The sequence below is a fragment of the Colias philodice genome, chromosome 23 (genome assembly GCF_061535455.1).
Source record: "Colias philodice isolate Cphi_HAF_F1 chromosome 23, ilColPhil1 Martin Lab GWU primary, whole genome shotgun sequence".
Lineage (NCBI taxonomy): Eukaryota > Metazoa > Arthropoda > Insecta > Lepidoptera > Pieridae > Colias > Colias philodice.
In genome coordinates this window covers 1,371,518-1,515,696 of record NC_143108.1, presented here as the reverse complement: position 1 = coordinate 1,515,696, position 144,179 = coordinate 1,371,518, and the positions used below count along the sequence as shown (strand labels likewise).

The window sequence follows — 144,179 nt, the reverse complement described above, 5'->3', positions numbered from 1 at the left end:
GTCCAGTTAATGTTTATGAAGTCTTAGAACGGACCTTAGACTAACAGTCCACTATAACTGATATACTTTATAGAAATATTGAAAATAACATCAATAAATACTTAAAAAATTTAAATTATAATTATGTTAGCGTCTTAATTTTATTGATAAGGTAACTAATTGAATCATTTACGACTATAAACATCTATTTTTTTAAATATGTAATACATTAATTTTACCGAAAAACAGTATTTATTCCGTTATTGAAGACACAATTATTAACAATTTAAATAAAAAAGTGCACATAACAACAGAACACATTTCGTACGAAAAATAATTTCATTTTTTTATTATTTACTAGCTTTCCGCCCGCGGCTTCGCCCGTTTTGCCTACCAAATAAATTGTATAACGAAACCTTCCTCTTGAATCACTCTATCTATTAAAAAAACAGCATCAAAATCCGTTCCGTAGTTTAAAGAAGAAGCATTCACAGGAACAGAGAAAGCAACTTTGTTTTATACTATGTAGTGGTGCTTTAGCTCCACGAAGTTAGTCCAAACATAACTTCAGTGTACAGGTACCCTAAAAATCGGCGAATATACGTTCCGTTTCGCCGATTCCACCGTAAAACCCTCTCGGTTCCGTTACGGGGTAAAAATGACCCTCCGAAAATAAATCTCGTTAAATTATTACAGGGTTCGGCTAACCCGAAAATGTCCAATTATTGGTCCGTCTTTCAACACGCTCTGCTCGTATTAGGAAAGGGTCAAATTGACCTATATAATATGGTATTTTTCAATCACTGGCGGGTTGTATTATGTTTTGATACGTGTTTGCAATACAGGCAATATATTATATTCATTTTAATCATCTGATCAGAGAGTAGTTATTTTATATTTTTAATTGGTTTCCTATGTGAATCCGATTTTGACAATACTAAGTCAGATGATGATTTCATTACATAGTTATATGTAATTGCGCCTAAAAAAAAATCTACAAAATAATATGTCACTTACTGAAAAATGTTCCACGCTGTTTTTTATTAAATTTAAATTATTTCCTATTAAGTATGTTTTGAGAAAACATATACAGGGTGTCCCACTATTGGTATACTAAGCGCGAAGGGAATCGTAGTTTTGCATACACTGATCAAAATTACGTCAAAAATTTTTTGCTAAATTTTTCCTGAAAAATCATGTTTTCTTCTCTAGCTTAGCGCAGCCGGCATATACCTACCGTTTCTCTAATGTGAGAATTTTGTCTATGAAAACATAATCTTAAACGATAACTCACGTGCGGGTGGCAAAGTTGATCGGGTTGCTTCTTATAGGTGTACAACATCGAGTTTTAAAAATTCATCTATTTGAAAAAAAATGCGTCTGGAATTTTATAAGTATTTTTTACATGCTCAGCGTATGCAAAACTATAATCTCCTTTGAGTTTAGTTTAACAACAGTGGGACACCCTGTATAACGCTATCTTAATACTATTTTATAGGCGAAAGTTTGTAAGGATGTATGGATGTATGGATGTTTTTTACTCTTTCACGTAAAAACTACTGAACCGATTACAATGAAATTAGCACACATATAGAGGGTAACTTGGATTAACACATAGGATAGGTTTTATCCCGGAAATCCCACGGGAACGGGAACTATGCGGGTTTTCCTTTGAAAACGCGGGCGAAGCCGCGGGCGAAAATCTAGTATAAAAATATAATCTGAAGAATGTGTTACTTAAGGAATTTATTTCTATTTAACAACGCTTTAATGTATAACATCAAAGTTATTTCTACTGTAATTTACCTCCAATCGCAAATACAAACAAACAATCTTTTAAAAGCTTTCATATTAACTATCTCTCAATCGCATCAGATTCGGATAAGCACTTTCGAATCGTCAAATTATACTACACTCTGCATAAATACGATTTTCAGTATCTTTCAATCGATTTTATCTTGAATCAACGAAAGTATCGACATTTTAACTTTATATTTGAGTTATGTAAATCTGTCTTATGATTGTTATAAATAATTTTATGATAATTAAATTTAAAATTATCTACCTACTTACTTACCTACAACTCAAACATTTATGTATTCAATTAGACTTCTTTTAGAAGCACTTTTGAATCGTCATTACATATTTTTAACATTTACCACTGATTAACCGACCGCCTATAGCCTATAGCCTTCCTCGATAAATGAGCTATATTATACTGAAAGAATTTTTCAAATCCAACCCGTAGTTCCGAAGATTACTGCGTTCAACCAAACAGACATACTCAACAGCCGTATAATATTAGTATAGATTCAAAGCAAGATTTAAAAGCAATTTTCTGTAATGAATTTAGATAAATTCCAAAATGAAAGATAATTAATTAAAACATTTCCAAGAAATAGTGACAAAATTTTCCGTCAGACATTTGGAGATAATTATTAAAAATATTGGACCCGTAGGAGATTTCGTAATACAAAAATAAAGAAAACACGGAAAATGTCACGATTTAAATAAATATTAAATTCAATGATTATCAGCCATTTTGAATTAAATTTGTATATTGTCCGATCAATACGCGAGGAAGCATTTGTCAAGTTAATGACAAAGGCCCTTTTGAATACTCATCAGATCTATTTTGCACAGAGTAGGCAATAAATAGCGATTTTATTTATATCGTCATTTAGATATTTTTTATTTTTAAGTATTTAATCTATATTTTTATTTCATTTAGTTGTCTTGCTTAAATGTGTAGGAGAAACTTAATCCTATAAATTTCATGTTACTAATGGTATCATTATTATTGACTGTAAGTATTAATTCGAACAAAGATTTCTTTAGCCGCGTTCTGCACTTATACGATTATTCGATATGATTTATACGATTAACCCAAACCCATAAGATTTACATCTTTTGGGTTTGTGACACTAACATAATTTTTATGAAAGTTTTCACTTCTTTCGGCAGTCCTATTCAAAAATTATGAACCCATTAAGGTGATGAATTAATTTTTCTAACATTTACGGCCCTTTTTAAACCTTCGTAATTTTTATATTATTAAAGTTGTCGTGATGAAAATTCTTGACAAGAAAGTTCAATAGTAACACAATACGTCTACCGTTTTAGAAACATGATTCCATGATATTTTCTCGATAGAAAAAAAATACAAAGTTCTCATTGTTATTTTTTTATAATCTCTGGCATCTTCAAAATAACAAACGTAAAGTTACGACTTTTTGGATATTAACTATAAAATATACAACTTATACGTCTACCGATTTAGAATTTTGAAATATGCGATGGTTTTGAAATAAACAAGAAATACTTGAAATTAGCGCGCGACCAGCCAATATAGCGAGAGCCGCCCTGTACCTTCCTACCCCGATCGCTGCACGAGTCATTCCCGCTACGGCCGTCACACGGGGAACTTGTGTCGCTCGCGCAATCGTAAAAAAGGGTGACAACACGATAAGACAAAATGAGACAAATGGGGACAATAAAGAAAATAAGAAGAAGAAACATAAAGGTTGGAGGAAAAAGAATGCTTACAATTGGAACAAATTAATGAAGTAAGTTGGTTTTATTTTAAATTTGATGATAATTGTATTATAGACGATGTTTGATATGTACCCCTGTTTTAAGTACATAACGAATGTGTAAGATTTTTTCATTTATAGCATAGATAATCTTTTCAGAAATCCGGAATCCAGAAGGAAAATAAACCCACTGATTGTTCACAATGTGAACCCACTCCTTCGTAAGTACCTTTATTCAGTCAAAAATGTATGTTATCAACGTTCTACTGGTTTTATCGCATGATTCCATTTTTAGCAAAAAGCAACAAAGTGCAAAGAAATAAAAAATCATGGTGAACTTAGTGGAAGTATGGCGGACATAATATGGAACAGGAGCTCATTGGAGTAGTATTATATTTAAAAAAAATACGAAATAATTTCAAGAATTACATTTCTTAGAAGGTGGTAGATAAGTATGTTGTATAAAGAATTTGATGTTGATATTTATTTCATTTATACTTACTACACCTGTGCGGGAAATTGCTTAGTAATAAAACAGATTTATATTCATATTTACATAGTAATGTGAGTTTTCATTTCGAAAAATTTTGTGTAAGTATATTAAATTGAGTTCCTGGGTGATCTGGAAACACAATTGGGCCCGGAAGATGGCGCTGCAGTCACTCCTCCTAATGACATGAACCGATTTGGATGAATATTTGTGTGCACATTTCATTTTTGTGGGATGATTGGTTGATTCGCTTTCACATTAGCTAATATTATGTATTTTTGTTGTTAGAAAGTAAACTTAATTTAATGTTTATAATACATTATTATTGGTATAAATAAGCCAGTGTTCGTCTCACATTGCTGTACCTGCCTACCTACCCTACCAGGGCCTAACTTTGTTCTGGCTATTTTATTTTGATTATTTGTAATGAATAATTACAATTATAATAGAGTGCAAAAAATAAATACATGCGTCAATATATTTTGTGTTTTTTTTTTAAACAATTTTTTTATTTAAAAAAATATCATTCCGACCGCGGCTTTGCCCGCGTGGAATTAGGTTATATCGTGAATCCTGTTTTATCCCACAGAAGTGTTCAGTTCGGATAAAAAGTATCCTATGTGTAAATCCAGGCAATTAGCTATATTTTATCAAAATTTGTAATGTAGTCTTGACGTGATTAAGTAACAACTAACAAAAAAATATACAAATTAACATCCAAAGTTTCGCATCAGTTTTACTGTATTAGTGATATCTTCCACTCTTGACTTTGACTGAGAAGAATTAGGGTTTATAACTTCTTTCAGAAATAGTACCTTTCATTTCTGGGCATGATGTAATATCTACGTCAGCATCAAATTCTATCTAAATCAATTCAGTAGTCCGCGTTATTGAGTACCATTTCATTTTTTCAGAGTAACAATATTTTTTGTTATTTTAAAGATTATTTATAACCTGTATTATTTTGTAATAAAGTAAACATAACGAAATAATAATAATTATTAATAATGTCTAAGTAGTTGTTGGAAAGAAGATTATTTGTTTATAAGCAAGAAAATAAAACCAATAAATCAACAATTGAATAAATGTATAACAATATTATAACTGTATGACGACTCCATACATGTTTGTCCCGAGTCGGCCAGCGGCAGCGCGGCGAGTTTGCAAGAATGACTTCGCGCACACCCGCGTTCGCGATAGCGAGCTATTAGACTCCGCCCGCCAAGCAGTGGATTTTTTTTTGTGTATCGTCTTAAACTAAATTCTGCTCTACAAACTTGTTTGAAAAATCTGTAATTTAGCAAATGCAAAAAGCTCTTATTTATTTTCGTATATTTGTCTATTAGATTTAATGTAGGTGCATGTTCTGTATAAAATGCTGCATAAAATACAAACATCACACAATTTTCAATTTTATAAATTTCCATAAACGCCAACGCTATAAATATACAACTCTCTACCATCAAATTACTCTAGACTCATTCAAAAATTCCCGGCATCTTATTTATAGGCAATTTGCAAAATTGCCAGAAACAAATATCTGCGTAGAGGTGTTGAAGCTGTTTTTGTTATTCATTACAAAATTGAATTTGTATTACATTGTAATATGATTATAGTGATTTATGAAGTAAGTCTTAGGTATGTATTATTACAGATATGGATTAATATAATCTGTTTTGCGTTGGGAAACTGTTTTTGTGGAAATATTTTTGTTTATAATGTAGTGCAGAGTGCAGCACTCTCGGGAGTTTTATTAATAAGGCACTGTATCTATTAATTGACGACGCGGTTGGCGCAGTGGTAAAGTAACTGCCTACTGTGCCGACGGTCCCGGGTTCGATCCCCGGTCAGGGCAAATATTTGTGTGATGAGCTTGATTTATTAAATATTATATTTATCGTCGCCTAGTACCCACAACACAAGCCTTAATTGAGCTTACTGTGGGACTAGGTCGATTTGTGTAATAATGTCCTATAATATTTATTTAATTTATTAATCACTACTAACAATCTAAAGCTGTGTCTAAAGTCTAATTGATAATGTTAATAATATATTATATAGTGGCATTGATATTTAAATATTTAAATGATCATGATGAAGTTTTCAATTTAAAAACGTTGTATATTGTAATCATATTTCGTTACTGTAATAAATTATCATCAATAATCACTTGATATTCATTACAGTTCACCAACAACGAAATATTATTACAATATGTAACTCCTCTAATGATAATTAACCTGTTTTTAAAACAACCTGTTTAAATACTACAATTTATTTAAACTAAATAATTTAAATATCCTACCATTTATTTATCAACGAAAGCGAAGCGAAGCGAACGCATTTAGTTCGTAATTATTCATTAGTTCACGCGTTTTCCCTCAAACACGACAGAATTTGTGTTTAATAGTTGGTTTGATGTTTCATGAATATATTACGGGCTCAAACTTGGAACCTTTCATTGTAGGTAATTGAAATATTAGTGACTCTTCAATTTTAAGTGATATTTTGTAAGATTATTGATGTATGTGAATGGATTCAGTTTTTACGTTGATTTTATTGTATTGTATATTTGTTTCCTTTGTTATTTTTTATCATTGTAATCGTGATTTGTTATTTTTTATAATAAAGAGTCAAGAACTTAATTTCATATTTTAAAATTTGTATTGTAACTAAGCTGTGGCCACTGTGTTTCTATTGGGCTATCTAACACTGAAAGAGTTTTTTTTTTCAATCAGCCCCGCAGTTCCTGAGATTAATTAGCGCGTTCAACCAATCCAACAAACAGACTTTCCGGCTTTATAATATTAGTATGACTGACTATATAGACTGACTTAGTTTATTATTATAATTTCATTTTGTTAAATGATAATTTTCTAATTTTCAATCCATAACTTTGAGGAAGTTATTGGATACTTTATTGTACCCAAAAATAAAATTCTTCATATAAAATAGAACACAAATTTACATACCACCTGCACTTTGTGAATGGACCATCAATATTCAAGCCATGACTCGCTAATAATACTTTAAAATTCCATCCAATCGCGATGGCGGACACCAATAACGTAAAAAGGTTAGGTTATATAATACTAGCTTTCTAAAACATAATAAATTATATACTAAAACCTTCCTCTTGAATCAGTCTATCTATTAAAAAAACCGCATCAAAATCGGTTGCGTAGCTTTAAAGATTTAAGCATACATAGGGACATAGGGACAGAGAAAGCGACTTTGTTTTATACTATGTAGTGATAGTGATTCTGATTTGGTTTTAAGTAAGGTATTTTAGGTGTTCAAAGATTTAAAATAATAATATAGCTTCACAATTTCTAAGAATGGGAATTAACATAGTTATTTTGTGTAGAGGATATTTTGTACCTGGCTTTACATAAACAATATAAATTTGTAAATAACCTTTCCAAAATGTCCACAATTAGGATACTAAGCAATAAAAAGAAAACATACTACATAGAAATAAACTTTATCTTACCCTCTAATCACACTTTTATAGATACCTAAATACAAGTACTCAACCTACCTTCTGCTCAGAGAATATAGATACTTTACCTTCTAATCACGCTTTTATAGAATATATTCAATAAATTCACCCTTCACCGTTCTTTTTCCGTCAAGCGTATAACACTTGTAATTGTATAAAACCCGAGGCAACGATTGTAATGATCATAACCAAAATCCGACAGCCCTCTGTAATGGTGGCTCTACATTAGTGCCGCGAATTCACACATGAATTCACACATGAATTCGCCGCGAACACACGGCATAAGGGTGTTTTTCCGCCAATAATGTGCCAGGATGTGTTCATGTGTAGCGAGGAATGTGTCTGTAAATAACCAATAGTGTCGCTTCAAACGCTAAACGCTTCAAACTTCAAACTAAATGAAACGATATGATTGGTTCTTTACAAACACATCCCTCGCTACACATCCTCGCACATTTTTTTGTGTAATAGAAGACATTTCATAGCTTCGCAACGCATCTCGCACCATAAATTTTCTTCGCACAGCTTTTGTGGAAGCTCCAACACATTTTCACAGCACAGCTGTCAGCTAGACATCTCATTGTTGTTTGTTCATAACTTACCTCGTACTTATTTATAACTAGCTGTGTCACGCGGTTTCACCCGCATTGCTCCGCTCTTGTTTGTCTAAGCGTAATGATATATATATAGCCAATAGCCTTCCTCGATAAATGGGCTATCTAACACCGAAAGAATTTTTCAAATCGGAAGAGTAGTTGCTGAGATAAGCGCGTTCAAACAAACAAACTTTTCAGCTTTATAATTAAGTATAGATGTTATTGTTGTCTGTTTAAATAAATGATTTCTTTCTTTTATTTAGAACTGTCTACATTCACATTCATAGAGCTTCACGGCGCGAGTGTGGAGCCGCCATAAAACTGAACAAAAATAAAGCCTTGCGTGAAAATATTCGACGTACCGTAAAATGAGATTACATAGCTATTGAAAATAATTTGGCTTAACACTAAGGGTGAGACGAGTTTTCGGTGTTCATGAGAAAGGGAGAGACATTTTAATGTTATAAAATGTAAATCACGTGTTGGTTTTTCTGTCAAGGTAGTTAGGTGGAAATTTCCTTATTCATATCGATACAATATGTTAAATATTTATCTAGATTCTTTTTATAATACAAAGGAAGATGAATGTCACTACAGTAATATTTCGATGGAGAATTATTTATAGAAAGCCATTGTTTTGAGTATAGTTTCCATTGTGTGGTACAAAATTGAAGACAATAAAATTAATTAATCTCTGCTTCTCAACGAATTTTTCACCAATTTCGATGTAACAACACAAGCTTTTGACGACTAGCAACTAGATGAACCTAATGTAAGTTCGTATATTTTTTTACGTAGCTTAGGACGTAAAAAAATATTATGTAAAAAGAACAATGGAATTACTATAAAGAAAATCCTACATTTTACATAGACATGATACTAAAAATTTTCTCGTAACTTTTCCGAACGTTATTTTTCCCTTAAGCTTTGGCACAAGCCTTGCGGTGTGAGTGACGCAAGATTCCTCCATAAATGCATAAATAATGAGATTTTATTACACTGAATATTGTATGGAAATATCTGAACTGAATATTGTATGAAAATGACTGAAAAATACATGTAACTTACGGTACTTGTCTATTTCAATTTGTGGCTTTTATCATCACTACATAGTATAAAACAAAGTAGCTTTTTCTATCCCTATGTATGTTTAAATCTTAAAAACTACGAAAAGGTTTTGATGCGGTTTTTTTAATAGATAGCACCGAAAGAATTTTTCAAATCGGACCAGTAGTTCCCGAGATTAGCGCGTTCAAACAAACAAACAAACTCTTCAGCTTTATAATATTATAGTATGGATAAGGTTTTAGACAAAGCGGGCGAAACCGCGGGCGGAAAGCTAGTTCTGAATTTTGTGTAGACTACGGGAAGTTATTTTGAGAATTCCTAGATTATGGTCTTAGAGGAGCTCACACGCTAGTGTTCAAAGTAATCCCAACAATAGAATGAACCACCCACACATTTACATCTTATTCATCAGTTTATGTTACATGTTTGCAAATACATATTATGTATTCTATTTTTCATCAGAATTGTGAGTGTTAACATTTACAAACATGTCATTTACCCGATTGTCTTATGAAAATATGTAAATCATATATTATAAATGCGAAAGTTTGTGAGGATGGATGGATAGATGTTTGTTACTCTTACACGCAAAAACTACTGAACCGATTACAATAAAATTTGGTATGTAGGTTGCTGAAGAACCAGAATAAGCCATACGCTACTTTTTATCCCAGAAATCGCACAGGAACGGCATCTATATGGGGTTTAATTGAAAACGCAGGCAGAAATCTAGTAAAATAATAATCCGTCATTGAAAATTATTATTTTTTGCACTTCAAAGAATAAGAAAACTTCGCGTTGAAATTGGAAATTTACACTCATCGCCCCTAAATTTTTTTCTACTTAATCTGACCTTATCATTCCGTCACTTGGCATCATCTAATGAAAACAGACATCCACAATATTACAATACAAAACGAAGAATTTCATCCTGTCCCAAAGCGATAAAAATATTTTCTTTTCAATTTCATTTTAATTAGCCCCATTCATTTTTGATGTAACGCTATACTTTCGTATAAAACAAAATATTGTTTGCTGCCAGCGAATTTAAACTTTAACGCTCCAATCATAAGGATCATAGTAGTGTGCTCATCGTGGTTTTACAAAAACAACTTTTTCAAGTACCCTCGTAATGAAGGCCCTTTTCATTAATGAGATCTTCAAAGAAAATATATATTTACCAACGCTTATATATCTGTATTTAGCTGACTTAGCTGAATTGATGACAATTATAAATAACTATTTGAGTTATTAATTACATCTTCTAATTTATTTCACTTTTGTTTATGTGAAAATTCGAGGATAAATTTGTGAGTTGTCTAATAATGATTTATGAATAAATGCTTGGTAATAGATAGTAGGTATTTTCTGTAGTAATAGGTGGTTTAAGTACTCAAACATTTATTTAATCAATCATATTTCTTCTCAGCACTTAGGAATCGTCATTACATATTTTAACAATTACCACCGATTCGGAAAGCATCTATGGAGAAGAACCACCAAGAAACTACATAGTTGCTCTTTTAAAATTATGTCAATATAACAATTTAATTTTACATCTATATATATAATAAAACTAAGTCGATAAAATGTGCGTGCCGATAAAACTTAAAAAGGAGTCCCGACACGATAAAGGGACTTATGTGGTGTGATAGCCCTTTATCCCCCCTCGAACAAGAAAGTTCCCGTTTTAATCTCAAGGGCATGTTTTTAAAGATATAAGGGACTTTCCGACCCTTCAACTTGGAAATTAAGTGCAGTGGCGCCATCTGTTATCGAATATTTGAACTTCGGAGACTATATTACACTCCAATAGACCGACCGTATATTTTGGAGTTAAAGCGACACAATTTTAGTTATCCAAATTAATTCTCAAAGTATTAAAAAATTTAGGTTTTTAAATTTCGCGCCTTTACTACATACGCTACCGCTACAGAAGCTAGAAAGTTCCCGTTTTAATCTAAGGGCGTGTTTCTAAAGATATAAGGAACTTTCCAACCCTACATAGTGGCGCCATCTGTTATCGAATATTTGAACTTCATTCAGGACAACGATTGTTTGGGTTGCATTTCCAAAAGCGTTGCGAGCAAATTTCAATAAAGTCTTAAATTTAATTTGTTGCTATAATAAAGTTATTAAATTTTGTGTATTTGTACGTCATTAGCTAACTTATATTTTGGAGTTAAAGCGACATAATTTTAGTTATCCAAATTAGTTCTCAAAACCTTAAAAAATTTAGGTTTTAAAATTTCGCGCTTTTAGTACAAATGCTATAGAACCTTTTATTATGGCGGACGATAGTGACCAGAATACTCTAGAAGGTGTGAGAGAGAAAATATTTTCAAATTTTCTCGAATATTCTAGAGCCTAGCTCTCTGAATATATAAGAGCCCGGTGTCGCTCACCAGAGTTAGTTTAATTTGAACAGCGAAACGAGCGATTTCAAAACGAAAATAAGAGAAGTTATCTGTGAGCCTTTATTTAGAAGTATCACGTGTGAGTATTTTTAATAGTGTGTTTAATTAACTCTCGATTTTGAAACGAAATAGAAATAAGTTATTTGTGGGTTTTTTTCGTGAAATTTCCCTATAATATTAACAACATGTAACCCATCAAACCCAAAACAGCTATGGGACTCTTTCAAAAGGAGTATGAGTGATGATATATTGTACCAAGTCCGACAAGCTAATCCTGAACTGACTATAGAATTCAATGACGAGATCTTCAATGAAACACTCATTCGCTTAGAAGATAAATGTTTAGCAATAAATAATCAAGCCTAAGTAGAACTTGGAATGCCAGCACCACAAAGAAATGCTTTTAGTGTGCTAAACTACGAAATTATGAAGGAAAAAAGTTACAACATCAATCAACTACTTGAATACAATGCTCACAACTCTCAATGACAATAAAAAAAAAGTTTACGACGTTATAATGAGCCGGATAAATAACGATATTGGTGGAATTATTTACTTGGACGCACCAGGAGGCACCGGTAAAACGTTTCTCATAAATCTAATACTGGCGGAAATACGTGCTAAAAAACTCATCGCACTGGCACTAGCATCATCTGGCATTGCAGCCACACTTATGGAAGGAGGACGATCTGCCCATTCTGCCTTACAACTACCATTGAATATAGCCGAACAACAATTCCCGGTATGTAAAATTTCAGGAAAATCTGGACGTGGTAAATTCTAAAACAAGCTAAAATTTTCATCTGGGATGAATGCACCATGGCCCATAAAAAATTTATAGAAGCCATGGACAGAACATTACAAGAATTGCGAAAAAACTCTGAAATAATGGGAGGAGCTCTACTCATACTCTCAGGAGATTTTCGACAAACACTTCCAGTTATTCCCAAGACAACATGAGAAGACGATATCAATGCATGCTTGAAAAAATCACATCTCTGGCTACAAGTCCAAATACTGCAATTAACAAAAAACATGAGAGTTGAATTATCAAGAGATGAAACAACAGCACAATTTGCTAAAATACTTTTACAAATCGGCGAAGGTACATATCCTACTGACCAAACGACCGGCCTCATTGAACTTAACAGTGATTTCTGTAATATAGCCACTACTGAAGACGAACTAATCGACAAAATTTATCCAAATATTATTCAGAACTATACTAATGCAGAGTGGTTATTTCAAAGAGCAATTTTGGCCACTAAAAATAATATTGATGACGATATCAATTTTAATATTCTGAAGAAAATACCTGATGAAGAGAAAATATATAAATCGATCGACACGACGGTATCTATTGAAGAAAGTGTCAACTTCCTCACTGAATTTCTAAACTCTTTACAAGTACCAGGAATGCCATTACACTGCCTTCGTCTGAAAATTGGAACTCCAATCATACTACTCAGAAATCTCAACTCCCCAAAATTATGTAATGGAACTAGAATGATCGTAAAACAGCTATCGAATAATATCATTGAAGCTGAACTTATTTCTGGAAAGACCAAAGGACAGACAGTATTTATACCTAGAATACCACTGATCTCTTCGGAATTGCCATTTCAATTTAAAAGACTGTAGTTTCCAATAAAATTAACCTTTAGTTTTACAATTAACAAAGCGCAAGGACAAACTTTAAAATATTGTGGCATTAACCTCAAAGAATCCTGCTTCTCTCACGGTCAGCTATATGTAGCTTGCTTCAAGAGTAGGAAATCCGAAAAATTTATGTATATATAGGTTTAGGTTTAAAGACTTTATTACTCATAAGAACAATTTGTTCACTTAAAATGAGTTACATGCTATCTTAAATTAAATTAACTTAGTTCTCTAGTTTTAGTTAGGTATCATGCAATAATTATACAAAATAAGCATAAATTCTACTGTACTATTCTAAATTACAGTAAATGTGATTTTTAAGTAATTTTTTAAATACATTTAGACTTTTACAATTTTTTAACTTGTTTGGCAATTTATTAAACATTTGTGCTCCTTCAAAGAGTATGGTTTTTTTCCCGTAGTTAGTTCGAGTCGAGATAGGTTGAAAATTATTTTGGCTTCTCAGGTTATACTTTGTTGATTTTTTATGTAGCTGTAAGTTTGATTTTGTTGCGTTTGTTGTTATTTTTTTTATAAGGATGCATGTGGAATATGCGTAGATTTGTGAGAGTTTAAGTAATTTTGTTGATGAATAGAGTGTTTTTGTGGGAGTTAGGTACGGGTAATTAAAAAGCGTTTTTATAATTTTGTTCTGAGATCTTTGTAGTGTATCTAAATTTGTTTTGGAAGCTGATCCCCATATCTCAATTAAGTAGTCTAGATGTGTCTTAACTAAGGAGTTATAAATCATTAAACGTTCTTTTTTCGGAATACAATGTGTTACTCTATGGAGTGATTTTAGTAATGATGTAAGTTTATTTTTGATATGATTTATATGTACTGTCCATGTGAGTTTATCGTCTAGCCAGAGTCCAAGGTATTTTTCACAGTTCGAATGCTGTATGATTTCGTTATCTATGGTAATAATTGGGGTAGAATTTGGAAGAGGTTTATTTTTTTGCTGCAAATATCATGAATGAAGTTTTTTTAATATTGATTGTGAGTAAATTGAATTTAAGCCATGTAGAAAGTAAGTCTAAATCTTTTTGAGCTAATGATATAATGTTATGTAAGGATTTATCAAAGTAAAAGAGACACGTGTCGTCTGCATATAATGACAAGTATCCTGTAAGTCCAATTTTATCGATGTCGTTTATGTAAATCAAAAAGAGCAAAGGACTTAAAATTGACCCTTGAGGACAGCCATATGATAAGTTTTGAACTGAGCTAGTGTACTTATCAATTTTGACAACTTGTCTTCTATTTTCTAAGAATGATGTAAACATTTTGTGGGCGTTACCGGTCACACCTAGGCTTTTTAACTTTCGAAGAAGCTTTTCGTGGCTGACGGTGTCAAAAGCTTTTTTTAGGTCGATGAAAATACCTAATCCGAAATTCTTTTGGTCTATTTGAGTTTTAATTTTCGTTATTAAATCTACGGTAGCTGTAAGAGTACTTGATTTTGTACGGAAACCATATTGTTGATCAATTAATATTCTGTTGTCGATTAAGTATTCATTGAGACGATTGTGCAATATTCTTTCAAATATTTTTGAAATAACGGGCAGAACTGACACCGGCCTATAGTTACTTGGATCAGTTCTACTCCCAGATTTGAAAATTGGACTGACCCTAGCCACTTTTAGAGAGTCCGGAAACACCCCAAAAGTTAAACATTTATTGATGCAATGCGTTAAGCGATCAGCAATACAGCTTTTTAAGCATTTGATGGCTTTAGTGCTTATGCCGTCTAGACCAGTACTAGTATTACAATTTAAGTTATCGATTATTTTTATTACTTCAAGTGTTGTGCAAGGTTTTAGTTCGTTTAGTTTGTTCTCGTATGAAAGTTGTGTATAATAAAGTGTAGTGTCAGTGTTCGTGTGGTACATGCTAGGTATTTTGTTTGCTAATTCTGTGCCTATTGCGGAAAAATAAGAATTAAATAACTCACATATAGAATCGCCATCCGTAATTAAATTGGAACCCGATAACAGCTTTGGAGGAGCACTTGTTTCTTTTATTTTATTTAAAGCTAAATTATTTATTAATTCCCACATTTTCTTCGGTTGGTTTGAGGTCTTTTGGAATAAATTGATATAGTAGGTCTCTTTTTTCATCTTTATAAGTTCTTTAGTATTTTCACGCTGCTTGATAAATTTTTCTTGTAGGTTATAGTCATTTGGTTGAGATTTTGTTTGTTGCCATAAGTGATTTCGTAAATTTATTGATTCTATTATTTCACGGTTGATCCAATCTTTTTGTGGTAAATTCATAAATTTTGTTTTGTCTTTTTTGTTACTATTTATTTGTTCTATTATAAAATTCTCGAGGTAGCAATAGTCATTGTCTTCATTACAATAGGTAGCTGATGACGCACTCTTGAATAAGTTTTCATAGTCTAGGGCCTTATATTGTATCTTCTTGGGTTTGGGTGGCGTTAGGGATCCTATTTCCAGGTAGATTTGTTTATGATCTGATAAGCTTGATTCTATTAAGGATATGTTAATATTCATATTAAATATATACTCCGGACAATAAAATGAAAAATGTTGTTTATAAACAAGTATTGTAAATAATGAGAAAACGTTTTCAATAAAATTTTTTTTTACTTTTTACGTCATAGTTTATTTTTTTATTTCGACTCTACCACGTCATCTCATATCAACTCCCGGGCGAAGCCGGGTTTTTTAGCTAGTAATATAATATAACTAACGAAGTATCAGAGGTTATGTAGAGCGAATGTAAATATGGATAAATAATACTTTTTCCCTTGGCTTTTCTTACCAAAATGAAACTTAAATCACATAATTGACGGGCGCACAATAAAAAATTTGTCTAGCATAAACTAAAATGAGCAAAACATTAATCGCAACATAAAACTATACAGTGAAGAATCATAACTTTTCTTTCTTCAGAAAAATGTTGATAAAATTTTAAAATAGTCACAGCTTTGGCTCTATCCAATAAAAATAGCGGCCATTATTTTTTCAGTTGTCACATAATTTTCGATAACACCACTGTAGTATTTGGCAACTTTATGATCCAATGAGTCACAATTTATTCCAGTATGAATTGATATAATATTTCATCCGTCACTCCGTATGTCTGCAATCGTTTATGTTTGATTTATTGCGACGTAAGTAAATCGGTTAATTAATTATTATGTGTGTAATTTAGTGTTTTGAGGGCTACAAATGTATAAACATTGTCAGTTTGTAGTGTGAAATAAACATAGAATTGTCTTCGTAGCGTCAGCTTGTTTGTGTGAGTGCGCTTGTGTGTGTTTGTGTTTTGATTGTGTTAATGTGATAATTAAAATAATTTTTTTCACTGAGATGTTTCAGGACTATCATCAGCTTGAAAGCGTGTTTGCGTGTAAGTATAACTATGTGTGTGTAAATTAAACTAATGGCTTATATTCGTTATTAAGATCTATAATCATAATATTTTTCGTCTTACAAGAAAAAAATGAAAATAAAATAAACAATTTTTTATTTGTCACACAATAAGAATATTTGTATGTAAGAAGAACTAATGTATGTTTATACGGATCTAATCTTTCCTTTGACTTCACCTACGCTGAGAAAAATTGACACTGACAATAGACATGTTAGTGAACTTAGCAGATCATTTTAGCAGATGAAAAAAAAATGTGAGTTCTTATCGCGTGCAGTTGAGTTCTACAGTTCCTGATACTTTTTAGAAATAGTTCTGGCGTTTTTACCTTAAAAAACGACATTTGAAAAAATGATCTGCCAACTTCCCGTAGCAGATCATTTTTAGCAGATCAAAAAAAAAATGTGAGTTCTTATCGCGCGCAGTTGAGTTCTACAGTTCCTGATACTTTTTAGAAATAGTTCTGGCGTTTTTACCTTAACAAACGACATTTGAAAAAACCCGACCTGGACCCGGCTTAACGTGATGCTAAGACGTAATGCTACGACGTGATGCTACGACGTGATGCTACGATGTGATGCTACGACGTGATTCTACGACGTGATACTACGCTGTGATGCTACGGCGTGATGCTACGGCGTAATGCTACGGCATGTGTTACGGCGTGATGCTACGGCGTGATGCTACAGTGTGATGCTACGGCATGATGCTACGGCGTGATGCTACGTCATGATGCTACGGCGTGATGCTACGGCGTGATGCTACGGCGTAATGCTACGGCACGATGCTACGGCATGATGCTACGGCATGATGCTACGGCATGAAGCTACGGCATGATGCTACGGCATGATACTACGGCGTGATGCTACGGCATGATGCTACGGCATGATGCTACGGCATGGTGCTACGGCGTGATGAAATAATACTACATAAATAAATTTTCTAGTGTTTCATTTTACGCGAGTATTTCTAAAAAGTATCAGGAACTGTAGAACTCAACTGCACGCGATAAGAACTCACATTTTTTTTTGATCTGCTAAAAATGATCTGCTAAGTTCACTAAAATACAATAGACGACAGTCCATGATATAAAAATAAAAGAACCTTAGTATTTTCTGATGTTTGATTTTACGCGAGTATTATACATTTAGAAATTAAAGACTTTTTAACGGATTTTAAACGCGATTTATTCATTCTATTATTTTCCCGACGTTTCGAACACTTTACAGCGAGCGTGGTCACGGGGAGACTTCGGGAAAATAATAGAATGAATAAATCGCGTTTAAAATCCGTTAAAAAGTCTTTAATTTCTAAATAAAGGAACCTTGTTTTTATATAACAATGAGTTTTCACGGTAGAATGCCTGCCAACGAAACAATCTTCCATATACTTTCTCGTAGTCTATAACTACATTTACTCCAAAAACATATTTTATTTATTTTAATATAAATACATGTTTTTCACTATGTGTACAAGGTAAAACTATAAGACAAAAAAAATCTGTTATTTCGCTGTGATTTTACTCAAAACCTGCTCTACATAATTTGAAAATTATTTTTCCATGAGAAAGATACATCGTTACCGAGTAATACAGTCTTTATTTTTATTCTGTTTTCAACCAGATAAAACCCGGTCAATCAATTTAACATAAAAGGAAAATTAAACAAAGCATAGGGTCTTACAATTTCCCTTAAAAACTTGTTATCATGCTTATTTAAATCTATAACACTACAAAGCTTCACGTTAGTCGATATAAAATATCGATACACGTATAGTAATCGAACTGTCGAAGCGAGAAATTGGCTGTGCACGAACGTAGTTTTATAAACATCACCTGCTATATTTGATAAAAATAAAAGGGCACGGATGGGCAAGTAAACTATTATGAGAATCATTTTCTTTATAGTTTCGTAAAATAGAAGTGTTATTGCTTACCTTTTTATATAGTTACAGTTAAAACTTCGTCTTCGTGAAATGATTTTCGAGTTTTTCATTAACAATGATTTTGTGCTGAGACTGTCGGCTAGAAAAGTTATTTTCTGTGGTATTATATCATAATACCTATGCTAATACGTTAATATATGAAATAAATTGTAAATGCATAGAAAAGTTGTTATAATATAGACACTTAAACTATAATATGGTCTTACCACAAAAGAATTTAAATTAAACACAGTCTAACTTTAAACCAGGGATCTGTCACTATAATAATTGTCAATGTGAAATACGACAAAACCAGATTAAAGATAACCCGCGCTTAAAGTTAAACCCTGTCTAAAGTTTTTTGTGGTAAGACAATTATTGTTTTTTGGCGGATTTAATGTTTTTCATTTTCATATAGGTAATTAAATTTTTAACGTTTTCTCCAGATACATAACTATAGTTAACCTTATGACGTCTCTCAAACATGCTTATTTCAATTAATTTATCTAAAACTCCCTACGACCTAAAAAGCCTGCGTAATTATTTATTTTCATGCATCATAGAGTATTAATACAAATTACGTTCAATATTGTTAAAGCCCATCGTAATTTCTAATTAAGGAAGGTTCGCACAAAGATGCCACATAAGCAACTGTGCTAGCCCTTATTAAGGTATCAACACGGATGTAGATTACTAGATGGATTATATATATTTCATAGTTGTACATATATAAAAATCTATCTAATGTGTTGTTACATTTTTAACTAACATTGCGTTTTGAGGCAATTACTGTCTAATAGTAAAAGGCATTGCAATTTTGTTTGTGTAAAAAAAAAAAAAGACGTGTGGCACTCGGGGACTGCCGCAGTAAAGCTATTGCATGCTATGCCTTCAAGCCACACCTCCGCGCCCGTCGGAGTGGGGAGCGTGAGGTTTTTCGTTACTAAATTTCTGGATTCGGTCCCCGCGCTCAAGGCCCGCGATAGAAGCTATGCAATAGCTTAACATTTATTTGCCAAAAACATGGTACAGAGAGGTGTGAAGAGATAATTGTTCGACATGTTTTGCTCTGTATAAAGCATGCAAATATATGCGTAAAACAGATAGGTACTAAATCTAATACACTACACATGCATATTATATAATCGAAAAGGAATCTAACAAATTATACCGGATTACAACGTTTTTGTATAATATGCGATAATTATACTTATAAGATAATGTTAAAAATTTAGTAAGACTTTAAAGTGCTTTACTGATAGTTAGTAACAACTAGTAAACGAGTATGTAATATTATATAATTTTATATATTACTAGCGGTCCGCCCCGGCTTCGCCCGTGGTACATATGAAAAATAGATGTTGGCCGATTCTCAGACTTACCCGATATGCACAGAAAATTTCATGAGAATCGGTCCACCCGTTTCGGAGGAGTATGCAGACTAACATTGTGACACGAGAATTTTATATATTTTATCTTTCTTCTTCTTATATATAAGAAGAAGAAAGATATTATATTATTATATTATAATATTGTTATATTATTATATAATATTGTTATATATTATTATATGATATTGTTATATATTATTATATAATATTGCTTGTTTCAATACTTTTACTATTCATAAATGGATTTCAATCGTTCAAATAACGAAGGTTTAACGATTTAGGATGAATATTTTAGTAGGCGGGGTCTAGTCACGCTTTGATATTGATAGCCCGTTCAAATACATTTTAAATGTACGGTTTTGCTGATTAATTGATTGTTCTAAATGGTGTTGACTTAAACACTTATATGACTAAACTTTATATTCTATCAAAGCTTAATCTATTATTTTGCTAAATAATTATACTATAGTAAATTGCTGTTATAGTATTTATTTATACATTTTTAAAGAATAGAAAATTCGATCAAGGGGCGGTATTCGAGCTCGCTTAGTTTCATCGTAAAAATACAAGACCTATCAATTTCTGGAATCAAAAAATCTTAGCTTTTAAACCACGGATTAAAACACTTATAACTATTACGTGAAACATAAATTTCTTCAGTACTCCAAAATTAATAATGCGCATGCAAATCTTTCGTCGTATTTCCTTTGACTAAACAAATTTTACTAAATTATGCATGAAGAAAATGCATTTGCACACACACACATGCAACGGGAATATAACTGTTACCGAACTGTGACGAAGATTTCTATGCGCATTATCACTTTTAGAGTACTGTACTTCTGTGTATACTTGACAAAAATCAATAGTCGCTTCCAGTATCATATATCTGTGCATTGACTAATAAAGATTAGTATACTCAAGACGTCTCTTCATTACACGGCTCCGTTGAATATGACCTTTTAAGGTCAAGATGCGGAATATAGGCTATACCAGGGGAAGCATTGTTTGTGAAAATTGACAATCTTACCCATGAAATTTACATCAGTGATAGTCCTACTACAGTTCGGTGGGGAGGGGGGTGACCATGATGCCTTATTGCATTGGGGAAATGATTTCGCTAGATGACCTATATCTTAATATAACGCCCGTAGCACACCTCCGCTGCAGAACTATAACAGCGGAACCGCAGTAGTTTCGCTCTGTCTTGTCCCGTGTACGAGAAGCGGAACAGTAGCGAAACTGCCTGTTCTAACACATACATCTAACTATTTTTTATCTCTTTCTTCGCGCGGTTTCGCAGATCTCTTCTAACGCCAGCCACATTACCGCGCTCACGCCGCTATTTGTTTGCGGTGCCGCATTGTTTTCGCGCGTGTTTGTCAAAACCGACAAAAATAAAACGCGGAACTACATTGTTTTTGTAAAAGAGTATGTAAATCATCAAAACACTGAGGGGTCATTCTAAAAATACATATGTATATGTATAGAAACGATCTTCATGGGACTCGAGTTCTTTACATAGTAGGTTTTCTCCTAATTTCTTTCTTTTTTTATTAATCTCATGCACCCAAATTCTACGAGTTTTATGTCTTTTCAAAGTTAAAGTCCACAATAATATTTATTCTTCCTCTGACTCCGATAACGACGTCATTTCGCTTCGATCGTTGCTTCTTGACCACATTCTTGACTGACTCACATGAGGTTTCGCCGATGCCGGTTCCACTAATCAAACTACACTTGATCACAGCGGAATTCATCTAGCGGTTCCGCGGTCATGGTATCGCAGCGGAGGTGTGCTACGGGCGTTAAGGCGAAAGTTTGTATGGATGTATGGATGTATGGATGTATGGATGTTTGTTACTCTTTCACGTAAAAACTACTGAACCGATTACAATGAAATTTAGCACACATATAGAGGGTAACTTGGATTAACACATAGGATAGGTTTTATCCCGGAAATCCCACGGGAACGGGAACTATGCGGGTTTTCCTTTAAAAACGCGGGCGAAGCCACGGGCGGAAATCTAGTACTTACTATATAGTGCTGTTTATGCAAGTTGGAAATAATACTGCTTTGATACATTATGGTACGAGGATAAAAAAAACGAAATTATAATATAGTATAATAATTATACGTATAGTTGTAATTGATATGTCAGTAAAATTTATACCTTGCCGTTATTATTTAAGACAAAACTTAAGTCCACTTAGCTTTTTAAAACGTTATAGCCGCCCGCCCTACCTCCGCCCGAGGAAAAAAAATACGTGTGATTTTCGAGGACTGCCGCGGTAAAGCATAGCATCGCATCGCTGTGCCGGTTGGAGTGGGGGGTGTTAGGTTTTTTCGTTACGGAATTTTTACATTCGGTCGCCGCGCTCAAGGCCCGCGATAGAAGCTATGCAATAGCTTAAAAATCCTGTGCCACTTAAGTACAATGTAGGTAATGGTGAAAGTATTGTCAAAATCAATCAATATTCGAAACTTATTTGCTTTCTATATTGTAAAGAATAATATCAGTCATATAATGATCTAAACGTGGCCGTGAGTGATTTAATCTATACTAATATAATAAAGCTGAGGAGTTTGTTTGTTTGAACGCCCTAATCACAGAAATACTGGACCGATTTTAAAAATTCATTCGGTATTAGATAGTCCATTTATCGAGGAAGGCTTTAAATCATCACGCTAAGACCAACAAGAGCGGAGCAATGCGGGTGAAACCGCAGGGAACAGCTAGTCATAAAATAAAATCATCAAAATACCCACAAAACATTCCTATCATTAATTATAAATACTTACGCAACATTTATCAATTTTTTCTGGAAAATTCACAAAGGGTCAGGCCAGGGCCGCAGAATTAGCATAATCTCACCATTACCAGTCTTGGGACCTATGAATATTTATTATATAGGACTTAGATCTGTCCCAAGATCCTAAATGGGACTTGGGTGCTTATTAAAAACAAGATATGGGTATACAATGTAAAGTAAGTCGTAGTTATAAGCCGTTTGTACCTATACGCATGACGTAAACATTTTTTTCTTTGAGGCTAGTCAATAAATAAAAAAAACATTAGTGTCGTTTAGAAATTGCAAATGGCGGCATTGGGAAATGCGCGGGTAAACGCACAAACACACAACAACCAAATTAGAAAAATATGTAAGTACCTAAGTATTTATATCAAATTAATATTACACGTGTCGAACCACTCACGAAGTATTTATTTAAAATCGAGATACTTTTTTCAAGTCGGTTAAAATATATACCATTGTATTGAGATCAAGAGCTACTTAGCAATAAATAAGGGTAACCGTACATAGGATATTGAGGAAGCGGTGGCGGAACCAGGGCTTCCTTTCTTTTCCTTTGTTCTTGTATTGTAAGGCGACCTTTAGCGTTGGATTTTTATTCTACCCGCTTTTAAATAAAAGAGTGTGTGTGCCGAGCAAGTGTCAGAAGTGAAACTTATTTGGCAAGATTCAAAGATACCAAAATCGTCGCCTTACTTGTTGACGTGACGGTATTGCCATGACGCGACCTAGAAATTGAACAGTATTTAAAAATCTCCCAGAATAATGAAAAACTTTGAACTTAATTGAATTGTGTTTTCAGAACAAAACCTTAGTTACAATAAAATACGTATAACTTCTAAAAATGAACAAGTTATAGTAATTTGCATACATTTGGTCCCAAATTACTTCAAAAGTTGCCTCGTTCAATTACAATATATATTAAATTTTATTTGGAAACTTTGTAAAGACTCTACAATGAGAATACATAATACAACGTTATCCATACTAATATTATAAATGCGAATGTAACTCTGTCTGTCTGTCTGTTACTCAATCACGCCTAAACTACTTAACCAATTTTCATGAAATTTGGTATGGAGATATTTTGATGTTTTTTTGTTGTTACCTAAATATATAGATAAATGCGTAGTAAAATTAAGCAAAGCCTGGTCTATCAACTAGTCGCATTCATCCAATCAAAATCAAAACCAAGCAGATAACATAACACTTAGTTGATTGGCGAAACCAATGACCATAGATTTTATCAAATCGATAGACGGGATTGCCATTAGCGAAAATTGAAAATCGTGATTGTTTTTTTTTTCATTTTTCACTCGTTTTTCAAAACGATTTTAATAAAATATTGTTTGTTATGTTTATTGCAGTTGATGAAATTTTAACAAATTGTTATGGACAAAATTCATTTGATAGAATAACAAATATTTGTTATTTTTTCATCTCACAAAAAATTAAACTGTCGATAATTTTTTAAAAGAACTAGCGATTCGTCCCGGCTTTATACGTGTGCAATTATGCAAGGAATACATATAAATCTTCCTCTTGAATCACTCTATATTTAAAAAAGCGGCATCAAAGTTCGTTTCGCAGTTTTTAAGGTTGGTACCGCACTAAGCGATTTTGTTTTATACGATACACCTATGAAACGTCATTGATATCATAATTATTGTAAATAGGTGCAGATAGTTTACAGGCGCTTTGAGAGTGGCACGTCAAAATGAGGCTAAATAGTTATTTTACAATACATTTTTCAATGGTTTCTTTTTCGCTGACGATAGTTGATTGGTTGTTAAGTTGGCGTGGCATCTTTTTTGACGTATAATCGTGTGTGCGTTAGTGTGCCGTTTTTGAAGATCGAATGTTGTGTTGGTAACCAATCTACAATATATAATGTCCATGCATGTCTGTAATTTGACCGCCTTCTTGGTACAGTGGTTGACGCGTGAGCGTAGCACCGAAGGGTCCTGGGTTCGATTCCCGGTGGAGACGAAGAAAAAAAATGTCTTGGTCTGGTAGGACACAGAAGGCTGACCACCTTCCTTAAAGAAAATCGATCAGTAAAACAGATGTATCTGCCCCTTACCCCACCTGGGGGCATGGGACTTCACTTTTATGCATGTCTCTATGATTAATACAGCTTTGAAAGATAGACTTTCACATTAGTACGAATGTTAATGTTATGTCTTGTTTAATTTATTACGAACTCTAAGTAATGGACCAATCATTAGGAGAACAGGACATCTGTAACAATAATGAATTAGGGTGAAACTGCTAACTATAGACTTATATTAATGTTCCTGTACGGAGGGTAAAGACCTTGAGTCTGACATTTTCATACATTGCTTGTTGTATGGAGAAATTGTTGAAATGAATTGTTCTTATAATATACCTAATGTTAAAATAGTCGTAGCAGCTTTATCCATAAAAACAAATCAATTTATAATTAGATACTAATATCAGGTTAAAATTTTAAGACAATTTTTCCTTATAAGCCAACCTCCTGTGCAGTAAAAACAAAAGTAAAATGTTAAAAAGTTCGAGTATCAATAAGTAAATATTATTTCATGTTTATTTTTGAAAAATGATTTACGGTTCTCAAAGATATGTACATTGTCGGTATGAATTTTTCAATAGGCCGGTCCCAACAGAGCAAGTAGCCTCGCAAAGCAGCTTCATGTAGACGTGATTCGGCTGAAAAAAAAACCGGCTTACTTTAAGCTGCTGCGCTTGTCAATTGCTTCGCAAGGCTGCTCGCTCTATGTGCACACTTGTAGTAATTCATCTACCTTCTTGAAGTTTGAAATTTCCAATCAAATAAATCCAGCATAGCGTCCAACAAGTCGCTTGTAATGGATACCTAAACTTCTAAATTGAGTCCATTGTCAGTGCAATTTTGAAACTTTGAGCTCAACTGCTAGAGTGCCCATCAAAGTTTGTAGTTAGGCCGTTAGAGTTGGATATTAAGAGAGACAAGATGGCGGCCAAGGGCGTACCACAGATAATTAATTTAAGGTGGAAGAAGTTAAAAGGGGTATTGACTCGGGTATCTTGTTACTATCGATACTAACAAGTTACTATTTTGAATAGCAAAAACATTGTTAAAAAAATTATACGCGTAAACTTATCTATACTAATAGCTGAAGAGTTTGTTTGTTTGAACACGCTAATCTTAGGAAATACTGGTCCAATTCGAAAAATTCTTTCGGTGTTAGATAGCCCATTTATCGGGGATGGCTATTGGCTATATATCATCACGCTAAGACCAACAGGAGCGGAGCAATACGAGTAAAACCGCGGGGCACAGCTAGTCATTAATACCTATATTCTATTGGTGAAAAACTGCTTGATTTGTTCGGTAGGTTTTGTGTCTATTAATTTACCTGTGGTTATCTTTTATAATAATCTTTATTTGTGTACTTGATCCCTCTATTTACCAAACAAACTTAGCTAAATTGTTTTGGTATAGCCGTAAAACCTTGTCATACAATCAACATCGGATGAATAGGTACATAGAAATTTAATTCATATTGTAGTTTTATCTTAAGATACATTTTTTTAGCAGATACTATCTTTGATACAGTTGATTAATCACTATTTTTAACATGGAAAACTTTAAAGAATATAGAAAATATTTTTTTAAATAAAATGTGACGTAGGTACCACCTATATATACACTGTGTTTTGATAGAAATTTCATTTTTTAGCATTTCTAAGAAAATATTAAGTCAAATGTAACTACTGGTAACAAAATAATATTTCACTGTGCCTTGGAATAAATATTTTCTCATTAAAACAATTTCTTACCTAACAACTTAACAAACTTCAAAGTTATTTCTCGATGTCTCCCAATACCGTATCGAAATGTTTGGCATTTGCTTTGACGTCATGTTTAAGGCTTTGTACAGAAATGAATATAGACAAACATAGATACAAAATGGACGTCCATTTTAGAGGATAGGTACTGATGAATTTCGCATCTGTTTCGTATGCTTTTAGGTTGAGTAGTTTTGGTGTGTCTCGATTCCGCCTAGAATTAATGAAGAATAGTAAGTTCAAACACAATATAATAAAGTATGTTTTTAACATACAAAAACAAATGGTGTTTTTGCGATTTAATTACAAAAAAAATGTGTGCGTGTACTAGTGTACACACGTACGAAGTGAAACTTCTTTATGACCTTATTTTTCAAAAAATAATTTACTATATAATATGCAACTTTACAGAAATACGTCGAATCACGCGTGGTAAGGATAAGAAAAAGTTATGCGTGACGTTTTTCCGTTACGCACTATGTAACGGAAAAACGTCACGCGTAACGAAAAAATGTTTCACCAAATTTTTTTCCAACCCCGATAAAGAAGTTTCACTTCAAAAATCGTTATTTTTGATAATTTCCGTTTTATGTCGCTTTGTTTTTTGTACGCAATAATACAATAATTAATTAATTATGTGTCACTAATCTATTGCATAAGCACTATAAAATCTGAAGAAAATTAAGATAAGTTTTCTAAAAATTAAAAGATCTAAACGCCTTTTTTGTACATTCTCTAATACAAATGACATTTTTGCGTCGGCGAACCTTGCTTCACACCAATATCTCTCTGATAGTGTTATCCATTAAGGGTCAAAAAATCTCCATATAACTGTACATTAAAAGTCAAAAGAATACTAATTAGTTACTACCTTCTTTAAATAACTATCCAAAACAAACACCAAACAGTACCTTCAGTTCCAGAAATTAACTTATTCAAACACTATTGCCTCATTACTAGACATTCTGCATTCAAATTCAGGGTCTATCAAATACCCAAATCACCTTGTGACCACGCGCGCAAACAATGCTATTGTTACGGTCAATCTGTGTTTAACCCCTGTGGACGTCTTATTTGTTACCTTTAGCAGTTTAATGGTAACATTTCAGGTTTTAATTCAAATTCAAATAAATATTTGACATCAATACAAAAATGCAGAAAAGATAGAAAAGAGATTAAGGGTGCATTTCCACCAATGATGTGCGAGAATGTGTGGCGAGGAATGTGTAAATAACCAATCATATCACTTAATTTAGTTTGAAGCAATGACTCTATTATACTAGTAGACGCGGCATACGCCAACATCATTGCACTAAAAAACAGCAATACAGTTGTTCTCTCTTTCACTCTCACGCACGAGACATAATACATGTCTCACTCATGTACTTCGTAATAACAACTGCCGATTAAAATATAAAAAAGAACGTCCAGCCACGACGCTGAATGGAGCGTGACTAAGTGAAACTCGGGCACTTAGCTGAGTTTTTTCTTGCCAAAATAGAGAGCGGGTAACGTATCTAGCATAGGTTTGAAGTTATACTATTGATTATTTACAAACACATTCCTTGCTACTCATCCTCGCACATTACTGGTGCAAAAGTACCCTAACAGGTAAAATACAAATATAAAATAACTAGCTTCCACCCAAGACTTTGTACGTGCATCCCCGTTTTTCCCCGTTCCCGCAAGTATTTCGGGAAATCCTTTCTTAGCGGATGCCTACGTCCTAACATCTACCTGCATGCCAAATTTCAGCCCGATACATCCAGTGGTTTGGGCTGTGCGTTGATAGATCACTATAATATCAGTCACCTTTGAGTTTTATATATATAGATACTGTTGCCACAAAAGTTACAGAGAGGGTTCCTGTAATAGTTTTTTTACCCTCATAAGAGGCCCTTGCCCCAGCAGTGGGAACGTATACGGGCTGATGATGTTGATTAAACTATCTTAATATCTCTAAGTGATGATGTTTATATTAATTTTATAATATCCTCATAATTAAATAGTGATAATTTTATAACATCCTAACAGAAAAACATTTGCCGATTCAGCTAGTTATGAATGGTAATACATAACTAAAATAAAGTATAAAACTCGATTCGAGCGAACGAAAATCTAAAATTATTCATATTTTAAAGTCCCTCAATGGAATTACCGTAGAAAATTTGCAAATCAAAGATTTCCAATACTGATATAGTTAAAACGGATTTCTCGATGTTTCGAATTGCTCTCGTTAATTGGACTATAGTAGAAATGTACAAAAGAGCTTACTTCTTATTCTCCTTTGAATCGAGTATTGAGGAATTATTCTATTATAATTGGTAGTTGATTTATCGGTATGACGATTGTTTCGTATTAATTAAAAGTATAAGTATAAAATCTTTATTGAAAAAGTATAAAATAATACATTTAAAATTTGGGGAAATTATTATAGAGTATAAAAACTAGCGGTCCGCCCCGGCTTCGCCCGTGGTATATATTTACGTTTTCTCTACATCAGAACCATCCTCGTACTTCAAGGAATATAAAAAAAGAATTATCGAAATCGGTCCACCCGTTCACACGTGATGCTGTGACAACGCGAAACGGGTTTCATTTTTATATATACCTATAGATGTAAAAGCTCTGGTAAATTGTAATTTACGTAAGTATATTTTAAGATACCATTGGGGTTTAACTTAAATTGCAAAAAGGTGCCAAATGCGAAGCTCATCACATAAATTTAATGCAGTTTTTACCGATGGAGAGTTTAAGATCTAACTTACAACATAACATATTATTTTCTTTAGAACTTATTATATCTTAATACCGTACTATTAAAAAGGCGAAAGTTTGTATGGATGTATGGATGTTTGTTACTCTTTCACGTAAAAACTACTGAACCGATTACAATGAAATTTAGCACACATATAGAGGGTAACTTGGATTAACACATAGGATAGTTTTTATCCCGGAAATCCCACGGGAACGGGAACTATGCGGGTTTTCCTTTGCAAACGCGGGCGAAGCCGCGGGCGGAAATCTAGTTATGTATAATTGTATAGACGAAGTCGCGTGCAAACTAGTTAATATACCTATCATGTATCATGTACAACAGATGCGTAATGGATATCAAAACCACATTTTCTATCAGCCTAGATTGTAGTTGCTATTAGTATAAGCCACTATGTTTAGCAGAAAATTGATTGCAATGTTGGTATTAGAAAATTATTTAACTAGTTCGAGCCCGCTGCTTCACTTACTACACAGATATGATACTGTCTATAATCTATACGTTAATTCAGACCATATAATAATCTATCTCTGTACGAAATCTAAATATATATAAAACTCAAAGGTGATTGACTGATTGGTGATTGAAGTTAACTATCAACGCACAGCCCAAACCACTGAACGGATCGGGCTGAAATTTGGCATGCAGGTAGATGTTAGGACGTAGGCGTCCTCTAAGAAAGGATTTTGATCATTTCTACCCCCAAGAGGATAAAATAGGGGATGGAAGTGTGTACCATGAAAATGTATTTATTCCCCGCAGGTGAAGCTGTTGTCACTTAAAGAAGTAACAGACATACATACTTACAAAATATCGTATTTATAAATAGGATATAAATAAAAGAAAGTACAGAGCAACAAGCAAAAAAATGTAATCGATTAAGTAAAGTCACGTTTCATGATAAAATTTGTAATTAAAAAGATAACATTGTAAATTAGTTACAAAGAATATTTTAGAGTAAGAATTTAATATTTATTCTTACGAAAATTATTATCTGTATAACGTTAAAATATGTTGAAATTAATAACTTATTTACCTAAAATTAAATTTACATTTTTAGGAATCCATTTATCTATTAACCCATTGACCACCGTAAGCCCCGATCGGGGCGCGACACAATAGATTTTCTATTGTGTCTGTGATTCCGAGGACTGATGGATTAAAAGTATTTTGCCCTTCAAAATACATATGTATTAATAATTAATCACAGTACAACACAGTTTATTTTTTATTGACTTGTATATTTTTAATTTCACAGGTACATCCAGGGAATCGGCTAGAGAAATAAAGAAGATAGAAGAACGTGTGGTGAAAGTAAACGACGACGATGCGATGTAAAAAGAAATTAAAATCATTTTGTAAAGATTATTTATTTATTTATTTTATTTATTTACACTTTATTGTGCTGGCATACAAATTAATCCTTAAAATTAAAACTTAAAAACTAGTCCAGCACAGAAGGCGGCCTTATCACTTAAGAGTGATCTCTTCCAGGCAACCTACACTACTATTATGTTATAGGTATAAATAAAACGAGTTACCCGCTCTGCTACCCGAGACATATTTATTTAATACGTCCTTAAATACGTATAAATCAAATGTTTTTAAATCCTTAAGTCGATAATTAGTGAAAATTGTATTTTACTTTTAATATTTTATTTTAAACTAAACATGTCATGCTTTGGGGTAAAACCTGTTATTTGCTTGTTATGAAATAAAATAAATAAATTAATAAATGTATTTTATTTCTTAGCTCTACACCCTTTACTTAACACACCTGTATGAAAATAAATACAATTTGAGAGGAAATTTTGTTATTTATTACATAGTTTGTTAAAAAATATAGTTACTTGGAATAAACATGTTTATTCTCCTGAGAAAATCCTGTCAGAGAGACATAGAGCTCTTTCCTTCAATGCGAATAAAAAACTAATTAATTCATTTGGGATTAAATTTGGTTTATATTCATGTTTGAGGACTCCAATTACTTAAATTTTCAGTATCTTTTATATATTTATTTATAGAATTAATATGTAAGCCAGGAAAGAAAAGGCAGAAATAAAGATTAACCACCTACATAAATAAGATAAAAATAAGACACCATTTAACGTTCATATTTACTCAGTAAATAATATAAGGACCTTTTAAGGTTACGATTAATATAAGTTCAAAGTATATTTACGCCTATATAACCGTAAGATAATATATTTCACATCCCACTCTGTGAGAAAGTCGAATTTTCTTTTCATCTTTTAATTGCTATATGCTAATACTTGGAACTTTATCGTTTTAATAGCTGTAATATTAAATTTATGGTTGGGCAGGTAAGTAATAAGTACATCGCGAAAATCCATACTAATATTATAAATGCGAAAGTAACTCTGTCTGTCTGTCTGTTACTCAATCACGCCTAAACTACTGAACCAATTGGCATGAAATTTGGTATGGAGATATTTTGATACCCGAGAAAGGACATAGGCTACCTTTTATTGCGAAATATGTACCACGGGCGAAGCCGGGGCGGACCTCTAGTTAACTATATAATATAATATTATATAGTTAACTAGAGTAATATATTATAAAAATCAAATTGTGTTGTTATCTTCATTAATAATAATATTTATTCTTATATCATTTTTATTTCAGCACATTTCTTTTAATTTATTGTACAACAAACGTAACAATAATACTTCAATATCCAAAACAGCTTAACCAATTTTGATTTCTTCAACAGCAGAAAGCAACATTACTCCGTAGCAACAAAGACAGTATTTATTTTCAGTATAAAAATGAGTTATCGAACGAAACCAGGATCAGTATCTAGTTTATAAAAATCCTAACAACGTATCCATTACAATTAATATTATGTACATTGATCTAAATTAGTATTTCGAATTTTACAATTGTGCTAATGAATAATTAAATGAAACTAAACAATCATAATAATACAAATGTTTGCAAAATTTGATTTCACAAATAACATGAGTAGAGCATTTCTGACCTAATTGACTGACAGATTCATAATAATCCATACTAATATTATAAATGCGAAAGTAACTCTGTCTGTCTGTCTGTTACTCAATCACGCCTAAACTACTGAACCAATTTGCATGAAATTTGGTATGGAGATATTTTGATACCCGAGAAAGGACATAGGCTACCTTTTATTGCGTAATATGTACCACGGGCGAAGCCGGGGCGGACCTCTAGTATGTTATATATTTGACCCGACTGTACTCTAGTATTAGTACTAGTACTAATACTCAAGAGGAATGTTTTTAGTATGTATAAATTTTTATTTCTTTGGCTCGCTCCATAGTGCTTATGTTAATATTTAGTAAGTAGTATTTTCTAAATATGATTATGATGATATTCCTTGATTATTCCCCCTTCACGTAGGAAATGGAGGCATTTTCTCATTTTTTAAATTCATATATTATCTACTCATTGTTATTTCATATAATTCGTCAACAGTCGACTGCCTCCTTGGCACAGTGCTATACCAACCGCATAGATCCTGAATTATTTTCCTACTGAGAATGTCTCAGTCTGGCAAGTCACAGATCGCTGATCAACTAGTTGTCCGTAAAAAAATCAAGGAAACAATTCATGTATTATGCATCTGCCCCGTGGCCCACACGGGGACAGTAGTCGTAGAACTAAAATTTATTAGTGCTCACAATATTCACATTATTCATCAAACATGAACCTGGTACTTAAATAATAACGAATCCGAAACTTCAAGGAAAATTTTCATAATAAAATCACAGCAGCTGTTGCCATAGAAAATAATATTAATTCTTTTACAAATAAGCAATCCCAATAGACGTTCTTTATTTTTACAGAACACAAATCGGATTTATATCAAAGAAGGGAAATATTACTGTTATGAATGCGAAACTGATATAAGGTTATTACAGAAAATGTTTATTATTTACGTTTCCCGGAGATATAATGTAAATATACTTTTGGGATGTATTACAAAAATCTGCATTGGTTGTGATGTATTATGAAATGTTTGAAGGGGATATTGAATTTTGTATGTTATGTTTTACTTTTAAAATTACTAGCTTTCCGTCTATGGCTTCACCCGCTTCGTATTAAACCTAATAAATTATTTATATTAAAACCTTCCTCGAGAAACACTCTACCTGTAAAAAAACGCATCAAAATCCGTTGCGTAGCTTTAAATATATTAGCATACATAAAGACGAACAGACATGATGATATTATGATAGACTGTTTTTTTCCGCACCCTGTTTCACTTGTGTACCTTTTGTATGTACATTTCCTGTACATTTTCTTGTAACAAGTATTGTCCTTGATGTAAAGATAGAAAAGCTTAATGTTGCAAACTTAGTTGCAAGAGCCAGGCAAATAATAAATAAAATATAAATCTAATATATATAAATCTCGTGTCACAATGTTTGTCCTCAATGGACTCCTAAACCACTAAACCGATTATAATAAAATTCGCACACCATGTGCAGTTCGATCCAACTTGAGAGATAGGATAGTTTAAACATGTAGGTACCACGGGCGAAGCCGGGGCGGACCGCTAGTAAATTATACATTTTAAATGACATTTCACATAAATTAACGTGCCTATTCTTTATTCGATCCATAGATTACACAAAATATCAAAATTGCATCGGAAAATATAACAAATATTATTGGTAAAACATGAGGCAACATAATATAAGGCAAAAAATCATGCCCAGTCGTACATCTCATCTCATCTTATACCAGTAAAATTTCCAAAGTGGAAAAAAGACAGCGCGCTATGCGACGTCTAGCGCCATCACTTTCCCACACTGGAAATAATACTGCTATAAGACATCATGGTACCTAGCGTTATGTAATTTATTCGGAGCCTGCGATTAAGAGCCTCACAACAATAAGATGGCAGTGGTTTCCTCAATTATCCGGAAACACTCTGGATTTATTAATGCAAATCATCTATGGTTATAGAGTTATTTTGACTAGCTGGAACCCGCCTCGCTTGCTTAGTATCAATGTTTCTGTGGTTATATTATTTACCAGCTGCTCCTCGCGGTTTCACCCCCCGGCTCTCTCCTGTTGGTCTTAGCGTGATGATATATTATAGCCTATAGCCTTCTTCGATAAATGCTATTTAATACTGAAATAATTTTTCAAATCGGACCAGTAGTTCTTGAGATTAGCTCGTTCAAACAAACTCTCACTGCTTTATAATATTAGTATAGATATATATTTTGACGATTCTGATTTACCCTTTACACATTATGAAAAAAACAACTTATCTATCAATCAATCTACTTCCCAAATTAGTAAGAATATTGGTTCATTGCTAGAGCTTTAATAAATCGTATTAACGCACCAACTGGCAAAAGGGCGGTATAATTAGGACAAATTCGATCCAGAATTTATGTTGTAATATACAAACTCAACCCAATTATTTCAATGAAATTATATCTTGGAATATTAAATAACATTATTATATTATAGTAATGATTGACGAATATTTCTGGCGAGGAGACACGACCTTACTTCAGTTCAAAATAATCAGGTGTGATGTTGAAAATTACAACTCTACTTAAAAAATACCTCAATCTCAAATAAGTCAATTTATATAATATTACTAGCGGTTCGCCCCGGCTTCGCCCGTGGTACCTACATGTTTAAACTATCCTATCTCTCAAGTTGGATCGAACTGCACATGGTGTGCGAATTTTATTATAATCGGTTAAGTGGTTTAGGAGTCCATTGAGGACAAACATTGTGACACGAGATTTATATATTATTTATATAATATTATGATATTATATTAACAATTTATCGACTTAACGACATTTTCTGTGTTCAATTTCTTAGTTTTATATAATAAGCTGTCTTTAACAGCAAATTGCTATTAAAAAGTAACAAATATTTTACATTAACATGAAAATTTTTTGATCAAATTCGAAGAATCGTTTGAATACAAGTAATAATATAACTACCGTCGATATTAATTTATATAAAAAACTAGCTGCGCTCCGCGGTTTCACCCGCGTGGCTCCGCTCCTGTTGATCTTAGCGTGCTGATAATGTATAGCCTATAGCCATCCTCGATGAATGGGCTATCTAACACCAAAAGAATTTTTGAGATTAGCGCGTTCAAACTAACAAACCAACTATTCAGCTTTATAGTATTAAGTATAGATAAAATATGTGAAATAACTTGTTGATAGAGTCAATGCCTATTACTGACATGAATCATATTTGCCATTTTATCTGATAAATAAGTTAAACAGAACTTATCCAGAAGTTTTGAAACACTAAGCTTCTCTCAATGCTAAATTTAGCTAAGGTAAGGAATGATCGATAGGCATTTTTGTAATCAATTTATCTAATTTTAATACTATTATAAAGGTGAAAGTTTGTAAGTATGGATGTATGGATGTATGGATGTTTGTTACTCTTTCACGTAAAAACTACTGAACCGATTACAATGAAATTTATAACACATATAAAGGGTAACTTGGATTAACACATAGGATAGTTTTTATCCCGGAAATCCCACGGGAACGGGAACTATGCGGGTTTTCCTTTGCAAACGCGGGCGAAACCGCGGGCGGAAATCTAGTTGTAAATAATGCTTCATATTATCAAACACAATATATGTATATTTATTCAAAACTTCTTGTGGAAGCACTTTTAAATCATCTTAAGATAGATTTTCAAAGCTTTAGGGGCCGGTGATAAATATATACCGGATACTAAAGTATTTATTAAAGAGAGAAGCCGGCAAGAAACTGTGTAGAGGCTCTCTTAAAATCATGTCAATTTGACAAACGAAATTCTGCCTTACGCTTATCACTAAGATTTTTGAAAAATGTTATCCGATTTTGCAGACCTACCTGATATGCTAAATTTCATGAGAATCGGTCTAGCTTATTCAAAGGTGAATAGTAAATAACATTGTAACACAAAAATTGTATATATAGAGAGATATATACACTGAAGACAACTGCTAGACAACATATTGCGTAAAGAGCAAATGTATGTTCAAAGAGATAAAAACGTTATTGTCGTATAACATAAGATGCTGTAATCATAATAATACAACCTTTTTTATAAAAATAATACATTCAACACTGAAATATAATATAAGTCATAGTATAACTTTGTATATCGTGTTTCAATTTCTAAAGATTCTAAATTTAACGAAATGTAGCATAATTAAATTGTTAACCAATTAATTATAAATTCGAAATTTTAAACAAATGAAACGTATACCACTCGCCAAATAAATTTCAACTTTAATATTTAGCGAACTCTAGATAGAGCCGAACTTTGCAATCAAACTTTGCGATTTAAATAATTAAAAAGGTCTTTAAAAAATATTAGCTAAATTAAATGGAAAGGAATGGATTCGTAGCACTGGCCTAAAAGCCCTTAACGTACGTCGTAAAAAAAGAAAATTCGCGCGTTTATTTCCCGCGTTTTCTAACGCCGGCCCCGGTTGAGCTAGTCGCTCGCGAGCCGTCGCGTAGAGCGCACGTATCTAACGTTTATTACAAATTATCATACTATTTCTATCGTGATCAAATTGTGGATTATCTATGGTGACAGTGGATTTCACGGTGGTGTGTGTGTGTTAAAATTGAATTTGTGTGTGTTTGTTTTCTGGCGTTCGAATATTTGTAAGTATTTTTTTTGCTCAAAATTTAATGTGCTGAAAATTTTTAACTACACCTAAAAAAGGTAAATGTAAAAATATTAATTTTATTATTGCAATAAATCATTTTTTTTATTAAAATTGAATATTCATAGGTCAATATTATGTATTTCCATACTATTAAATTTCATATTACACTATTTTTTACAGATTAATTGAAATGAATTGTGTTTAAAACACGAAACATAAATTGTAGAGAAGACTCTACAATTTGCTCTATGTGTTCATAAAAAAATATTCACACGTAAATAATTTTATAGCCTTTTGCATTGTGATTTAAGTTAGTTTCGAATGTTTTTGTGCTGCACGGTAATTATGACTACGACGAACAAAAGAACCACGGCCATTTTGAAGCGGGCAACATTTTAAACGTACAGTTAAATCGAATTGTTAAAAACCAAGAATCTGTTAATGGGTATATGACAATTTGTACTGAGAATGACGTGAATGGTAAGCGAAATATGTATATGAATAAATGTATCATTTATTCTTGTATTTAATTTAAACGTCTTAATTCTAGTCTTGTGAGACAATCGTAGCAAGCGCAGATACATTACTTACTGTTTATGCTGTTTACCTTGGTACAGTGGTTATGGAATGAGCGTAGAACTGTGGGGTCCTGGGTGCAATTGTTAGTGGAGAAGAAAAAAGACACAGAAGGCTGATCACCTACTTGTTTCAAAGAAAATCGATCAGTGAAGCAGATGTATGCATAATTCATCTGCCCCATACCCCACTTGGGGACACGGGACTTCACTAAATGCTAAGTTCAAATTTAAACGAGATAGTTACAAAATTGTATATTTCTATCATTCATAGAGAATTAGATTTTATGTAAGTATGAATATTCTAAAAAGTAGAGCCTATGGTAGAGTAGTAGATATAATATATTCTACGATAATTTTGCACTATTTTTTTATTCTCAACAGTCTGTATACATATTTAAATTAACCGTTTTACAAAAACAATGGTAAGTTTTACGTTAAAGACAATGAAAACGTAATTAAAATGATTAATTAACTTCATTTATCTTGCTCTCATAAAATCTCTACTTTTTTAAATATTCGTAACCAAGGCTTAATGACAGACATTTTTGAATTTAAAAAGACTTTCAAGAGATAATTAATTTCTACATTTGAAGATAATAAATTGCCGACATCACTATTTTAAAATGTCACAGTCAGATGGTGAACGACTTTGAAAAAATATAGTGACTCTACATATTATCAAACCTTTAAAATCCAATCGACGATTTGAATATCACATTATTATAATGATACTAGCTTTCCGCCCGCAGATTCACCCGCGTTTTCAAAGAAAAACTCGAATCCCCTTTCCCGTGGGATTTCTGAGATAAAACCTATCTTATGTGTTAATCCGAGTTACCCTCTATATATGTGTGTCATGGTAATCGGTACAGTAGTATTTGCGTGAATGAGTAACATACATACACACATACATCCATCCTCACAAACTTTCGCATCTATAATAGTAGCAAGGATGGGATACTTAACGCATTATGCATCCTTTTTTCCATCAATTCTATTATCTACATCATTTTTGTGTCTTTTTTACGATTAAATATAAAAATTATTCAGTTATATAGAGAGACAAATTCAGGTCAAAAATAATATTATTGAAGTAGTTTTGTGTAAAAAATACTCTCAACTACCCGAATTTTATGTTTATATCATGCAAAGGTAAATATAGATATAATAATAGTTCCTGTAACTCCAAAGAGAGTGTAGGGTTTCAGCAAAGTTTTTTCAACCACGACCATCTTGGGTAGTTATTTGGGACATAGTTATTAATATGAACTCGAATACTTAAATAAACTTTACTATTTGTACAGTATCATCTGTTAAATAATAAGTAGGTACATATTTTTCAGATATTTATTTTACGTAACCACTTAAGTTTTATACCCACTTACATACTCTGAATAATTAATATTTACACGCACATACACATACACACACTACGAACTAACATAAAATAAAAGTGGCAAGTGTGACACAAGTGATGAGACAAAAACTATTTTCTTATTGATTTTCCTTACAAAAAGATCATGAATAATCTCTTCTTCATCACTTCCTTAAATTCTCTCAAAAACCTTACCAAATCAGCTGTCATTAGAAAGAATATTTAAATTATTTACACATTGAGGTCATTACCAATTTTTCGCCAATTGAAATGGTTCGCACGTGCGCATATCTATAATTTTGACGCGGAAAGTCATATATATCTTTTTGACATTCGACTTGTACGTGACTCTTACATTTATAACTGTTTTATGGTTCATTTGGATATCATGTAATATTTATCAACCGACTTCAAAAAGGATGTTCTTAATTCGACTGTATATTTTGTGTCTGAGGGAATTAGAACTTTCGATTTGGTTAACTGATTTTGGTATTATTTTATTTAATTGAAAGCTGGTTCTGTTAGTTTAGTTCTGAAATTTGGCTTCATCTGTACTGTCGGTACACAGTTATATTAAAAACGTACGGACAAAGTAAAAATTCATTTTTATTTATGTATGTGTAAATTTTAGAAGACAATAAACTAGTGTTAAGAAATTGATTACATTTTAATAGGTTTTAAATAATGCTTCGTGATTAAAATAATATTAGATTTGATTAGTTTTGTTATCCACATACCATTCTACATTTCTGGCCTACTTAAAAGACATAGTCTCTCTCTGTTCAACCTATTTCAGTCCACAGTATAAAGGACATAGGTTTCAATCTTAGGTTAGGTTTTAATCTTAAAATAATCGCAAACTATCTACTCTCCGATATTTAAAATCAATACATAGTATAAAACAAAGTCGCTTTCTCTATCCCTATGTCCGTATGCTTAAATTTTTAAAACTACGCAACGGCTTTTGATGCGGTTTTTTTTAAATACATAGAGTGATTCAAGAGGAAGGTTTTAATATATAATTTATTATGTTTTAGACAAAGCGGGCGAAGCCGCGGGCGGAAAGCTAGTTCATTATGTACTGTTTTAGTTTTAAATATAAACACTAATTGTTAAATGCGTGATTATAATATGACAAACTATAACAATAAAGTTAACTTGGCACAGATATTTTATGACTTGTATAATAATAAATAGTTAAATATTTTGAAACAAAACTTTGGTTTATAATTTGCACGCAAGTGTGAAAGTACACATTAAAATAAAATTGTAGAACTGTTTATTTGTTCTTGAAATTCAGGATAAATATTCAGATTTGTGCTTGTTTTAACGAACTATTAGTAATTTATGAGCATGATGGAATAGAGAGTGTAGATGGTAAGGACACGTGTATGAACGTATACTTACATTTGCCTATTCTTTCTTATATATAAAAATGAATCGCAAAATGTGTTGGTAAGCGCATAACTCGAGAACGGCTGAACCGATTTCGATAATTCTTTTTTTATTATATTCCTTGAAGTACGAGGATGGTTTTTATGTAGAGAAAACGTAAATATGTACCACGGGCGAAGCCGGGGCGGACCGCTAGTCTTATATATAAAAATGAATCGCAAAATGTGTTGGTAAGCGCATAACTCGAGAACGGCTGAACCGATTTCGATAATTCTTTTTTTATTATATTCCTTGAAGTACGAGGATGGTTTTTATGTAGAGAAAACGTAAATATGTACCACGGGCGAAGCCGGGGCGGACCGCTAGTTCTTATATATAAATGAATCGCAAAATGTGTTGGTAAGCGCATAACTCGAGAACGGCTGAACCGATTTCGATAATTCTTTTTTTATTATATTCCTTGAAGTATGAGGATGGTTTTTATGTAGAGAAAACGTAAATATGTACCACGGGCGAAGCCGGGGCGGACAGCTAGTTTCAAATAAAATTGTCCATCCCGTACAATATCCTGGAACTTCTACACTAAGGTCCACATTATCAATTGTAGTTTAAACCGCGATATCTAGATTAAACTGTTATTCGTGGATTAACTCGTCTTCGATATACAGCTTAAACTGGTTTTAATCTACAATTGAAGCCAGGGGCCATTCTTAAATCGTTTGTTAAAACTTAGGTATTCGTCGGTTTAAGATATTAAACAACGATTTCTAGAATGTGTTCTATTACCCGTCTTTTGACATTCTAGGTGACATTTGCAAGTTGTTGTGTATCTAATATAATCACAGAATATAATATTACTTTGACAGGTTTTAACCAAGGATTGAAAACTTCCCCCTTAAAAGATTATGTAAGTTGTAATATTTCAACTTAAAGCTAATCGTCTTTTAACTGAAAAACAACCATCGCGTGACCTTTTTAATGAAACTATTCCTCGTATTATTAATACTTAATAATATTGGCAAAGGTTCAAATCTGAGTGATTTATAAAATAACAAATTTCCAAGTAACATCAAACATTAGGTACATTACAGTTTCTTGTATATGTACCTATTTATGCACTATCTACCTTTTTACTGATTTATTTTTCCTATATCCCAAGGTTGCCTGGAAGAAATCGCTTTTAAGCGATAAGGCCGCCAAATTGTACATTTATTTTAAGTTAAATATCGTTTTTTGTACCTAAATTTTTTTTTTGTGTGCATTGTACAATAAAGTGTTTTCTATTCTATTCTATTCTATTAGGAAGTTAAAATGACTTTACCACTACGCTATCGAGTTATAGGTATCTATAATATAACTAGCGGTCCGCCCCGACTTCGCCCGTGGTACCTACATGTTTAAACTATCCTATCTCTCAAGTTGGATCGAACTGCACATGGTGTGCGAATTTTATCAAAATCGGTTAAGTTGTTTAGGAGTCCATTGAGGACAAACATTGTTACACGAGATTTATAATATATATTAAGATAATAAATAAGTTCTATTACTATAGGCACAAATACATATTATATTATAATTTCAGATGAAGGCTGAACAGGAACATACTAAATAAGTTCAGAGGTTATTTGCGTAAGCCCTTTAACATTATAACTGTATCAAATATGTATTTATATTGACATTAGTTCATCGTCCGGGTTGACCTGGATAACAAATAAATAAAGCCATTGCGAAATAATGTTCTTTTCTTCTAGAGCAATAATTTTCAAAATCGGATTACAACCTTGTCCCTGACTTATAAAGTATTTTTTTTTATAATATGAGTAAGTACAATTTTCGCATTAGTGGTTAGTAATCCAATCTATTGTGCTGTAAAAGTTTAATATATCTGTAAAAACATATTCATTTTTTAGTTTGTGTTTGTGTAAACTTCACAATTTATAGGCAGTGTTGGGCGAGTAGTCTGTAGCAATCACCATAGTGTAGAGGGCATATCTATGATCGGTTGTAATTGCAGATTCATAATCGCCGTAATGGCGGCAAACATTGACGATCATTTGTTGGGCCAACGCTGCCCATTGTGTAGATGACAGGAAATAAAGAAAGAGTCAGAAGACTGACAGAAAGAGAGGTGATTATAAAGATTCTTGTGAGCTCAAGCAGTTAAGACTTTTCAAGTTAGAAGTTTTTAGTTCTAACTTACTGATTGTTAAGGAATAAAAGTTTTTGAACCTTGTTGACGTTTTCAAGTGTGATTCTACAAAGTTTAGAGCTCGCTCCGGGTAATATTTTTACGACATAACCAAAAATTTCTTTATTTTTATCAATTGTTTACTTTCGATAATACAAGCTTTGCTTCGGTACCTATTGATGTTACAAACAGTCTTCAAATCATACTTATTTTATAACATTTACACCATTGTTAGTTCCAGTGAAATTTTTGAAAATTTATAATTGAATATTGAAAGAATCCGTAAAGTTTTGGCTCTTATCTAAAACAGGACTGAACTGATTTATGAATTGTTCTAACAAGGTTGTACCTAATGAATTTATGTGTTATATGTATATAATATATATAATTGCAATAGTTTTAAATAATATAAAAGATCCGATCACAAGGGAATATTCGAAGTCGGGCCCTTCGCCTTGCCGGAGCGACGCGACGCCTTCGTCCTCCATTGTAATGATGCACCACCTACTTTTCAAGAGCGACAGTAAAAGAACTACACTAAACAACTTAATAACAAGTTTAAGAATTTGATGCATTAGATTTGTAACATTAGTAGAATCAAAATAGGTGGTATATCTATTTATTCTTGTATAATAATTATAATATTATGTGGATGCATAAAAATAGGCGTTGACCTAATTATTATGTATCAATTGCTAATGGATGATAATGGATGCAAATCTTGAAACACTCGCTTCATATTTTGATTTAAATATATTAATATTTTTTGTTTTATTATTTAATTTCAATCCTTGGTTAACATTTATTCATCGAATAACGAATTAAACTACCATTTCAAAAATGTATTCTAGTTGTCCGTATTTGACAGTTTACAGGTGAGATTTTAATATGTTCCGTGTTCGTGTAATGTACTTTATTGGACGGATAAATTTTAACCAAGGATTGAAAAATTGGCCCTAATTCTTTATAATATAATTGTCATAAGTGATATACACTAGTAAATACACGGTACTTTGTTTGTTTTCAAAGGATAATTATTGTTTGTGACATTTTTTATTTTTTCTTTTTGTTCGTGGCATATCATATAGTAGCTTATTACTTATACATATCCATTTTCGATAAATGGATTATACAAAACACAAATAATGTTCATTTCAATCGACTCCTTAGTTCTTGATTAATAACTTGTTCAACGAAATAGCAATTCTGATTCCTATTCAGTTTTAAAATATTATCAGTACAAATTAAATCCTCTATTATGTTTTTTTTTTCATATGCAACTATGTCGCATGTTCCAAAAACGAATTAATCGCTGTTTAAATCCATTAAAAAGTCTATATCTTAATACGGTTTTTCTCAAAAAAACAGTAGCACTCAATTTGAGCACAAAAACGTATTGTCAGTGTAATCTCTGTTTCGCTCTGGGAAAAACTAGTAATTAACTATTGTGCCTTTGGTATTCTATCGTTAATGTCAGTAATACTTTACGCGAATTTCGTATCTATTCCATAGAGATAAAGGCGACTTTGCCCGGATTTAGTTTAGTCATACATAGAGTAGTTATCAATTTTCTTAAGTGCATTTATTTTGAGTTGGCTCAAAATAATTGAACTGAATTAACATGATATTTGAAGTATTAGATTGTGTAACAGTTTGTATGTGTTTTTATTGTATTGAAATGTGCAATAATTGAAAGGCTATAAGCTCTCTACTTTATGTTATTTTTAAATTAAATTGTAGGTAATATTGACATGATTTTAAAAGAGCGACTATGGAGTTTCTTGTCGTTTCTTCTCCATAGATACTGCAGCTTTCCGCATCGGTGGTTAATGTTAAAAATATTATGTTACTAGCTTACCGCCCGCGGCTTCGCTCGCTTTGTCTAAAACCTAATAAATTATATACTAAAACCTTCCTCTTGAATCACTCTATCTATAAAAAAAACCGCATCAAAATCCGTTGCGTAGTTTTAAAGATTTAAGCATACAAAGGGACAGGGTCAGAGAAAGCGACATTTTTTTTACTATGTAGTGATGACGATTCAAAAGTTTTTCTAGAAGAAGTCTATTGAACAAATAATTGTATTAGTTTGAGTTTATTGAATTATTTGTAAAAATACGTATTTTAAATATTATTAAATCTATTTTAAAAGCAGTAGGTATTCCATTTCTACAAATAAATAAATACAAGTGTTTTTAATGTTTTTATACAATCAAAAATTCCGCTTATTCGTCAATATAGAAAAATTGTATGCAATCATTTCTATTTTTATTTGAATGCCTACATTTTCCATCAAATACCTAACATTGGTTTCATATTTAGGTACGTATCAGAATTTAAAATGTTGAATAAGTGATTTTTCAAATAAAATTATGGTAATTACGCGCAGTTTAAATTTAGTTATGCGTAATTAATGTAATAAATTATGAATCATAAATATTTCATTTAATTTGAATTATAATTTACTAGCTGTACCCGCAGTTTCACCCGCGTGGCTCCGCTCCTATTGGTCTTAGCATGATCATATTTAGCCTTCCTCGATAAATGGGTTATTTAACACCGAAATAATTTTTCAAATCGGACCAGTAGTTCCTGAGATTAGCGCGTTCAAAGAAACAAACTCTTCAGCTTTATAACATTAGTATAGATTGAGCTGGTTACCTTTTGCCCCGGTTGCCTGGTAGAGATCACTGCTAAGTGATAAGGCCGCCTAATAAACTATACTACGTTTTTGTATAAAAATGAGGCATAATTTCCTTTATTTAAAGTTAAATAAATAAATAAGTACTTATTTTAGTATCTAAAATGATCTACAAATACCCCCAAATTTATTGCAAATCACACATAATACTCAAAAGCAATTCAAACTAAAACTAAGCATTTATAAACTTGAAGCACATAAAACAGTTAATTTAAGACCTCAGTAACATTTAATTCCAAAACCGGCCACTGTAAAATGTAACCGCAAACATTTGCAAATAACGTAATTTGGATTAACTTTGGAAAAACTTATTTAGATTTATATATTAGTGTTTCCTTGTTTGGTTTTACGAGTGTTTGGATATTCCTCTATTAAATCTAAACTAATATAAAGCTAAATTTGTATGTTTGAACGTGCTAATCTCAGGAACCACTGGTCTGATTTGAAAAATTATTGCAGTGTTAGATAGCCCATTTATCGAGGAAGGCACTAAGCTATATATCATCAAGCTAAAGTCAGAAGGAGCGGAGCAATGCGGGTAAAACCGCGGGGCACAGCTAGTTAAATTATATTATTTAGCTCAATATTGACTAGAAAATAGCAATCTAATGTTCAAAATGTTGCGACAAATATTATTAGTAAATAATGTTCTTTAAATTAAACAATACACTAATTTGTATATTTTCAATTTACAAAACTAATTTAAAGAAAGAAAGAAAGAAAGAAAGATCATTTATTTGACTCCACAATAATAACAAACACAATTGACACAGAATACAATACTAAGTACTACTAATAATAAGTAATACTAATTTATAGACAAGAACAACTAAATCTAAGCCAAATCTAAGCAAGACAAATTTATAAACGAGGCATTTTGCGCGAATGTACTAGAGTATAATATTATCTGCATTCACTATTTCAATGATATTAATATGCATTTGGCTTAAAATTGTATATTATATCAAACTATAAATATAAGACGAAACGTCGCCCGACAGAAATAACACGATGACTTCAAACAAATGTTGCTAAATTAAGATTGTCAACTCTCTGAGATTTGTACAGCTTTATTTTCAATGTGAGGATTTTATTGGCTTTTAAATAGGTTATGACAATATTCTTTTTGGATTTCCGACGTCGACAGTTTTTTTTTATTTTTTTTTTATTGGTCAACAAAACTGGTTACAAATGTTTGTGATTTATTCTATTACTTAATTATGTACTATCATGCAGTTGATTCATAACCTTCTGGATGTAGACACAGCATGCAAATTTACAAATTTTAATTGGATACCTTATCTATGTATAACAATAATTATAATAACTATTTATTTGATGAAATTTAATAATTTATTCCTAATTGAGACCAGAGAACCACTAAATATGTCTATTTCTGATCGGATACTATTTGCATAGGTACACATTCGAAACAAAGGTGCATGTTGACCAAGATTAGTTTTACTTGAAGCTGGCAGAAAACATAATCTGTTATGTAAACGAGTAGTGATACGCGGAACTGAAAGACAAATGCGCTCCAAGACATCAGGACAATCTGCTTCCCCATGTAGAACCTTATAAAGAAATAAGATATCTGCTACTTTCCTGCGTGTATGTAAACCACTCAAGTTAAAGTACGATAGACGCTGGTCATAGGAAGTTAAAACCCTACATTTATGGTCTGAGTAACTAAGATAATACAAAAAACGTTTCTGGACTCTTTCAATTCTATCGGAATGGACTTGGTAACTAGGGCTCCAGACAGCTGAACAATACTCTAGTATTCCACGAACGAGGGTGCTATAAATTAAAATGGTAAGTTGAGGTTGTTTCAGGAATCTCATTTGTCTCGTGACGAAGCCGGATAATTGTGAAGCTTTTTTAACAATATGATCGTAATGGTTTCTAAAACTTAAAGAACTATCCATGATCACGCCTAGGTCACGGATAAAGCTCACTTCCGTGAGTGGTAAATTATTGATAAGGTAAGTTACGGGTGTTCGAATTTTCTTTCTAGAAAATGTAATGTGATGGCATTTATTAATATTTAAGCACATCTGATTATTTGTACACCATTTTTGTATATTATTTAAGTCTGATTGAAGTATATTAACATCTGTTTTATCCTTAATCGTTCTATAAACTTTTAAATCATCAGTTCAGATTCAGACTTTTAGACGTTCAGACTTTTTAATCAACAGTTCAAATAATATGTGGATGGTGAAGTTTATTTTTAATTATTAATGAACAAAAAAGTATTAGCTTGGAGCTCTTTCGGTGATAAATTTTATATAATACAGGGTGTACCAAAAAGTAGTGATGAACGGAAGCTGAGAGGTAGAGGACCTAGAGGGCTATCCGAATCACCCCCATGTATGTTATGCGATTTTTCGTATTTTCGGAGTTATGACGTTTTTTTCAATTTTTCACCTATCGCCGAGTACGATGATATTTTCACTCATGCTGACGTCAATGATTGCGGAAGATGCTTGATTTTTTTTGTATGCTAAGCTGAAAGATAGGCCAATTCAGTATGGTAACATTTACTATCGTTAGATCTTTGAATGGAATAAAAAAAAGAATTAAATGGCAAGAAAGGTAAAATTTCTCGGTATGTTCACCACTTCAAGGGCCCGTAAAAAAATAAAATCACATAAAAAAAGTTTTCCGTTTGACTTTTAAAAACTTGCTCTATCTATCAGATAGCTACCCTGAAAATTTCATTTAATTATTCAGAAGGCTTCAATCGAAAAATTTAAATCTAAATGTGGTAAGTGCAAAAATTGAATTAACATGATGATCATTAAAACCAATAAATAGGTGTTTAATTACCAGAAATTTTTAAAATAACCCCGCTGTTGCTCAATGCAAGTGCGACATCACCGTAAAAAGTTGTCTTTTAAATGTCTGAATACCCTTTTATCATTTTTAATGGTTTCTTCTGCTACTATGAATTTCCGGGTTATTTCGTCCAAATTGTGGCAGTCTCTCGTCTTTGTAGTATCCCCACGGAAAAAATTCAATAGGGTTTAGGTCGAGGGACCCTGGAGGCCAGGCTTTAAGGCAGCCGTCACCGGCGCATGCGCAGGCTGCAACGACCAATCCATCTTTCAGGGTATCTTTGCCCTTTAGCCTGGCCTGCACGGTCCCCGGACATAAACCCTATTGAATTTTTTCCGTGGGGATACTACAAAGACGAGAGACTGCCACAATTTGGACGAAATAACCCGGAAATTCATAGTAGCAGAAGAAACCATTAAAAATGATAAAAGGGTATTCAGACATTTAAAAGACAACTTTTTACGGTGATGTCGCACTTGCATTGAGCAACAGCGGGGTTATTTTAAAAATTTCTGGTAATTAAACACCTATTTATTGGTTTTAATGATCATCATGTTAATTCAATTTTTGCACTTACCACATTTAGATTTAAATTTTTCGATTGAAGCCTTCTGAATAATTAAATGAAATTTTCAGGGTAGCTATCTGATAGATAGAGCAAGTTTTTAAAAGTCAAACGGAAAACTTTTTTTATGTGATTTTATTTTTTTACGGGCCCTTGAAGTGGTGAACATACCGGGAAATTTTACCTTTCTTGCCATTTAATTCTTTTTTTTATTCCATTCAAAGATCTAACGATAGTAAATGTTACCATACTGAATTGGCCTATCTTTCAGCTTAGCACACAAAAAAAATCAAGCATCTTCCGCAATCATTGACGTCAGCATGAGTGAAAATATCATCGTACTCGGCGATAGGTGAAAAATTGAAAAAAACGTCATAACTCCGAAAATACGAAAAATCGCATAACATACATGGGGGTGATTCGAATAGCCCTTTAGGTCCTCTACCTCTCAGCTTCCGTTCATCACTACTTTTTGGTACACCCTGTATATTATGTATTATGTATCTTACAGTTGATCGATAGGTATGATTCAAAAATGTGTAGGGTACATCATTAGCTAAAACAAAAATATTTATGATAGCTGCTCACTTTCTATGTCTTCCAAATCGATGTATCTTTATTTAACTCCATTCTAGTTTATTCCCGCGACTTTACTCGTGCTGTGTCCAGTTAAAACGTCATTTGGAAAGACGTTTTGATACACTTTCGAATTTGTAAGGATTACTTCGACAAAAATACGAACAATCAAATCTCTCCTATATACTTGTAGTTTAGTGTAATCCTATCCATTGATATTTCAGTCATGTATTAGTAATAATTATTGAGTTATGTCATTGTTTCTATTAAAAAACGATCAATATGTATTGTTCCAGCTATACGGTGACATCGTTAGTATCCTACTAATATTATAAATGCGAAAGTTGGTGAGGATGGATGTATGTGTATGTATGTATGATACTCTTTCACGCAAATACTACTGAACCCATTACAATGAAAATTAGCACACATACAGAGGGTATCCCGGAAATCCCACGGGAACGGGAACTATACGGGTTTTTATTTGAAAACGCGGGCGAAGCTGCGGGCGGAAAGCTAGTAGGAAATAATTATTGAGTTATATCATTGTTTCTATTAATAAACGATCAATATGCATTGTTCCAGCTATACAGTGACATCGTTAGTATAAAAATATATTTATGAAAGAGATATTCAATGTGTTAATGAGTTTCTATGATTGGAATGTAATTGATAGTTGATGGCTTAAGATTGGCTTTAGAATGGTTTTTAAATATACATTTTTATCGATTCATTGAAGATTACCTTTATGTTATTTTACTATGTACATCAGTAGGTAATTGATTTGATAATTTTAAGGTATGCATGATCGTTGGAGTAGTTGTTATTTAGAGATCATATTTATATTCGAATAAGTACATATCATTTAACTACTACACTTCAGCTCCCAACTCAAAGTATTATTTTCATAGTAAAAGTTTATAAATTTAAAGTGATTGTGTTTGCACAGTGTTTTTAAACTCACAAGGAATCACATCAGTTGTTTTTCAAACAATACTCGAACTGCAAATACGGATTTTCTTACGAAGATAAGTTACATTTATATACCCACTTTTGAAAAGTGCTGTAAAGAAGAACCAGAACTACCCTCGAAATTAATTCTAACACATTTGTCAAACTCAACTGACACTGTCATTTGTCAAATCCATCTGACAACGTCATTTCTTGTCTCTGATTGAGCGGTGGGGTTGCCATCTTGTAAAAATTTACCAAGTTTTTGGGAATATTTGAAAAATGAGCACCTGCAAAAAATGCACTAAACAAATTAAAACTAGTGACCTCAAAACTTGTTCGAAGTGCAAAGCTGCATTCCACTACCAATGCTTAGGAGTAACTGCAGAAAATTTCGCCAAAGAATCGAAGTCCTATAAATCTGCGTGGAAGTGTACTGACTGCAAGATAATTGACAGGCCTGGCGAGGGTCCCCTCACCAGCCCCTCACTCGCCGCTAATCTAACCAGTGCTAGCTCTCCTATTGCATGTAGCTTCGAAGATATAAAACAGTACTTTAATTGCAAACTTGAAGAAACCCTGAAAAAACACCACTGTGATATTCGCCGCGATCTCTCTGCTGAAATCTCTGATACCCGTTTAAAGATTCAGGAGCTTACAGAAAGTGTCAACTTTATGTCTGCTAAGTACGAACAATTGAGGGAAGCTTTGGAAAGTAAAACTAGAACTATTGAGGAATTGCAATCGGAAAATAAGGAGTTGCACCTTGAAGTTGGAGGCCTGCGCACTCAAGTTGGGGATCTATCTTCCCGACTGGAACAATTTGAGCAACAATCACGTGACTGCAACTTAGAAGTCCAGTGTGTCCCTGAACACAGATCAGAAAATCTTAAGACTGTGGTTTATCAACTCGCTGCCACTGTGGGACACAACCTGACTGAAAACCAAATAGTTAACTTTCACCGAGTTGCAAAACTTAACAAGGACTCCGCTAGGCCCAGGTCTATAATAGTAAAGCTCTCTAGCCCCCTGGTTCGCGATTCATTTATAGCTGCTGTCAAGACATTCAATAAAGTCCACACTGACGATAAGTTGAACTCATCTCACTTGGGTATTGCCACCGATGAAAAAAAGCCCATCTACGTGTGTGAACATCTAACCCCTGCTGGCAAACAACTACATGCCGCTGCTAGAAAGGTTGCTAGAGAAAAGAAGTTCGACTTCGTGTGGGTGCGTAACGGCAAAATTTTTATGCGTAAAAACACAACCTCTAAGAGCTTTATCGTTAAGGACTTAAGCTCTTTAAATTCAATTTGATTTATCTTCTTTGCTTTTATTTTCACATATTTCGATGGTTTTATTAATCAACGATAATAATAAAAAGTGTAACCTTAAAATATTGTACCAAAATGTCAGAGGACTCAGGACTAAGACCGATGTTATACTGACCAATGCATTAAAACAGGACACTGACATCATAATATTAACGGAAACGTGGTTGAATGATTCAGTGTACGACCATGAATTATTGGACAATAGGTATTCCATATTTAGACGTGACAGATCATCCACCAGCAGTATTAAACAAGAGGGGGGAGGGGTTCTTGTCGCTATTTTAAGTAAGTATGAACCAGTTCGCTATTTTAAATGGGAAACAACTGATGAAGATCTCTGGGTAATCATTAAATTTAAAGACGGCGGTATTACTCGTACTCTATGCATAAATGCATTATATATACCTCCTCCCGCTAATTACGAACGCTTCGACAGGATTTTAACTAATATTTCACACATTATTCAGCATAAGCTGCCCTCTCACTGTCTTCTTCTGTTAGCTGGTGATTTTAATCTACCAAATTTATCATGGCACTTCGACCACAGTACTCATTCACTTTCACCAAGTTGTAATAATTCATCAATAGAAAATCTTTTTGTAGATACTCTCTCGTTTAATAATCTTCACCAAGTAAACTCTGTTCCTAACATAAACGGAAAGACGTTAGATCTTATTATAACGAATGTCACCAACGTTTTCATTGTTCGACAATGTGATGATCCTCTTGTAGGTACTGACAGATACCACCCTGCTCTAAGTATTACCATGAAATTTAAGCCGCCAAAACGAGTTAAGATTAAAGCATTACCATTTCTTAATTATTCCAAAGCTAATTTTTCACGCATCCTCCAAGAGTTGGATACTGTAGACTGGAATACGCATCTTAAATCTAATTATTCGGTTGATGACTCTGTTGATAATTTCTACTCTGTCCTAAACAACATTATACAAAAACATACTCCATTATCTAATCCAAGGAAAAATAACTACCCTTCATGGTTTAGCCTTCCCTTAATTAAAGCCTTAAAAGAAAAGGCCAAATTTCATAAGAGATTTAAGGCGTATGGAAATCCCAGAGACCACGTCACATTCAAAATGTTGCGCAAGCGATGTGACGATATGCTTTCTCATTGTTTATCTCAATTCAAAGCAAATGCTAAATCCCACATTAAAAATAACCCTAAATATTTTTGGACATATATAAAATCTTTGAGATCCAATAGCAATGAAATTCCGGATGAGATGTATCACAATAGTCAAGTGGCTAGGGGCGGGCAGCAGATTTGTGATTTATTTGCGAAATACTTCCAAACAATTTACAACAATAATGCCAATAACTCTTCAGTACGTGTCAATTCTCCTAGTCTTGTGGGTTCCCTTGGCTCCTGTACCCTTGCTAAATCTGAGATTTTAAAGTCCCTGAAGAATATCGACGCTAGTAAGGGTCCTGGACCCGACGCTATACCACCTATGTTCATAAAAAATTGTGCCTCCCAGTTAGTTACTCCGCTGCATATAATTTTTAACAAGTCACTAGATGTCGGTGTTTTTCCAAGTAAATGGAAAACAGCTTACGTCAAACCGATCCACAAGCATGGCGACCACAGTGATGTGACTAACTATAGACCGATTTCTATTCTCTCCTCCTTTGGCAAAGTTTTCGAATCAATGATCCAAAAAATATTATATTCCCACTTCAAGTCCCAAATTAGCTGTCATCAACACGGGTTTCTACCAGGGAGGTCCACTGCTTCGAACCTTATGGCAAACGTCACTCATATTTACAGAGCTCTTGAAAGCAAATTTGAAACACATGCGATTTATACAGATTTCTCGAAAGCGTTCGACGTTGTCAACCATGAGATCCTCTTAGATAAACTTGGTCGGGCTGGCATTTGCGGTTCTCTCCTCAGGTGGTGTGAGTCCTACCTGCGAAATCGCTCCCAACTTATTGCCATTCGAGGCTATACTTCACAGCCTATTTTAGTTCCCTCTGGCGTACCGCAGGGATCCCACCTCGGACCTCTTTTCTTTATTGTATTTATTGATGACCTTTGCTCTGTAATAAACTCAGAGTACAAACTTTATGCAGACGATTTAAAGATCTATAGAACCATTCGTGATAGCGAGGATGTTATTGCTTTGCAGAACGATATTGATAATGTTACTAAATGGTGCGAATCAAATAAAATGATTCTTAATGCCTCCAAGTGTTACCACATCAAGTTCACTAGAAGCTCAAAATTGAATAGTGTTTCTTATAAAATAAACGACGCTCAAGTAAAAGAGGTCTCGAGTTTACGAGACTTGGGTGTTATAGTTGATAAAAAATTGGATTTCAGAGAGCATATTGATCACATAACCCGTAAAGGGGCAAGACTTGCGGGATTTGTGATCCGACAAACTAAAGCCTTCAAGGATCCAGAAATTCCCGTCATACTCTTCAATTGTTACGTTCGCTGTCTGCTTGAATATTGTAGTCAGGTCTGGTGCCCATCTTACACAGTCCATGTCAATAGAATTGAAAAACTTCAAAAGAAATTCCTATACCATCTTACGTATACCAATAACCTCTGCCGACGCTTAACCACCTATAATTCTAGGCTTGAACACTATAATATGACTTCCCTAGTTATAAGGCGTAAGTCAGCGGACATGGTCTTCTTATACAAGGTTCTTCATGGTTTGGTGGACAGTCCTGATCTGCTTGGTCTCCTAAATTTTAACGCGCCAAGAATTGGTTCACGTATCCACACTCATAAGACCTTTAACTTAAATCTATGTCGCACTAAATACGGCCAAAATTCACCTATCAACCGTATGTGTACCACTTATAACACTGTCTGCCATGATCTCGACTTGTTTAATGCATCGGTCAGTACAATCAAAAAATTTTTCTTTTCTCTACCAAATATGTAACTAATATTATGTTTTAATTGTTATTTTTAATTATTATTATAAGTGTAGGTTTATATAATTGTTGCATGTTGTGTTCGCTCTTAGAAGGCCGTCCAACTAAAAGTCACAAAGATTATGATTGTATTTTCACTATTTCTTAATGTTGGAACGTCCAGTTAGCGGACCAAATAAATTAAAAAAAAAAAAAAAAATATCACTACATAGTATAAAACAAATTCGCTTTCTCTGTCCCTATGTATGCTTAAATCTTTAAAACTACGCAACGGATTTTGATGCGGTTTTTTTATTAGATAGAGTGATTCAAGAGGAAGGTTTTAGTATATTACCTATTTATTATGTTTTAGACAAAGCGGGCGAAGCCGCGGGCGGAAAGCTTATTTATAAAGGTAGCTTACAGCTAATTTAATTTATCAACTGATATTTAACTGTATGTAATGTAAATATAGCAAGAGAATTACACTTTTTGTATTCATAATAGAGAAGTAGTAGGTAATTTCTTATATTAGTTAACACATTGTATCAAGGTTTTAAGACACTAGCCGCTCGTCCTGCGTCAAAAAACATCATAGCCTGTTTTCATCAGGGATAATGTAAGATTATTTTAAATCAGTTTTTTTAAAACGGTCCAGCAGTTTCGGAGTAACAAACAATTCAGAAAAACAAACACTAAATTATTTTCTACTTTATAATATTAGTGTAGATAACACGCTTTTTATTCATAGGCTAGTAAATTATTAAGGACAATTTTATATCATATTTATAATGGACATACAATGCAGTCGATTTACAGTTTTTATTGTTCATTTTAATTCAATGGTTGACATAGTTCTGTTTGCATACAATGTTAGTAACCATTGTTTACAAAGTGTTTTTTATTCCTGATATAAAATGTTAGAAATAACTCTACATATTAAGATTTGTTTACACGTGTCATAAATTTTGTTAAATCAAATTATAATATGTTGTGATATCGCCACAATATAATATGTAGCCTGTGCTTTTCAGATAATACAGTAAAAGGTGAATGTAGGCTACTTTTGGTCATAAAAACATAACTTAAAGTGTGTTAGTAAGTTTTAAGAATTCATCTATTTAAAAAAAAATGCGTCTGGAATTTTATAAGTATTTTTTACGAACTCAGCGTATGCAAAACTATAACCTCCTTTGAGCTTATTATACCAACAGTGGGACACCTTGTATATAACGTTGTAGTTAACGTAACTAATATCATAGAATAAGCCACTTGGAAAACCTAGTCCCTAGTAATACATTAAGAGCATGTTTTTCGCTTTCAATATTAAAGACCTATAACTACATAAGTGGAGCTAAGGTTTATATATAATATAATATATTTTAATACAGATTAACCCACGAAAAGGACATTTCTATAATCTTATTCCGTTAAAAGCTTTTTTGCTCAATACGTATTGATCTACTTTAAACATAATATTTTTCTTTTTTATATAAAAAGGTATATATTTTGTGCGTGGGTTTCTATGATACATAATATATTAAATAAACTAGAGGCAGGACTCTATCACCGTAACAACAAATGGTTACATTTATATATTTATTTTTCTTATTTTGTAAAAGATTATCGTAAATCTATGAGTAAAGTCGAAATATATACTTGATACGAGAAGGTACGTCACCGTACATTTTCGTCAAAAAACATTACAAGATAAATTTCAGATTCAAAAGATTATCTTTGCCTCATTATGTTGTTTTCATCATATTAAGAGTCCTAATACAAAATTGCGCTGGACGAAAGCTAGTATTTTTACGTTTTAACGCGATCATCGTGTAGTCGAGTAGCAAAGGCTGAAAGCGCTCAAAGTGGAAACATTATAGGACCTTATTATCTCGTTATCGTCTACTCCACCAATTCTAATCTAATATCGTGGGCTTCCCGCCTACTACGCGCGGGAAAAACGTACTTTTGTAATTTTGTGTCTGACGGAGCAGCGCAACACGTCCTACTCCCTAAAGCGCGGAGCGCGGTCTGCCGTAACAGCGTTTGCGCTCCCGTATATAATCGAAAATTCTAGAGAACTTTAAAATATTCCATTACTTTCATAAATCATATAATATGTATTTTTTTGATTGCAAATTTTTAAGCATAAATCTATCATTTAATGTGTATTTTTTATTTATTTTTTACTCTGTTGTATGTTTTAGAAATTCGACGCCAAATACACATAAAATTTCATCAAAGTAAGGCTATTTTAACTTAGATTTTCTTTGAATTTTTGAATAAAAGTACTTAAATTGCCTCGAGCATATTTTAGGATGTCTCAGTGTCTTTACTGTTGTATATTTTATATGAAAACTTCTTCTTTTAAATTCCGTGTAAACTACAAAGACACGAACGTCCCGCATGGAAAAAATTGAAACACGCCTCAGGTTATTGGCTATTAAACAAACTGGACAATGAATATCAATAAATTGTCTCGAGCATATTTTAGATATTGAATGAATCTTTAATTTAAGATAATAAAACACATTGTTACTAATTTAGTTTTGTTAAACGAGCGCCTAAAGAATTACAGAAACAAGTCAAAATCACTCTAAAATCGATATGGCCTCTTAAATAACGTGTAAGGTTTTTTAATTAAACGTGACACTATTACATCGTGAAAATTTATATGCATTTTAAAATATTATTATTTCTTTGTATTAAATAACTTTGTCTTATTATTGTCAACTTTGTATTACTAACAATTAGTGATAAAACACCTTTCGAACTACATATTTCAATTTCTATTCATCATATACCCTAACAAAATTTACACTTCCAAAAAAACAAAATTCAACTTGCATTTTAAACCCGTTTAACAAGTCAAAACACTATCAAAGTTCTCTTGTTTAAAATTCTGCATTGACGGAGTTTGTAAACGAATTTACAAGTATGAAAATGTTCGCTAATCCAATAATTGTTATTTTTACGACTGTATGCTAAATGATTAATCGAATTCAGTTCGGACGGTTGACTGATTTTCCTGTAGTCTATATATTTAATATGTATGGGTGTCTATATTATGTACTAGCTTTCCGCCCGCGGCTTCGCCCGCGTTTTGAAAGAAAACCCGTTCCCGTAGGATTTTCGGGATAAAACCTATCCTATGTCCTTTCTCGGGTATCAAAATATCTCTATACCAAATTTCATGAAAATTGGTTCAGTAGTTAAGGCGTGATTGAGTAACAGACAGACAGACAGAGTTACTTTCGCATTTATAATATTAGTATGGATTAAGTATGGATGTATGTAGAGTACTCGTAAGTCGTAGTCTATACGTTATATTATAATATATGTATCTATGTATGTAATACTTGTAGGGCAGATGTAGTGCTTAGAAGTGTGAAACATTTGTTGAGCGGTGTGTAAGTTTTTACATTTAGGTATGTGCAATATTTTGTAAGGTTTTTTTGGCTACATATATTATGTGTCATTTTGTTTGTTTTTATGATGAGTAGAGAGGTCAGAGTATAATAATATGGAGGTTTAAGAGGCAGTGTGTATTGAATGATGTGTATAGAGGACTTAGAGGTATAAATAAGTTTTATTTTGAGAGATAGTCACAAGCTTTTATGCAAATTACATAACGTGCTTCTTATAAACACTACACTTTTCGACATACTAATAAATTATAATAACAATATTATATAATAGTAATCAGTCAATTGTATAATAGTTATCAGTCAGTAGTAATAGTAATCAGTCAATAAATAAAAAAACTATTTTTTCACACGTTTTATTCTATATAATACTATACCAATATAAATTCGTTATAGATGAGTAGATCAATACATAATCTACAAAATATTATATCTCACACTTCAAACGGAATACACAGAACTGCTGGTTTCATTTTATCGCACTGCATTATACTGCAGCAGACAGTATTGACATAGCTCTGAGTTAGCTTGACATTCTGATATTACCTGTACTTCGTTTTATTCGTAGTAAAATTTTGTACTATAATATAGAACACTCTGGATACTTTAGAGGATTATAATTATCTATATATCACTAGTAAACTTTTGTAATATTTTATAGAAGTAGGTGCTCGTCCCGGGCTGGCCCAGTATAAAAATGAAATAAAAATTAAAATATAGCCTCTAACAATGTAGCTTTCTATAATTCAAAACATCATTAAAATTGGTTCGGTACTTTTAGAGCCTATAATAAAAAAAAATGTTGTGTGGTTTTATGAAACCACGGTAAAAGTGAAACTGTTCGAACGGTTCCGAACACTGCTTTGTGTAGCGCATGTCGCGTGACGGTCGGCTGCCGAGTAGGTATACCTACTCGGCAGCCGACCGTCACGCGATACACGCGACATGCGCTACACAGACCAAAAAGTTTGAGACGATGTAATAAAAGTTTCACTTTAAAAAATACCCTTTATAATATTATTGTAGACTAGACTAGATACTTCAATTTAGGTTATTATCACTATAAGGTCAGTTAACAATATGGTAAAAAGACGGATTTGCCTATCGCATACTTTAAAAGTAGATTCATCCCACTGTAGATTTTGAATAAAATTATGCATGACGCTTGGCACTGCTTTGTCCGGTTCAACCTGGAACAAAAAAGCCTTATGTCACTCAGATGTAAATGTAGCAACTTAGGTGTACTTTATGACTTATAGATATTATATTCTTAATATCTTCTTATATATAAAAATGAATCGCAAAATGTGTTGGTAAGCGCATAACTCGAGAACGGCTGAACCGATTTCGATAATTCTTTTTTTATTATATTCCTTGAAGTACGAGGATGGTTCTAAGTAGAGAAAACGTAAACATGTACCACGGGCGAAGCCGGGGCGGACCGCTAGTTATATATAAAAATGAATCCCAAAATGTGTTGGTAAGTGCATAACTCGAGAACGGCTGAACCTATTTCGATAATTCTTTTTTTATTATATTCCTTGAAGTACGAGGATGGTTCTTATGTAGAGAAAACGTAAACATGTACCACGGGCGAAGCCGGGGCGAACCGCTAGTATATAATATAAATCTCGTGTCACAATGTTTGTCCTCAATGGACTCCTAAACCACTTAACCGATTATAATAAAATTCGCACACCATGTGCAGTTCGATCCAACTTGAGAGATAGGATAGGTTTTATCCCGGAAATCCCACGGGAAAGGGAACTATGCGGGGTTTTCTCTGAAAACGCGGGCGAAGCCGCGGGCGGAAAGCTAGTTTCCTTATATAATAAAGTTTGCTCTAAAAGCATCCATGTAGACATTCTATGATATTAGAATAGGTAAGTATACAATAACATACCTTGTATTGCTATTACAAAGATCGATTATATATTATGAAAATGTATCTGACCATTTTACAGCTGTTCTCTGATAAACTGATATCATTTTAATAATATAGTATGTAAATTTGATATCAAAATACAGGGGACTTGGTTTAACACTAATCACTTGACCATAATATAAAAAGTGAAGTCCCATGTCCCCAAGTGGGGTAAGAGGCAGATGCATTATCCATGCATCTGTTTCACTGATCGATTTTCTTTAAGGACAAGTAGGTGATCACTGATCAGCTTTTTGTGTCCTGCCAGACCGAGACATTTTTTTTTCTTCGTCTCCACCGGGAATCGAACCCAGGACCCCTCGGTTCTACGCTCATGCGACAACTACTGTACCAAGGAGGCGGTCATAATTTAGAGCATACATTTAATCTCTTCTACTACACAAATCTCAACAAAATGTTTTTGCGAACGAATAAGTCTAGAAAGCACTAGGTCGAAACCAACGTTCTATATCGGTGACTGCAGTGCGGCAGAAACTTCGCTCGAATCTGTACCTACTCTTTGTGTTGTTAATGTGTTTTTAATATTTCTATAGATATTTTTTTACACACGTTGAAAGGAAGACATTATTCGTACCTCAATTCAACCTCAACAAGGTTGAAAGGATCGAGATACTGCTATTTATGGTTGCTCGGGTTTGAAAAAATATATTTATTGTGACAAATAAACAAATATATTTATAAACCAACCCCATTTTTATAATAGCCCGGGAACTACCACGAAATTACGAGCATATTTAAAAAGTGTGTACTTTGTACGACCTTAGCTTGACTGAGTTAGGTTAGCTTAGTTTGTTACCAAGATGAGATTCTGTAACAATATTTATAATTTGTTTTAATACATTCATTATAGTCATAAAATCTGAGAAAAAGAACTAATATTTGTTGGTAACAGTGCACTTACTGCTTAAACTTGATATCTTATAACTAATCTTATAAATAAGGTACATATTTTCTCCTCTACTATCTGCAGTAAATCCAGTTTCAAATATAATGAAAAATAACATATTTTTCTTACAAAGCTTTACAAACACTATTTCTCACAATATAATTATAATAAACGAATTCATCTGACGCGACAAAGAAATGTTTTTCTGTTATAATATTTCAGAAGTCATCTAATATGAAAAACTATGGGTATAAAAGACGGGGTTAGGAAGTACAATAAATAAAATTATTACTCTTTCAGGGTTTTTATACAAAAGATCCATGAATCAAAACATGGAGACAGAACCTTAAGTATAAAAAAGAGCTTTTTCCGTATAGGTATATAAATGACGAAAGTTTGGCAAAACATCGATAAGAAAAAACCACAAAAATCTCGCAAACGACTATCCAGTATTTTGTTTTAATATGTTTGTGTTCAAAACAATGTCTAATTGTTTCTAAGTATAAATGTCTTGAGATTTGAGAAACATGTAGATATACCTACTAAATTACATTTTAAGAGTGGCAAGTGGTGAGAAATTTATGATGACTGAAATTATATTACTCACAGTAATTTATCTGTAATGTTTTACAGTTATATTATACCAGTTAATTATCTTTAAATACAACTTTATATTTTCAGTTTAAAGTCCACTAATAAATAAGTGCAGTCACTTATTTATTTTCCAGTAATAACGTTTGAATCTATGTAATTTGATAGATAAATTATTGTAGACAATAATTATAGTGAAACTTCTATGAATATCTGTCGATTTACGAGTTTAGAGAGATATGGATAAAAATGTTTAATGCCCTTAAAATACAGCTTTTCGGGTATTTATGTGTTATTTGTTAATATTTAGAACGTCTATCCAATATAGCTGAAACTAATTAATGTGTAAACTATTTCATAACTAAGTAATTAATTTCGTAATAGTTTGATATAAATTCCTAAGCAACCGTACTAATATTATCTGGCTAGATTCTTTCTAGCTGTTCCTAACATTTCATTATACCTAGTCTGGATACTTTTAAAGTTAAAAAATTCCATGATTAAACATTCATAATATAATTAATAGGTTTTATGACTAATTAATATTGATATTAATTTGAGTGAACCTTTAAAATAAACATATAATTAAAATACATTTACATTCATAATATAATTAATAGTTTTTATGACTATTAATATTTATATTAATTTGAGTGAACCTATAAACATATAATTAAAATACATTTATTTAAGTTTCATTTTACATATAATAAAAAGAGATAAAACCCGTTACAAATCTCTTTATTAACACCAATTCAACACGTTTTTGTAAATTACTCCCGAACCAATAGAGGCTTAAAATTTCATTCGACTCGCCAATATTTTTAGGTTCCTGGCCATTCAGCTTAGAATCCACACGAAATTCCCAAAACCAAATTGAATTTGACATAAAAAGAATTTACGCACTGTGCTAGTCGATATCGAAAAAAAATATCTACGAGATATATGTATAGGTACGTAGTTGTAAAACTAAAAAATCAGAAGACGTTTGAAAACTGGAAACTGGGAAGACAATGCAAAAATATCTAGTATGTCATAAGAAATTATTTCTTATACCTGTATATAACATAGAACATATTTTCCATTGATCATTTGAACAACGCACTCTACTATTGTTGATTGTAAAAGTTGCGATATTGCTTGCTTGTATTCTGATATTTATTTTAAATCGTGGTGGTGAATATTTATTTACTTATATTGTATCTAAAACTGATTGAATTTATAAAAAGGAAATTAATGAACTTTTTTATATTACATTTAATTCTATAGTTATACTATAACGAGCTGTCCAGTGTCTCGGCAAACATTGTTCTGCCTTACTCTCTTAGGAGTATGAAAAATAGGTATTGTCAGATTCTCAGACCTACAAAAATTTCATGAGATTTGGTCAAGCGGAGGAGTTTAACTTCAAACACCGCGAAACGAGAATTTTATATATTATGTTAGATGTCATAATATAATGATTAATATTTAATTATTTACGTTAATTTGTTACCACTGAACCTACTTACATTCAAAATAATTTATTCATGAAGTTTTTTTTCATTCATAAACAAATAAAAAAGTTGAATCCTCGATATCCCTCACAGTGGGTAAACACAGTAATCTCATGTAATCCTACCACGGTATCTCCAAAGGGACTGATAAAAAGCCCCCAGCGGAAAAACGATGCGAAATTCTGTCACTATGGGATGTATGAATGGTGAGATTTATTGGATGAAGCCAGATCTGGATTTATGGATGGAATTAAAGATGGATGGAGTTGATTCATTTTAAAGAATTTAAAAGTTATGTACCTTTACTTTACTATACATATATAATTATATAAGTCAAATTAAGGTCTCCAGCTTGAACGAATATTAAAAATAAGCTATGATTTCTTTGTATTTGTTTTGTATTGTATTATTTTTAATATTCATTTTGATAAATACACATGTTTCACCATAGTACCTACTCATATAATATTCTATTAAAACTGATGAAAGTGATGTATACTATATTTTTTATTACTTTATTACTTATTATAATCCTGTATTAACATCAGCAAACCAAAAGTGCAAGTAATAAAGAAAGTTACTCATAAAAATGTTCCCCTCTAAATGCATAGTAATATTATGTTTCCTGGGGCTTATCGCTTTTACGCTTCACTGTCTCGAAAAGATATTTGTGTCTCGTATTTAGTACGTTGTTCGCTCATCATCATAATAACATACGCATGTTATACATATATAACTAACTGGACCCCGCGTCTTCGCGTGGTAGTACATGCGAAAAAGGTAATTTGCTAATCCAGAGTATAATCTCCGACTCCGATGGCTCGGCCATGTGGAAAGAATTTTGCAGCGAAACGAGCGTACCTGGGACAGCCATCTGGACGCCGTCAGGTTGGACATCCCAGGTACCGTTGGAAAGACGAAATCGCCAAAGACCTGCGCACTCTCCAGATTGAAAACTGGCAAGAGATGGCGCAGGATAGAGTCAAATGGAGGCTCTTATTGTCGGAGGCCAAGACTCACTTTGGGTCCCTGCGCCACTCTAGTAAGTAAGTAAGTAAGAGTATAATCTATTTGTGTACCAATTTGATACAGATCCTTATTTCGCGTGAGAGAGTAATAAAAACCCATATTCTTACAAATTTTAGCGCTTATAATATTAGTAGAATATCTAGTTGATGTAGTTTCAGCATAAGAAAAATCGAATGAAAAATATGCTTGAACGGTGAAGGAAAACATGGTGAGGAAACCGACATGTCGAAGAATCAAAACTTCGAAGACATCTGTCAACCCGCAATTGACCAGTGTCGTGGATTACGGCATAATCCCTTAAAGGAGGTCCGTGTCCCAGCAGTGAGAACATAATGGGCTCATGATTATTAAGAAAAATGGTATAAACGTTGTTTTAAAATTTAAATACATAATATATAAGGTACAAATTCGAATCCATCAAAAACAAACTGAAGTGAAACTTACAAACATTGAGATGAATATCTGACGTAACAAGTAATGTATGAGAGAATAAAATAATAGTAGCAATTGGACCGCGACCTTGCTCGTGAGCACACTTGACCTTTTAGTGCGTTCAGTGTGGTCTAGTTACTAGCGCTAGTCACTTAATCTACAACTAACTTACTAGTCAGACTGAAACTTTTAATGATTTGCTCTTATTGTAAAAAAAATCCAAAAATTAAAAAAAAAACACACACCACCATTTGATAAAATTTGTGTTACCTACTTAAAAATTTGTTTCTCAATTGCATTAAAACACTTCGTAACGCTTCAAACTGAACTTATATACCTACTTTGCACTTACTTAAAAAAATGCGTGTGAATCTTTATTCAGCAAGTTTTCAAGAAATGGTGATGAATGAAAATGTTTGTTTACACACTAATATGTAAGCAAACGTACATGCCAACGATCCACAACCAAATTGTTATTTTACGACCATGCCAGTTGAGTTTATCAACTATCGTTTCAGAGTAAACGAGGCACAAACCAACAAACAATTACAAACGTTATATTACACCTGTGATAACATCATAGTTATGCTTTTTGTTTAAGTTAGAATCAATTTATTGTGATGTAAATCCGTTTATTGCATATTAAATATTACATTAAGATAATTTATAACAGAAATAACTGGGTAGGGATTTTGAGAAGATAAAATAGTTAGAAGTATTGTAGAGTTGCGTATAAATTCTAAGTGTACTAGAGTTGTAGAGTATTTTAGAGTCAAATATACATATAATTTGTATCTGATTATCATAAAGGTATTATAGAGTTGCTTTTTTATTCAAAGTGTGCTAGAGTTGTAGAGTATTTTAGAGTCAAATATACATATAATTTGTATCTGATTGTCTTAAAGGTATTATAGAGTTGCTTTTTTATTCAAAGTATGCTAGAGTTATAGAGTATTTTAGAGTCAAATATACATGTTATTGTATCCTTTAAACAATATTTTTTAACTCTTTTTTCATTAATATCAATAAAACCCTTTTGGGGTTTAAAATCAATGTGATGAATTTTCATAATAATAAAATAATACTCTGCATATTGTATAAAAACCGATTTCCATACAATGAAATGTTTGAAAACTCGTAGTTTTTGTGTACTACGCTTTTATCGTGAAAAACCATACCTTTAATTCCACGAATCAAGTTATCTGTAAAAACATGCAGATAGAGCCGTTTCCATTTGAAATGTAAACATAGAAACAAAAACAGATTTCATACAAACATTTACCCATTTCTGTTCACTCTCTATTATGGAATAAAGTCTATAGTTACGGAAAAACCTATACAAAAGCACTTTTTCTACTTCGTTACTAATAAATAAATAAATAAATATTTCAGGACAAAGCTTTCGCTTGTGTAATGGAAACCAGATGGCTCATGGCTGATAAACATAGTACATACATATATAATTTTTAAATAAACACTTATATAGATAATTAATACCCAGACACAGACACAGAACAAACATCTATGTTCATCACACAAATATTTGCCCCGGGTACGAATCGAACCCACGATCTCTGGCTTGGAAGGCAGGGCCACTACCAACCAAGCCAACCGGTCAGTCAATATGCCCAAATACTTCATTGCGATGTATAATATCTATTATAAATTAATATTAACATCGCAATGAAGTATTTGGGCATGATTTTTGTGTCTAGAGATAAAAAGATATTGGCTAATTTTTACCGTAGTGAAACATCTCATTTCGATGTCAATTTTCTTTGATAATGCGGTCGATAACGCGTGTAACAATTAGTATCATTACATGGTAGGTATAAAACAAAGTCGCCTTTTCTTTCCCTCTGTTCCTATGTATGCTTAATTTTTTTTAAATACAGGGTGTCCAGTGGCAGATTTCAATGTTTGAGGGCTTGTAAAAAAAGAAGTATTATTTCTAAACAAAATATTTTTATTAAAGTCAAAAGAAGACGAGTGCGGATTTTATCTCCTGAAAATTACATTTTCCAAATGCCGCCCTTCTACTCTCACACACTCCTCAATCTATTCCGCATGTTGAGAAAAACTTGTTTGCAAAGGGAACTGGGAATTCTGTTTATTTCAGCCCGGATATTTTCCTTCAGTTGTCTTATGGTTGTTGGATTTGATTGGTAAACCACAGTTTTTTTCACATAATGACCTGAAAAACGATTTAGGAATTCCCAATATCGACGAACGTATGCGAAGTGATAAACGAGGATTTTTAATTACAGAATTCATAACAAGTTTAATGTTTTCTATCGTGGATACTGATTGTGCTGGTCCCGGCCTATAATATATAGGGTTATTAATGACTGAACCTGTAGCCCTAAACCTTGCTAGCCACGACTGTATCAAATTTATCGAAGGTCCATCTCTTAAACGATGAATTTGATAATGGTTATTAAACCGACGGCGTGTTTTCGCCAGCGAAATCACCCGAAAAGTATGCCTCAATAGCATAAGCGCGATGCTTTCCGCTCCACTGCTCCATGGCGACTAAAAAATCCGCAGAACTCACGCGCTGAATGACACCCCCCGCGTCCCCCTCGCACGTCGCGTTTTAAAACTAGAAGCGTTCAAACATTGAAATCTGCTGCTGGACACCCTGTACCTACGCTACAGATTTGATGCAGTTTTTTTAATAGATAGAGCCATTGAAGAGGAAGGTTTCTGTGTACAATTTATTAGGTTTAAGATACAGCTGACTGTATCTAAAAGCTAATAAAATGCTGACATACATAATACGTATTTAAATAAAATTAAAAAAATATACAACAACAATTTTTATGATTCCCTTTCATCACAAATATTCCAGATTAATGGTTATAGAATAATAAAAAAATGGCCGACAATGTTCAAACATTTACGACCGGGCTAAAACAAACGTAATGAAACCAAGGGCCTGGCGATAGTCATAAAATTATCCACAAGAGTAATATAAAATGCTTATTTCGAATAAGTTTCATAACATTGTATTTTACGTTATTTTCGATCAATGTAGATATATTTTACTAGCTGACCCGGCGAATTCAGTGGAGCATAAGCTAACCGACCTTAAAAAAGGAGGTATTGAAATCGCTTGTATTTTTTTTTTTTTTTTGGATTTGCATCTTCAGAACTGTTGAGTGGGAGAACCGAATTGGATGATTTTTTTTTCATTTGCATGATAGTCTCTTGCTTTTGCTTTCATTTAAATTTGCCAGTCTCAACTGTTGTTAAGGCTGGATGCGGTACAATTGCTAAGCATCCCTAATCAGAGAGATCAAGCCACTTGATCTTAAACTCATAAGAAAACGCAGTTCAACAGATAATGGGTAAACAACTAAACAGTGCGCACTGGAGTGATATCAACCACAAGGGATCTGTAAAAACGTCTGCATACAATAATATTGCTTCATAATCTTGTATATTAAAAGCTAAAACAAACGAAACATATCAAAACGCTATTATTTTTGACATTGCGTTTTGTGCCGTAATAAAAACGTTTAGTAGGCTATCAAATGCAGTCTGAGTTGTTAACACTTACTGTGGTAAACTGTACTCAAACTCAAATTCAATTCATTCTCCTAATCCTTTCCTTTTTAAGTTTTGTGCTTTTTATATGTAAGTGCGCATTAGAAATAAATGTATTTTCTATCTTTTAATATTTATTTTGTTCTCTATGTCTTCCATTAAAGTGTTATATTACAATCTAAATACTTTTTGCTCGACTGTGTGAAGACTGTATTATACGTTTTTCGATTTAATAAGTAGCGTAAAAAGTTTGAAAGCATAGCTTGAAAGTAACTTGATTTAGTTAGATTTGTCTATATTATTATTCCAACGATACGTTTGTTTTAATTATTGAAATAAATAAATAAAAATTATGCCTTTACAAATCACAGTTTATAAAATGAACCTGTCTTATACTGTTTTGAAATTTCGCAATTTTTCCAAACCTATTCAGTAGGTTTGAAGATCTTGAGAATTTAAAAAGGCGATTACAATATGAAATTCACATTTTAAATTTATAGCAATCGAGTATTTTTCCACAACTTTTTGTACATTTTCCACAGACCCTTTCAACAAAGAACCAGATAAATCGTATCACCAAGAAAAATCCTCTTTATATTAATATAATAGAATTAAGTGTGCTGACCGTAGGACCCACCTGTGATACATTTTGCCGAACCCTTTAAAGCCTTAAGGTTTAAAAGGGTTGGAAAGTCCACATCTGTTATGGCTAATGTAAATAAATGACAAAGTAACTTTTTGTTGTAAGTGTTTTTGAGGTGATTTTGGGCGTATTTAGTTCCTAGTTAAGGACACTTCATTTAAAACTAATAATTGTGGTAGACTGAATTGAACCCTAATAATTGGGAACAAGCTGAATTTTCATTGTTATCATTGCTAGTGACGATTACTATTGGTACATTATCTTTATGCATCTTCTTCTTTTACTTCCCCTTGAATCAGTCTAACTATCAAAAATTGCATCAAAATCCTTGCGTAGTTTTAGTTAAAAAAAACATTTTAAAAAATATCACGTTATTTGCTTTTGACGAATTATTGTTAATAACGGTAACACTTATTAAAAGTTAAAACGCTAGAAAAAGATTAGGGTTATCTTTACCTACATTTGAGATTTTTAAGCGTTTTTAAATGCTTATTTTTAAAGCACAGTGAAGTTAAAATCAATATAACATTGGTGCGACCTCATAAATCAGAATTTACACTTGCCATAAATTACTCAGTTCAAATTTTGTTCGTATAAATCTATTCAGCATTTATGGATTAATCTGGTAAAAATATTACTTTTTTTGTACGATTTATTAACTAGAAATTCAATTTTTTGTTAATTTTTGTGATATGCAAATAAGCAGTCCAAGAGACGACGCACGAATAAAAACAAACCGCATCAAAATAAGTTGTGTCGTTTTAAAGATTTAAGCATACATTGGGACATAGGGATAGAGAAAGCGACTTTGTTTTATACTATGTAGTGACTTACTAACATCAAAACTATTTAAAATTATATAGATAATAATTATTTACAATTTCTCTTTGTTTCAAGTTATTAAGGTATTTAATTAATATTTTAATTACTTGTTTAAATAAAATTCATGTGATGTAATGTGGTCTGATCTCAATATAGGATTTCATTTTGTTTCCAGGCTTTAAATAATTGTAAAAATACAATTTTTTTAATATGTATATTTCCGAAGAGCACAAGGAATTATTTATAACAGATTTATTAATTTCATTAAAATTTAATTTCATTAAATGAATCCATACTAATATTATAAATGCGAAAGTAACTCTGTCTGTCTGTTACTCAATCACGCCTAAACTACTGAACCAATTTGCATGAAATTTGGTATGGAGATATTTTGATACCCGAGAAAGGACATAGGCTACTTTTTATAGCGAAATATGTACCACGGACGAAGCCGGGGCGGACCGCTAGTTACCTATATATTAAGAAGAGAAGGAAATTCTTACTACCTACCTACTAATTACCTACTAATTACCTATAGGTAGGTACAATATTTTTCTAACGGTACATTTACATCAAGCAAATACTCCTTCTAAATCCACTATGTCAAATTATTTTAGTGTAAGCATTTGACGTTCATTAGATACATTATTTCTTTTTACATCAAACGAACATAGAGGTAGAGCAAGAGCACAGATTCTTATACTGAACACTGAATACGAGTTTTGGTTTACACTAAAAGATCCATAAGAATGCTCTATCTCTAGCTCTATGTTCGTTTGATGTTAATGCACCGTAATAAATAATGAATGGTCGAACGTCAAATGTAGTTAATACGCATTCTACACGTATATCATAAATATACCTTCCGCTCGGATTGTGTTAGTGTTCAGACGTGTATTTTGCTGCGCCGCTTCTTTATAACCGGTTTACCTTGACTACTTAAACTACGGACTTTTTCAAAAATGTCAAAAGTACAAAGATCCCCACCCGGTAACAAAGTGCACCATGTCTCGTCTGAAAATGATATTACTAGACTTGATCCCGAAAATACCTTAATTGGAAGAAGGCAAAAGAGGCTTCGTACCGATGTTCACTCCTCCGAGGAGAAATCTTTGAAAGAAGAACTACTTGCTATGCTTACTACTTGGAAAAAGGATCAAGATATGACATTCCAAGCTATGAGAACTGAAATTGCTGAGTTGAAACAACAGTTAACTGGAATACAACACCAAAATACAGAATTAGAAAAATCTATCAATTTTTTGTCACAACAGTATGAAGATATCAAAGAAAAACTCTCCTGTATGGATAAAGAAAGGCGTGAACAAGTGCTACAGATTTCTACTTTGGATAATAGAATTGATGATATGCAAAAAAAGGCGAAGTTCACAGTTTTGGAGTTTCGTAACTTACCTCAAGCACAACAAATAAAGTCTGAGACACAACAAGATTTATTTGATATTGTTCAAAGAATGAGTAATGCATTAAATATCGAATTACAAAAATATGACATAAGGGATATCTTTCGAATAAAAGGAAAATCTGGTAATTCAACAATTATAGCAGACTTTACATCCGTGTTAACTAGAAATAACATTCTAAGTGCAGTGAAACAGTATAACAAAGATAACTCACAAAGATTAAACTCCTCGTCTATTGGACTACCCGGTCCAAGCTCACCAATACTTGTATCTGAGAGTTTAACAGACAAAGACAGAAGGCTATTTGCTGTGGCGCGTAACAAAATTAAAGAATTAGGTTTCAAATTCTGTTGGACAAATAAGGGAAGAATTTTTGTGCGTAAATCTGAAGGTTACCCTCGCTATGAAATTAAAACGGACTCTGATTTGTTAAAGTTAAAATCAACCTGACTATATTATTATTTGTGCCAATTTACATTTGTATTGTTTAGTTTTCCAATAATGTATTTTAAAGTCTTAGATATATTTTTAATGTACTTTTCTCAGTGTATCCAAAGCCTTATCACTTACTCATTACATTATAAAATTATTTTACATCTACCCACACTAACTCGCATAGCTACTTATTACATTCTGTACCCTATTGCAAAGACAGAGAATACAACTACCATGTTTAACTACACAATTCGTAAAATTATAAACTTCTTCATTACTCAAAACAAGCGTTTATCTTTACAGTTTGAGTGCATTATAATATTATTTGTAGCCTTCAATAGTTTTGTGGTGACATTACATATATATTACACTAAAGTGTTATTAAATCATTTATTTGTATTGCAGTTTGTTAAACATCCAAAACAGATTTCGATCTCTTCACTAATGCTGTGGTATAATATTATATTTGGCAAAAAATCAAAAAAGTTAATTATGGATTATTTTTTGATACTAAATATAACAATTATAGATTATTCAATTGCTTTGTGTTTAATGGAAATTAAAATTCAGTCATCTTCATCAAGTGTGTTCAACGGTTACGGGGCCTTGAGATTTAATTTTATAAATCATGATATTTCTGGTAAGTCAAGTTATTACCTCGTTAATTATTTTTTATTCAAAGTTCAGTGGCATAAAGATAAATGTCGTTTCACTAGACTTTTGATACCAGAAAATGACATAAACTATACTTATAACTTGAAACAGTTTATGTTAAAAATCTATCGATATAAGTTATTGGACCTGTTTGTGAGTATTTATTCATCTTACTCGAATAACATAATTTTATATCCAAATTATTTATTTATTACACAAATTGCATTTTACCAAATTTCCGTCTTAAACTCATGCCTAAGGATTAATTATTACTATTTTCTAGTGACAAATTTTTATTCCGGCCTAATGTTCATCTGCATTCTTAATGTTCGTCACTTATGTAACGTATATAGTGTTATTTTTTAAGGAACGTAAAATTAAAACCATTTATAATACACCGCTAACTAAAACTTATATTGTATATCGATTTAAATTATTTATTTTTATTAAAATTATTGCGTCTTGTCTTGAGGTTTTTGTTATAGATACATTGTGTATATTTTTATTTCAAATTCGCGGCGATTAATGACTACATAAATAATTTGGACGACACCTCCTTTTACGAAGCTATATCTTGCTCCCCTGAGGATTGCTCCCACTTACTGTCTTCTGATAATAATCATCTTAACCTTACAATATTATCACAAAATATACGTAGCATCAAGGCGAATTTTTCGGGACTTGTAACTTTACTAGACAGAGTAAAAGTATCGTGTGATCTTATTATTTTATCTGAATGTTGGCTATCTTGTAATCCTATTATTCCAAATCTGGATGGCTACTACTCCCATTCAACTTCTTGTAACTTTAATCAAAACGACGGGGTTATAGTTTATTATAAAAACACAATAAAAGATGTAAAAATCGTTGAATTTCATATTGACGAAGCTAACTGTTTGCTTATATATATTGGCTGTGACTTAGTTATATTAGCGTTATACAGACCCTATGCTTTTCAAGATCCTTCAAATTTTCTAGTCTCGTTGGATAAAGTTTTAGCTGACCTAAAATCTTATCGGAATATTGTGTTGATTGGTGATATTAACATTGATATTAGGCCTAATAATACATCCAATCACACATCATCTTACCTCGAAATTCTTGGGCACCACGGTCTCATTCCGGGCCATTCTTTTCCTACTCACGGACTAACGTGCCTTGACCATGCCAACATTAAGACTCGTTCTCCGGCAAAGATTTTTGTTTTGGAATCAACTGTTACAGACCACTTCGCTATTGTATTGTGTTTATCACAAAAAAAGCGGAAAGAAGCAAATGACTCACTTTTCACTAAAATAAATGAAGATAAAATAACTTCTGCTCTAAACTCAATTGACTTTCTCCCTGTTCTTTCGACCCCAGATGCTAATCAGGCGGCAGACGTATTTATAGAAATTATCACCTCCGTTATATTATCCTGCTCTATTGCCCTTTCATTACCCCGTAGACGTAGGCCTATCAAACCGTGGGTAACTCCAGGATTATTGAGATGCATGCGTCATAGAGATAATCTTTTCAAAAAACATAAAAAATCGCCAAATGATGATTTATTGAAGCTGACCTATAAGAGATATCGCAACTTTTGTAACGCGTTATTACGTAAAGCTAAGATAGATTATGAGAAACTTGAATTTGCTAAGGCAGGCAAAAACTGTAAACAATTGTGGAAGGTCATTAAATCTGTTATTGATTCTAATAAACCGCAATCTACAGCTCACTATCTAATATCTAAAAATGAGTATACCTCTATCTGCGCCATTAATAATTATTTTGCCAACGTTGGAAAAAACTTAGCGGAAGCAATCCCGTCTTCTCAGCATAGTTACGTTGCTCCTGCTCACCACTTTGAATCTTTTGTTCTCTTAGCGACGGATGACAATGAAGTCCAGAATATCATTAATTGTATCAAGAGTGACTCCTGCCCTGGATGGGACGGTATCTCGTCTGCTTTTTTAAAAAAACATGTTAAAGTTCTTCTTGCCCCACTTACCCATATTTTCAATCTATGCCTTACTACCGGTACTTTCCCTAACGCTTTCAAAAAAGCCCTAGTGCTTCCAATTTTCAAGTCTGGGGACCGGAACTGTGTCGAGAATTATAGACCTATTTCCATTCTTCCAGCTATGTCCAAAATTTTAGAAAAAATTATAAACAATAGACTCGTAAATTACTTAGAATCTCGCAAACTTCTTTCGACTAATCAATATGGTTTTCGTAAAAATCGGTCTTCCACAGACGCCGTTAACAACTTAGTAAATCACCTTGTTTCACAAATGGACAAAAAAAAAAAATGTATGGTGTTGTTTTTGGATCTTGCTAAAGCTTTCGACACAGTTTCGATCCCAATCTTACTGTCTAAACTGGAGGCCCTTGGAATAAGAGATCTTCAATTATCGCTGTTTGAGTCATACCTCACTAACAGAACTCAATGTGTTAAAATTGGATCTCTTACAAGCTCCGAGCACCTTATTTCTTATGGCGTGCCACAAGGCAGCATCCTCGGCCCGAGCCTATTTTTAATTTATGTGAACGATTTGTGTGATATTAGATTGCAAAATGGTGTAATATTCTCTTATGCAGATGACACGGCTTTGGCTTTCTCGTCTAAATCATGGCTCGAAACTTATAATCTTGCACAGCAAGGTTTCAACTCCGTTTTACATTGGCTAGATAACAACTTGCTGACCTTAAATGTTAAAAAGACAAAATTGGTAACTTTTTCAATACGCAATGACATATCTGATACTAATCACCTCCAAATTTTGGTTCCTTCTATCACGAATCCATCGAATCCAGCTGTTATTGAAAGAGTATCATCTATCAAATATCTCGGCATCATTGTTGACTCCTCGCTAGCTTTTAAGGAGCATATAGAAACTGTTGGGACTAGGATATGAAAACTTATGTATATTTTTAGGCAACTACGTTCATCAGCTGACAATTCAATTATGAAAATGGTATATATAGCGCTGTGCCAGTCTGTTATTTTGTATGGAATTGAATCTTGGGGTGGTACATATAAATCTTATCTAATTCAGCTTGAACGTGCCCAAAGGGCAGCTTTGAAGGTTTGCTTTCATAAGCCTCGATTATATCCAACAGCAGAATTATACAAATTATCTCAAGTACTAACAGTTCGCCAATTGTTTATTCTTAAAACCGCTTTAAAACAACACAGTTCCACTCCTTATAATCCCCTTACTGAGCGTCGCAATTATATAATAGCTCCGACAATTAGATTAAATACATCGTTCAGTCACAGATTCTTTTTATTTCTTGGCCCTTACATTTATAATAAACTCCAAAATATTCTATCTGTACATTCATTAAATTATCACAAACTGAAAATATTACTTGATAGCTGGCTAAAGGGACTTTCATATGCAGAGACTGAGACCTTTTTAGATTCATTTATCTAATTTGTTCACATTAAGATTTCAGATACACACGCACTCAAACTCACTCACACTCACTCACACTTCACACTCACTCAATCTTCACAATCACTCACACTTCATCCGGGTACACTTTTGCATGTTTAATTTTAGTTTTTCTTTGTATTATTTTATTTTATATATATTTTTTTTTCTTTTGATAATGTAACTAAAGTAATTTGATTTTTAAGTTACATACATATTTGTCTAAACTATAATGTTCTGTTCATCCGAGTGGTGGAGACCTGGTGACCTATATTACAGGTTTTACACCTACCATGGGCACCAGCTTTCCACACCTGTTGCCTGTTTAATGTTATTATGTTACTGTACATGTACTGGAAAGAAATAAATGAATTTATTATTATTTATTATTATTATACATGCGCATAGAAAAACTCGCATAGTTCCCGTTCCCGTGGGATTTCCGGGATAAAACTTATCCTATGTGTTAATCCAAGTTACCCTCTATATGTGTGCTAAATTTCATTGTAATCGATTCAGAAGTTTTTACGTGAAAGAGTAACAAACATCCATACATCCATACATCCATACATCCATACATCCATACATCCATACATCCATACATCCATACAAACTTTCGCCTTTATCCGATCAGTGAAACAGATGTATAATGCATCTGCCCCTTACCCCACTAGGGGGCATGGGACTTCACTTTTTATGTGTTAATCCCAGCTACTTTCTATATGTGTGCTAAATTTCGTTGTAATCGATTCAGTAGTATTCGCGTGAAAGAGTAACAAACATACATACACATATACATAAATCCATCCTCACAAACGAAGTAGGATAAACATACCTCGCACGAATTCCTCGCGCACATTCCTCTGGTGTAAAACAACCCTAACTAACCTATCTTTTAGCAATATTAATAGCTTATTAATGTTGAAAGGTTATTGGGATAGGAACGTTTTAGTAAATTAATGACTTACCTATGGTTTATATGAGTTTAGTTTATGTGGGACAATCTGTTCTTGGAATTAACTATATGAGATAATTTTATAATTTTTAGGTGTGTTATCTTGGCTATGCAACGTTTTCATTAAATACAATTGTTTTGTAAAATCTAAGTACTTACCTGTATAAAAATCCGTAGTTTAACGAACCTATGAATAATTTTTTTAGCATAAAATATGCATTCAAAATGCATATTTTTAGGAAGAAAATCATGTTCTCTATGAAAGGTGTGTAGAATATATACATGTAAATAAAAATATTTTTGCATTTTCTAACACATCTTAACAATTCCCAATAAAAAAGGAGCGTATATACTAACACGCGATTTACATACACACACACAACTAAAACCTCTTTACCCTACGCAAAAATACTTTTACCTGAGATATTTCAATTTCCATAGTCATACATACAGCACAAAATGTTTGAAGTTTTTCACTAAGCCGACCTGCCTAGCAATAGTTCGCAACTAGATTATTTTTACCTTTTTCAAGCCATATTTCGCTTTTCATTTGAAAATGTTTGTTTTACGAGTGAACCGGCAAAAGAGCAGTGTTCGCTTTATCATGTCGATTGAAAACTATTGGATAAATGCGAGGTATGAAATTTGCAGATTGTTTCGTTGATGGAATGTTGGTAATTAGTTCGTGTAAAGGTGTTTGTAGTGCAAGAACTATGATTGGATTGAATTATATCAACACATAAAATACACCTGAAAACAGCGCTGAAACACAATTCTAACTTACGTTTATTCCTTACTAGCTGAGCTCATGGGTTTTACCCGCTGTGCTCCGCTCCTGCTGGTCTTAGCGAGATGATATTTATAGCCTTCCTCGATAAATAGGCTACCTAACACCCAAAGAATTTTCCAAATCGGACAAGTAGTTCGCGAGGTTAGCGCTTTCAAACAAGCAAACTCTTCAGTTTTATAATATTAGTATATATTCTATCTATATAATATAGTTAAAATTTCTTACTACTGCGATACAAGTATTAACTAAAACCAAATATTATAATTTCCTTTTTACGTAAATGACGTCTCTACAAGTATACCTATTCTATTATCATTGCTATTCATTTTGATGTAGATATGGTTTGAAGAAAAATATTATTCAGCAACCGAAAATATTATCCTCAATCTTGTACACAATACTTCAATACGTAACTTTCTTAATGAAATAAAATTACTTGTGACTCTTTTTGATGTCGTTTTATTTATTTTCCTTATATTTTGAGTCCGTCTAAATAGATTGGGCTGTATGAATTAGATTAGCTTTTTACATTCATTTGTATATATTTAGATTTTTTTGATCAAAGAAAAATTGTGTAGATTTGTTATCGGTGGGTCATTATAGCTCTTGAATGGTTATTCTAATTTGTGTGAGTTCCAACCAGTAGTCGTAGTAGTAGTTATATACCACTAACATTATACAAGAAATGATTTTTGTTTATATGTTTGTTATTGATAACACCAAAAACGACTTAACCTATTTGTAAATTCAGTAATAGAAAGCTATATCATTCCTATGCTCTATTATTTTTTACTAGCTTTCCGCCCGCAGCTTCGCCCGCTTTGTCTAAAATTTAACAAAATATATCTACAACCTTTCTCGAGAACCACTCTTTTTTCACAAAAACCGCATCAAAATCCGTTGCACAGTTTTAAATATGTAAGCGTTCAGTCAGACAACGGGAAAATACAGTCAGACAGCGGGAAATGACTTTGTTTTATACTATATAGTGATAGTTTGGTTTTATCCCGATTCAACACAAGCAGAGCCAGGGTAAACATCTAGCTATAACTATTACATACTTGCTACAAAGTTTTATACAAATTGCATGTTCAACCAACATTCAGTGCTTGGAGTTACAATGTTGATAAAACTAACAATGGCTTTGGGAGCGGTTACAATATGCCTGACTCATAGTTTCTCTTTGACAATGCAAAGGTTTATATAATTACTAGTTAATACTGCGGTTTCACTTGCGTTGTACGTGAAAATATATTTATTCTATGTTTTCATCTTTTCATTCATTTTATTGTAGAGAAAATGTCCATCTAACCATCTTCTAAACGTTAATTCATAAAATATTTTAAATGTACAAGAAGATTAACATTTTGTATATAATTATAATCTGCTTTATAGTCATCTGAATTTTATTTTATAAAATTAAAACGAAGATAAATGCACCTACATTGTTTAGATTTTAATGAAATATACTTTTTAACCGACTTCAAAAAAAGGAGGAGGTTATCAATTCGGCAGGTATGTATTTTTTTTTTTAGTATGTACACCGATTACTCCGAGGTTTCTGAACCGATTTACGTGATTCTTTTTTTGTTCGATGCGGGATGATGTCGAATTGGTCCCATAAAAATTTTATTCGGATAGGCCCAGTAGTTTTTATTTTATAAGCATTTTTGTCTGTATTTGTAAATGTTGCAAGTGCAAGTTTGAAGTCGGTTGTTTTTAACGCAGTTATCACTTGTCACATATTATCTTTTTGTTTCAAGTATATTAAAATATATTAAATTTAGATATCGTATAGTATAAAGTGGTTCGTGCCTGATAAATGCTTTTCCACTATTTGCCTGATAACATAATCAGACTAAAATGTTAATAGAAATTGACTATCAACGAATAAATTTAAATTTCTACGAATTGCAATCTTATAATATTATATGGTGATATCTAAATTTATATATAAAAAAAAAACTTACCACCGGTTCGGAAAGCAGTTTTTACTGAGAAAACCTTGTCAAAAACTCAAAAATAGTTTATGATATTATGTAGGAAAGATAGGATGATAGTGTTACATGTTAGTACACGTATAATGATATGTACATATTAGTTTACCCGTGTTTGTTTGCGTTGCCTCATTAGCATGAGGCATTAGGCTTTTAGTGTAACAAATAAGGTTAATTTTAGGTTCTTGTAAAGTGGATTACATTATAAAAGTTATCTTGTATGAACATATAAACATATGAACATATTGCCGTGTTCTTTGCTTAATTATTTCAAGCTTTCTACAGTGCATTTACATAAAACGAACATAGAGCTAGAGCAAGAGCATTCTTTCGTGATCTTTTAGTGTCGAAAACTCGTATTTGATTTAGCTTGTATCACAGAATACATAATAGTAGCTAAACGCTACAGAACGGACACTCTCCGCCTCCCGCCAAAATTAAACACTTACCTCACCCCGCACGATCACGCGGATGTCCGGGAGTGTCTTATGGAGTATCCGGGGTGCGCTTGTATTCTGACACAAGAATACTGTGAGCGAGCATTCTTAGAACATTGCATATAATTTATAGATTCTTTTCGAAGGTACTAAGAACAACGAAAGAATGCTCTACACCTCTATACTAAAATTATTTGACATAGTGGTGGTAGAATAATATTCGCTCGTATGTAAATCGACCCTTGCGCTGCGTAAGAGATTTTCATATAGCTTTCATCTGTATTTTTTTTAATTTAGTGTAAATTAGAATGTTAAAATTAATTATTTATATTCATTGATCTTGTTTGTAAACTGTTTTCAACATTCAGCTACTGATGATCATCGAAAATAAATATGTTCCTATTATCTTGTGGGTAATTTCTAAATGAACTAAACTATAATTGTTGAAACCTAACAATTAGCCTTGTTCGAAGTTTAATTGTAGTAATTGAAATAAACCAACCATTAAACTGTGTGTAATTTCAGTGACGCACGGTTGTTAAACGAAAAAAATAGGAATTAAAGACTTCTTGACGGTTTTTAAACGCGTTTATTCATTATAATTTATATTGTTAACCCGATGTTTCGTTGTAAAGTGTCCAAAACATCAGTTATATAGAATAAATCGCGTTGAAAATCCGTTAAAAATGATTTTATATTTTGTAAATGTATAATCCCGTAAAATACAAGATAATACGATAAAAAATTTATTTTGTATAACATATTATCACTTATCAACTATGTTCTATTTCTATGTCCTAAGAGACAATATTCGAAGTATATTTTTTATCCCAAAATATACCAAATAAAAGAAAGTGAAGGACCTAGGATAATCCAACGTTATTTGATTGAGAAATAAACATAAGTTTCTAAAAGAATATTTCGATATTTTTGTGAGTTTTATGCCTTATTCTATAAATATACTAAGGTTTTAAATCCTTGGTTAAAACTACAGTCAGTCATATAAAAAGTTAATCACATCTGTTGAGTATATAAATTTATAATGTAGTTTATGTGTATCTGTGAATGCTATGGTACAAACTGTCTTTGTAAATGTTTGAAGTTTCTCGTTTTAACATTTGGTGCGCTATCTGTTCTTTTCATGGTTGCTCTGTGCTGTACTGCTGTGTAATGTAATGCGTTTAACTTTTATTAAATACATCGGTTGTAAAGAAGAAGTTTTATTGAAAATATTACCAAATCCCAAAAACATCTATACTTATTTTATAAAGCTGAAGAGTTTGTTTCTTTGTTTAAACGCGCTAATCTCAGGAACTACTGATCGCTAAGACCAACAGGAGTGGAGAACTGCGGGTAAAACCGCGGGGCACAGGTATTTAAACAATACTCTACTTATATAAATTTAGTTTAAAAGGTTAAATGTTATATTATAGGTATCTGTTTAATGATCCCTTTATTCTATTGGACTTTGATATTGATGGAATAGAATGCACTTTGCAACCTGAGCGCCGAGACAAACGTCAAAACGCAAAGGAATAGAATCCGCTAGCGATACTAATTGTCATAAGCGTACGATATTTCGCTAAGGATTTGTTCACCCTACCAACGACGAAGACGACCACAAACAAAATTTTAATCCAGTTGCAATTTAACAAAATGTGAAAAACACACTTAAAAATAAAATATTAAAATTTCCTGTCGTTCTGGTGATTGGAATTTTTTTTGCGAATGAGCTTATGTCAATAATTAGCGATAGCAGTTTCTATTCCTCAGCGTTTATTCTATGCTCTACCGTTAGTCTCGGCCTGCTATACTGTTAATTTTATACTATCTTCTTCAATTGGCTAATCTCAACTGAGATTAGTCACCAAGGTCGTGATTGATTAGTAGTATTATTTATTTTAGAAACTACAATGAACAACGAACATCTTTTTTGACTATTTATTTTGTCATCTTATTTACACTGGCTATTGCAGGAGTTTATTTTCGTTAAATTGAAAAAAGTTAAGAAGAAAATAGAAGATTAGTTTTAGGTACAATAAATAATTTTGTTAATTTCCACGTCCCGAATAATGAGATAAAGGACAGAAATATACGTTTAACATTTATTTCACTGATATAATAGTGTTTAAAATTAAATTTTGTACAAATCGAAAACTACAAATAACATTAAAATTATAATATACAAAATTGAAACTAATAATACACAACAATGAAACAGAAAATGAATCCTTCGACTACCTTCCAGGAATCATATAGCATCTACAAGCGACTCGAAATCTAGAATCGCTTAAATTCATAGAAACCTAACAATTAACGAAATCGTATAATTAGAACAATTGAAACAACGATATGGCTGTACATTTGTAAGATAATTGTACATATTTAGACAGTATCCTGCCTATGATGTTTTATAGCAGTATTATTTCCAGTGTGTGAAAATGATGGCACTAGACGACCTATGTACAGGGTGTAATCGTTATGTGTGCGCAGGCGATTATTCCGTAACTATTGCAGATAATATCAAAAAACTTTATACTGATATCGAAAGCCCTTTACCTAATGAGTAAAATTACAATAATAATGGGAGTGTTTGGTGTAAAATTTTTGGATATTTCCTGTTTTATTTTTAAAAAGTTTTTGATTTCATTTTACTCATTAGATAAAGGGCTTTCGATATCAGTATATAGTTTTTTGATATCTGCAATAGTTACGGAATAATCGCCTGTGCACACTTAACGATTACACCCTGTATAGCGCTGTCCTTTTTCCACACTGGAAAAAATACTGCTTTAAAACACCATGGCAGAAATACGGTTGGTATTCGATGAGCGATACGAATTTTGTAAATATGAAAGCTTTGATGTATTTATTTTGTATTGGAGTATTTCCTTTGACACAACTTAATAAATTGTGTGGTTTTATATCGTGAGGAGAAAATGTAGGATAAAGTTTGTTTATTTAAAAGCTACGTGTAGTTGTAAATAAATTAACTACATATATGTAAATCTTTTGCCGTAGTAAGTTATATATTTTTTTTATATGAAATCCCTACTAGATAGAGACAATAACCCTTGTCTACTTGTCTTTTTATCTACAGAAATATAAAATTTTCTAACAAGTTTTCTGTAATTGATTCTTCTTTTAGATAAGATTGTCTATATTTTTATTTTATTAATAATTAATTATTATCATTACCTACCTTTCAAAATTTAAATGATAGATATAATGATTTACGAATATTGTATTTATTCACATTATTTTATTTGCTATATTAGACGAAAATTCTAATAGACTTGACTCTAGAAATTCTCAACGCATTTTCGCGCATCGATAAAATTGGAATTTTTCTTCACTTATATGATATTTTCAAGGGATTTCTGGTTGATAAACGTTCAGAATTTTCCCGTCACGCGCTTAATAACCCGTATTTGGCTGTGTGTGAATATAATTAATGATCGTGACATCTCTTGAGTGGGAATGAGTGATGTTCTTATAAAAATCTTTTTTATAAAACGATAAAAAATGTTTATGTATAATTGAAAGTTAAAGTGATATTCTAAATTTTTTCTTAGTAATTTAGCAATAAGGGGCTAGTTATTTATACATTATCAACATTTTGGACCGAAGCGAAGAGATCAAGATGTTTTTAGGTACATAATTAAAAAAAATCTACTCTTAGAAGTATCTTTTCTCTATACATTTATAAGGAAGGTATCTTGAGACTAAACTCATTTATATATTTTTGATACCAATATTAATACCTATTTTGATACCTAAACCGATTGGTATTAAATTGAAAATGAACAAAATGTTACACATTTTACATATAAAACTGTCTATATTACACATTTTACAGATAAAACAAGAAAATACTTTCGTCATGATATTTCGAAAGGCCAAATATAATTTGTTGACGCAACAAAATCTTTTCCCCAGAGGCTTTAAAAAGTTTGTGATCTTTCTGAACTTTTACTGATACTTATTTGTGCAGAAATCTTTGAATATTATATTTGTTTTTATTATTTTATTCGGAAAGAAATTGAGTGCAAAATATACCTAAAGAAGATAGTTATAATTTTGTATGAACTATTATTCGTTTTAGAAATTAATGACTATTTAAAATTGTAAAATGAATATGATTTTTTAGGATAAATACAATATGGATGGATCTTGGTAGAGACTTATAAACAATGTAAGTCACAATAATTGCTCTTTAAAAAATTAATGACACATTTTGTGAGGAAAATTAATATAAATGACCTCACACATTTTGTATTAAGTATTTTTGCGGTAACTTAAAAAATGTATTTTGTTCTTATTTATGATTATAATGCGGTCTGCGACTCGTTTATCCCAAAGAAATAACTCAAGTCTTCCTTCTGTCATAAACTCGACCTACACTTCAGTAAATAAAATTTTAAAGAGAAAATCCATAAAACAAAGCGAACTAAATAACTCCTAAACATCACGTATTTTCAAACGTCAAGCAATTTAGCATTTACATAAACCGATGCTAAATGGGCATTATAACAATAGGGTCATAAAAACCGATTTAAGTTCGCGCAAATTTGACTCTTGGTTATACACAATAGGAGGTAATTTGGTGTGAACAGATGTTATGGTATTTTCAATGCTAGAATCAAGTGCTTACTTCTTTCGATATGGATGAGTCGATTTAAGTAATCTGCATAACTATGGATATGGGTTTCCATACTTTTGGTTATGTTTACTCATTTAAATTGTACTTTTAAATAAAAAAGTAATAAGATTTAGAAATTAAAGACCATTTAAGAGATTTTGTATTTTGTATTAGATGGAGTCTAGAAATCTAATTTAGTAGGTAGTAAAAAAAATTGGTTGTCTGTAAAGTCGGTTTACTGACGATAGTTGAACGTGACAACGTCCGATTGTGCTTCTTTGTCGCTCGTTCTGCGCTCTCGCTTGCACTTCAAGCCTTACATGGAACGCCTCAGAGCGAGGTAACGCCGCATGAGTCATATTTTTTTGTGCGTGCAACCGGCTCTATCGAATTATAAGACGTTGTCACGTCAATAAATGTTTGAGTTCATAATCATGCACGTCAATTCAGAGCGTATTTTCTGGAATAATTTAAAGATATAGTGTCACATAAGATATACCTTTTTTAAATATTAATCCATATTAAAAAAAAAATAGATTTAAAAAATTTTGAACGTGTATTGAAAAATAGTTGAAAAATTGTGAACGTATATAATAATACTAGCTGTTCCTCGCGGTTTCACCTGCATTGCTTCACTTCTGTTGGTCTTAGCTTGATGAAATATAACCTACTAGTGGTCCATCCCGGCTTCGCCCGTGGTACATATTTCACAATAAAATTATAAAAGGTAGCCTATGTCCTATCTCGGGTATCAAAATATCTCTATACCAAATTTCATGCAAATTGGTTCAGTAGTTTAGGCGTGATTGAGTAACAGACAGACAGACAGAGTTACTTTCGCATTTATAATATTAGTATGGATAGCCTTCCTCGATAAATGGGCTATCGAACACCGAAAGAATTTTTCAAATCTGAACAGAGTGAGATCCAGAGATTAGCGCGTTCAAACAAACAAACTCTTGAGCTTTATAATATTAAGTATATGTAGATAAGACGACGTTCTGAATCAAATTTATTATTTCTTCTGTTATATAGAGCATAGACTTCGTTATCTTGATACCACACTACATTCGACGCCTAAACGATAAAAAGTTATTTCTGCCAAACCTTGTTATGCCCCTCATGGGACTCACAAACTTGATTCCAACTGACAATCCGATTTCATTTTACGACACACTCGAGTTGGTGAAAGTTTGCAAAAAGTTAAGCTTCTAGTGATGCGATTTTCTCGTAAATAATTAATAGAGGAAGTTTTTATACTTTTGATGGGCATGCTCCATTTGCTGTTAAATGATAGATAATATTATGTCTGTAGACATTTTCATTAGTACATCCATACTAATATTATAAATGCGAAAGTAACTCTGTCTGTCTGTCTGTTACTCAATCACGCCTAAACTACTGAACCAATTTGCATGAAATTTGGTATAGAGATATTTTGATACCCGAGAAAGGACATAGGCTACCTTTTATTGCGAAATATGTACCACGGGCAAAGCCGGGGCGGACCTCTAGTAGTATATAAAGGAAAATCACTTCCCGCGTCTGTCTGTATACGTATGTATGCTTAGATCTACACAACGAAATTTTTCCTTTCATAGTATTTTACTTTCAAATAATTAATTAAAAAATTGATACAATTTCCAATAAGTGACTGAACTGAACAAATATAAAGCATAACGAACGCAGCAAAAAATAATTATCGAAACCGATCCAGCCGTTCACGCGTTTTACCGTGACAAAGGGAAATGGGGCCTCATTTTTAAATATAGAGCTGATATGTACAGTTTTTCAGGAATAAAAAAAAACAGTCACGAGAAGATTTTAACAAATTCAATTCTTCAATATGACGAAGTTACTTCAGAACACTTTCAGTTTTAGCTTTTATTTTAAGTACTTCATTTGTATCGTTTTGTTTACCTAATTTGAAGTGTTTATATCTTTATGGAAATATATACCTAATGACTGTACAATTTTTTAAAAGAAACATTACAGTAGTAATTGATATTTTTTTTGGCAAAGCATGTGATTTTGAAGATACATTATATTTCCCACAAATCAACATATTATGTTTTTAGTACAGTTTTTATTCTGTTACGAGGTTTAATTTTGTTTCTTTTTATACTGGTAGAAATTACTCGAAATAAATCCAAAATTAGTAGTCATAATTTTGCTTAATGTATCTATTGAGTGAATAAAATTAAGTAGGTAAGTACTTACTTGGAACAGTGAAGTGAATTTAAATAGTAGTAATTTAATGGTATTAATATTAATTATTTTTATCCTATTTATTAAAAGCACGTACGTGTAAAAAAATTTATAATTTGTTTATTAGTCTTTCAGGCAAATACTAATCTAGCTGAAACTTAGCATAAAATATATAGCCTGGATCAGGGTGTTAGCAATGGTGACTAATTTTAGCGCAGATGTAAGTTATAGCCTGTATTTGCATTAGTACCTAGCTCAGTTATTAGGACTTTGGACTTCAAGCGAAAAAGTCGGATATCCAAACAGATTAGATTAGCACTTATGTTGTTTATCCGGATAACACGAAATCGATTTAAATCTAGACCCTAAATTTAGACTCTTACATTACTTGTAGTTGCTCCAGTGGTCTTAATTCGACTATGACTGTAAATAAGAGATTATTTGTGTGTATGTGTGTAATGTTTTAATTGATGAAATGTAATTTTTACTCATCATTGAAAAAAAAGATCAAATTTGATGCTCCTCCGCCTGCACAATTTTCATGTGAAGTTATATGTATGTTTGTAATGTTTTACACAAAAACCACTGAACCGGTTTCTAAAATTATTTTACTAGAAGAAAGCTGCATTCCTATAGAAACATCTTTCTTACTTAGAAAGATGTAGCCTTCTGTATTTCGGTACAACTATACAACATATTTTTTTTATATTTCAACAGTTATTTCGGTCAGTCTAGGTAGAGCCGGGGCAAGCGGTTAGTATTGTAATAATCTGTTACCTACAGAACTATTGTACCCGAAGCCCTTTGTACTGTAATGCATTGTCACTTTGAATTCAACGCATTTAGTACAAAATTACATTGCAAGCCCATTGAATGTGAGTTGTGGAAGATCATAGCTATTGGTATAGATCTAGAATCTGTATAAATATGCTGGTTTAACTAAATTGTCAATCAACGATACTGCTTAATGGATTAGTTTTAGATCCTTACCATAATGAAATAATCTGTTTTAAGTAAATAGGCGCTTGACATCGATTTGTTTAGATCATCAAGTTCGATTTGCCGAAACATGCCCGTATTCATTTAATTAATTTGTTGCAGTATATTGAATATAATAAGTTAATAATTTCAGAGACTCGTTTGCTAATAGATACATAGCGTTAATTCAGTTTTAACAGACGTACATTGTACAATTACTGAAATTTACTTTGTACGAATGAAAACTAAAATAAAATAAAAATAAAATAAAAATCGTTTATTTCGAAACAATACATAAATACAAAACAAACTATCGAGATTGTGTGTCTAATGTCTATACCTACACACAATCTCGTGAACACAATAGAAATTAGTTTTCTAGTATACTGCAAAATAATTAAAAAATTTCCCGCTGTCCCAAAATGACCAACTGCATAGACACTTCAGCTATGACAAAGCAGACAGACCGACTGGTCTCTTGACAATAATTTTTAACAAAACGCCAGTCCACAGTTGTCACTCGTGTGCCGGTGACAGGCATGATGGTGAATAATATGTTCACGCTTGCCCCAAGTTTTGGGATAAAGCGATATGAAAATAAATATAAAATTATTATAAAAGAAGCAAATAAAACACAAGTAAAGTTACGTAACACGCAAATAAAACATAATTCCGTGGTTAAATAAGGGTTCCGTTTTTTGCCTTTTGGCTACGGAACGCCAAAAAGATAGAAATGCTATACAAATATCATTTATAGAGCAAGGGTTCGCACTAATGAAATAACCTAAGCAGTTTTTTAGCTACTACTATAAGTTCTTGGAGTTTCTTGCCGGCTCTTCTCCACAGATCCTACTTTCCCAATCGGTGCTAAATGTTAAAAAATGTTATGACGATTCAAAAGTGCTTTTATAAGAAATCTAATTGAATAAATAAACGTTTGAGTTTATAATGTGTAATTAATAATATTTACGTTCAAATAAAATAAAATAAATTACCAGAATAGATGTTTAGAATTTATGCAATTGTTGTTGCGTATTATATTTGAAAGAAAAATGGGGACCTATTTATCTCACTTATACTTTTTCCTTTTTCAGGACAAAAGCTGTCAAGAAAGGACGTCGTTCAACACAAAAATAATTAAGACGCTACAGGTATAATATACTCGCAATATACTGCTTTTTTCCATCCTAAGAAAGTTTATAATCGAATCCTATTTAAAATGTTAACATCACGTAGGTATATTCAAGGAAAATACAATAAATATGAAAAATATATTTTCCTAACATATTGAAGTTACCTATATTGTTATTAATTAAGTAATTAATAATCGTAGCCCGCTCAGTTCACACCTTGCACCACCAAACTACGTTTTGTCTCACAATTGTTGTACTGTCGTCTCCTGTATAATAATTACATTGAAATTTTTGAAGCGACGTTAGTGTTTTATTTGTTTTTCAATTACCTTATGAATAAATTAGACAGCTGTACAAACATGTGATATACTGTTAATTATTGTTATTGAATTTGAAAACTGAGAAAAAGTAGTAAATACTAACCAATTATATCTGCCCTAGAGAATTATGTGTGCAGTTCGATAAACCATAGTTTAATTATTAATAAGTGTCTTTTCAGCGTAGGTATACTTAGAATTCAAGAATGCAAGGACTATGAAAATTAATATAATATATTGGATCAGCGTAACAGTATGGTATTTTGAATAAAATAATAATATTAAAACGGTCAACAGCTGGCAGAGAAATCAGTGAACATATAAACGATAGAATAACATCCTTCTTTCAAAGTCGGTTAATATATATATAAATAACTTGCTCATCTTTGAAGTTTGTTAATATGATGTTTAAAGTATTAAAGAAACAATATTTTTATTTGTTTTACGAATATGAGACACATAAATTAAAAGAGAGGAATATCCAATTATCGAAGGATCGAGATTAGAAACAGGAGATTAAATTCATTGCTAATTGCATTACAGATGATAAATGATACTCGACTTACTTGTTTGATATTTATCGTCAAATCATATTGTTTTGTTTCTTACTCTCTTTATTCTGTAGAAGATACAAAATAATATATAGAGCCAAATACGATGCATGTATAATTTTTTTTAAGCTCTATATTGGACCTGACAAGCAACTGAATCAAGATTTTGTGAATTTGTATTCTAATACTTCGTTTCTGAATTTTGATAAAACCTACAAAATTATCAACTATATGAGATATTGCCCTAGAAAACTTCGCTCCTAAAATTTATATTAGACTGAGTGAAATATATTCGCCTATAATATTGGCGAGAATAGAATATTTTCATGTCAATTACATTCCTGGACCTTCTTTACAAATTCAGTCACGTTTATCATTTGGGAGTACTTGACGGACGTCGCCTAACTCAAGTATTCTAGAAACCTACTTTCATAACAATATAATATTTTTATTTGAATGAAAATATGTTATTGTTAGAAGCTATTCAAGAAGTCCCTATTAGGTAGGGATGATCTTAGATAGTTTTAATTGTATATTAAGGGTGCTTTTCCATCAATAATGTGCGATATTGTGTAGCGAGGAATGTGTGTATCGTTTCAAACGCTACTATTGGCTATTAACAACTTCAAACTAAATGTCCTAAAAAACCTAAAGCTATGGAATAGCTTAAAAATTGTCACAGGTGTAATAGAAATATTCAATATTAAACCTTTATCATCATCATCATCAGCCCATAGACGTTCCCACTGCTGGGAAACGAGCCTCCTATGAGGGTACAGGCCATAATCCACCACGCTGGCCAAGTGCGGGTTGGCGGATGACACATATTATCGTCGAACTTTTGATTCTTCGACATTTCGGTTTCCTCACGATGTTTTCCTTCACCGTTCGAGCAGTGGTGATGTTACCACATGCGCAGATAAATTGAAAAGTCAATTTATTTCCTGCGCGCTCGCCTGGTCTCGAACCCCGGACCCCAATTTGAAGTCCGAGGTCTCACCACTGAACCACCAATGCTACTACTACAATACTACAAGCCTTAATTGAGCTTACTGTGGGACTAGGTCGATTTGTGTAATAATGTCCTATAATATTTATTTATTTATTTATTTAATTTACTATATTGAACCTTAATTAGCAGTAATACAACAGATTATCCTACAACAAAGACAAAAAGATTAACAAGTTCAATACACGCTATAATTCGAAAAGGAACCATTAATCGTATCAGAACTGTATTACGACAAGTGAATGGCATTTCCGAGTGAAATTGGAAGCCAATAATATATTGCAGAGTACTTTCAGAGGTCAGTAGGAATGAAAATAGTTTTCGGATAGTTATTTCAAGTTCCTTGTTGGTTGGGTTTTGTAGACTAGCGATTAATTTGACATTAGTGATAATGTTCTTCACCAATCAGACCTAAAATGTTGAATATCAATTGTAGAAACAATTTGCTATTTTTTATACGTAGGTATTCAAACCTGGATACCTGTCTTTGATGCCAATAACAAAAAAAACTTTTTAAATTTACATAATACCATAAAATTAAATAGGTCTATGTCCGAGCTATCATGGGGAGCTCTATTTTCAACATTGGATCGAATAAGCTGAAACGACGATATGTTCAAACGGGAGATATTAGCCAGACTTTACTAAACATACTTCAATTTTATTCATCCTTTAATACCTTCCACTAAACCCAAACAGACCTTAAACTATACCATAAGCGTTCAAACTTCGTCTAATATCGCTCCATTTAATCCTCATGAAGCTGGAAGTCACAAAATAATTCTCATGTGTCGTTAAGTTAAGCGTATAACGGAATAATTTCCACATAGTTGTAGCAAACTCGAGCGTTTGAGATAATTTAATTTGCCCTGGACTGTGCGCTTACATGTATATAGGTATTTTTAAATATACTTGCATAAAGCTTTCTATGGGAGTAAAACAGTATATAGTGTGGAAAAAAGAGAGCGCTACATAAGTTGTCTAGCGCCATCACACTCACACACTGGAAATAATACTGCTTCAAGACATCATGGTAAATAGCCCCTGTTAGGAGCCTTCATTTAAGGTACACATAAAAAGCAACTTGCAGTATGGACTCTTTAATTAATTATTACCTATCATAAGAAGAAAATGATTATTTGAATGTTATGATCGTTAACTCTACGTACTCACATGCATTTCATATTCATTGATAAATCTTTTGTTAGCACGTTAAAGCTAATCTGAGGAGCCATGGGTCCGATTTGAATAATAATTTCACTGATAGATAGTTCATTAATTATCGAGGAGGGCTATAGGCTAGGTATGTATCATCACGCTAAGACAAAATACAGGAGCGGAGCAATGCAGGTGAAATTGCGAAAAACAGCTAGTCTCAATATAAAACTAATCGTTTGTCTTTGTGTTATACGAAAACACGAAATAAAGGGCAATAAGGGCGAACATCGTCTGCTGGGGTAGCTAGTATTATCATACAACTAGATTAAAGTTCTTTCAAAGGCGTATTTAACAAATAAAACTATGAAAAGACTTAATTGATTGCATGTAATACATTTGGCTTAGAACAACTGCCTTTCAGATTTGCAGGGATTTTAAAATCCTTTGTGACAGTACTTAGCCAAATGAATTGATGTTTTTGTTTTTTTTTAGGATTTGAGTTGATAACGGATATTGTTTTTCTTCGTATTAGTATTTATCTAAATGGATTGAAATTTTATTGCACTGATTTTTGAAGGATTTGAGTTTATAATCTTCTGGGACAGAGCGATATTAAGTGATATTATTAATTGTAAGTACTTATATTATTATAAACATTTTATATATTGTAATATTACGTTTCTATAAATTATATGATATCTAAGTTATTTGTTTGTTTGTTTTATATTTGATTTGTTAATATTCAGTTATTAAGAAGAATATTATAATGAAAATATTAAGACTTAATTACACATTCATTTACAAACTTGTGCAATATTTAATTTGCGCATAACTTTCGTTCTAACAACTACATTAAAGTGCTTAAATAAATTAAAGTCTCTATCGCTAGCTACTCTATGACATATCATCTCAAATCAATCTGATCTCTTTATCTGTTGGACCCGACTCAAAGGGACACGATTTGATATTAAATCTACAAGTTGAGGGTAGTGAAAGAAATTAGAGTCATCATAATTCTTTTCTACTTATGTTAAAGTATCTGAGAATGGTTGTTTGTTTCTTACGGTGTGTTACATCAAACGGACAAAATAATGCTCATTCTTATCCCATACTATGTCAAATTATTTTAGTGTATACAGGCGTAGAGCATAATTTCGTTGTTCTTAGTGCGTTCGAAACGATTCTATCCAAAGTTTTAATAGGAAACAACATTGAATACGAGTTTTCTTTTACACTAAAAGATCACGAAAGAATGCTCTTGCTCTATGTTCGTTTGATGTAAATGCATCACACAAACAGAAGAGGATTTGAAGGAAATTTGATCAGGATTATTATTGAAATTCAAATTACTTATAATAATAATTATCTACATTCTTGCAGTAATTAACTGCAAGAATGTAGATAACAATTATAGATTATGATTATAATAATATTATATGTAGTATAGTTATAATAATATTATAATTATCTGATAATTAAAATTTTACAGTGCAAGCCCTATCTTGTTTTTACAATTAGATTGTTTTCCGATATACATATAAATAATATACAACAAAAATATTATTTTGTTATAATAAGAAATAACATATTAATATGTTGTGCTGTTATGAATAGATTATTTGAAAAATATATTGATAATTAATTATCAATCACCTAAATTATGCGAGATGTCTCAACCTCCAAAAATATTACAAATATCATCATAAGAGGTACGATAGATGTCACAAAAAATAACTTTTGTACAATTTTAATAACATAAAACATAATTTAACGACAATTTAAAAGCTACAAGATCCACATTCAAAGGATTATAAGTTAAAGTATTTAAGTGTAGAATCTAAAAACATACGTTCTTAGTGCATTGAAGACGCTTTCCGGACAAAGCTTTAGACGATATTATCTGAGCTTTTTGTACTTGCTTTTAGCTGGAAATTCCGTGCGGGTTTCCTTCGTTTTGGCCACCTTTTGTGTGAGATAGTATTTCTGTATGTTGTATAAAATATATTTTTATATGGGAACGGAAATTTTTAAAGGTTCGACAGCGAAAAGAAAACAAAATGGTGAAGTATAACATTTTTATAAATAACTAGCTTTCCGCCCGCGGCTTCGCCCGCGTTTTCAAAGAAAAACCTGTTCCCGTAGGATTTCCGGGATAAAACCTATCCTATGTCCTTTCTCGGGTATCAAAATATCTCTATACCAAATTTCATGCAAATTGGTTCAGTAGTTAAGGCGTGATTGAGTAACAGACAGACAGAGTTACTTTCGCATTTATAATATTAGTATGGATCTTATTACTTGTTGAAATAGCGAGTGCGATGAAATCAATGATTTTTAATCTGTTGAATATGTGACGTTTGCCAAATTTACCACGATTGTACAGTGGTTAAAGCATGAACGTAAGGTCCTGTATTTGAATCCCGGTAGAGACCAAGACACAAGTCTATATCTGAAAGAGTAGTGAAGAATGATTACCATCTTTTCCCAAGTAAATCGATAAGTGAAAAAAAATGTGAAATGCCCATACTGTCTGAAAACCTCATACTGTCTGAATCTATACTTAATATCATATAGCTGAAGAGATTATGTGTTTGTTTGATTGCACTTATCTCAGGAATAGTGGTCCGATTTGCAAAATTATTTCGGTGTTAGATAGTACATTTATCGTGGAAGACTATAGGCTATAATTTATCATTACGCTAAGATCAACAGATGCGGAGCAATGCGGGTAAAACCGCGGGGCACAGCTAGTAGATTATATTAATACAGATTTTGCGAATAATAAAATTTTACATTCATTGTTACTTGATTTCTAAGTTCATTGTTAAAATTTAATTAAAGTGAAATTAATACTATATGAAAGGCAACATAAGCTTTAATAACATAGTAACTTAAATCCAATCACTTTACTTACGTTACATAGTTGGTTCGTTAAGTAAGTTTCTTAACTTAGCGGAAACCTCTCATTACTGTTACTAGAATCATTTCTATGGATTTTCCTAATTAATTATTTATCAACGTATCATCGTAGTCTTTGAGCACTTTTAAGTAGCACTCTATATTATGGGAAAAATTTATCTTTCAATATTTATTTAACTACATAACTACATAATTAATTAATACTGTATGTTTTTAGTGATAATCATAGTGATAATCCTATATTACAATAAATTAAAAAATAAACAAAATTTTGAGATAAAGCAAGATATCAGTTCGCAAGAGTCCCCCCCCCCTTACCCTCCCCTCTATGGCCAATTAGCCTTTGAACTTTCAGCATGATGATACGATCAGGAGTGAATTTAAAATACATAAAAGTGCAAGAAATAATTAATCTGTTTCAATATGATAATTTATCATCACAAATGAAAGCTTTGGGTGAAAATAGTTTCGAATAACAAGTAATAAAAAAACATTGTTTAGTATAGGATTACTAGTGAAGTAAAGGCTAATATTTTAACTTCATTTTCTTCATCCCTAAAACAATCCGATCAATACCTAGTCTACAGACAATCCTGTAATAAGGTTAATTATCATTTATTCAGACGATTCTAGCGGTTTTCATATACCAATATCTACGTATTATGAATCCCACGCGATACGTTTGATTCATATTTGCTATCAGACACCATTAGTTGGATTATCGCCAATTAGTTCGAAGATCGGTTTTTGGTCGTGAAATTGCTATCGCTGCGTTTATTTGTCTAAATATACCCTCGTTAGAACAACAATTTATTGTGTACTAGCATTCCGCCTGATTTATAAAAATGTAACTAATCCCTACTAATATTATAAATGCGAAAGTAACCCTGTCTGTCTATCTGTTACGATTTCCCGCTTAAACCTCTCAACCGATTTTGATGAAATTTGGCACAGACAATCTTTAGACCCTGAGAAAGAACATAGGCTATCTTTTATCAAAACACTACGCGGGCGAAGCCGCGGGCGGAAGCTAGTTATACACTAAAGCCTTACTCAAGAATTAGTCTACCTATTAAAAAGACCGCATCAAAAACCGTTGCGTAGTTTTAATGATTTAAGCGAACATAGGGACAAATAACTACAGCGACTTTGTTTTATACCATGTAGTGATGTTTTTGTTAGAGAAAGGACGAATGAAACTGTCCGTTACTGTTTCAAAGTTTAAAAGGTGCACTTGTTAAAAATTTTGATGGAGCATAAATTAATCTTCTGTTTTAGATATTCTAAAGTGATAAATATTATTAATCTATTCATAACATCAGGATAAATTCACGTATTTATTAAATTTTAAGCCACTTTTTTTAATTTCTTAGTAAGTAGTATATAATTTGGCTAAAACCAACCACCAGAAAACACTATAAATCATACACATTAATTTCCATTATATACCCGTAAAGGGCTAGTTTCAATGTTCCAGTTTCTGTCTGTCTGTCACAATAGCTATTATAAATTAACAAAGCTGAAGACAACTTAGTCGTCCCTTGGGACATGGTGAAATTAATATCTGTAGGGGCCGATTTTTCAATGCTTGGATAAAACATATCCGTCCAATAAAGTATTACACGATAATATTAAAATGTCACGTAAACTGTCAAATGCGGGCAATTAGATACGTTTTTAAGGGCCGATTTTTCAATGCTTGGATAAAACTTATCCGTCCAATAAAGTATTACACGATAATATTAAAATGTCACGTAAACTGTCAAATACGGGCAATTAGAATTATACGTTTTTAAAATGGTGGTTTTATACATTATTCGACGAATAAGTTTTATCCAAGGATTGAAAAATCGGCCCTAAATGGTAGTTTTATACATTATTCGACGAATAAGTTTTAGCCAAGGATTGAAAAATAAGCCCTAGAACTACTTACCTACGATGTGTAATGTACTCATCTCTCTCTTATTGCTCTCTCGTATTATATGTATAAAACCAACATAACATAGTCATACAATTTTAATAAAAAAAAAATATAATTATTATTATTTTTTTATCCATACAAATTGATGGAACGTCCGTTTGCGTTAAAAACTTAAAAATTACTGCATCGATTTTCATACTGTTTTGATCAATGGATACATATTATATACATATATTGTAATTTTTATTAAGTGTTATACAATGCGTCATAAAAACTGATTTACGTGAATTAATTTGCTTCAATATTATTGAAGCAAATTAATTATTAAATTATTAAATAATATTAAATATTAAATTATATAAAAATAATTATTAAATATTAAACTATATTATATACTTAATTAATGCAAAGCTTATAAAAAACACAAAAATAATTTATTTATATTACTATTCATGTTACATAAACAAATCCTATTCAGTACAAGCTGTTTAGAAAAAATAACTTTCTAGAACTAATGTCACAAAAGCTTTAAATCCGTTTAAAATGAATCCTAGAAAGATAAACAAACGAACAACAATGGCGATGCTTTTAATTTATATCCTCGTGAGTCACCGGCTGCACTTTATTAGTTTAATTTCAAAGTTACCGTGCTACAGGTAAAGTTTGAGCGGCGGACATTTTGTATCATGTCTGGGTAACTTAATATGTCATAGTTTTAATATTGTGTGTAAGTGAGTGAGTAAGGTAAGTTGTTGGTTATGTAACTTAGGATTGTTATTTATAGAAATAAAGCAATGGATAAATGTTTATTGTTTAATAAGTGCATATTATTACGTACGATAAATCTTTAACCATCTTTTAAAACGGATTTTTTTTATTGACACCCCGGCAATGGAGTAGGCGACCCACTAGATGGTAGGTGATGGTCGCCGCCCATGACAGTTCACAGCATTAGGGAACGTATTGCCGGTTTTGAGGTGGAAGAATGCTTTTGAGGTGGGTGTAGGCTATTTCATTATTCGCATTTGATTACATTTATATTTTGTAATAATTCTAAGCTAGAGCTTTGTCCGTGAAGTAGATAATATAATATTAATTTACAGTAAAAAAATGACACTGCTCTGTTCCCAAATAATATAAGTACGAGCAAATAATCAAGCTCATGATATTTTTATTTCGTTTCCTATAATATAATAGAAACTTAAGACACTTTATGTACGACTTTAATATTCTTATAATACACTTCAATCGCCTAGTTAGGTACTGCGATATTATGTGGAAGCTTCATCTAGCATAAACGCAAGTTGCAAACGAGATTATCAGCGCAAATTGTTACAAAGTGAAATCACTTTTATTTCTCACAACACAGCGCACAAATTGGCTCAAATGCTCCCCTTTTCTTACAAAGCACATTTCACTTTCATATTTCATTTCGCCATTACGAAGCGAAACAAAATATCAGGAAATTCTGTATAACGACGTAAATTGAATTATAACTGCGACTCCTACAGAATGTTAAGTAAGGAAGTTTGCTTGCGAAGATCTCATTTGAAAACGGTTTCAAGTTGTAATACAAAGTTTCAAAAAGCAATCTTCATAATAATTCAATCTAATCTAATTTAGTTTAGTTAAAGAAGTATAGGGTGGTATAGGGTTTGCTTAGTTCTTTGAAGTTTACGCGCGTGTGAGGGTAAGATATTGGTATTACATGGCATCCCTTGTTTGAATTTAATATGTACTATATTATATAGGATATACATAGTACATACTTACAATTTAAATAATTCTCAAATTTTTGGATGTAGTGAATATCCACTTTATAATGATTAGGAAAGGATAATTCATAGAAAATAATTAGAGTTAGAAAGCAAAGAAAAAATAACAAATCCATACTAATATTAAATAAATGCGAAAGTAACTCTGTCTGTCTGTCTGTTACTCAATCACGCCTAAACTACTGAACCAATTTTCATGAAATTTGGTATGGAGATATTTTGATACTCGAGAAAGGACATAGGCTACCTTTTATTGCGAAATATGTACCACGGGCGAAGCCGGGGCGGGCCACTAGTAATAAATAAATGTGACGAAAAAAAGCAATATTGTGATTCATTTCTAAGAAGAATACATAATATATAAAATAAATATAGTAAAACTAATAATGAGTTTAATATGTAATTTCATCATCATTAAATATACATTATAAAAAAATGCTATTCCAAGAACTGAAAACTAATTACATTCGAGCATATAAAATATATTTTACTAGAAAATGAATCTGGTGCTAAAATTTCATTCACTAGCGATCGACTGCGCCTTTAGAAGTCAGACTTCTTAATTAACAGGTATTAATTAACTGCAGCGCCTTAAATAACCAATTTATGTGAGAAATTCAAGAGAAAATACAATATATTTTTGATATTTTTAAATACAATCTCAGTATCTCTTTGATAAGTTAACAAACCTAGGTATGTTCTTAAAACCATTAAATAAATATTAACGTAATATGAACGTGTGTAAATACTGGCTTATATCGTGAACAACTTAACAAATTATAAAAGTACTTGCAATTTTAATAGGCTTCTTTTATATCTTCTTCGAAATAGTTTAAAATAAATTTTACAATTAGCTCAAATAAAGAATTTTCGATTTCCAGTTTATATTTTTTTTAATTACAAAATGTATGTTGTGAATATGTTATTTTTATCGAATTTATAAGTTAAATTTTCATTTATATTCAAAAATTTAATTAAGAGTCAGGCAAAAAAATCGATATTGAAAAAAAAACATAAATGATTTGGAAACTATGTTTGGAAAGTAAATGTTATTTTTGAAGTGAAACTTCTTTATCGGGGTTGGAAAAAAATTTAGTGTAACATTTTTTCGTTACGCATGACATTTTTCCGTTACGCGCCATCTTTTTCTTCTCCCTACCACGCGTGATTTGACGTATTTCTGTAAAGTTGCATATAGTAAATTATTTTTTGAAAAATAAGGTCATAAAGAAGTTTCACTTCTTACGTGTGTACACTAGTACACGCACACATTTTTTTTTCAAATTACATTTGACACAAAGTTCATTGACGTTCCTATTCTTAATTGGATCGCATTATAAATATACACTTATTGATAATATAATAGTTTCTATGAAACAATTACATTTACACACATAGGTGCACATAGCAAGCAATTTCAGCGCTTATACCCATATAAATAAAGTTCAATAGCCTCGTTAAATTATTACGTTTCATTTAACACACTCAGACTGAAAATATGAATGTGCCGCCATTTTACTTTTAAAAGGTCCCGCATTTAATAATGATTTTGTGACATGGTCTTTTATGATGCGCTTGGCCGACTTTGAAAAAGGTTAATACGCTTTTCATACGATGAATGGGTAGATAAGTATATCTGTTTGTATGACTGAATTGTTAGGGTTGGTTTAAAAATAGATGAATTTTCTGAAAAGTTGATTAATGTAGTTAATTAAGTATGTAGAAAGAATATAGGGCGTATCATCGGACAATACCTATACTGTAGGTAATCTGTAAATATAAAGATATTAAAAAAAAATGTGTGCGTGTACTAGTGTACACACGTAAGAAGTAAAACTTCTTTATGACCTTATTTTTTAAAAAATAATTTACTATATGCAACTTTACAGAAATACGTCGAATCACGCGTGGTAGGGATAAGAAAAAGATGGCGCGTAACGGAAAAATGTCACGCGTAACGAAAAAATGTTACACTAAATTTTTTTCCAACCCCGATAAAGAAGTTTCACTTCAATAAGCAAAGTTAAAAAAAACTGCTATATCAGAAACATAAAAATTAAAAACATCCCATATATATTTTTAAATTAATGAACCAACCAACTACGTAAACTTTATTTAAGTTACGTAAAATGTTAATGAAGAAATCAGAAAATTCAGCAGAAACTTAAAGATCTTTTCCTCACTTTCCCCACTATTATAGTTTATTCCAAGCTACCGAAAATTAACGTGTACAAACACAGAAACCTTTTAAATACCAAACGAAACAAGAAAAGTCCTCTATTTCTTTTCAGGAAGCAAGTTGTATTGAGCCATTGAGCTGTGAAGATTTATGGCATGGCCGACCTATATACATGGGCCCTCTCACAATGGGCAACGTTGGCCCAACAAATGATCGTCGATGTTGGCCATTACGGCGATTATGAATAAACAACTACAATGATGGCCGATCATAGACTAGGCCCTCTAGACTATCGGGATTGCCTCTACTGGCCCAACGCTGCCCATTGTGAAGAGGGCCCTTAATGCTATGTACCATTAGTTACAATCATTGAACGTTTATGTACTTATGTCTTTCTGTTTCGGGATATTGTAGTGTTAAACGAACATCTGATTGTCTATTTATGTGGCGATTTGTGATGTCAAAAAGAAAAATATTGCTTTAGCCACTGCAACGGTTATGAAAAATTAGTTCTTTGGCATGTTATTATAATATATGATGTTACATATTATGTATTTTGTAAAATTGTAAAACTGACATGACTTAAAAGAGCAACTATGGAGTTTCTTGCATTGAGATAATATTAGTAATGGAGCAGACATCACGAACAAAATCTGTGCGCCAAGATGGCGGCGCGGGGCGCGCGAATGACGGCTAGACAGTCATAGATTATGCGATGTCACTGACTCACCGCTATAGAGGCGACACTTTGTTTCTTTCTGTCTATTTTATTGGGTGCCACTCCTTACATGCACGTTGACTTGAAATTTTCTTTGTACTAACTTAATATTTATTTTAGATATAAACTGACTTTACTACGCGGGGCTAACAATATCTGGCATATAATATAGGATGAGGAGGTTCAGTCAGGGCTATGGGAAGTTTCATTCCTTACAAATTGAGCCTTTTTTAGAAAAAAAATAAAAGCCGTGTAAAAATTGTGTTTATTTATATTTAGTTCATCATCCTCAGAACATGTTCCCGGCTCAGAAATTGCTTGTATTGTTCCAGTACTATTGTAGCACACCTTCGGCTAAAATAAATATAATAATAATAATGTTAGTGATGGCTAAAATAATATTTTATTTGTTATACAAATCCGTAAAATTTTATTATTATTACTAACATCAATAAAAGGAACAGCAGACTTCTTTAGAATACGCCTTCCCGCTTTTGTGGTATATTTATCCTCATCGCGAAAATGCAATGAACAGACGCAAGTTCTATCGGATGGTAACCAGGTTTCTTCACTGCGGTTGTTTTGGACACATTTTACCTATTTTTCCCTTTCTTCACGGCCCAGACATGGAAACCTTGAATAGAAAAAATATTAATCTCTGAATTAGCGGTCCGCCCCGGCTTCGCCCGTGGTACATATTTCGCAATAAAAAGTAGGCCTATGTTTTTTCTCAGGGTCTAAAGATTGTCTGTGCCAAATTTCATCAAAATCGGTCCAATAGTTTATGAGCCTATTTATTACAATCAAACAAACAAACAAAGTTTTCCTCTTTATAATATTAGTGCAGATAAATAAATAATAATTCAATTATACGTTCAAGTCAGTAGCTTATACAATATCAATTAAAATTGATTAAAATCAATTAACAAAAAAAAATTGGTGATTAAGTAATTGATTTTCATATTTCATGATTTCACCTTTTTTCAATTAACAACCAGTCTATGCTTTTCTAAATATGTAAAATTATTATTTTATACTATAAAAATATACGCCAGCAAATATTACTAACAACACTTATTTCATGCCCAATGTCATATCTTAAATTTTTAATCTATGACAAATGACGCAAAATGTCGCCCGCCAAAAATTTTGTTCTAACTAAGTTTTAAAAATTATTATCTAGTTACTTACTGATTGAAAAGTTATTCCTTTGCACTTTTCCGTATTATTTGTATTATTTGTGCAATATCGTAACACACACGTAGGCATATTTGATGCGTTTCACTTTAAAACAAATAAAAAATGAGCGTGACGTTCGCGCCAATGAGCGAGCAAGCGACTGAGTGCAGTTACGCCACATGACGTATGTTGAGTGGAACATAAGTGGTGTAGGCGGTATCGACTCCATATTAATATTATCTCAATGGTTTCTTGCCGGTTCTTCTCCGTAGATACTGCTTTCCGAATCGGTGGTAAATTTTAAAATATGTAATGACGTTTCAAAAGTGCTTCTATAAGAAGTCTAATTGAATAAATAAATGTTTGAGTTTGAGTTTTGAATGTTTTTGAGTTTATGGATGTTTTCAGTAATTAGTAACATGAAATATGTTTATTTGCTTTCATAGAACGTCACTAGTTTAGCATTAGTTCCATGAAAAATATGTTCTGTTTTAAACGATGTTATTGAAGAAGAAAATTTCGATTACTTCATTCAGTCACTTCAATGTTATTTAGGGCCGATTTTTCAATGCTTGGATAAAACTTATCCGTCCAATAAAGTATTACACGATAATATTAAAATGTCACGTAAACTGTCAAATACGGGCAATTAGAATACGTTTTTAAAATGGTAGTTTTATACATTATTCGACGAATAAGTTTTATCAAAGCATTGAAAAATCGGCCCTTACTGTAATAGATAAAGTAATTTAAAAATTGCCTCAAACATACCATAAGTAACATTTCTTGACTACGTAACTGGCTATTTAAAAAGCTTTATTTATCCCCGAAGACTACAGTTCAAAAACCAATACTTATTTAGCTACATGACAAACAACATCTAAACATACAAATAAATTCGAACCATAAAAGTTACATCAATATAAAATGTCCTCATAGGAGTGCTGTCAAAAGTATTATCGAAGTTTTAAGCTCGCTCCTACAAAGTTGATGACAAATTTTCCAATATGTTTTCATTCATGTAATACTTGTATACAACAGTATCTATAGACAGGTGAAATTCCTTTGTTATATCTTAAATATAAATTGTACACAAGTATTGTATAAGAGGAAAAATATTTCGTTTTCGAATTTTGTTGTTATACTTAATAAGAATAGGATTAAAGAATACAACATTACGATTCTTTTTTTGTAATATATGAAATATTAAGGCCATGAAATAAGTGAAAGAAAATTAAGCATCGTCTATCAATGTGTACAGGCAAACCTGTGAGTGGAAATATAGTTTAGGATTACACAAAGATTTATATCCCATATATTTTTATTTATACTATGCCGTTTGAATTATTTGTATCTTTCTTGTATTGTATTGTATTGATCTCTAATATTTTTTTAAGTAAAAATATTTGTAAAACTCACGATATCGAAACATTAAAACACTTGTCCTTTGCCTGAGGGGTCGCCTGGTAGAGATCACTCTGAAGTGATAAGGCCGCCCCGTTACACATATTAAAGCTGTAACTTTGTGATTTATTATTTACTTTTATATTTTACTAGCGGTCCGCCCCGGCTTCGCCCGTGGTACATATTTACGTTTTCTCTACATTAAAACCATCCTCGTACTTCAAGGAATATAATAAAAAAAGAATTATCGAAATCAGTTCAGCCGTTCTCGAGTTATGCGCTTACCACATAACTTATTTTGCGATTCATTTTTATATATAAGATAAAATAATGTGTGTAATGAAGTGTCAAATAAATAAATAAATAAAATAAAATAAACATCCTTACATAACAGTTTCTATCATCCCCAACTATGTTAGATAGTAGACTAGACCAAATTCAGGAAACGGTCTGTATCGAGCTGTGAGGATTTATTGTCAGTCCGACCTAAATAGGGAAGCGTTTTAGGGTTCCGTACCCGATGTATAAAATGGGACTCTAAGGCTTCGCTGTCTATCTTTATATGCCCGACCGTCCGTCATCGCGCTGCATCTCATAATCTAATAGACCGTGATGGATAGTTTTCAGAGAAAAAAAAATAGGCCGTGATGGTTAGATCATTTTGCAGAGAAAAAAAACAGCGTGTGTGCCGAGCACGCGTGTCAGAAGTGAAACTTCTTTGGCAAGATTTGAAGATACCAATATTGCCTTCAAATTTTACTCTCAACGCGCCTAAAGAAGTTTCACTTCAAAATTTTTTTTTAAATATAAAAAAGCGAGGCTAAGTAACGATTCTCGATTTCTTGATTTTTTCAGCTAATTTGCACGGAACCTTTAGTGTCTCGAATCCGCCTCACACTTGACCGATTTTTATGTATAATCACGGTATATTAAGCTACCTATTTGTTACTATGATAGACTGTTTCAATATTCGATAGATCAATTTAGGGGTGTGGTGATGACCTGATGTAAAAAGACGCATGTAAAATATTAAAGAATATGTAATGCTGCTGATTCGTTCACTTTTTATTATGTACTAGCTTCCGCCCACGACTTTGTACGTGCATCCCCGTTTTTCCCCGTTCCCGCAAGAATTTCGGGAAATCCTTTCTTAGCGGATGCCTACGTCCTAACATCTACCCCTATGGCAAATTTCAGCCCGATACGTCCAGTGATTTGGGCTGTGCGTTGATAGATCACTATATCAGTCACCTTTGAGTTTTATATTATATATATATGTAGATATGTTCAAGGAATAATTTCGGTCACAGTAATGTATTAATCGCATGGATTTAATATACTTAAAAATATTGTCTTGTCTTGAGTAATATCGCTGACCAAAATCTGGGGGCACGGCAGTGCCCCCGCCAAGTCGAGCAAAAAAAAAGCGGCACGGCCGTACCATCCTTTTCTCGAAGCAATTCGGGCCTTTTTCGACCCCCTATAACTCGGTTGTGGATAAAGCAAGAAACCTGAATCTTCAGTAACTAATCCGGCATTGTATAAACACGGAATATTTAAAATTTCAGGCAATTTGAACCAGTAGTTTAAGAATGACAACTTGTTAAAGTTTCTAAATTTTGTCACTCACTGACTCACCGATCATCAAAAGTCCAAGGCACTTCTAGCAGACTTAGAAGCTTCATATTTGGAATACATATAGAGTTTAGTGTCTTAATCATGAGAAAACTTAAATATTTTGTAATTTCGGTCCAGTTTTCCAAATACACCAACTGCATCAATAACTTTGTAATCCCATATAAATATATGGGATTACAAAGTTATTTATGCAGTTGGTGGTTGGTGGTGGTATCAAAAAGAAAGGCTCTACAAAAAGAAGTGAGATCCCATCAAAAACATCCTGTAAAAAACCCAAGTCTCGCAGCTCAGTCTTTCTACCGTCAAAAGTTGTGAGATCCATGTAATACCAAGTCGGTTAATCTATTTAGTGTCTACTTGAAGGACCTTCTGTCTTAAGTTATTACATAAGTTATTATCATGCCAATATTAAAAATATTTAACGTTTTAAACAAATAGATCGACTTGGACATCGCATGAAAACAAAATGAATATTACAATATTATATTAGATTCTTTAGTCTCTCGCGCCTCACGCGATTGATGTGATTGAAACTCTCGTTCCTGTTGGTCGCTGGCCCGTCGTGCTGTGTAGTGTGATACATACTAATAATCAAATCAAGCGATGTCCAAGTCGATCTATTACCGATAGGTCAGAATATAACTTGTCTTTGTGTCAATGCAAATTAATAAAGTGATTATGGAATATTTATTAAAAATTGATATAAAACAAATTAATATTTAATCTAATAATAAAAACTGTTATTGCAAAATTTTCATACAACAATTTTATTTTGTCTTTGACTTTATACATTATTCTCGCAAATATGGTAATAAGTAGGTAGGTAGTGGTAGGTTTTTCAGTCGTCTCGTCGTCGTCTTCGTCGTCGTCGTTTCAGCCTCGGGACGTCCACTGCTGGACAAAGGCCTCAAGGATTAAAAAAAAACTTCTAAAGATGTAAGATATATGATGAAACTTTTTGGCCATTAATTCGACTGCAGGTGTAGACAAGGCGCTACCAGAATCCTAAATAAGCTTAAAATAAATAACAAAACACATACAAGCTCAATTTATATACAGTTCCATTTCGTAAGCTCAATTTCCACTAAAATTAGATACTTTAAAATAACCTAGGTACTAAAATTGTCGCCTAACCGGCAAGCTCAGTTCAGTTTCGGGCCGAATCGATACCGACCTAGTAGCATTGATCCTTTCTGTTGCAAAGCATCTGGGTGGGAAATACTGTATCAAGATGTGTTTTGTTTTATTTATGTAAGATAATGTATTAATCTAGAAAACTAGGTATGTCGTGGTAAGGCTTACACTATTAATAATTCGGCTGAAAGAATTTTTAGTAAGTTGGATTCGTCTCCACGGGACTAGAATAATAATTTTCGAAAAATAAGAAAATGAGAAACACAATCTCATTAAAATGTTGGTTTATTGTTTTAAATTATTATATAACGTTGTATAGAAAAGCAACGACACAATGAAGACATTGGAATTAAGCGTACAACCACAGTTGTACAACTGTTACATGCTTATTGTAACTTTAATTAAAGAAAAATTTATAATTTAAGACTGGTGTAATCTATTTGGAACTAAACTACATTTTATAGCGATTCCAACGATATGTGACACTTATATAATATAGCAAATACTTTATTTTAGACTAGCTTTCCGCCCGCGGCTTCGCCCGCATTTTCAAAGATAAACCCGCATAGTTCCCGTTCCCGTGGGATTTCCGGGATAAAACCTATCCTATGTGTTAATCCAAGTTACCCTCTATATGTGTGCTAAAATTCATTGTAATCGGTTCAGTAGTTTTTGCGTGAAAGAGTAACAAACATCCATACAAACTTTCACATTTATAATATTAATAGGATATCGTCATTATAAAAGTACGCAGACTACCGCGCGTTTTTCCGCGAAAAATTTTTTCACTTAACTATGTGAAAAAAATTTAGTTAGGGTACACAGAAGACATTGAACCAAAATTTAATAGAGTACCTATAAAAAAACTAAAAAAACACGCCCAATAAAATAAACTCATATACAACATATTAAGTTTGAATTAAACGTTAAGTAAAATAAGCAAGATTAATATTTCAATATCTTTATTTAGATTTAATTGTTGTGAAATGGCAGTACTTTCTTAAACCTACAAGAACTTAACAGTTATTGATGGAAAAGTAAATTAAATTATACAAAAATATATTATGAAAAAGATAAAAGAGAATCTAAATAAAAGAAGACTATTTACATGAAGGCAAGAACAAAAGAAATAAACTGTATACAAATCTGACGTTCAAGGACTGACGGCTTCATATTATACAAAAAAACACTCTGTATTGTCATTTTATATTTTGCTTAACAACATCTACTAGTTCACAACATTTTTTTTAACATTTTTACTATATTACGAAAATTGTACAACCAAAGGAGTATAAAAGTACACATCTTATTCATATGTGACCTTGTAGAAGGTGTCCAAACTTCTGTGTCATACTATTTCTATACTGCTTTTAATCCATTATTCCGCAACGCCGTACAAAAATCATGGAGACAAGGGGAAAAAATCTCTACCTGTACTTTCGAATTCTCATCTGCACTCAGGTGGACAGCTTACAAGTGACGGCATAGTGCTGAATCTTATTATTTTATGCTCTTATATCGTTCTAGATAGGTCACCTGGTGGTTAAAATGACCCATAACTTTTTCAAAATTGGCCTGTAGTCTATAAAGAATACAATAATAAAAAAAATATTCCACTGATAAAAAAACATTACACATACCACCATGCACTTCACACACACGCATACATATATTATTTACCTACTCCTTTGCATAATATACCTATAACTATAAACGAAAGAGTAGTCGTAGCACATACTAAATAGTTGCTACGCTAATAAATGTTTATTTACACTGTACAAACAATTAATCTAATTACTAGGTCAGTGTGTAAGAAGCCTAAAGCTGGTTCAAATCAACTGGGCTGTCAGCGTTAGGGCACAATCACATCTATCATAATCTCGTAGCGTGTAGCTACGAATTGTTGTTAAGGATAAGGGTGTGCGCACATTACAACGTAACAAGGATTTTTTAAGCTATTGCAAAGCTTTTATCTCAGACTTTGAGCGCGGCGACCGAATGTAAAAATTCCGTAACGAAAAAACCTAACACCCCACACTCCAACCGGCACAGCGATGCGATGCTATGCAATAATAGCTTTACCGCGGCAGTCCTCGAATGCCACACGTATTTTAAGCTATTGCATAGCTTCTATCGCGGGCCTTGAGCGCGGGGACCGAATCGAGAAATTCCGTAACGAAAAAACCTCACGCTCCCCACTCCGACGGGCTCGGAGGTGTGGCTTAAAGGCATGCTATGCAATAGCTATACCGCGGCAGTCCCCGAGTGCCACACGTCTTTTTTTATTGAATCATTTTTAATGGCTTGGAGTACTTATTTGGAAATTAACACTTAAATTTGAACACGATTTTCGAAATTCATATCGTGATTCGTTGATTCGCCGTCACGATGATTTTAACTTTATTTAGAGGCAAGAAAATAAGTTGTTTCCAAGATATCCAAATGCAAGGTATATAAATGAAACTAGCTCGTAATAGTGTGTTTTTTAAGTTTCTTTTGGGTAAATCTTTAGTTTAAGTAGCGCTTTCTGTACAACTTATTACTGCGAGGTTTATAACTCTTAAATAGATTCCAATTAAAAATTAAAACAGATGTTATTATGAACGAATGTTTTCTGACTGATGTGTCATCACCCTTAATCTCCATTCCAACGCATAAGGTGATTAATATTCAATGTGCTTATATTGAGATAAGCCCGTATATAGAATTTATATTAATATTATAAATTAAGAAGCTATTATGTCTGTTTGTCATTCTTGTTGATTAGAACAGTGGATAACGTCTAATCTTCTTTAAAAAAAGAGTATAATTTAAAGAAACTGAATCTTGTAACACAAAACTCCTATTTTTAACTTAAAAAAGGACTTTCTTTGCCCTTCCATCGACTTTTTCGCCTAACCTCTTATCCCGATATAAGAATTATTCCGATCAGTTTAATAGTTACTTGTGTAAAAACCGACATAGATCAAAATTCATGCCAATTCAAATAATTTCTTATCACTATACTGGTTAAGAAAACAAACGTTGTTCAAAACACCTTTATCATAGGCTTATAAAATATTTTACGATCTCAGACCTACCAAAGATACACAAGAAATGTCATAAAAATCAATCTAGCCGTTTAGAAGAAGTAACAAGTATAGGTGAAATGAGATATTTTCCTTCCTAGTTCTGAAATTTTGTAAAAATGTATGGATGTTTGTTACTCTTTCACGCAAAATTAGCTGAACCGATCTGTATGAAATTAAGTACAGAGATAGATTATTATCGAAAATTGTCCACAAATACATAGAGATTGTAAAGCCATCTATTGTAATTCATATCACGTAATGCTACTATCATTATGAATGCATTGTGAATACTGTATTATTACGCATTTATGAATGAACCTTAGTACAATTGTTAGATTCATAGAATTGTGAATAATATATAAATAAACAAGAAACACCATCGAGAATATAGATAAGATATACCTAGAGTAGAAGAGTGGAAATAAAATGTTCATATATCAATCTTTGTAGGTGGTATAAAATAAAAGATGAGACTTAATCTCTTTATAATAAGGTCTTATTTTAAAAATTAAAGCTAAACTGCTTCAATATTTATTTGAGTTGTATGTAAAAATTATCCAAACGATAATCATGAAAATATATTTTATACCTACTCTATAGTATATTGAAGTAAATTAACTGTTACTCGAAAAAGGTGTAATTTGTAAAGAAAGACACGTAATCGTACTGGGACAATTATTAAAAATAATTCTTTAGCGTTTCCCATCTCTAATTTGACAAAAGCAAACTAGATTTCCGTCCGCGGCTTCGTCCGCGTTTTCAAAGGAAAACCCGCATAGTTCCCGTTCCCGTGGGATTTAAGGGATTAAACCTATCCTATGTGTTAATCGAAGTTACCCTATATATGTGTGTTAAATTTCATTGTAATCGGTTCAGTATAATTTGCGAGAAAGAGTAACAAACACACACATAGACACACACACATCCTCACAAACTTTCACATTTATAATATTAGTAAGATAAAACACACAAACCAAACATTTTCTACATGATAAATTCCCTGTAATTAGTCAAAGGATATATTTGATACATCTTATAATTAATTACTTGTAATTTCAGTCAATTCAACCGAACATTACGTTAATTGGTCACTATTGATTGAACAACTATGCGATCCTCAATCTTTGATCCTTTTATAAATGTCTTATTGTTATACTAGCTTACCGCCCGCGGCTTCGCCCGCTTTGTCTAAAACCTGATAAATTATATACTAAAACCTTCCTCTTGAATCACTCTATCTATTAAAAAAACCGCATCAAAATCCGTTGCGTAGTTTTAAAGATTTAAGCATACATAGGGACAGAGAAAGCGACTTTGTTTTACACTATGTAGTGATGATTAAGTTACGTTGTTTTTAGAGTATTATACATTTAGAAATTAAAGACCACGCTCGTTGCAAAGCGTGCGAAACCTCGAAATAATAAGATAATGAATAAATCACGTTTAAAATCCGTTAACATCTTTTATTTCTAAATTAGGTTATTTATAAGACTATCTGTGCCCCGCGGTTTTAGTTGTCCTGTTCTGTTGCAGATGGTCTTAGCGTGGAGATAATATTATATAGCCTATTACCTTCCTCGATAAATGGGCAATGGGACAAATGAAAGAAAGAAAGAAAGAAAGAAAATCATTTTTATTAGGTACACCACATAGAACATAAATATAAAAAAAATTTAAAAAAAGAAATAACACGTAAAAAAATAAAGACTAATGAACAAAAATAATTAAACTAAAACCCGATAAGAAATGAGCAAATAATAGTGAAGAAATTTTTCAAATCGGACCCGTAGTTCCTGAGATTAGCGCGTTCAAACTGTTCAGCTTTACAATAAAACGGTAGCTCTATTTACTAAAATAATTAGCATGTATTGGATTTTCTCTAGATTTTAGCATTGAGATATACATAATATGGAGACGACACCGCCTACATCACTTATGTTCCGCTCAACATACGCCATATGGCGTAACTACACGCTCATTTTTTATTTGTTTTAAAGTGAAACGCATCAAATATGCCTTCGTGTGTGTTACGATATTGCACAAATAATACAAATAATACGGAAAAGTGCAAAGGAATAACTTTCATCGGTAAGTACCTAACTAGATAATAATTTTTAAAACTTAGTTAGAGCAAAAATATGGCGCACAGATTTTGTTCGTGGTGTCTCCTCCATACGTAGTAATATTATCTCAATGAATTTTAGGCGATATTTCTTATGGTCTTCAACATAGTCACAGCAAGTATTTTAATTTAATTTATTTTTCTCATTAATTATTATTATTAAAATATGTTAAGATTAAATAAAATAAAATACCACACCGATACCTACTGTTAATTTCATAAGTAAGAATAATAAATTATATACCAAATAAGTCTATTTAACAATGTCATATAAAAGCCAATCCTTAAATCGTTAGCTTTAATATATTTATGAAATCATGCACATACTTCACAAACACATTACTCCATAATTTACCAAAATTATCCATTACGTAGTTATACTAAATGTGTAATATTCAGCTCGATATAAAGATTATGCAAATGGCAATATGCGTTTTGGGACAACCGCCAGTTCCAACCATCCTGATACATCATATAGAGCTGCTAAAACCTAAATAATAACTTTATTTTCACAATTTATTTCACTTACCTATGTCAAGTAAACTTACTTTTCTGTGATTCATCATTAACATTTGGGTAGGAATAAACAATAATAACTTATTAACTACCATAAAACACGACTAAGTATATTATAATCATCATCTATATCATATTATATGTACATAATAATATGCAAACCATTGAATTAAATTTCAAAGATTTTCATACACCGTTTGACATTTAGAGCGATTAATTACAATCTAGTGGCTTCATTCGAAATGGTCCCCTGGGTTCTCAAATTACGCACCAAACCTCCCATTATTTGCTAAGAATTTATCTAAATATATATATATACTAATTTATAAATTAAATATGCATATTAACTCTATAATATAATGAAACTACTCTAGTACTTCAAATTAAATATTACATCCAGAACGTCGTTTAAACTGAGAACGTTTCATCACAGGCTAAACGCCTAAAAGCCGTTTAAATAATGTAACAGCTCCATGCATTTACTAACCTACATAGCTATTGTAGCAATTGTGAAACTGTATCCGTCCGCCATGTTCCGCGTAATAATGGTTTATATACTAGATAATGTACCTTGAGCTTGGTCTTGCTTCAATGGTATGGTTACTGTGTTACGATTACAGTCAAATAAATAATAATTTGTTTGTTGATATAAAATCATCATGTAAAATCCTTAAATGATTAATATTAATAATATGAGTAAAATGCACACTATAATAAACTAAGTAAATCTGGGGAGATATTTGTATTGGTTGAACGCGCTTATCTCAGGAACTACGAGTAGTTTTTTTTATAATTAGAAGATTTGTTAACGGCAATTTTGAACTATAAAATGAATTGTTACGAATGCAACGATAAAATTGTTGATTTAAATGAGTTACTGGGATGTAAAACTTGTCAGAGAAAATACCATTTTCGTTGTTTAAATATGACCTCGGCTTATTTTAGAGGTCACGAATTTGACCCTGAGCGTTCTTGGATGTGTCCGGGATGCAAGGGAAATCAACTTAATACTCAGAATAACACGCCGATACGTACATTAATTGAAGAATTTGAACAAAACTCGGTTGAAAGTTTGAATAAAACTGAACGCAGTCATTCTGTCGATAACATAACATTTCGACAACATCGCCGGGAGGAAATATTAAGCCCTTTATCTCCTTCAACTTCTGAGATAAGACAAATAATTAGAGAAGTAATGGCACATGAGATGCGAAATGCTATACGTGAGTTAACTGATAGTTTGACGCGTTTATGGAGTAATTCATTTCACATTCTTAGTGACCGGTTAACTGCTCTAGAGGAAAGAATACTTGCGGAAAAGGAACCGATTTCAAACCCACAAAGTAACTCAACCGTAAGTGCAAAACCTTTACCTAGTATATCAGATCCAGAGCCGGCACCAAAGCCTCCTATTACGAAAAAATTGTCTAAGAGACTTAAACGTAAACAGGTACGAGCTTCAGTTTGCCAGCCGGCGCCTGAGACTGTAAAGGTGCCAGATCTTCAATGTGACAATAAAGAGATATCATATAAGAATCAATCCCTGGTGACGACCGACAATAATCCGAGAACAGAGTCACGCTGGACTGAAGTGAAACGTAAGAGTGTCCGTCGTTATAAATCAGCTGATATTATTAGAGGAACGGCTAAACCGGGAATTTCAAATTTGGAGGCATCTGAGAAAGTAAAGTTCTTCCATCTGTTTTATGTTAAGTATGGTACAACAGAAGATCAGGTTCGGATGCACTTGGCTAATATCTGTGCTACCAATAATTGTTCAGTGGAAGCATTAAAGTCACGTGGTAACTATGCTTCGTTCAAGATTGGAGTCCCCGATAAATTGAGCAGTAAGGTTCTGATCGAAGATAACTGGGCTGCTGAAATATGCATTAAACCTTGGAAGTCTCTTTTTCGTGGTAAATTCGAAAAGAAAGAATCCTAATAAATTACAACGTAGAGACGGCAAAAAGATAACTTTTAATGCATACTATCAGAATGTAAGAGGGCTCAAAACTAAGTTATATGACTGGAGGACGAATTTGGTTACTACTATGAACATTAATCTGATTGCTATAACGGAAACTAATCTCGATAAATCTGTAGAAGACTCAGAAATCATTGCTGGTGACTGGTCTGTTGCTCGAAGAGATCGTGGGCGTGCTGGTGGTGGCGTGATGTTGTTGGCTAAGGCACCTTTAACGCTTTTACGATTACCCGAATATGAAAGTCAAGAGGTAGAGGACTTATGGGCGCGATTTCAGTTACATGGACATTTTATTTATGTTTGTGTTGCGTATATTCCACCTTCTGCCTCAGATAATATGTATTTGAATTGGTTCAATAATGTGTCTAGTATATATAAGAAACTTAACAGTGAACGATTGTTAATTATGGGCGATCTTAATTTTTATAGTTGTAGTGAAAATGTTATGTTGAGTTTTAATAGCTTTTTAGTTGAATGTAATTTGAGTCAATGCAATAACATTGTGAATAAGAATGGAAGAGTGTTAGATGCAGTTCTTACTGATGCAGAATTGAGTGTGCATAATGTTTGTGTGTCAGCCGTGAATCCAGGTGAGGAATTATCTAGGATTGATGGCCATCATCCTCCATTAAACGTGAGTATAATTTATAAAATTTTCTCTCGGAGCCCAACATTAGAGCCGATTGTTACAGAAACCTCTAGAAACTGGGATTTTAGTAAAGGGAATTACTTATCGTTACATTACAATGTTAAAAATTTTGATTGGAAAGAGATTTATAATATTCCTGAGGTAGATGATTCACTTGAATACTTTAACTGTACTATTTATGAATTTTTTGATCAATGTATTCCGAATAAAAAACCTAGGACGAATCGTCGTATTTATCCAGTATATTATAATAATGAAATCATACACAATTTAAAATCAAAGCTCAATTACACTGGCAGTGGAAATTTCTTAATAACCGTGGAGCTTATGATGAATTTAAATTTTTAAGGTCAAAAATTAAAAATGATATTAATAAAGCACATAAGGATTTCTTAGATAAAATATCTACAAATTTAGTTGATACACCAACACAATTTTGGCAATATGTTAATTCACTGCGCAAAGGAAATAATACAGAAACAATGGTGACCTTTGATGATACTGAGTACCGGGGTAAGGACATGGCAGAAGCGTTTGCTAAGCATTTCAAATCAGTGTTTTTAACTAATTCACCAAAACTGGACTTTGACTCTGCTAATTCTAAGGCTAGGTCCAGTTCACGTTTCTTCGATATAAAGGTTTTAAATAAAGATATAATCAGTCGATGTATAAAAAAATTAAAATCTAACGCTTCTCCTGGACCTGACATGATACCTGCTTATATCATTAAGGGTCTTATGGAATACCTAATTGAACCTATAATGCACATATTCAATCTTATTCTGATGAAAGGTGTATACCCTACACTATGGAAGAAGTCGCGAGTTATACCGATTCCTAAATCTGGCAGTAGAACCAAAGTTGAAAATTATAGACCAGTGGCGATTTTATGTTCACTAGCCAAGGTATTTGAGATGTGTTTGCATTCTCAAATGCTACATGAATGCAAGCCATACATCTCTCCTCTTCAGCATGCTTTTTTACCACGCAGGTCGGTCGCTACAAATCTCATTTCACTTGTTGAGACATTATCACGTGAAATGGATAAGCAGAATCAAGTCGATGTTATTTATCTCGATTTCCGCAAAGCTTTTGACCGTGTTGATAATGATGTACTGTTGTTGAAGTTAGCAGATCATGGATGTGGCCCGACTTTGCTCAAGCTGTTTTCTAATTATCTTAGGGATCGGAAACAATTTGTAAAATATGGCCCGTATATTTCAGATTCTTATTCTACTCGATCTGGTATAAGTCAAGGATCAAATCTTGGTCCTTTGCTGTTTTTATTACTGATAAACGATTTACCGGATGTAATTGAAAAGTCGGATATCTTACTCTTTGCCGATGATGTTAAAATATTTAAGGTCATTAAATCGGATGAAGATTACTGCCGCTTGCAAACAGACGTAGATGCAGTTTATATGTGGAGTGTGGAGAACAAACTACACTTTAATATTGACAAGTGTGAATTTATGACTTTTAGTCGTTCAGCCTATATACGGAACTATGTTTATAGTTTGGGACAGGATCGAATATCACGTGTGAATAAAGTACGCGACTTAGGTATCACATTCGTGCCTCATCTTTCGTTTCATGAGCATATTCACAATGTTTCTAACGCTGCATACAAACGTTTAGGATTCTTACTGCGCAACTCTGTCGGACTTTCAGATAGCGCTATTAGAGTTCTCTACTCGGCACTTGTTAGGAGTATTCTAGAGACTAATTCCATTGTCTGGAGTCCCTACGAGAAAAAATATGTCCTTATGTTGGAGCAGGTCCAAAAGAAGTTCTTAAGGTACTTGTATGCGAGAAATTTTAATTATTACCCATATCTGTATCCCACAAAATTCTTGCTGGGTAGTTTGGGTTATAACTCGCTGGAACTTCGTAGAAGTCTATCAACTGTTAAATTTGCTCTTAACGTTTTATACAATAAAATAGATTCTAATGATTTAGTAGAAATGCTCTTACGGCTTAATGTGCCTGACAATTATACACGGGCTCGTAGCCACCGACTGTTAGCTGCTTGGCGCACACGCACGGTTCAACGCCAGCAGTCTCCGGTGCCTCGCATGCTTTCACTGCTGAACTCAATCCTCAATTCTGCACCAGTATATGATTTGTTTGTGTCAGGGATTGGAATGATAGGTGAAGAATGTAAGAGGTACCTAGAACTAAGAACATAGTGATAAGTTTAGAATTAAGTTTAATATATGTATGGTTTGGCGTATGCCGTAAATAAATAAATAAATAAATAAATAATTGTTTCAGTTGTAAAAAAAATAAATTCCTAGTCCTAAGTTAAATTACAGTTGCATTTATATTTGAATAACAATATTCTAAATTCCACACATTTTGACCAAAACAATTCAACACGCAACATAAAACATCTAACATTCGCGAATATTTGGATAGTTTAAAATGAATATTATTTAGAAATTTCGCCTGCATTTATACTCCCAATAGACATAATTAGTTAAACCTACTTGCTAACTCCGTGTATTTGGAACATTACGATTCAATAGCACAGTATAATCACGAACAGTATGGCAACTAAGCCTTTACGATTAAACGATTACCTATATTGTATGTATTTCATTATATTATTTAATAGTGTTAAAAACTTAAATAAATAAATTATCTTTGGCACCCTTGAGCTAATAGGTTTTGTTACTATTTAAATCTTTAACTTATCATAATGGTGTATGTAATCTTTACAATATCTGTCGTGGCCGTTCAATGAAGTCATTTCATGCTCTCTTTGAAGAGGGCACTCTCTACTAACAATACCTCGATGACTGCATAAGAGTCTGCTCATATTTGTATGGGTTAACCGTTTCGAACGATTAGTTGGTAGTTGTTGTACAGGTCGTATCTATATACTGTGGCTCGGTGTTCGTAAATTACGATCCAACAGGGACTATATATATATTAAGGTTTAGTATGACGACAATTCAAATTGATAGCCGATGGTACATTTTCATATAACAGCAAATGATTAGAGGATAATAATGTCTGATCGATGGATGCAATGTTTGGTAATTCGATTTCCTATTTGGCGAGCATTCAAATTGTGGATTAATATAATTATGGGTTTATTGTTTTCTAGGAATTATGTTTATACATTTTGTATGCTGTCTTGTTTTTAACTCTGTGTAAAGATTTTGATAATTAGATGATTTAAGATAGTTGTTAAGTACGTATCTACGCATTTAATGCAATTTGAAAATATTTGAAAACAAAAAACTCTTGCGACCGGTGCATGTAGCCTATGGTTATAATAATTAATATATTTTATAAAAACTAAAAAAAAGACGCTTAAACTCGTGAAATCCATATTGTCATACATTCTTAGTAAATGTACAAAGTTAAAATTAAAACAATCCATTTAAATTTGTCAATGTAGAGTATAAAGATTACATCCAAACATACATAATATGAAGCTAATAAGTGTGTTAAAAAGGTTGCGCTCTCTATCTCTCCTCAAGATCAAGCTCACTTTCTTGTGTAAAATTTCAAATGTTACGGAATATTTCCAATACAGAAGATCTGTATTATTTACCAAGCAATCTATTATGACTGTACCATATCAACACAAACTACCATATTATATTCACTCAACAAACCCGCATGCAATCCACACAATTACCAATACATGCCATATGCTCCAATAAAGATCATATCAACTTATGAGTCACAGCCAGACACTATGATCAGCTAAGTGGTCGAGATAAACGGAGTCTGGATATAAATCGGTATGCATCTTGAGTCTTTTCAATGATATGCTATGACTAATGGGGAATTTTCATTTTATTGTAGTGACTACTATAATACTACCTATAATCTATACCTACTTAATATTAAAAAGCTGAAGAGTTTGTTTGAACGCGCTAATCTCGGGATCTACTAGTCCGATTTAAAAATTCTTTCGGTGTTAGATAGCCCATCTATCCAGAAAGGCTATTGGCTATAATATATCATCACGCTGAGACCAACAAGAGCAGAGTAATGGAGGTAAAACCGCGGGGCATATCTAGTTAAATAAAAGATAACTATAGTTTATTTATAGGTTTTATTATAGCATATCTAGGTTTAATCTTAACTTTAATTAGTTGAATATTCAATTATAGAGTTTTAAAACCTCGTATTTTCGGTTCGGTTTAAAATATGTATTTTACAAGCTTTTTATTGACTTGTAATGTATGTAAGTATGTTCGGATGATATCTTGTTAATCCATCTCCAATATTTAACGCGTATTATCAAACTCTATTAATTATGTACTTTTATAAGTACATATTTCTATGATATGCACTTATAAAAGTACATAATGATGATTTTAAATAGCTGATTTTAAATGTCTTTTGCAGGGACGTATTTGCAAATAACTTAGTACGCTTTTAAAACGATAGTTTCTCTTTGATTTAAGCAAACATGTGGCAGAATTAAATGTATATATGTACTGTATGTTGTTACAACTGTGAGAACTGAATCCAATTTATGTTACATGTAATTCTACGTTCGATCTACCCACAATAAACAGAGAAACAACAATTCAATAAATTACACACATTGAATGAATGAAAATACTTTATTTACACCGATAACGAAAAAACAATAAGACAAATAATACAAATGCACACAAATGCCTTACTACTAAAACAGCCATCTCTACCAGGCAACCTTAGGATCATAAGAAATACTTTTTATTAAGAGATTGATGGTAACACTAAATTTATAATACATAACTTAAAGTATACATACTTATAGATACTACACAAAATTACATAAATAAGTATAGGTCTACACATAATATACGTCATAATATACATAATATACATAATTGTACACGGATTTTATGAATATAAATAGTAATTATTTAAATGCTATTTGAACTCATTCAATGTCCTTCTTCTGTTGTTGTCGGGTAAACTGTTCCAAAGCTTGATAGCACGAACCTTACGTTGCATTTAGATCAAAGGAGCAAATGCTCATTCTAACCCCACTATGTCAAATTATTTTAGTGTAAACAGGCGTAGAGCATTATTTCGTTGTTCTAAGTGCGTTCGAAAAGATTCTAATCAATGTTCTAATACTGAACAACACTGAATACGAGTTTTCGTTTACACTAAAAGATCACAAAAGAATGCTCTTGCTCTAGCTCTATGTTCGTTTGGTCTAAATACACATTAATGGAACAGATGTTATAGAACATACATACAACACATTTATCCATACTATACTAGTAATCCATACTTATCATACTTATATTATAAATGCGAAAGTAACTCTGTCTGTCTGTCTGTTACTCAATCACGCCTTAACTACTGAACCAATTTGTATGAAATTTGGCATAGAGATATTTTGATACCTGAGAAAGGACATAGGATAAGTTTTATCCCGGAAATCCCACGGGAACGGGAACTATGCGGGATTTTCTTTGACTGCGCGGACGATGCCACGGGAGGAAAGCTAGTTTATTATAAATCGGATTAAATTGAGATGTGAATACATTTACTTATTTTAAAACTTATTTAATTAACTTCTCCATTAAATATACAAAAAATAACGTAATCCTACCTAAATGAAAAGTTATCTCTGTTACTGAGAAACCCACATTAGAGAAATATCCAAATGCTTTTAAAATTAGAATAATTATTTTAATAAAAATGATTTAACGTAAATGTATGTCAACAAAATATCGATTTTTCAGAATTAATTAAAAAGTATATTTCCTAGAATAAGAGCTTATTGTACATTGAAATATTGGGAACAGAATGTAAAATGATAAATTAAATGTATTCTCATCCAATCGATAGCAGGCATGAAGCCAATGCAATTGATATTGGAAGCATTAATTACGTAACTATGGATACTAAAATTAATAATATTAATATTGATAATAGACACATTAAAATTCTCTTAGATAACCTGGTGGATAACAGAGTTAATTATTATTAAGCATATCTTTACCTAGAACACAAGCCTTATATCTTTAGAATGTCGTTGGGGTAGTCTGAAATTATGTTTATAAAAATTACCGCCCATTTTTTTGTTATTCTTGTTGGATGTATTCTATTTGTGTTAACAAACTACTTACTACGTTCAACGTTAAGCGAGCAAAAATGTTTATAATTTATATTATTATTTCTCTGTAAGTGATTCAAATGTAATCTTTTTGAGAAATAAATGTCTTAAACCGTAATTAAACATGCATGCATTTATTTATTAATTTAATGTTGAACTGTAATTTTCCAAGATACTCCTTTTGTGAAAACCAAATCATGATTTTCCGTTATTGTTCATATTTTGATAAGCAGTGGTTCCTATGCATTTCATATTATTTCCTCCACGTATCGTGATTCATGATGATATTATATCTTCTTATATATAAAATTCTCGTGTCACAATGTTAGTCTGCATACTCCTCCGAAACGGGTGGACCGATTCTCATGAAATTTTCTGTGCATATCGGGTAAGTCTGAGAATCGGCCAACATCTATTTTTCATATGTACCACGGGCGAAGCCGGGGCGGACCGCTAGTATTATTATAATAATATGATATTGCTAAATCTGAGTTCCATCGCGATACGTGCATTTCAGGCGAAAGTCGTTTTAATGTGAATATTGTTATCCTAATTCAGGGGCTACGGGTGCGTCACGACACTTTTGCGTTGTTCCAGCGCTACGCACTACCCAATTATTATACCGTGTAGAAATTTTTGATGGGCCCTAGAGGAAAAGTATTTGAAATACTGGAGATAACAATTTTTGCTGAAAGGAAACATTCCTTTATTTTTAAAAAGAAATAGCATTCAAAGATTTTTGAAAATTCACTTGCTTAAACCGGGAATCGAACAAACCAAAAATTAAAAAAAATTAAATTTGTTATTTCATTCTTCCCATCGAAAATTTCCACACTGTATATAGCACTACAGCAATAGTGTATTCCTTCACTTTTTTCATTTAACTCCTAATATTGTTATTTTATTTATAAATAGGGTGTTTCACATGTGACACCACAGATACATTTTTGTTTTAGTTATGGGAAAATTTTTATACTTAGTGTATGGATTTAATGACAGTCGTCGCGGTTTCACTTGGGCCTTGAGCGCGGGGACCGAATCGAGAAATTCCGTAACGAAAAAACCTCACGCTCCCCACTCCGACGGGCGCGGAGGTGTGGCTTGAAGGCATAGCATGCAATAGCTTTACCGCGGCAGTCCTCGAGTGCCACAAGTCTTTTTTTTAATCCAAAAATCTCGACCATTTCATTGTGATATTATATGCGTATAAAATCGGGATACTAGCAATTGTTTCCAACTACCAGATGACGTCATTTACCTTCAATGTCGTATTTAGCGTCATACATGATTCATTAAATTGTGAGGTAAGTTAATTATGTCATAAATCTTTGAAACAATGGCGCCTTTGTTTATAAATTGTAATTACTGTTAATAACTTTGAAACGGGTGGTTAACTTTAAAGTATGTTTTGTCGATAACTTCGGTAATATAGAGACAATCTTTCGCTCAACTATTTATGGTATTATTCATTAAGGTTCATTTTAGAAGCAATGTCACCTTTAGTTTGATACACTTAAATATAAGTGAAAATAAATCATCTATTATATTTCTTGTGTCGTCATTTTTGTCTCAAATTCTACGTGACTCTTCCATACACAAAGCAATGTCTATGATTCATTCACTAACATTAGAGTCTTCGTATATAATATCCCCTTAATATATAAGTAATTTATCCCTTATCATCAGGTCTATAAGTATCTCCATTCCACATTTCCATATTTATTGCGATTGAGTTACATTGATTCAACTGTAAAAGCACTCATACATATTTTAGGCCAATACTCTGATAATTCTTACTATTATAAATGTAAAATCGTATTCGCTTCTTTGTCTTTTACAACATCGCGATTGTAAGATTTTTGTGTATTGAGATAGTTAGGATACTAGTGAGCAGTTTAAGCTACTTTTATTACATTTACAGCCATTTTTCCATTAACCATGCGGGCGAAGCAGCAGTCCACAGCTTGTATAATTTAACACCAAAATAGAAATCCCTAGACTCTATTCACAGGTGGTGAAAGGCTAGGTGTTGCTTCGGTATGGCAAAAAGATGTGGGTTCGAGTCCCGCCTCAAGATCGAATTAAAAATGTCTCACCTATACTAATATTATATAGATGAAGAGTTTTTTTGTTTGCTTGTTTATTTGAACGCGCTAATCTCAGGAACTACTGGTCCGATTTGAAGTCTATAGGCTATATATCATCACGCTAAGACCAACAGGAAGTGAAACCGCGGAGCACAGTTAGTAAAGAATATTAAACATAAAATATAAATCTATTTTTAAACCTATCAAACAAATTGATTTTCATAGCACTTGTAACTTCCCTCTAACGACTGGTCAGCCGATATCACGTATTTCTAAAGCTTCGCTTACAATGCAGAAAATAAAATCCGTCCTCGATATTTTCTTCGTTATTACGGCTTCAGAAACCCACTGCAATATAATTGCCCAGCTTTCCTCTCAACAAAGACTTTTCAATCTAGGATTTCTTAGTGACCCAGCCATTATATTTTATTGTTAAGTGTGGAATTATATTTGGAATTGAATTCGTTTTATTGGGTCATCTATATCTGATCGTCTTGTGCATTATTAAGAAGGTTGTGGCATTCGATTGTTAGTCGGTGTATTAAATGATAAAAAAAAAACTATCGTGTAAACTGTAAATGAATAAGAAATTGCAAACTGGCCTTTTAAGATCTTCATCCATCCATCCAGGGGATCAAGGAACGCAGTCTTCATAATTGAATGAATGAATTATTAATTAATATAATTTGATGTTTTTAATCATAATCCACCAACGCTGACCTGACCACATGACCCTGACCTGACCATATTATATTATTTTAAGTCCTAAAAATGTTGGTTCTTTGACACTGTCCTCAGCGGTGATGAACAAAGTTCCTGAAATAAAAAAAATAAGAAATAATTAATACATTTGGTTATTGAATTCGGGAATATTAAACGTAATTAGTAAAATAGAAGTTAATTCTACCATTAACCATAGAGGTACTCTATTACTTATATTATGAGTGAAGGATAAGTAAAATCATTGATTTTATTATATTAGTAAGTCGGAATAATCGGATTTACTTGACGTTAGGGATTATGGGATGGAAAGAAAATGGTGTATTTCTTTGTTTTATGATAAAATGTAAGTAGACTAATAAATGTGGAGTTTGAGTACCTACCTTATAGAAAATAGTTTTCTTCATGATTATTTTGAGATATCTTTTTGTAAATATGCGTTACATACATTTTATAATACATAATATTATATACAAAAGGTTCTTGCGTAAACAAATTGGTTTATGTTAAATTTAACAATGCAACTATATTAGCAAAAATTCACTCAATATCACCAAAAGGCAATTTAATCGTTAGCAATAACTATTAAATACCAATCGGAAATAAAACTGTATCAAATATAGTGATAAAATTTATGTGAATAGCCATTAGGACCAATTAGTATTACGACCAGACAATTTAGTTGATTGAATAACCATTATCATTCTAATATATCTTTACGAAAGGCCTATTTCTATTGTTGAAATATTTACGACGTGTTGATTTATCTAAAAAGCATCACACAAATTGATTTTAGTACAATAGATATTATTTATGAAAATTGAGCCCAATAACTGCTCTGTTTTTTTTTTCAATATGATAATCTTAGTTCACTTTATATTTTTATTCAAAGCATATAATATAAAATCTTACAAAGGCACAAATCGGAAAAATATTAAATCATTTATTTGTAAAACAATAATATAAATCAATAAAAAGCGTTAAAATCCGTTAAAAAAATTATAATTCCTAATTATTGTGTACTCGCGTAAATTCAATCTCAAGAAATTACAATTTTCATAATTCAAAAGTCTTCTAAAAGGTCTCGTCTAATTTAAAAAATTAATGTAAAGAGTTTTAAATAACATTTAAAATTATTTAAATTCCCACAAATCTATATTCCCTAGAACAAGAAGCTTTAAATATTAAAGTCAATTACAAAAATGACTCTAGTATAATTGCCTGTCTCCTTGCAGTCTAGCCTTCTTTGCAATTAAGAACTAACTAACTTAGTCCCTTGCCATTACTCTCATAAATTTTGCCTCTAAATTGGATTTCCCCTGCACTATGCCTTTAGTGATTCCATCTTCAACTTTATAGGAATGAACTTTATGTATTTTAGTGGCAAAAATGTATCAAATGGGTGCGTGCCTAAAAGTATTGTTAAATATCGAAAAATATTGTGTTTAATTTATATTTTTGATTTTATGGCATTGAAATGCTTTATAAATATAAATTTATAAAGAATAGAATAAAGCACTCTCTGATGCTTCGCATCATGAGTCGTGCAAAAATTTGATCACGAGGCGGGACTGCGCACCCGGGATGCGGGTTCGAGTCCCGCCTCGTGATCGAATTTTTTCTATTCTTTATAAATTTATATTTATAAAATAACTAGCTTTCCGCTCGCGGCATCGCCCGCTTTATCTAAAATCTAATAAATAATATACTAAAACATTCATTTTGAATCAATCTGTCTGTTAAAAAATCGCATCAAAATCCGTTGCGTAGTTTTACAAATTTAAGCATACATAGGGACATAGGGAAAGAGATAGCGACTTTGTTTTATACTATGTAGTGATTTTTTGACTCTAAGAAAAATTATTTTTAGTAATTGACCAAGTACTTATTGAAGATAGATGGTTTTAACCTTTTTTGGTGCCACTCAAAACTGATAGAAAAGATAATTTTTCTGATTTCCTTTTTTTTCCGACGTAACTAGTGATATTATATTTTTAACAAAAAATTATAGCATAATTTAATTGTAATTTCTACATGCACAAATTACATTCTTTTTTTAATCGGATGATACAGTTTACGCACACATCCTCACAAACTTTCCCATTTATAATATTAGTTGGGAAAGTAGGCAGTAGGATTCTAAGACATATACACATTTTTAAAGCATGCATCATCAATACCATAAGTGTGAAGTCCCGTGTCCCTATAGTGGGGTAGGGGGCAGATGCATTATTCATACATCTGTTTCACTTTTTTCTTTAGGGACAAGTAGGTGATCAGCCTTCTGTGTCCTGCCAGACCAAGACTTTTTTTTTTTCGTCTCCACCGGGAATCGAACCCAGGACCCCTCGGTTCTACGCTCACGCGTCAACCACTGTACCGAGGAGGCGGTCATCAATACCATACTGTATGTAATATTGTAATAACTAGTTATTGGACATAACAATATGATGCTATTTGGAAGTAAGCCAGCGCATGTTTATGTGTTTATAGTGATAGCTTGACACCAGCGTATTGTCTCGCAAAATGTTATTTTTATAGTATTGTGTTTGATTATACGCGAGTATTATACAAGATTTTAACGGATTTTTACCGTGGTCCCTCGCTCGCTGCAATGTGTGCGAAACGTCGGGATAATAATAATCTTTCATTTCGATTAGTTGTACCGATTTGTCATACCTAGGTAACACAGATATTGTTTAATTAATAAGTATTCTTATTAATTCAACTTGTCCACTATAAATGCATATGTTTACGAATAAAAGTGATAGGTACCAAATACTTTTCAAAAATAAAAATCATATTATTATTTTAGAATACGGAAAGGTTAAAGCGTAAATTAAACCTTTGTTATGTTACATACAATTTAATACATATAAATAAAAGTTACTCCGTCGCAAACCATGTTTTACCTCAACCCAGTTAATAATTTCAAATACAACGAAGTTACGATTGCAACAAATGTACTGAAATGCAATCAAGGCTGGAAACTTAATGGCGACTGAACCACAGTTCAATAAAACATTTTATATTGTACTAGCTGTTTTGTGCCGCGGTTTTACCCGCATTGCCCCGCTACTGTTGGTCCTAGCGTTATGATATATAACTTAAAGCCTTCCTTGATAAATGGGCTATCCAAAACCGAAAGGATTTTTCAAATCGGACGAGTAGTTCCTGAGATTAGCGCATTCAAACAAACAAACTCTTCAGCTTTATAATACGAGTATAAATTTGTTCCTACTTTATAACATACTAGCAAATTTTCGTATATTTCTTTTAAAATCGTTATATTCTACGCACTTTAATTTAAGATTATCAGAGGAATTTAGATATTTATTTTAATACTTTTTCATGGCTTTCAGTACATACTATAACATAATTAGGTCAAAGCTTTACAAAATTTGTTATTAAATTTTAATAATTCGATCCAAAATATGTTGGCATTCATAAACTTTGCAATTTCATGGAATATTTTAGCATGTTTAAATTGAATTTGGTTTACAGTAGCAATTTTATATGAAATTTATTAATAATTATAAATTTAAACTTATAATGGTATTATATAGCTAATATGATTAAGGAAAACGAAGCAGTTATGAGTTTTGTATAGATTGAAAATTATAACAAAGAAAGGAGTAGCGCTTTCTTTTCCTAGTATGTAGTATTGTTGAAATGAAATAATAAAACTATTATATTTCATTAATCTACGATGTTTAAACTTTTACAAAATTTCAGTTTTTGCATTTCTCTAAGACGTGTGGCACTCGGGGACTGCCGCGGTAAAGCTATTGCATAGCATGCCTTCAAGCCACACCTCCGAGCCCGTCGGAGTGGGGAGCGTGAGGTTTTTCCGTTACGGAATTTCTCGATTCGGTCCACGCGCTCAAGGCCCGCGATAGAAGCTTTGCAATAGCTTAAAAATCAGTCGGCTAAAGAAATTTTCCTAAAACGACGATGGCAATTAACTGTGTAATTAACTCATAGTGATTTTTTTACATTTGTAAATCGACAATTCTATGGATTTTCAACTGATTGGCTTACTTCGTGTGTACATATTCGTGCAAACTTAAACGAACAAGAGATATTACTTATTTCCTGCATATACTCATAATATTGCATCAAAATATTTAATTTAAAAAAAATTAATCTTAAATTTTAATCTTAAAAAATATAACCTTGAACCTCTATGAACGTTTTGTCGATGGCTATAACTTGGCTATCACATAAACTGTCAAAAGATTGTCAGTCACGTAATGGTTGTTTTAACAATGTTGCTTTAAACACGTGCAAAACAGTTTTAAATTATATTTGTAGACAGTTAATATACAATCTTGAATTTCATAAAAATCACTACATAGTATAAAACAAAGTCGCTTTCTCTGTCCCTATTTCCCTATGTCTCTTTGTATGCTTAAATCTTTAAAACTACGCAACGAATTTTGATGCGGTTTTTTTAATAGATAGAGTGATTCAAGAGGAAGATAGTATATAATTTATTAGGTTTTAGATAAAGCGGGCGAAGCCGCGGGCGGAAAGCTAGTCTTAGTATAAATACAGACTGCTTGTATATCTTGTGTAGATCGTAGAAAGTAGATGTTGTGTAGAATTAGGTACAGTAATTCATATCTGCTGCTCTAATATTTTACAGAATATCGTTCTTTGTGATGGATAAAAACTAAGCTAACCAATTTTTGAAAATTGTTTTATAAGAGCTACGAAAAATTGAATTATTAGAGTTACAATGTAAGCTATAATATTTTTTATTGTCAATCCGTGGCAGATAATATTTTTTATTGTCAATCCGTGGTCCAAAGAGCGCCTGAACTATGAGACGATTTGAAAGAAATTTATTTGGACATCAACGCCTATGATGAGTTCATTTTCATGTCAGAACAGAGCTAGATTAAACCTTATGAAAATAAACTATTCTTCAATGAAATCAAACTTGATTCAAGACGTAAGGCTAACAGCAGTAAATACATTATGTAACTACGATCACGCCATAACATCAAGAGCATACGAAGCCGGACTGAAAGCTAGTCTATACTTCACTTTCATAAGAAAACGCTAATCTACTTTTCCAAACAGGTGCAATGTCCGACGATTAGCACCGGCCCTGAAATCGACCTTGTCGTCTTCTGTCAACTGACTCTCAAAATAACGTGTCCCCACTTTTAACCGTGGCATGGCTGACAGCCAATTTATACTATTATCATTAAACATACAAACACATACTAAAATTGCTGATGAATCGGTCCGAGGTTGGACTTTTAATCCATTTGATTGAACCTGTTTTGAGGGCTATATTTTCTGAAGTTTTCAAGTGTGTATAATTTAACATAGTGTACATTTTAGAGTATAATAATCCAGATATATTAGTGTTAGAAAAATTGGCACCTAACAGACATTTGCGTTAAATAAATTTCGGAAAACATTAATGAAATTCTTGAATATATTATTATGTACTTTACTATGTGTACATCATATTAATACAAATAGGAATTTTATATCTAATATTATCGTTTTATTAATGTTATAAACTTATTATAAATAAAACATTTTTTGGGTGAAATTAACAATATTATATACATTGTATATATACAATGTTATTATATACATTGTATATATACAATGTATATAATATTGTACATAATATTATTATTACACTATAGTGTAGGTATACCTAAATGAAAATAATATTATGAAGATTGTATTTTTAAGCTGAAACTCAAACCAAAAATTTTAAAAATATATACAGTTGAATGGAACGCAATATCACCGTAGCAATATTAAATCTATTCATAGGCTATTGAATAAAAAACTTCTAGTTTTCTTGAAACTTCAAAGCTATTGAAAATTTCCATAATAAATAGGTACTTAGGCTATGAATTAAATTTTATGCCAAATGATTTTAAAATATTTTGAATAATTATCAAGTTATCGATGTTCAAGGAAAAATGATTTTCTAATCTAATGAAATAATATTATAAAGCCGAAAAATTTGACGAAATGGCAGCCATCACTGTGTCCACCTGCCGAGCTGTCATAAATACTGTAATTTTAGTGTTCGATTAAATGAGTGCCGTGAACGCAATGGACTGCATTTGGACGATATTATTTTTTAGAAATAAATTCCCATATTATGCACTTTAATAATTAATAAACATTTTTTCAATACACCGCTACCTTTTTTTTTATTCATCCACAAAATATAAACTTTCTTTTGAGACACCCTGTATATCTGAATCACGCTAAGACCAACAGAGCGGAGCCACGCGGGTAAAACCGCGGGGCTCAGCTAGTAAAAATCACTACATAGAATAAAACAAAATCGCTTTCTCTGTCCCTATGTCCCTATCTTTAAAACTACGCAACGGATTTTGATGCTGTTTTTTTAATAGAATATAGAGTGATTCAAGAGGAAGGTTTTAGTATAGAATTTATTATGTTTTAGACAAAGCGGGCGAAGCCGTGGGCGGTAAGCTAGTTTAGAATATACAATTATACCTACCTGACTTATTTATTATGTCCTTATATCCATTAAAGTAAAAATTTGAGTTTAAAATAAAAAACACATTCCTATAAAATATATAAAATATTACCGCTATTTTTTCTGAAAAATGCTATCCTGCAATAAATACGAACGCAATTCACTTTAACTTATATTCCAGAGGATCTTCATTTAAAAAGCATTAAGTAATTGTTACCAAGCCGCAGCTTAATCCAGCTTACAGCTTAGCAATCGAAAGAAGTAGCTTAGGTACTCTGAATGCTTAACGTTTGATTAATTGGTTCGTTTTTTATTTATTTTGTTGCAGTGAGCATGGTTAGGGATTAAAATTAGTTCTGTAATTTTGGAGATTATTTAATGATACCAAAAAAAGTCTTTTCTCAGTTTGATATTACTATTTAATATTTTATAAATAGTAGCATTATTAATGCAATTTAAAAATGTTTGAAAATTAAAAAAACAATTATGGTGCGTCACGCTCACTAAGAAATTCAAATATAATTCTACCTATAGAGGATGTCGATACTTTTAAAATAGTTATAAATTACATTTACTTAACGATTTTAACATAAATATTAAAAAAAGTATTTTTTCTTAGACCTAAAACTTTTGTATTAGGTATCCTATCACAACCTCTACAACCGCTTCTGCATAACAGATCAACAAATAAACATCCTTTTATTTTTATTACGCTTCATAAATCACGAAGAATAAAATATCTTAACATTTGTGTACAAATTATACCGTCTCTTGAGAGCACGTCTCATTGACCTAAAAGTCTTAAATCTAGATAAAAGAAAACACTATTTTTGGCTTACTTAAGTACTATTAATGAGTACGTGTGGCTCAATTTAAAAATCCTTTTGGGATGTTTTGGTCATTGTAAATCTCTTTGTAAAACGGTCAATTATAAACTTTGTTTTTAGTGATTGTGTTCTTTGTTTGGTTGTGTAATTTTAAACGGGCTTAAAACGCGAAATTTTAATTTTATTGTTTACTAGCGGTCCGCCCCGGCTTCGCCCGTGGTACAATTTCGCAATAAAAAGATTTTCGTATTTTGACCGTATAAAAATGTTTAACAGTATCTGTTATTTTAATAAAAAATTAGGTACTTATTTTCAAGGTATATCTTGGCTAATATTATAGTCAGAAACATGCATAAGTATGTACCTACATTATAAAATAGTTTTCTTCAGTGAATTTAATATCTGTTTCATTCATTCCTAAAATGATTCCATCTTATTTATCTCTATTACCATAGATAGAAACCATTGAAATAAAATTTAAATACATTTCTCAAGTTTGATTTTATCATTATTTTAGTTCTTTGAACCTAAAATGACATTCAGACTTGCATTCAAGGGTCTTTGACAGATATTAGAGAGATCAAATATCTTAGAAATATAAGATCATTCTGTGAACAATTAACACGAAAATCGTATTAAATATAAACGTTTATTAATAAAAATGGTGTCTAGTCTGTGTTAATTACAATTTATATTTGTTTTATTTATGTACTTTTATCACTATAATATTATATTTTAGTTAAATTTTGAGTGCGTAGAACTATATAAATAAACAAACATACTGACAGATGCTGTTTTGTTATAATGTTCTTAATTGATAAGCTGTTATTTTATTTTTAGTGGATTTTAACATAAACTGTGATCGCTGTAAAGTTTTCTGAAGTACTGGATAAAATGGTGTAATGAATAAATCACATTTTAAATACGTTTAAAAGGTTTTAATTGCTAAGCTGTCAATTAATGGACTTTTAAAAATGACTTAAATGAACTAACTTTACTTAACTTTCTTTTCTTAATGTACACTTATAGGTACATATTATATTCTATATATTATGTAACCTATAAGTGTACATAAAATTTAAGAAGATATATAATATACTAGAGGTCCGCCCCGGCTTCGCCCGTGGTACATATTTCGCAATAAAAGGTAGCCTATGTCCTTTCTCGGGTATCAAAATATCTCCATACCAAATTTCATGCAAATTGGTTCAGTAGTTTAGGCGTGATTGAGTAACAGACAGACAGACTGAGTTACTTTCGCATTTATAATATTAGTACTTATGGATTTAGTATCTTGTTGTGTGAGAATCTCTAAACTAAATTGAATATCAGTTAATGAGGTTTGGAGATTATGATTAAATATTGGATTAGCGCATGATATTATACAGTACATAATATTAATTAATCTATACTAATATTATTCTAACACTAATCTAAGTTTACATGGCATTAATTGGTAGGTATTACATGTATTGTAGAATAACCGATTTGATTTCCTTGTTATTAACCAAGAAAATTTGTAAATTTTTAGCCTTGTTACTTCATGTATAATATAAAATATTTGTTTATTTATTTTTAAATACAAAAAAGATTTCTATTTCAATTAAGAGTATTTCATACTTCACTACACTATAGACGCTATATATTGCTAGTACCTACTTACATACTATAAATTTACTTACGGGACTATGACAAAAATACATCACTTGGCTTCGGAAACAAATAATATTTCAATATTTAGTTCAAGTGGTTTTATTTATTTATTGAATATGAAAGCAGTGGACTGTGTCTTTTCGATTAGAAGGGCTCTATTACATAGACCTCGAAAGCCGCGTCACAAAGCCTGTGGTAATAATTATTTGGCAAAACGCCTAGAATTCACCGTTTTTAAGGCAATATTTGGATAAACTTATAAAAAGTATTTTTCAACTTATTTTTCTGTGACCTAGAGTTAGTTTTAACAATTTTTATCTAATTCAAGTATAACACGGAGTAATAATTCGTACATTGAACGAGAGCTTTATTACCGTATCTATATACTTTAGGGCCGATTTTTCAATCCTTGGTTAAAATTTATCCGTCCAATAAAGTATTACACGAACATTTTAAAATGTCACCTGTAAACTGTCATATACGGACAATTAGAGTACATTTTTGAAATAGTAGTTTAATACGTTATTCGATGAATAAGTTTTAACCAAGGATTGAAAAATCAGCCCTTATCACAGGCCCTAATTAATAAAACTGAAGTTTGTTTGTTTGCTTGCGCTTATCTCAGGAACTACTGGTATGATTTGAAAAATTATTTCAGTGTTAACCAATTTATCGAATAAGGCGCTTCACGTTAAGATCAATAAGAGCAGGGCAATGCGGGTAATACCGCGTGGCACAGCTAGTATATAGTACGTAATATAATAATTAAATCAATTGTAATTAAAATAAGTATTCTAAACTTAGTAAGTTTTACAATTAAAAATTATTTCAATGTTACACTGTAATTATTTTACATATTCTTTGTTAGTCGTCATCCAGTTTGCATAAAGCCTATGTATTGCAGAGGGAGCGTGAAATCAGGTCGTCCGCCATTTTCTTTTAGCCCATGTAGGTGTAAAACGACCTAGACACATTTTCTGTCGCATTTCGAGTTGAAAAAGTGGATTTTATGAAAGAAAATACGTCGAACTTCGTAAATACGTAATTTTATTTGTTTTCTGATTGAAATACAAATATTATTATTTATTTTTCATTTAACTGGAGAAATGTTTGTTTGTTTGAATGTTATATTGATGTGCGTTTCAGAGAAAATTACTAGTACTGAGAAAGTAGTATTCGTAGAACGCTATAAATATCTACGTGAAACAAACTAACAGGGTATATCAAGCAATGGAATAAAAACACAAATAAAATATTTAACTAAAAATACGTGAAGTGAAATAAAAGGAAAAAGATCCAAATGATATTTAAAAAAGCTTTAACTAAGTACCTACAACGGTTTCGAGTTCAAATTGAAACAGAATTTCAATTATGATCTATTTATGTACTTATATCGAAATATAGGATATATCGTCAATCCTTTTTTTACATTGTCAAATGTCAACCGAATTCAAAAAAGAAGGTTCTCAATTTGATTTTATATTTTTGGGTTCGTTACCTCAGAACTTTCAGTTAGGTGAACCGCTTTTGATAATTCTTTCTTTATTTAAAAGCTAAGTGCTACGAATTAGTTGCATTCAAATTTTGTCCAATGTTTGTAGAATTAAAAGTAGTTTAGTTTCTTGTTAAAAATAATTAACTATTATTACAAAAATAAATAACAAAAACAATATTAAAATAAAGCACAAGCTTATAATCTCTCATAATCTTATCGAAGGCTCCAAAAGCCCAAAGGATTCGATTATTGTTTAATTAACAGCTTCCAATTAACAGAATCGTTCAATTGGCTAAAATTATACGGCGGATAATTAAATAAATCATAGGCATCCGATTAATTGCTCGGAATTCCTTGTATCGAAGCTATTAATTACATGGATGTATGTTTATATTATAGTTCATTGCAGTAGATATGCTGACTTCATTCATAAAATTCCCTTGTTAAAAGTCGTTTACATCTATATTTCAGTGAAATTAAGTAAAAGATGTTTCAGCGGTTCGAGACAATCAGAAGATAAATTATTAAGTACCTACCTATAATAATAAGAATCAAAGAAAGAAAATAATAGAATTTTTTAGATCAGTGTTTTTTAGACCAGTGTAATTTGTTCTAGATACACTGCTATTAAAAAGAGCAACTATGGAGTTTCTTGCCGGTTCTTCTCCATAGATACTGCTTTCCGAATCGGTGGTAAATATTAAAATTTAAAAGTATGTAATGACGTTTCAAAAGTGCTTCTCGAAGAAGTCTAATTGAATAAATAAATGTTTAAGTTTTGAGTTTGAATCAACAACATTTAGTCTAGTCCTGAGATAAACAGTCGAAATGCCCTACATGCCTGAACCTACAAAAAATACCAAATTATGTACTCTATGTATTTTTTGTATACTTACCTATTTCTTTCCCAGATCAAGCCAAGAATAAACGCTATTCAAAAAGCGAAAAGTATACAATTAAACGATAAAGCGTAAAATCTGAATAATTAAGCAATTTCAGCATAAAGTCGGTTGTCTCAAGAAAATTAGATCGTTCGAGACTCGGTTATTTAATTACGAAGCCGATCAACGTCGGCTAAATTATTTATGCATAAGCTTTTGTCGGTATTAATTCGATTTATAGTTACATTATAAAGAGGTTGCTTTGTATGTTTGTAGGTGATTTTTGGAAGTTCCGATCCGATGACGATAATTAAATTATAAGCAGACTAGCGGTCCGCCCCGGATTCGCCCGTGGTACTTACATGTGTACGTTTTTTTTTCATAAGAACCATCCTCGTACTTCAAGGATTGGATTCTAGAATTTTTATTAAGGAATTTTTTACACCTTGGGTTACATTATTGCATTTTTGGTACGGATCTCTATTTTTTTTGAAAATGCAATATAGCCTATGTTGCTCAGTGAAGATGCAGCTTTCTAATGGTGAAAGAATTTTTGAAATCGGTCCAGTAGTTTATGCGTGAAAACCATACCTACATACATAATAACAAACCTTTCCTCTTTATAATATTAGTATAGATAATGACAACACTATTCAACCTTCTAATATTATAAATTTGAAAGTTTGTGAGGATGGATGGCTGAATGGATGTTTGTTATTATTTCACGCAAATACTACTGAACCGAATACAGTGAAATTTGCTATGTAGGTAGCTGAAGACCCAGAATTAGACATAGACTTTAAATCCCGCAGGAACGGAAACTATGCGGATATATATTTATTTAGTCCGACATGAAACTTCTTTGGCAAGATTCAAAGATACCAAAATCGTCGCCTTACTCCATGACGTGACGTTATTGCCATGACGTGACCTTGAAATTTTACTCTCAACGCATCTAAAGAAGTATAACTTCAAAAAATATATAACTGAATGCAATAATACTTTGACTCATATCACTACAACACAAAAATAAAGATTATATAAAATAAATTGGCGCGAATCCACAAAATTTTTACCGGGATTACATTCTATTGCATTGCACTTTTGTACGCAAATATCATTTGGCAACAATTTGATGGTTATTCCTTAGAATATGAATTTTCATAAATTACCGAGATATATTCAAAGCTTAGACAATTTAGATAAATTTAAATGGTATTTTGGCGCCGAGTGATTTCTAAAATCATTGCGTGTGGAGTAAATTTAGTTTCTAACATTGTTTACAATGTTGGGGAAATGATAATCGTAAATGGTATTAGTTTTTTTTTTTGTAAATAAAGCGCTCAAAACATGTAGATCTTGCTACAAGTTTAAAAATAAAATATGCATAAATTAAAATTTATTATAATACAAATTCACATCTTCTTATATATAAAAATGAATCGCAAAATGTGTTGGTAAGCGCATAACTCGAGAACGGCTGAACCGATTTCGATAATTCTTTTTTTATTATATTCCTTGAAGTACGAGGATGGTTCTTATGTAGAGAAAACGTAAACATGTACCACGGGCGAAGCCGGGGCGGACCGCTAGTATATAATAGTTTTTCCCACGATATTTACGTTGTTCCAATGAACATATTTATAAATTTTGTTTCAATATTAGTTCTATGACGTAGATAGAGATCAAAGACATAACATTTATTTTTCTGTCATTTCAACTCATCTAAATATCGTTTTACCAGTATTATGTTATCTAAATCTCCATACACAGTCTCAGTTTCACAAAAAACTTCATAACACGGCTCGCTGCCATCTCGAATTCATCAAAGAAAAGCGCGGGAACTAATTTCATGCCTGTCAAATTACCTGTCAAAAATAATAGCTGTCACGTTGACATTCGACGAGTTCCTTTTTGCGCGGTGGTTTTTCGATTTTCGCGCGTCAATATTTGCTTTTTTATTTTTTTTTTAATTAGGTCTCTCGAATATGAAGGCTGGTGACAATCGGCTAATTGTTTTTCAACACGCTTGACATAAACTATTGAGGTTTAAAAATTAAATGGAATCAACCAGTCAATTTAAAATGGAGGTTTCGTATGAAATCTGAAGGACAAGGAATTACTTAATATTCATATACCTACAATAATTTTAGAGTTCCGAGGGAATCGGGTATATTATGGGCCTAGCAAAATAATAGGATCCTAAGCAAAAATTATTTTTTCTACAATATTGTATTCCGCGGGTGTTATGTAAATACACTTTTGTTTAAAAATCTCTTTCATTATTCCATTCCTAAAATTCAATTGCGTATTCCTCGATTTTCATTTGTATTAAATAACTTCATTTATAAAGCCTTTTACAAACTTGATGAAATTACTTATATTCATTTTATTAAATTATATTTGGCAATTTTCGAAAAATTTACGTTTATTTTTTTATTCATTCCAGGAGGGCAAATAACATCCTTTTTAAGAGATATTACAAATATGAAATTTTATTTGCTTGTCTTTCTTTCACGACGCAGCGATTTTATGGTATGACTAGCTGTACTCTGCGATTTTACCCGCATTATTCCGCTCCTATTGATCTGCGCGTGATGATATATAGCCTATAGCCTTCCTCGATAAATGGGCTATCTATTACCGAAAGAATTTTTCAAATCGGACCAGTAGTTCCTGATATTAGCGCGTTCAAACAAACAAACTCTTCAGCTTCAGCAATTATGTTATTTGATTTCTTACTCTCACTGAAGTGAAGTGAAATCTTGGCCTCCGACTTAAAGAGCTAAAATATAATAAAAACTTGATTTATAAAAAGCGTAAATCGTCGATGAAGTAAATAATTTCTTGAAATAAAGAATATTATCCGTTTTATATTCGTTTTAAACAATTTATTGTGGAATGCGGATGAAAATTCCATAAAGCGCTTCTTCTCAAATTCTTTTCTCTGTAATATTTTTAACATCCTATGAAATTGTTGCGTTATTGTATACGATGTATTGATTTTAAAATACATTTCATAGATATATTCCTTTATTTATTTTAGTACCTAGTTAGAAAAATAGTCATTTCAAATAGATAGGTAGTATAAGATGAGATGAACCTTTTAACACGAGATAATACTCTCTCTCTTTCTCTACCACACTTTCAAATTTCTTTTAGTTGAATTTTAGTCACACACACGCACGCACACACTCGCACACACATCCATTCAATGGAACGCACATACGTGCACCGAATCATAACCTTATTTTTTATAGATTATGTTCTCTACGTTATACCATAGATAATATCTTATCTTATCTTATCTTATCTTATAATATATAAAATTCTCGTGTCACAATGTTAGTCTGCATACTCCTCCGAAACGGGTGGACCGATTCTCATGAAATTTTCTGTGCATATCGGGTAAGTCTGAGAATCGGCCAACATCTATTTTTCATATGTACCACGGGCGAAGCCGGGGCGGACCGCTAGTAATACTATATAATACCATAAAATAATTGTTATTAATATATATATTTGATGTATTATTTACTTGATGTGGTATAGACAGCTATTCAGTATGATAATTCAACCACGTAATGCGGGTTTTACCTTGACTTATTAAATGAAATTAAACCAGACAGATGAGCTAAATTACACGTACAAATTAGCTGTAATATATGTTTGTTTATTGTTAAATGTATACTCTCTCATACATTAGAACCACATTGATACAATAATTGAAATAGTCATTTCTTACTTCTTCTTACTTCTTCTAGCTTTTATAAGTAAAATGCTGGTTCATATGTTATAGTTTTATTGTACCTATTAATTTTATAGTCCATATCATTAAAAAGAGTAAATATCGAGCTTCTTGCAGATTCTCCTCGAAGGTAACAACATTCAGAATTGGTATTATACATGAACAGAATGGTTCTCCATTTTCACAAGTTAGTAGGGCAAGGGGCAGATGCATTATACACCTGTTTCACTGATCGATTTTCCTTAGAGACAAGTAGGTGATCAGCCTTCTATGTCCTACCAGAGCGAAGCATTTTTCTTCGTCTCCACTGGGAATCGAACCCAGGACCCCTCGATGCTACGCTCACACGTCAACCACTGTACGCCAGCCCCAGTACAATGATGGCTCATAGCACGTCTTTTATTTCCAGTTAGGAAAGATGACAGCACTATAATAATATAGTTCGTCTAGCGCCATCAAACTCAAACTCAAACATTTATTTATTCAATTAGACTTCTTCGAGAAGCACTTTTGAAACGTCATTACATATTTTTAACATTTACCACCGATTCGGAAAGCAGTAGGAGAAGAACCGGCAAGAAACTCCATAGTTGCTCGTTTTAATCATGTCAGTATTACAATTTTATTTTTCAAAAAATGTAACTGTATATTATCATAATATGCCAAAGAACTGTCCTGTGGTTTTTACGCGACAACCCTTCATGGGTTTTTATTTTCCATATATTCCTTAATCATCACTCTCCCACTCTGGAAATAATACTGCTATAACACATCACGGTGACCACTAGTTTATTCAAAGACACGACAAAGCTTGAAAAATAAATAAGAGATACAAAACGGAACAATTTATCACGGAATATGATTCCTCATACTGAATGTTTGGAAACTCGCCAGACCGTCGACCGTGTCGCATGCCTTTATAAATATACGTGTGTGACACGCCTTTATCTTGTTTTAATCACGTAAAAATGATATATTTTTGAAGCTAATGAGGATCGAAATGTTATGTTTTTTTTTTAAAGTTTGACTCAAAATAGTTAAAATGCATGTTATGTACCTAACGGTAAATTATTATCTAGACTACATTATTATAATAAATATAAACTGTTAATAATAAGCATTTTCTACGAGCCTATTTACATATCATCGTTTTCTGTGTGTTTCTACAGCTTATCTGCGAAATAGATGGATTAATTCTGACGTAATTAAAAAAATAACAGAAGTAGTTAGGTAGGTACCTAGCGCTGGCCCTCGCGGCGTAGGGGAGCGTCCCCCGGGTGGCGGATGGGGGGATGGTCGGTAGTACAGCCTAGCTACGCTACCGGCTAAGTCCGATGGACTCGCTGACCAACGATGGGTGTGGTCCTCCAGCAATATGGGGGTTGTGCGGCGGGTTAACACCCCTCCCACATAAAAAATCTTCGTGTTACGAAACCGAGAACGAGAAAAAGAAAACCCGATCCCAAGAACGACGACTCCAGGCATGGCATAAAGGATTTACGAATAGCTTCATGGAATGTCCGCTCCTTGTTTCGCCCGGGTGCCATTTACCAAGTAAATAGTGAGCTGCGTAGATACAGTGTAAAAGTAGCCGCACTTCAAGAAGTAAGATGGCCGGGCAAAGGGGAGTGTAATATTGACGACAAAGCGATTTTATTTTATAGCGGTAATGACACTGGACACCATACACACGGTACTGGATTCATAGTCGCCAAAGATTTTATCCATAATGTCATTCGCTACGACGCTGTATCTGATAGAATATCAGTACTTCGTATTAGAGGTCAATTTGCCAACATATCCTTAGTTAATGTATACGCTCCTACAGAATTAGCGGAAGACGATAATAAGGATCAGTTCTACGAACAGCTTGAATTAATATACGACCAATTACCGAGCTACGATGTTAAAATAGTACTGGGGGATTTTAATGCCAAAATTGGACGGGAGAATATATATGTCCCAACAATCGGAATACATAGTAAGCATGTGCACTCTAACGACAATGGGCTAAGACTAATAAGTTTTGCTTCAGCCAAAGCCATGGTAGTCAAAAGTACTATGTTTCCGCACAAGGATATTTATAAGGGAACTTGGCGATCCCCGGACGGACACACCATTAATCAGATCGATCACGTAGCGATTGATGAGCGTCACAAAAGAACCATTGAGGATGTAAGAACTTTCCGCGGGGCAGACTGTGACAGTGATCATTACTTGCTGGGAATAAAACTGAAGTTTAGAATAAAATCAGTAACAAGACATTCACAAACTGCAGATGATAGAATTGACATAGACAACCTAAAATCACAAAATATTAAAGAAAATTTTCAATTAGAATTAAGTAATAGATTTAAAGATTTAGATATTAATGATAGTATTGACACAGTTTGGGAAAATATAAAGAACACCGTAAAAGAAATTGGGTTTAAAGTATTAGGAAAGGTCAAGAAGAAAAAGCGGAGGAAGTGGTGGAGCCAAGAGTGTGAAGATAAAATGCAAGAAAAACGACACTATAAGGTTCTGGCGGAGCAAGATAGGCAATGGATTGGAAAATACATGGAATGCGGGTTACAGCTCAAGAAAGCAATCAGAAGAGCCAAAAGACGGCATTTTGATGACCTCATTCAAAATATGGAGTCATTTATACGAGCCGGTGAATCAAGGAAATTCTATCAGGAAGTCAAAACCACAAAAAAAGGATACCAACCAACAACCCAAGTACTGGAGGACGAAAATGGTGACCTCATTACTGATAGAGATGACATCAAGATGACATGGCGAGAGTACTTCCAGAACCTACTTAACTGCCCACCTCCTCAAGCTGAAATAATCAGGGAGACTGAAGACAACAAGGAAGATGTACCTGCTCCCACATTTGAAGAAGTGCACAAAGCAATTATGCGGCTCAAAAATAACAAAGCACCAGGTATTGACGGCGTGCCTTCCGAAATATGGAAGCAAAGTGGAGCGGTGTTTCAATCCAAGTTGTACGAAGTCCTTAGAAGGATATGGGAGGAACAGATACAGCCCAAAGATTGGAATACAGGGATCATCTGCCCAATTCACAAGAAAGGTAGCAAGAAGAAATGTAGCAACTACCGCGGAATTGCTCTGCTGCCAACAGCATATAAAATCCTGTCGTACATACTGCTGGACAGACTGGAACCCTACGCGGAAAAAATTCTCAGTGACTATCAGTGTGGGTTTCGTCGGAACCGAAGTACGATAGATCAGATTTTCCTCCTCAAACAGATCATGGAAAAGAGGTGGGAATATGCTCAGAGCATGCACGCGCTATTTGTGGATTTCGAAAAAGCTTACGACAGTATCGATAGAGGCGCCCTGTTCGCAATTTTAAAGGAGCTTGGAATTCCAACCAAACTGGTGGACTTAATAAAAGTGGCGATTGGAGACAGTAACATGCGAGTGAGAGTAGGCAAAGAACTAACAGAAGAGTTTGCGGTTTTTACCGGATTAAAACAAGGCGATTCTCTGTCGCCTGTGCTATTCAATTTGGTACTGGAATACATCCTGCGGAAAATGCTTGCATTGGACTGCGGAGTGCTACTAAATGGAAAGCATAGGGTAATTGGATATGCAGACGACCTCGCATTGCTTGGTGAAAACCGTGACGAAGTTAGCAAAGCCGCTGAGATCTTGAAAGAAGAAGCAGAAAAAGTCGGACTAAAAATAAATGTCAAAAAAACGGAATATCTCCACATGAAGCGCTATAGGGACACACGAACTCAGCGCCAAAACCTACAGGTTGGAGATACAACGTACACGGGAGTAGCTAGCTTCAGATATCTGGGTTGCACGATAACTGATACACACACCAGAGAGGAAGAAATTAAAATCCGCATCCAAAATACCCTCAAGTGTGGTGCAGCATTGCATAAAGTGCTCGTGTCCAGGCTTTTAAGTAAAAAAACCAAACTGCGGATATACAAGACGGTTATAAGACCAATACTTACATATGGTTGTGAAGCCTGGACCCTAACCCAGAACGAAGAGCGTAACCTTTTAGTTACCGAACGAAAGCTTCTTAGGAAGATCTTTGGTCCTATCCAACAAGAGGATGGAAGCTGGAAAGTCCGTAAGAATGCCGATTTAGAAAAACTCATGGCCGAGCCAAATATACTTGGGGAAATAAAATCACGACGCCTGCGTTGGCTCGGGCATGTAGAGCGAATGGGTGAGGAGCGAGGTCTGAAGAGAGCATACTTGGGTCGTCCGTCGGGCCGACGGCCAGTTGGTCGACCCAAGTATCGCTGGCGCGATCAAGTGGAGAGGGACCTGAGTAAGCTCCAAGCCAATGACAATTGGCAAGAGACCGCTCAGGACCGGGGAAGGTGGAGAGTTCTCGTCTCGGAGGCCAAGACCCACTTCGGGGTTTCAGCGCCACAGGAGTAAGTAAGTAAGTAGTAAGTAAGGTACCTAGTGCAAATTTTAATTTTAAAAAATGTGTCAATATGCTATAATGAAATTTAGCACACATATAGAGGGTAACTTGGATTAACACATAGGATAGGTTTCATCCCGGAAAACCCACGGGAAAGAGAAATATGCGGGTTTTTCTTTCAAAACGCGGGCGAAGCTGCGGGCGGAAAGCTAGTTAAAAATAATAATTAAAGCGACAATTAAAGCTAATTTCATGTCATGAAACCTAATAACATTTAACACTAAATATGTAGTATTTATAGTTTTATTACTTGGCTCAAAGATGACCAGTTTTACAAGTAGTTGATAAAGTTACTGATAATCTATTTAATACTTCTAGACACACAATATTTTATCTGACAGATAAACAAAATATAATATCCAGGAGCTATGTGGCCATTAACCTTCCTCGATGACGTCATAATCGCATATAGTGATAATAAATGGATCACGAATAAAATCATACATTAATTTAGCACGCGTTGCTCATATTAATATTATTCCTTATGAGATTTGAGATTATCCAAATATGCTAATGTGGCTTATTTATGGAGCTGGAGACAATTAATTCTGCCTTACGCGGTCGATGTTAACTCAAATGGTTCTAATGTGTGTTTAATTAATTAATATATCCTTGTTTTGGTAACAAGTTAGTACAGTAGACCCGCGTTACTCCGGACCGTGGCCTATCCGTCGCCGCCTGTAATCCAACATATATCTATAATTACTGAATTCATATTTTTGACCATTTTCGCGTCGATCATGCGTGCCACCAATACCATCCGGACCTTATGGTGATCTCTAAACAGCACTCTATAATCCGTCAAATTTGATACTCCGACACTGGCCTGCAAAACGATTGTCGGGATACCGAGTGTCTACTGTATATGTGGGTATACAATTTTCAAGTCACAGTGTTTGTTAGCATAGTCCTCCGTAAGTCGTAACGGTTTGCGTGATATTTATGAAATTTTTGTGTAGGTAGGCAATAAAAGCCTGGACAATAGGTAATTACCGAATATTTTCATTCAAAGTTTCATTTAATTCGGTGATGCGGTGTATAACAGATAGACATACAAACATTCGCATTTATAATATTGTTATACATAGTAATTTATTTTCTATTTTAAAGCATTTTCTGCTTATGCAAATCACACTTATAAGAGTAATTCTAAAAATAGATTTGCTTTC

At 32.5% G+C, this 144,179-nt stretch overlaps 1 long non-coding RNA gene across 1 annotated transcript; it reads left to right on the top strand.

The window, feature by feature from the left end:
* The first annotated feature begins 2,965 nt into the window (after positions 1-2,965).
* Positions 2,966-4,616, top strand: LOC149477867 (uncharacterized). Its single transcript, XR_016317484.1, has 3 exons — positions 2,966-3,545; positions 3,672-3,733; positions 3,808-4,616. It is a non-coding gene; the product is annotated as an uncharacterized LOC149477867 (long non-coding RNA).
* The last annotated feature ends 139,563 nt before the right edge of the window (positions 4,617-144,179 follow it).